General features: G+C 44.5%; 1 protein-coding gene and 1 long non-coding RNA gene across 3 annotated transcripts; one reads left to right on the forward strand and one right to left on the reverse strand.

Moving 5' to 3' along the window:
* Positions 1 to 10,522: 10,522 nt before the first annotated feature.
* LOC137518890 (desmocollin-2-like) lies at positions 10,523 to 68,761 on the reverse strand. 2 transcript variants are annotated; one of them, XM_068237304.1, is made up of 16 exons: positions 68,460 to 68,761; positions 56,756 to 56,840; positions 53,830 to 54,041; positions 52,626 to 52,742; positions 50,179 to 50,334; positions 46,690 to 46,834; positions 44,425 to 44,591; positions 42,696 to 42,830; positions 39,733 to 39,918; positions 30,980 to 31,239; positions 28,852 to 28,991; positions 26,035 to 26,262; positions 18,596 to 18,829; positions 17,202 to 17,323; positions 15,037 to 15,306; positions 10,523 to 14,245 (listed from the first exon to the last, which is right to left on the reverse strand). In XM_068237304.1, the coding sequence occupies exons 1-16, from the start codon at positions 68,520 to 68,522 to the stop codon at positions 14,045 to 14,047; spliced, it is 2,721 nt and encodes a 906-aa protein (XP_068093405.1). In that variant the 5' UTR covers positions 68,523 to 68,761; the 3' UTR covers positions 10,523 to 14,044. The 2 variants fall into 2 exon arrangements, with proteins under 2 accessions (XP_068093405.1, XP_068093406.1); XM_068237305.1 differs by having other exon boundaries at positions 14,122 to 14,245; positions 15,033 to 15,306.
* Positions 68,762 to 68,933: 172 nt separating this feature from the next.
* Positions 68,934 to 88,995, forward strand: LOC137517711 (uncharacterized). Its single transcript, XR_011020633.1, has 3 exons — positions 68,934 to 69,094; positions 69,173 to 69,242; positions 88,925 to 88,995. It is a non-coding gene; the product is annotated as an uncharacterized lncRNA (long non-coding RNA).
* Positions 88,996 to 144,179: the final 55,184 nt, after the last annotated feature.

Raw genomic sequence — 144,179 nt, forward strand, 5'->3', positions numbered from 1 at the left:
AGCCTCCATAGTCTTCTCACTTCAGTTGTCCTTTAAATAGACACTGAAGCGAAAAAAAATTATGATATCATGAATTGGTTGTATACTATAAAAAGTCTACCCTATAGTCAATTTCTTAGAACTAGATGTAATGCTAGCACTTGGGAGGACTTTATATCCCAATCGGAAGAGTTGAGGGAGAGGTTTTTGAAGAGAGGTTATAGCCAGACACTGATCCAAGAGGCAATTTTGAAAGCTGCCAAGAAAGATAGGGGTCAACTATTATCACCTTCCCAACATACTCCCTAGGAACGCTTTTACATGCACTTTACTTATTCTCCCACGTACAAACATGTAAAATCTTCTATTAATAAGAATTGGTGGATCATCCAGCAGGATAAAACATTGAGAAAACGAAGTGAATTATTACCCTTTGTTTCTTAACACGTAGCCCCAATTTAAAGGACAAACTCACTAGCAGTGAATTTGTCAGCCCTCAGACTCAAACTTGGCTGGGTGACAATCTCCCGGTGGGTAATTACCATTGCGGACGATGCTCATCTTGTAATTTTATTATCAGGAGTAGCTACTTTTCCAGACATGGAAAAATCGGCAGATTTAGGCAATTTATTAATTTCCAAACTAAGTGCTTGGTCTATGCACTAACCTGTCCTTGTGACTGAATTTACGTGGGTGAGACCACTAGACCTTTAAAGGATCGGTATCAAGATCACTGAAGATCTGTCCATAATGGTATAGGGAGCCCCAGGGTCATTGAGCACTTTCGTTCAGCACACCAGGGCGACGTCACCCTGCTACGCTTTCTTGGGCTAGAAATAGTTACCAGGGATAGACGAGGGGGAGACTGGCATAAAAAAATTGCTACAGAGGAAATCCTATTGGATCTCCTTTTTTGATGCGACTGGGTCCCTTGGCCTAAATGAGAAGAATAACTTCAGTGTTTTTGTAAACTAAGGCAGTGCATATTAACTTGTTTTTTTAAAAATGTATCATTTCCCTTTTGCTACGCTTTTTATGTAATTTGTGTATTATCCCAATTTTTAGTTTTTTGGTGACATATTTCTTTTTTTGCCTAGGTGCAGTGAACTGTCCTATTGATCGAGGGTTTGAGCTAAGTTCCGGGTGGTGAGTGCATAGACTTGCCAGCCAATATAACCATTGATAATTATGAGTTTGTTTGGGGTTTGAAATTAAGCTTGAAGGAATGTCTCTTTTTTCTTCCCCTTTAAATATAGTTGTCATTTATGCAGCGCTCGGCTATCCTAACATGGCCACTATCGTTTGTACCTTTGTCGTCTAAATCACTGAGACAGCATTAGCCTGGTGAGCCATGCATACACGGCCAATGCTGATTAGCATATGGTGGCACTCGGGGCCGTGTTGCTAGTTGATCCCCTCCTTTCAAACTTCCGGCTCTGTTATTTCCGGTGTAGGCGGAGAGTTACGCGACGTTCAACAACATGCGACCGGACGGTCGCATAAGATTATTAATGCCGGCGTGCGTTTCACTAGGCGGAAGCTGACAAGTGGTCGCATTGATTTGGTCCGCACAGCGTGCGCTCCATAGGGCGGATGTAGTCTGCTTTTTTCGTCCTCTCTAATTAGGAAGGGGAACCTTTTTGGGAATCAGCTCACCATGCTATTGGCTCATCAGAGATGATGGAAATGGGGATTGGAGGACAGCCACCTGCAGCCCTTATTGCAATTAAGTAGGTAATTACCTTAACTGTTAATCAATTTGTCGTGGGATATGCATGTATTCAGATGTCCTGATGATGCGCCACACACTACTGGCTTGAAACAGCTGTAGACCTAACCCCCACTGACTTGTACACCTCTCCAGCATAATGGTACTGTGCCTGAATGATTTTTTTCAACGTTGAAATAAATTGAATTTGCATTGGATGTGAGGACCTGCTTTTCTCTTCTATTGGATATGAATTGGTTGTGTAGGGATAATTACTAGAACATTGGTAGAAAAAAAAATATTCTCATTTTTATTTTCAGTTATACAGCTTTGTTTATAACACTGCATCATTCTCTAATATGTGCAATTTACACACTACTCAGCATTCTAAATGTTTTTTACAGAACAGGCAGTGAACTTTTGACCTGTCCTGAACTGTTCTCTGCAAAAGAAAAACACAATACAGTTGAGATAAAATCAGAAATCAGAGCTCTCTGCCACTTTCAAAGTCATAGAACGATTTGCATACATAACTGGAGTTTAACTCTTCCTGTACTGGAAACAAATGATAGACTTATGTCTCTGCTCCTAATGCTTTATTTCTTAGCTGTATTACACATACAAATCATCATTTTTTTCACTTCAGTGTCTCTTTAAAAGTTGATAATGCACTAGAGCCCTTTCCCGCTTTGAAATATCCCTTGCAGTCTGAAATGCTTAAAGGACTTACGAGCCCAAATCCGTAAAAAAAGGTCTGTACCTGTATGACGTTTGAAGGCACGGAGGACGCCATCCGCGCCCTCCGTGCAGCTCCGCCGTGTCCCCGTTGCTTGTCCTCCCCCCAGCCGGACCCCGACCTCCAGCCCGGGTCGGGCTCTCCTGCCTCCTCAAATATGGCCGCCGGAGGAGGCCGCGGCTGCGCAGTCCGCACCGACGCGAGTGCGGCTGCGCACCTCTAGGGCCTCCCTCCTCGATCCACGCATATTTGAGGAGGCAGGAGAGCCCGACCCGGGCTGGGGGATCGGGGTCCGGTCGGGGGGAGGACAAGCAACGGGGACACGGCGGAGCTGCACGGAGGGCGCGCATGGTGTCCTCCGTGCCTTCAAACGTCATACAGGTACAGACTTTTTTTTATGGATTTGAGCTCGTCCTTTAAAGGACCTCTGTCGCAAAAACCTTAAAATGTAAAATATATGTAAACATATACAATTAAGAAGTATGTTTCTTCCAGAGTAAAATAAGCCATAAATTACTTTTCTCCTATGTTGCTGTTACAGTAGGTATTAGAAATCTGACAGACCCGACAGGTTTTGGACAAGCTCATATCTTCATTGGGTGTTCACAGGGATTTCTTGATTTTCAAAATACACTTAGTGAATGGCAGTTGCTCCGTCCACTTTGCAAAAAAAAAGTGTACGGTGAGCAGGGAGGCTGGTCAGCATCTTTGTATAAATCTTTTTCAGCTAATGTCATTATGAAGAATAAAGGCCATGCTGAGAATCCCCTATGGAGAGATGGACTAGCCCAAAACTTATCGGTAATGTCAGCTTTCTACTACTTACTGTAAGTGACAGCAACATGAGATAATTTATGGCTCATCTTACTCAGGAAGAAACATACTTCTTATTTGTATCTGTTTTAAATTGTAAGATTCAACAGTTCCTCTTTAAAATATTCAGAAGTTCCGTTACATAGAGAGCTATCTCAATACATCAAAAACAATACCCTCCCTCCAATATACTGCATACAACAGAAGCTAAATGGCTAGTCCAACTCTTTCAGTGGTAGGCAGGATTAACCTAGTTAAATGGTACTATTACTGAATGTTTTATATTTAGTATGCCATTTCCTTTGTACAAATGTTAGCATCTATTACTTTTACTGGATATGAATTTTACACAGTGACACTTCGCCAATACAAACTTGTGTTAACTGGCTCTAGTATGTCAATCTTTCTTTATGGATGAGCCGGTAAGTAGTACATTTAGTTTTGCCTGTGGCAAAATTTAAACTGCTACTTTTTAGGCATGGGCTCCAGTAGTGTGTCAACTCACACATGCTGTCACCTCTTGCCAATGCGCTGCTTCTGTAAAAGCAGAAGTGTCAGGAAGATGGAGAGCAGTGTCCAGCCCATCATCTAGAGTTGGCAACGTAGGCAAGTTGACACACACTGTCACAATCACCAATATGCAGGTTTTTGTGTCATCTCAAGGACACAACACTGGCTCTTCCATAATATTTTCAAAAGGGTAACAGAAAAAAAAAAGCCAAAGTTGTACTAAATGCAAAAGAGACAAAAAAGTGAGGATTTATTCTTTTTAATTTAAAAATACTATTATACGATTACCCACAGAAGCATAAAAAGGGTTTTGTTTTTGTAGATAATGGCTGCTACACAGGTTTTCAAATAATTGTGCTATTGCAATATTTATTACATTAACCACTTGCCGACCAGGGGTGATTTGCCTGATCTGTGCTGCGTGAGCTCTCCAGCCCGCAGCACAGATCAGTATTATGCCAGGGCGATCAGACTTCCCCCCTGCCGGGGGGTCTGATCGCCGCCGGCCATCTGCGTTTTGCGGGGGGGGGCTCCTCAAAGCCCCCGCAGCCATTTCCGCCCTCTGCCTCCTTACCTCCCTCCCTCCCTCCGTTCTGCGCATTGAAGGATAGGCTTCCGCCTATCAGATGCCGGCGATCCCCGGCCAATCAGAGGCCGGGGATCGCCGATCTGCCCTACGGCGCTGCTGCGCAGCAGCGCCGTATGATGTAAACAGCGGGGATTTCTTCCCCGCGTGTTTACATTTTGCCGGCGAGCCGCGATCGGCGGCTCTCTGGCTGTTCACGGAGACACCCTCCGTGAACTGACATGGAAAGGCCACTCGATCGAGCGGCCGTTTCCATGGTTACCCGCAGACGACCAGTTTACGCCAATCGGCGTTAGCTGGTCGTCAAGAGGTTAAGAATGTGTATATTTTTAAACTGGCATCTAAATCTATAACATAAAAAAAAGGGAACATGAATCCCAACTCTGGAAGGCTCAAACATTTCAGTAAAGGTCACTCATCCGAGTCAAGAACCAACAAAGCTTCTGAACCTCAGAAAAACTTTTTTTTTGCCTTTGATTTCAGGGGTCTCTATGCCTGGAACTCCAAATCATTTTGACATACAATTTTTTTATTTTTACTAAAAGCATCTTTTGAACTGAGACCAACAACCTAGTTAGCATAGATGTAGACTCAAAACTGTGGGAAATACTTGACCTACTAACCATCCTACATAATAAAACCCTATGTGACCCTGTGTCATTCTCCTGTCTGTGTATTTTGGCTACTGCGCATGTGTAGCAGTTGTGTATGGACAGGAGGAGGATGGGGACCGGGGGGGGGCATGTATGCAAGTGCGTATGTCCGCGCTAGGTTATAAAAAAAAAAAAACCTTTTCCAAAGCGTACAACCAGTTTGTTGGTAACCAGCTGGCTCTCCCGAATGTTGGTGGATAGCAGAGTAGATGTTTCTTACAAGGAAAAAGGTTAGCATTTAACACAGGTACCAGGCCTGGGACTTGCCAGTTTTGGTACTGCAGGTCTTAATTTCTAATAAAGCAATATTTTCATGTATAGGTCACACTTCTATAAATTTGTATTGCCTGGGTCTTTTACATGGTTGCTTTAAAGCGAACCCAAACTAAGAATGAAACTTGAGGATAATTGTATGTGGAGTAGCACTGGTACTGTATGTTATAATTTAAGTAGGCCTCAGTTATTTGGCCTGAGTTTTAGGTAAAAGGCTTGTTTGCAGAGGTATACCTTTAAAGAGTTTTCAAAGATGCAGGCAGAAGCATCTCAGTGTCTGCTTGAAGCAAATGATACAAGCAGATACTGAGAACATGTTCCTGAAGGAAGGCCACAGGCCTACACTGCCCCAGACAAATGGACTACGAGAACAATAAACATAGGCCATATTTACAAAATATCACATTCCTGGATGTAAGTGAAAGGCAGCATGGAATATTAATCGAGTAGGTGGGTATTATGACACCACGAGGGGTCTAAGCCAATAGTCGGGTCTGGGGGATGGCTAAGATGGTCACATTTAACTCTTTTCTAGTCAGTATTAAAGGGCGGATGGACCAATGGAGCGCATTCTTACTCTTACTTTCACGCTCTCCATCTACTGATTTCTACTGACTGGAACCATAATTATTTCCTTTCTTGATGTAAGCGGATATAATGTATGCTGTATATACCTAGTTAGATGTAACTTAGAATAGAAAGAAGATGACCTGATTACCGCCACTAGGAAGGTAATCAAGAGGCTGCAACACAACGGAATGACTAAAGAAGACTCTGCTTTGCTAAGATATGATGAACTGTATCTGTATATCGGTTTCCTGAATAAACTACTTGTATATTGAAGAAGCCTGAGAACGGTCTACCTCCAATAATGCTTGCTGTGTTGAGAGTCAAGTTATCTCACAGTCTGTGAGGTGCAACTTTAAGAAGTTGCTGGTGTCGAAGCAAAAAGGTGATTTATAACACTGTACATCATATTCTTATTCACAGTTTAAGGAGTCAAACGTCAATATTAACCACTTGAGGACCGTAGGCTTTCCCCCCCCCCCCCCCCCCAAAGGACCAGACCCTTTTTTTCCATTCAGACCACTGCAGCTTTCACGGTTTATTGCTCGCTCATACAACCTACCACCTAAATAAATTTTGGCTCCTTTTCTTGTCACTAATAAAGCTTTCTGGTGGTGCTATTTGATTGCTGCTGCGATTTTTACTTTTTATTATATTCATCAAAAAGACATGAATTTTGTCAAGAAATGACTAACTTTCTGTGCTGACATTTTTCAAAGAAAGTAAAATTTCTGTATACATGCAGCACGAAAAATGTGGACAAACATGTTTTTAATAAAAAAAACCTCATTCAGCCTATATTGATTGGTTTGGGTAAAAGTTCTAGCGTTTACAAACTATGGTGCAAAAAGTGAATTTTCCCATTTTGAAGCATCTATGACTTTTCTGGCCACCTGTCATGTTTAATGAGGGGCTAGAATTCCAGGATAGTATAAATACCCCACAAATGACCCCATTTTGGAAAGAAGACATCCCAAAAGTATTCACTGAGGCATGGTGAGTTCATAGAAGATTTTATTTTTTGTCACAAGTTAGAGGAAAATGACACTTTGTGACAAAAAAGAAAAAGAAAAAAATTCCATTTCTGCTAACCTGCGACAAAAAAAAAAAAAAAATGAAATCTGCCACGGACTCACTATGCCCTCTCTGAATACCTTGAAGTGTCTACTTTCCAAAATGTAGTGGGATGTGGGTGTCAAAAACACCCTCTAGTAAAAAGATACAGGAGACAAAAGTGGGAGCCCAATGGTGTAGTATGTCAAAAACAATTGAACGTAATAAAAGTAAGACACTACTCACAAAGGTGGGTTGCAGAGGGGCAACCGACCACAGGAAGCAGGTGGAGACAACAAACCCGACTCCACTCGGGGTGGTCCCTAGGGACCTGGATGCAGTCGCTCTCCTTGGTAAAAGAAAGGGGACAGATATCCGCCGTGGTCGAAGCCACGTGTGGTCTGTACCCACCCCTCTGACGGATGAGGTAAGGGGGTGTGATTGCACAATAAGGGTATAAGAGGCGCCCTGGTGTAATAAAAGCATCTAAAAGCAGTTTAAAAACGGGAAATAAATTTGAGGTAGCTTACCTCAGTGACGAAAAAATCTTTGTATTTTACAAAAGTTTTTATTAGTAGCACAGGCAACGCGTTTCGTGGGTCAGGCGGGGAGGCTCCCTTTGCTGAATCTGTCATTTAGTTTGGCACGGTTATTGGCCTAAGGAAGCGGGCTCTGACCCGCGAAACGCGTTGCCTGTGCTACTAATAAAAACCTTTGTAAAATACAAAGATTTTCTCATCACTGAGGTAAGCTACCTCAAATTTATTTCCCGTTTTTAAACTGCTTTTAGATGCTTTTATTACACCAGGGCGCCTCTTATACCCTTATTGTACTTTCCAAAATGGGGTAATTTGTGGTGTGTGTTTACTGTCCTGGCATTTTGGGGGGTGCCTAATTGTAAGCACCCCTGTAAAGCCTAAAGGTGCTCATTGGACTTTGGGCCCCTTAGCGCAGTTAGGCTGCAAAAAAAGTGCCACACGTGGTATTGCCGTACTCAGGAGACGTAATATAATGTGTTTTGTGGTGTATTTTTACACATACCCATGCTGGGTGGGAGAAATATCTCTGTAAATGACGATGGTTTGATTTTTTTTTTTTTTACACACAAATTGTCCATTTACAGAGAGATTTCTCCCACCCAGCATGGGTATGTGTAAAAATACACCCCAAAACGCATACTACTTTTCCTGAGTACGGCGATACCACATGTGACACTTTTTTGCAGCCTAGGTGCGCTAAAGGGCCCAACGTCCTATTCACAGGTCATTTTGAGGCATTTGTTTTCTAGACTACTCACGGTTTAGGGCCCCTAAAATGCCAGGGCAGTATAGGAACCCAACAAGTGACCCCATTTTAGAAAGAAGACACCCAAAGGTATTCCGTTAGGTGTATGGCGAGTTCATAGATTTTATTTTTTTGTCACAAGTTAGTGAAAAATGACACTTTAAAAAAAAAAAAAAAAAAAAAAAAAAAAACAATAAAAATCAATTTCCGCTAACTTGACAAAAAATAAAATCTTCTATGAACTCGTCATACACCTAACACCTATACTTTGGGGTGTCTTTTCTAAAATGTGGTCACCTGTGGGGTTCCTATACCGCCCTGGCATTTTACGGGCCCAAAACCGTGAGTAGTCTGGAAACCAAATGTCTCAAAATGACTGTTCAGGGGTATAAGCATCTGCAAATTTTGATGACAGGTGGTCTATGAGGGGGCGAATTTTGTGGAACCGGTCATAAGCAGGGTGGCCTTTTAGATAACAGGTTGTATTGGGCCTTATCTGATGGATAGGAGTGCTGGGGGGGGGGGGGGGTGACAGGTGGTGAGTGATGGGTGTCTCAGGGGGTGGTTAGAGGGGAAAATAGATGCAATCAATGCACTGGGGAGGTGATCGGAAGGGGGTCTGAGGGGGATCTGAGGGTTTGGCCAAGTGATCAGGAGCCCACACGGGGCAAATTAGGGCCTGATCTGATGGGTAGGTGTGCTAGGGGGTGACAGGTGGTGATTGATGGGTGTCTCAAGGTGTGATTAGAGGGGGGAATAGATGCAAGCAATGCACTGGCGAGGTGATCAGGGCTGGGGTCTAAGGGCGTTCTGAGGGTGTGGGCGGGTGATTGAGTGCCCTAGGGGCAGATAGGGGTCTAATCTGATGGGTAGCAGTGACAGGGGGTGATTGATGGGTAATTAGTGGGTGTTTAGGGTACAGAACAGATGTAAACGATGCACTTGGGAGGTGATCTGATGTTGGATCTGGGGGCAATCTATTGGTGTGGGTGGGTGATCAGATTGCCCGCAAGGGGCAGGTTAGGGGCTGATTGATAAGTGGCAGTGACAGGGGCTGATTGACAGGTGATCAGTGGGCTATTACAGGGGGGATAGAGGCATACAGTACACAGGGGGGGGGCTGGGGGGGTGATCAGGAGGGAGCAGGGGGCAGTTTAGGGCATAAAAAAAAAGAATAGTGTTTACAGATAGTGACAGGGATTGATGGGTGATTAGGGGGGTGATTGGGTGCAAACAGTGTTCTGAGGGGTGGGCAGGGGGGGGGGGTCTGAAGGCTGGGGTGGGCGATCAGGAGGGCTGTGGGCAAAAAAAAAAAAAAATGTGTGGTGCATACTTATTACTGCTTCCTCCTCGCTGGTGGTCTCTGGAACAATGAGACCAAGAGGCGAGGAGGAAGCGTGTATTAGGGCTGGTTCAGACGGGCGTTTTTGTGGCGTTTAACGCAGCGTTTCAGACGCAGCGTGTTTTGGGATCTACTGCCATCCCATGCAAGTGAATGGGAGCGTTTAGAGCTGGCTTTTGCAGGCTTTCATGAAAGCCTGGCAGTAGATCCCAGCATTGTGTCTAGTCTCAAAAGCAACATGCTGCTTTCAGAGGCAGTAAACGCGAGGAAACAATAGCAGAGACCAGAACTGCTAGCCTTGAACGCTTTTCAAAAGCTTTCAAAAGCTAGCTTTTAAACGCTGGCGTTTAAACGCTGGCGTTTGAACGCAATGCCAAGCAAAAGCTCAGCAGACGCCCGTGTGAACCAGCCCTAAAGCACTTTGTTTACCTAGCAAAGTGCTTTATACACTTAATTTAGCTCGATTGTGGATTTCCTCCACTCGCTGGCGCTGCTAATTGTTTAACTCCTGTCATAGGGTCACATACACTTTGAAATACTTTCTGATGTTGACTGACAGAATGCATTTAAAACATACAAGAACTAGAGATTCAATGTCATAACTGCAAGTGGGCAGATCTGCAGTTCTGAAATTGCTGCAAATATTTTTAATTCTTCCAGTGGGCTCTGAAAAATTTCACAGCTATTCTTATTTTGTTCTAGCTACTAAGGATTGTCAATAAGATGCAAATAATTCCAAGGATGATGACATTTTGTAATACCAAATGTACCGTATCTAAATCTATGCAGCTTGAAAATAGAGGAATCAAATGCCAAAGCAGCAGCATTTGATTCGCCCATTTCAAGCTACAAACATAAATTTACATAATAGCAAAAAAGCATGGACTCAGAATAATTTACATCTCATTGACCATCCCTATTGGGCACTTTCATACATCATTTTCCAATACAGCAGCATACAGTAACCAGACAGTACCATGAATTATGAAAATTTACTAAAATACTTGGAAGCCATTGATACATATAACAGCATTTTATTTAGCAGAAAGGTTTACAGAGTGAATGTGCAAAAGCGGAGATTTAGAAAAAAAAAACAAAAGTATTAAAAACAAAACAAAACTGTACATTAGAGGTGGTGTTCTATGCATCCTAGCAACAAAGACTGTACACTTTTTAGCTTTAAACAATACTTTACATACAAGGCATACCTAACAGAATTAGGGAAAACAAAATATAAAAACGCGCACCACAATTACATTTCTTTCAGAAGACAAATATTTTAACAAATTAAATATCAGTGCAATTTATCTTGGATTAAAGTTGGGGGGGGGGGGGGGGGGGAAATACTTCAATCATTTGGGTGTATTTTTGGGAATGGACAGACAATTAGCTAAATAAGATGTAGTGTCTACAGTAAATTTTGTATTTTGTTAAGTGCATACATGAAAACAATAAGGCTGAGTGACCACTAGAGGGAAAGGGTAAGCTGGCAGGATCAAAACATTCCAATAGGTTTACATGAAGGCTTACCTAGCATCTACTATAAGGATCATACTGCAATCTGCTTCAGGCATAGCAGCTCTGCAATGATATGCAGTGGATAAGCAAATCCTCCATTTTTAAACGGAAGGACTTGCTGATATTTGTTTTCAGTAAAAAGAACAGTAATGGATGAAGCAGGAAAAAAAATCCACTAGGGCCAGATTTACACCTTTTCCACCCCAAGACCAACTATCTTGTGTTCCCCTTCCATGTGCAGCAGCCCCACTCCCATTCCACATGCAACATAGACATACAGTAGTCCCCTCATGTACAGCTCCCTTAGGCAGAAGGTCCCCTGTAACATGTATTGCCGCTCTATTTGCAAACTCCATTTTCTGTTTGCAGCCACCTACTCCATGTACACGAGTAATTAAAACCCTATATTCTAGATTTCTGCTGAAGTACATATAGGATAAAGACGTGATCTAATGTGGCAAATCACAAATGATTTTATGTTTTTGTGGGAAGTTGTAAACATAACACTGACTCAAAGTTCAAGGGGGGGTGGAGTGGGACACCCATGAAGGTGCAAAGTGTTTATGACTTGTGCTTCATCAAAAAAGTATAAAAAGGCAAAGATCACACTTGTTGAAAATTGCAGACATTTTGCAGCAATGCAAAAAAGAAACCATCTGGGATTCTGTATAGCATAAAATACGACAACCTGCACAATATATGTAATTCCTCATTGAAATTCCACAGATCATGCATGCATCTTGCAAGAAATAGTCTGTAGTTCCCAGAAACAAGTGTGAGCCTTCCCTAATAGTACCTTAAGATGTATTTGAACTGTATATGTGAAAAGAAAAAATGCAAACAAAATAAACCTTACTATTCTATGAAAAGCTGTACAAAACAAGGTGAAAAAAAAAACAAAAAAACAAAACAAAAACTAAAAAAAATATCACACTATAATACACCTGGGCTAAAGCAATAAAGACCACTTCACTTTACCACTTGTACTGTTATCGGCACCCAATAAATAACAGTGCTGAAAAGGGGACAGTTCAAAACTAATAATAAAAAAATTAAAAATAAAAAAAAAATCATAAAAAAAAAAAAAAACACACATCTTCACTTTCCAGGACCCTTTCATGCTTAAAACATGCTTGTTAATAAAAAAAAAAATAAAAAATGAAAGCATGAACTGATGTTGCACACAAAGTGCACTTTAACACACCTACAGCATATAGAACTGTGTAAAAACACATTTAAAATCCTTTATTAAAAAAATGAGTGTGCTTTCAAAACACAGGAATATGAAGTCTCACACAGGCTGTATTTCAAACTTCCCTAACTAATATAATTCAAGGGAAAAAAATGTATTTTGCCTTAAGTCATGGCTGCATGAGCTTGGCAAGTTCAATGCACAAAAAAAATAAGAGCAATAGTGGTATGTATGCACCAATCTGTTTTCCTTTCTGTGGTTTGCAGATTAATTTACGAGAACATTTGTACGATTTAAAGGAGGAAGTTTCTCAATGCATCTGAATTGTTCAGTGTATGCAAGAACTGGAAATTCATTTTCCTGAATCATTGGACTTTTGGAAACTATTTACCCCCTCTCAAGATGAGCAGTGTTGAATCAAACAGATCAGTACTAACTCATTCTATTCCATTAAGCTTTTAAATGTTGAAATAATTTCTAAATATGTAGTACTGTCACTTATGAGCAATTTGTGAGTCTCCTATGCTAGGCACTATCACCTGATCACATTACTTCTCCTTCCTCTGTAGGCTTAAACAGGAAACAGTCATCTGATTGCAAAAGGTAAACACACACCCTATCCTTTAGGATAATTTGCATTGAATTTGTTCATGTTTGGTTAGATGCAGGGATTATCTTTCTTTTGAAAACACATAAAAAAGTTCAAATTAAAAAACAAAATGTAAAGAATACATAGTTAGAAACTGTCCCGATTCACAGCCTGCATGTATCCATTTCTAAAGCAAACCACACCCCTGTAATATAAAAGCAGAGGTAATTACTCAATATCAGATACTCATCTATTTGTCACGTTTGATAGCTAGATCCATGAAGGTGACAAACATGTACAGTTATGACTGGCTAGGGTCATTTGTTGCCAGCTGCTTTGCTCTTGACATTCGTAAAAACGTGATTTTGTTTAGGAGACTGGCTGTGCAAACCATCCAACCACAAGAGGGGGCATTCAACTTACTAAGCACATATTCAGAGATCCACTTTAAAATAGGTTAAAAAAAAAAAAGGTATCCAATAATTTAAAAATGATCTTTACATTTTCTACAAAACAACTGCTTTTAAAAAACAAAAGATGCAAATACTAAGGGTTGATAATATCAGCGAATCCACAAATGCTTTTGCTCTTCAGATTATCGAATACAAAATTCATAATAGGATGTATTGGGCATCGCCACGTGATTCCAAACACCATGGCAGATTGGCAGTTGAAGCCAGAAACCGGTATTCTGATTCAAGCACAAGATGGTTGAACAACTTTGCACTGAGAAGTAGTATGGCTTATCATCAGGGTACACCCATTACGAAGGGAATGTAGGCACACAGTCGAAGAGAGCTAGTTTCCTGGCTGCAACATAGTTCTTATTTGACAGGAACACTTTCTAAAACAGGAGAAAGTATAAGTTCTGATTTGTCTTCTACATTCAAGATCAAGATGCTTCCGTGAGGGTATCTTTAATGTATTACAGCCACGCAGCTAGCATTTTCAGGAGATGGTCATCGATGACTCCTGCCGTGTTTCTTTCAAAAAAAAAAAAAAAAAAAAAAGGGGGGGGTGTAATTTAGGGCTAAAGGTCACAGCTATTAATTTGATTTTGGTTCAAGTAAAATATCGCATGATGATGCAAGATATTTTTTTTGGGGGGGGGGGGGGAGGGAGGAATTAATTGAAGAAGTTGCTACTTTATCTTGCACAGGGAAACCCTGTTTTTCATTTTATCATGAGAAAGAAAGGGGTGTTAAGCAGATCATGGTGGAAAAGGCCGATGTTGTAACCACTCATTTCTTTGCACAAACTTCTGCTAATGTCCTAAATTTGGGTTCCAGTTGATTTAAAAAGTCCATTCTATCATCTTCTCCTCGAAGGTCACTGCAACACCCTACAGAGCCAGCTGCTGAACCTCTGCCTTCATAATTGTATGGGAGAACATAATCTTCGCCATGTTGTTGTTCCTCACTTTGTCCACACATGTAAAGTTTCTGGAACATGAGACAACAACATTTAAAGTGTTAGATCCTAAAGTTCATTTTTCCTTAAATGCAAAAAGTAAACAAAACACATTTAGGCTAACTTCACAGTGGTGCACTGCGGTGTGATGCAACGGAGGCATTTTAACGTATAGAATCACACTGAAATTGAGAGTCTGTGCAATGTTCAGAGTGCATCCAGTGCAATGCAATCCAACAGACTGACATCCCAGTGTGTTCATGCATAACATGCGTAATGAAGCATACTTTTCAATGACTGTATGCTTCACTGTATGCTACGCAACAAGCACAATGTGACTTTCCCAATTTCCCCAGGGCCCTTTTATCATTTATGCTATGTTGAAATCCTGCTAAATGTCTAGGTTCAAATAAATTAAAGCGGACCTGAACTCAGAACATCTCTCTCTGCTCTAAAAGATATGCAACAGCATAATAGCTGTAACAAAAATGTTTGTTTAAAAGGTGATACAAATCCTAAAATAAATCTCCAGTGTTTCTACTTCCTGCTTTCATGGAAGCAGACATATTGTTAACACCTTGTGCTTTCAAATGAGCTTATCTCCTATGGCAGTCATATGACACAGGGGAGAGATCAAATTACAACTTGAGATTAGAAACAGATGAGGGGAAATTAGACAGGCTAAACTCTCTAAATACAAACAGGGTGCATTTCTCTAGGTTTTCCTTCTGTCCTGTGCAAAAGTTCAGGTCCACTTCAATTAGGTTCTACATATTATTGCATGGATGAGCATTCCTCATGCAGATACAGTATGTATACCTACATCTCCGATGTGAGTGTTCATAAAGCTGTGCCAGTCTGAATAGGTATGCCTGCTGGAGTCAATCCTTTGATGTCCCCCTCCTCGTATGGACTGCAGAGTTTGACCTCCCCCACCGGCAGTTATGAGGTGTTCTCTTATTTTGGTTGTAGATTGGTTCAAGTTTTGTTCAATTTGATGCATTTCTTGCCCATTTTGATCATAAGAGCCTCCTGCAGAAGCTCCACTAACACAGGGCTTTATAATGTGTACTGGAACTTTAAAATTTGGATCCTAAAAAAAAGATGAAGAGGATTGTTAGGAAATTTATGGTAAAAGGGACAACAAGCAAACCTACACAAATTTGGTCAACCATTTACATTTCACAAAGAAAAATAAACTTGGCATTTCTAGAAAAAGAAAAAAAAAAGTGAATAGCATGAGCAAAGTTGCCTAACCTGCCATCTCATATCCAAAATGCATTCGTATGCAAGTACAATTTTTTTTTTTTTTTTTTTTTAGAACTGCCAGTGTAGTCTTGTTAAACTCAAAAGAAATTTAATCACAGCAGGTCTTCTTGGTGCTCAGCGCCAGCTGCTTCGTGCCCGAGTTGGGCGCCGCGATAGCTACAATGCTATAGTCCACGCAAAAGTACCATATATAATCTAATATAAAAATCGACCAAAATATTTCACTCTTAAAGCGGAATATAACCCTGCATTTCAACTTTGCTCTAAAACATTATTTACAGCATATTATATGCAAAAAGCATTTTTTTTTTTACTAGACCAGCATTGGAAGGGTTAAACAGAGGTTTTAAGTTTCGTGCAGACGTTCAGATAGTTACATTCTATTTAGTTAGATGTATCTATTGATAAACAGTTACACACTCTTTGGCTGTCCTCCAAGCTCCTTCTCAGTGAGAGAGATGAGTCACAATAAACACTTAAAAGATACATATTTGTAAACAAAAAGTATCTAACTGAAGTTCGGATGCGTCTGCAGAAATCTCTAGGGACTTTAAAGCCCTGTGTAACCCTTCCAATGCTGGTCTAGTAAAAAAAAAAAAATGCTGGTTGCATATAATATACTGTAAATAATGTTTTAGAGCAAAGTTGAAATGCAGGGTTATATTCCGCTTTAAGCTGGAATTTTTTTGATGACTCAAGTATAAGTTGACCCAGGAAAGTGTAGTCAGCATGAAGAAAATCCATAATGGCACAGATTGCATAGAAGTGCAGATCAAAAATTGTATGACTGCTTGTTGATGGTATTGTATCAATAATGGCCATCTTTAAAGGATACCTTAAAGGGATACTTAAGTCAAATAAAAAAAAAAAAAAAAAAAAAATTGTTTTACTCACCTGGGGCTTCCCTCAGCCCCCTGCAGCTGTCCAGTGCCCTCGCAGCATCGCTCCGAGCCTCCTGTCCCCGTCGGCGGCTGCTTCCGGTTTCGGCGACAGCCACCGACGGGCTGGGAACGCGAGTGATTCTTCGCGTTCCCAGCCACAATAGCACCCTCTATGCTGTTATTGCGGCTTTCTTGCCGCAATAACAGCATAGAGGATGCTATTGTGGCTGGGAACCCGAAGAATCCCTCGCGTTCCCAGCCTGGAAATAGTTTTATGGCTGTAATTAGTAAACAGTGAGTTGTAAGCCGGCCATACATTATACAACTGTGTTTTTTGATTTGCACCATAGTTGAAGAGCAATAGACATTACAAAAAGCCACTACAATTTTGCCCAATTGCACAGTTTTGTCTGATTGAAAGTCTAAATAGGCAATTAGACATTTACACTATACTCCAACTAGATCTTGACTAGAGTGAAACTGTCACTGCATACCTGGTGTAATCAACAACCCACTGTAGTTTCAGGTGGAAATTCCAGAACTTTCTAGTGTTAGGGTTGAAGGTTTCTCCCAGTATTGAGGAATGGTGAACTACAACAGTTCATAAGAAACCTTAATATCTTGTCTCATGCACAAGACCTTGGAGACGAGCAAAAAAAAACAACCCCAATTTGTTATACTAAATGCTTCATTAAGATCTAAACCTGCACCACCAGTGAACGCCCTGAAATGGTTTATAAAATGACACAGGTAAGCCTAGCTATCAAACCTTTCCCAACCCTATATTCTGGCTTTAGATGAAAAAACTAAAAAAAAACATTTTACTGCATAGACTTACCATGACATCTGCTCCAGGGGCTTCTGTGTTTGTTACAATGAGGTTTTGTTGTGCTGCATCATCAGGGAAACCCAGTTTACCTTTGCCCGCTCCAGCACCACACAGGCATGCAGTCAAAAGACCTGGGAAATGGGGGAGAAAATGAATTTTTGTATTAAAAAAAAAAAGCATATTTTTTTCACACCTATTATGTTAAAAGGACTGGAGGAATTTGAATGGACCTCTGGAATTCTACACAAATGAAAACAAGTTATAGCCCTAGTCTACTCTCCCACACTTAATTGTTAGAAAATGGAGGAGAATAGGAAGTGCTATTTTCAGTTGATACCAATATTCCAACTACACCCTGTGATGGAAAGATTACCTCTTTGCAGCCAACACTGCAACCCAGCTCAGATTCATTTTTACGAGGAGATGCAGTGATGGCCACACATTTTTCACTAGCTCAGGGATGAGGTTGGCTAGATCAGATGATATGATGATCTTTGCTCACTGGGAAACACTGGCTGTTCCTCCAAGGCTACCTCATGTGGGTGTTGGTCTGATAGTGGGAGGATTCTGACAGCATCCTGTTCAGTAATTTGATTATCAAAACTTTAAAGTAGAAGAGGACCCACATATACACTGGAAGTCCTATAAAGAAAACTGTTCATGGACTTCTCTGGTGGTCTTGCTCACTGGCTTTAAAGGGTCACTGTAGTAAATCAATATTATTACTATTTCATATTTATGTAGCACCAACATCTTCCGCAGCGCTGTACAGAGTATATTGTCTTGTCAATTAACTGTCCCTCTGAGGAGCTCACAATCTAATCCCTACCATAGTCCTATGTCTATGTATGTATTGTGTAGTGTATGTAACGTAGTGGAGGCCACCATGAAAACAAACAGGTGGAGAGGCTAGGCAATTAAGTCACACTGGGTGGTGGAAAAGGAAGGGGGTGCTGGCTATCCCAAATTGAGGCAAGGCAAGGACTGGTGGAGGCATTGCTGGGCTTCTGAACTTCCAAGTTCAGGACTCACCACAGCCAAGACAGTGAGAGCAGCTAGCACTGCTGAGGAGGCAAGAGTATAGTATACAGTTTTGGCACCTGTTTGTTTTGATGGTGGCCTCCACAATTATGCTTCAGCTGAGGTGCAGCATTAGTAATTCACTGACCTCTCTGACATTCAAGTATATATCTATTTGGGAAGTACAAATTAGGTACATTTCTGTCCTGTACCCTCACACATTCCAGCCATTTTTGTGATTAAGGCTGCAGTTTGGTACTGAAAGGCCATACGAGCACACCCTTTAATGTGCTTACAACTGCATACATGAGGTATTAGGTAGAATATACAAGATAGAGATAAATGACTTGTTGAACAGTAGGATGATACAAACAGATACTTACACATAAGTGCAGCAAACAGCAGTGCTGACAGAACCATTATAAGAATTGCCAGTCCTCCAAGTGCAGCAGATCCACCCCTACGGCCCTCAGCACAGTTCAAACTATCAGGGCAATCGCACTTTAGTATTCTTACAATGTCCACAGAGATGCGACCTTGCTGATCAACTATCTGTACTGGAAGTGAGTACTCTCCATTGTCATTATTACCGGCGTCTTCAATTTTAATGGAGGATGCTGTAGAGAGACGCAAAATACTTTAAATTATTTCTATGCATTAGAAAAAAAAGAAACCGTTCATTTCATATTAAAAATTGTGTGCAAGCTCTTCAACAGATACGACCAAAATTAGGAATTGTAGAACATTTTCCAAAACTTCTTCCCAATGTTTGCAGTATTGATGAAACTTGATATAAATCAAACATTTGCCAGTGCTACTTATCAATAAAACACCCTAATTTAACTTAATGGACATGGTTGTTTTGGAAAATAAAATAAACTCACTAATGGTCATTTTCATGGAGAAAATAAAGTGTGGGCCAATTTCACAAGGGGGGGCAATTTTGGCCTCAACTGCACATACAGCACTTCCAGAAGCAAGTGATTACTGCCCCTAGCATTGCTGAAGTATAGTGATGTAGAACAATAGGTAATTAATATATATATATATATATATATATAGATAGATAGATAGATAGATAGATAGATAGATAGATAGAGATAGAGATAGATAGATAGATAGATAGATAGATAGATAGATAGATAGAGCATAGCACTAGATGCTAACAGCATTCAATGGACCTGACCTGACTTATGCAAACCATCTATGCTGCCGGTGATTTGGCCTGTGGCGAACAGGAAATTCATAGCATAAATGTGCAGTAGACCAATCTGTATTTTATTAGGAAACAACCATGTTCGGATTGATCAGTATAACAAAAATAATGATTCCAACATATTTCAGAAACTATGGCACAAAGAACCATGGCAGTTTTGAAGGAAAAGGGAAGCCACGTACAGCATTAAAGCACACCTGAACTTAAGAGGATATGGAGGCTGACATTTCCCTTGAAAACAGTGCAAATTGCCTGGCTCTCCTGCTGATCCTGTGCCTCCAATACTTTTAACCTTTGACCCTGGACAAAAAAATTGATCATCAGATCACTTAAAACGAGTAGAGGAGCCCAATGCATAAATCATAGGCTAATAAAGCTGTTGCTCTTATAAAACAGAGAGGTAAATCTTTCCCTTGAAGAATATGGACCAGTCTATTGAATAAAAAGTCTTATTTAAGCACATAAAATTGACAACTCATTTCGTGGCTGCTCACCTGCTTCCTCAGGTCAGTGAAAAAAAAAAAAGTGTGCCTATAGTAAATTGTATACATTTTCTAAGAATTATTATATAAAACCATCCATTACAGTTCCCAAAAACCTTTATCATACACCTCTAATTATAATAAATATGCATAACATTCTGCAGTCAAAACTATTCATTGGTATTGTCAATTCAGCATTTTAGTTTATCACGATGATATATTTACATAAAGCTAGTATGATAGAGGTGTGACGTATGCGCAGTCACCCACCAATTCCTGTTCCCTTTGCTGCAATTTACCATAAAGCCTCAGACCCTGAGGGAATCCTGAAGGCAGTCAGCACTGCAGGCAAAGTAACCTTTTGGATTGGTTGGTGAGTCCACACAGTCCAATTTCAATTGTATATACAATCGATGCAATCTGGGCTCTCATATAGAGGCCAAGTCGCTGACACCAATCCGTAAGAACGTGTGCGAATGCTCCAAGTCTAACTCTAGCAAAATCCTGTAGGAAAAAGGGTTAATTTGACAGCCTTTCAAGAGATAGAAAAACAACAATATTAATATTAACACGGTTGTGGTAACGTGTCTCTGGAGATGTGAATCCTTGTTGCAGAGATTTTTCAGAACAGCACTTAGACGAATGATTTTTTAATAGTTTACTTAAAGGAGTTGTCAGGCAAAGTTTTCTAAAATAAACGCTACTTACCGGGGGCTTCCTCCAGCCCCAAGCTCCCAGGACCTCCCTCGCCGCAGCTCTGCCCGCAGCAGTTTGCCGGAGCTCCGACCCGGTCTACGGCGATGACGTCAGAGCGACCTGGAGGTCGCTCTGTACTGTGGCTGCGCGATCGGCGCTGTCAATCACCGCCACGTGGGCTGGAGCGGACTGCGCAGGCGCAGTAGTTCTGTGCCTGCGCAGTCCGCTCCGGCCCACGTGGCGGTGATTGACAGTGCCGATCGCACAGGCGCAGTACAGAGTGACCTCTAGGTCGCTCTGACGTCATCGCCAGGGACCGGGTCGGAGCTCCGGGTCGGAGGACGCGTGTCCTGAGGTATTCCACTGCGGAACACACGGTAGCTTGCTTTCGGGAGGTGGTAGGGCCATGCTGAGTGGTCCCACCACACACAAATCATTTTTAATAATTGTCTGCTAATTTTGAAATGGCTAGTATCGACAGAAAACGGATTAATTTAGTAAAATGTCTGAATGACTTATTCTTTCATATCAAGGTGAATTATAAGTCATTTCTCTACTCTGGTTCCAGCTATGTGCAGGAATGTTGTCACCTAATGATTTTATGAGGGGTTCTGGTTGTCCAAGCATCCCCTTATCTTTACTAGAATGGGGAATCTTCCTGGAGGAGCTTTATTGCCCCCCTGCAGGGGCAAACGCAGGATTTTTAAGGGGGGGTTCCTGAAAGGTCCGGAAGCACTTATGTCCCCTAGTGCTCCATACTGCCCATGCACAAAAGTGCGCTGGCGTATTACGGAGCTGCCTATCTTTGGAAGTACTCAAGGACACGAGTGTTTCTGAGGGCTTCTGGTAGCAGCAAATGTGAAAGGGGTACAGCGCTGGAACAACTCCCCAAGAGAGTAACAGGAGATAGACTTAGTTTGGACAATTCAGTGGAATATGCTACATAGTGTCACATAGCGCAAGCGATACCCATATGATGCAGGGATATATGCATCTGCGGAAGATGGCGGCGCTATATAAATACTAAATAATAATATTTTGCCTCACCAGGATTGCACTTTTATTTAGCTTTCCTGTATGACAAGAACACACAGCCAGCTCTAGGGGAAGAGGGAAACAAAGGTGAATGAAGGAGGCTGGTGCACACCAAGAGTGCTTGTGAGCGTTTTTCAAATCAACAGTGATTTGAAAAGCGCTTGACTAATGTTACCCTATGTGGGTGTTCCCACAGCAGCGTTGTGATTTTTTCAAAATCGCAGGTATACTGCATGTAGCATGTTTTTGAGCAATTCATTCAAAAATCGCTCTGAAAATCACTTCACAAAATCACACTCACAAATTGCTAGCGTTTGCTATTGTCATTTTGGCGTTGCACTAGCTCAGAGAGAGGAGTGGAGAAATTGAGAATAGCCTGAGATGGAGCAGAGAACTTATCTGTATTGCAGTCCCACATCAGACAGGCTACTTGCCTGTAATCGGACTCCTGTCCCTGTCAGTCTCTCACACAAGTCAGAAAGAAGCCCTCCTGGAGTCTAGGGACTGTCAAAAACTTTTCAGCTTGTTAAACACCTTACCCACACATGCAGTCATTATAACAATGGGGAGAGACCAGACAGATGTTTGCCCACGGACCCTGAGTCCAGGCAAGCTCTGCATCATGCTGTGCATATTTACCAGCTTGCCTGCACTCTAATTTCATCATGTCTGACACTTCTGTGCTGTGGAGAGTCCAGGACTCCATAATCAACATTCTCTCACTGCAGGCTGCATCTGCTTGTGAGGGAAGCTGGGCTGCCTCTCTCATTCTATTAGCTGGAGGGAAGCACCAGAAGTAAGAAGGGAGGGAGAATGAGGTTGTTTATATTATGCGGGCTTCCCTGGCTGAATACACAGCTCAGTGCAGGGGGGAGGTTCCAGACACCCGGAATAGCCCCCTCAGTTCGCCAGTGCCCTGATAGATAACCTTTTTCCTGTGTGGATGGTCTGGTTTTAGGGTAAATGGCTTCGCTCAGTAAGTACAAACACTCACATTCCCCCAGTGCAGGGGTTGTGAGATGGAAGAACACTCATTTTCTAAAAAGCAGGCTAATTTAAAGGGGTATTCCAGATAAGAATTGGTGTGCATTTTCATGCACTTGCCGTAATGGCGTTCGCAAAATCGTGACAAGAGGTATAGGGTAAAGGTTTTTATGAACTGTAATGGCTTTTGTAAAATCATAATAATATGTACTCTATTATAGGCACCGTTGTTTTTTCACTGACCTGAGGAAGCAAGTAACCACAAAACAGTCAATTTTATGTGCTTAAAGAGACAATGAAGCAAAAAAAAAAAAAAAAAAAAATTATGATATGATGAATTGGGTATGTACTACGGATAATTACTAGTAGATTAGTATCAAAGAAAATATTCTCATATTTTTATTTTCAGTTATATAGTGTTTTTTGCATCATTCTCTAATATGTGCATTTTACACGACACCCAGCAATCTAAATGTTTTTACAGAGCAGGCTGTGAACTATTGACCTGTCCTTTGGCAGAGAAAAAAAAGAAAATCCTTGCCTGACAGTTCAGATAAACTTCAGAACTCCGAGATCTCTGAGACTTTGAAAGTGGTAGAGCTCAATGGCTTTTTTGCATAGATAACTGAAGTCTCTAAACTCTTCCTGTACTGTTAACCATATTAGACTTATGTCTCTGCTCCTAATGTTTTATTTCTGAGCTGTACTACACATACAAATTACTAGATCATAAAAAAAAAAAAAAAAAAATTTGCTTCAGCGTCTTTAACCACTTGAGGACCCACCCTTTACCCCCCCTTAAGGACCAGCGCTGTTTTAGCTGATCTGTGCTGGGTGGGCTCTGCAGCCCCCAGCACAGATCAGCGTGCAGGCAGAGCGACCAGATCGCCCCCCTTTTTTCCCCCACTAGGGGGATGATGTGCTGGGGGGGTCTGATCGCTCCTGCCTGCCGGGTGTTGCGGGGGGGGGGGGGCACCTCAAAGCCCCCCTCCGCGGCGAAATCCTCCCCCTCCCTCTCCTACCTGGCCCCCCCTGGAGATCCGGGCTGCACAGGACGCTATCCGTCCTGTGCAGCCAGTGACAGGCTGTCTCCTGTCACATGGCGGCGATCCCCGGCCGCTGATTGGCCGGGGATCGCCGATCTGCCTTACGGCGCTGCTGCGCAGCAGCACCGTACAATGTAAACAAAGCGGATTATTTCCGCTTGTGTTTACATTTAGCCTGCGAGCCGCCATCGGCGGCCCGCAGGCTATTCACGGAGCCCCCCGCCGTGAATTGACAGGAAGCACCCGCTCGCACGAGCGGCTGCTTCCTGATTAATCAGCCTGCAGCTGGCGACGCAATACTGCGTCGCTGGTCCTGCAGCTGCCACTTTGCCGACGCACGGTATAAGCGTGCGGTCGGCAAGTGGTTAAATAAAAGACCTTTTTTCAATAGACTGCATTAAGGCCAGTGACACACCAGGACGTTGCGTTTAGGGGACGTTATAGGGCACATAACGTGCCCCTAACGCAACGCCTGGTGCTCTCTGGTGTGGACGTCGGAGTGAGCCGCGTTGTGCAGCTCACTCTGGCGTCCAGGATGCGTACTCTTGGACGCATGAGGCATCACGTGGCTCCGCCCGGCCAATCGCCGCACAGAGCGGCCGCTCCAGGAAGTAAACACTGCACGTCACAGTGCAGTGAATATTAATTAGCCATGTGCCCGGCCACTCTCCCCTCCTCCCCAACATGACTGAGCATGTGCAAACAGTCTAACACGGCTTAGCCGCCTAGAACGCACAGCATGCAGCACTTTGCTGCGTTACAATGTAACGCAACGTGGGCAGTGTGAACAGCCCACTTGTGTTACATTGCTGTGCGTTGGGGGGAGCGTTACAGGCTGCACTAACGTGCGCCTGTAACGTCCCTGTGTGCAAGAAGCCTAAAAGCTTTATTATTCTCTCTTTTATGCATTGGGCACCTCTACTCTTATTTTAAAGAGACACTGAAGCGTCGGGTAGCACGGGCGATCGGGTAGGACTGCTTGTTTACAAAAAAAAAAAAAAAAAAAAAAAAAAAAAAAAAAAAATTCTTCAAAAAACGGCCCAGCGGGGCCTGAGCGGTGCCCTCTAGTGTCTCTCGTCCAGAACGCTAGGGAGGTTAAGAAACTCCAGTTGTGATCTGTGCAAAACAGCCATTGAGCTCCACAACTTTCAAAGTCGCAGAGAGCTCGGTCTTCTGAAGCTTATTATCTCAGTGTCTGGCACTATTATTTTTCTGCAGAGAACGGTTCAAAAGTTCGCTAGCCTGCTCTGTAAAATCATTTAGAATCCCGAGTAGTGTGTAAACTGCAAATATTAGAGAATGATGCAATGTAAAAAATACAAAACAAAACACCTATATAACAAAATATTTTCTTTGCTACTAATGTTCTAGTAATTATCCGTGCTATACAACCAATTCATCATAATTTTTTTTGTCTCTTTAAGGCCCAGTGCACACCAAAACCGCTAGCAGATCCGCAATACGCTAGCGGTTTTGGGAGCTGATTTCAGAGCGATTCTAGGTATGTTTAGAGAGGTTTTCTAAACATACCTAGCGGTTTTGCGTGCGTTTTTGTGTAGTAGATTACACATATTGTTACAGTAAAAGCTGTTACAGAACAGCTACTGTAACAAAAATGCCTGGCAAACCGCTCTGAACTAGCGTTTTTCAGAGCGGTTTGCGTTTTTCCTATACTTTACATTGAGGACGAAACGCTTCCGAAAACCGCAAACGCGCAGGAGGCGCGTTTGCGGCTTGGCAAAAACCGCAAACCGCCGGTGTGCACCATCCCATTGCAATACATTAGACAAGCGTTTTTAGAGGCGGATGCGGCCGGCGGATCGCTCCAAAAACCGCTCGGTGTGCACTGGGCCTAAGTGTCTCTTCATACATCTTTAGAGGTGATGGCTTTTATTTGTCCTAAAGAACATTCGGAGTGCATCCAACCAGTTCTGAAGACAGACCAGGAAAACAGAGCAGGGGTGGTTAATTTCTCTCCTCTGATGGTGGTTGCAATGATTTGCAACCCACCTTTGTGAGTATATACACATCCTTAGCAATTTGCTATTCCGAATCTTACAGGATTCTGCACCATGGGCTCCTGTTCTCATACGGCAGCCAAATAAATCAGCATGACTGCCAGGCAACAGGTATTGTCTAAAAAGAAATAATGTTGCACAGGGAAGTAGCTAGGCTACATGCCCACACTACTGTTAAAACTTTGTGGGGCCCCATACTAAAAGAAACCTACTCTGATAAAACGGATTACATTTGCCGATTAGCAAAGCTGTATAAACTGTCTAAATGCCGTTTATTGCTGCTTACCTGTTTCCACCACACCAGAACATGCATACAAAGATCTAAGTACATTTAATGTAACTTACGGCCTTCCTGAACTACATTCCACTGAGCTGAAAGTCTTGGGTCCTTGCTGTCATCCAATTTAACTCGGTATGTAGATCTGTCGATCGATCCATCTTTGTCAACTATGTCAACAGTCGCAGATGTTCTGCCCATCTTGCAGATAGTGATAGCACTCCTTGACAGACCTGGTTGATGCTCATCACGATCCTGCAGGTTTATCACAAGTGTGCATGTTCCAGTCTTGCCAGCTGATGAGGTTACAAGGGAAACAGAATGTGATAAAGCTCTGAGGTCAATATATTCCTTTCATGCAATTAGCACTAAAGAAAAACACATCTGCAAAGGAGGGGGAAAAAATGCACAAAGACATCTCTCTGCCCCTCAACCTGTTTGGATTTATAGGGCGGAGAGGGTGAAGCAAATCTCAAGTGGATACAATGTTAAATGGGGGAAAGGCCACCACAACAATCACAGCTCTAGTGTTTGGCTTCATAGCCGTCAGGTACTGGCATCCAAACATTAAACCTGAGAGCAAAGATGACAGAAGTGCATTATCAGTGGCCACTAACAGTCCAATTTCTGGTTAAACATCATTCGAGGGGTCAGATAAATCTGATCGCATTGGTTATAAATAATCTCTGTTGATGGACACAATCAATCATGAACGATTATAAAGACAGTCCTCTGATTGTCAAACCAAAATTTGGATTTTCTTGTTGGTTGTGATAGATAACAAGCAAAGATTGGTTTGTTGATGGTGCAATAAACGATGTATAACGATATTTCACTTCCGTTAAGAATTCTCTTATCGCCGAAATGATTTTTCACTAGAATTTGGATGGTTAGTGGCAACCTTTAGTGTTAGGAGTTATTTTGGTTATTTTGGAAGGTTACTGCAATTCTGACTGAAATGTCTTTTAAGAGTCAGAAAGCAGAGATACAGCATCAAAAGCATTCAGCTGCATCTGATCAGCATGTAAATAACTCATCAGCTGCAGCTCTGTGTGCTCTGTATCTCTGCTCCTTGCTGAAAAACTGAGAAAGCAGTGTGTGTGGGCAGGGCAGAAACAGTAAATCATTCCTCTGAACAAAGACAGGAAAGTGGCACCCATCTACATGGTATGGCTCAAATCTGATGTCGACTGGGAAAGCAGAGCTCTGATACATGAGGCATTTCCTTCACACAGGCTGTGAGTAAACACAGGCCTGGTGTTACTGGCTAAAAATATATAACACACACACACAAACACACACACACACTGCCAGTATTGAGGCACTTGTTCTATGATCTGATGAAGCGGACCGCGAAATGAGTTTTCAAGTGTCTGGTTTCTATTAAAAATGTTATCATTTGGGCTACCCCCTTTTAGAGGTAAGCCTATTTAGGTTTTATCCAGCTGACTTTATCCCTTCCACACATTACATTTGGGGCGACTCCTTCCTCCCAGTAACATCCCACACCAAACCCCTCCGCTTAGTGTGTTGGCCATGTATGTTGGTTCCTTGGAACCCGTATACCCCATTTTCTTTTCCTGGAGAGCGACCTACATTGTCAAAGACTAAAGAACCCGAGTGAGGATGGGATTTCCTCACCAGCCGTTACACTGTGGTTGCCAGTCTTGCAACCCATTCTTGTGGAGTATTCTGCACATACTGGTGTTGAGTGTCCCATATGCTCGACATGCTACACTATGAGAGGGCCCTGGTGTCCCAGTCTTTGTCTCCTTTGGAAGGTCCTTGGACTCCATTGGTACCACACCTTCTACTGTGTATATAGTTTTGTCACTAACTGTCCCTTGGAGGAGCTCACAATCAAATCCCTTCCATAGTCATAGGCCTATTGTAGTCTAAAGCCAGTTAACTTCTCTCCATATTTTTGGGATGTGGGAGGAAACCCATGCAGACAATGGGGAACAGAAACTGCTTGTAGATGTTGCCCTGGCTGGGACTCAAGCCAGGGACCCAGCGCTGCAAGGAGAGCATGATTATGCACATAAAAAAAAAAAAAATCTTTATTCTACTGTCCAAGAAAAGACACTGCACTGATCAAACGTACACCTACTGATCAACTGGTTGGCAGCTAGTGAATCAATTGGAGCCTTTAATTGGCTCCTTTTACCTTCCTACCTGGGTCATAATGTAAACTCATGTTAGTAAAGTCTTTTTGCTTATCACTATAAACACTTTTTCGCTAGCAAGAGAACTTATGAAAGCACCACACCTTCCCCTTCATCCACTCAAAAATAAATAACACATCAATTTTGCTTTTAAATTAGAAACAGAAGGCAGCCCCAGTTTATAGATTTGGGGCTTAAACATGTTGGTTTTATCACAAAAGGGTCACTCAAAAAGCTTAGTATACAATATTTTACTGCCCCTGCAACACTGACTGTATATACAGACGATACTCAAAACCCTGCCATACTAATTCTGCTGGGAGAAGAAGGATGTAGTTTGTTACCTCTCACCCCTTTTTTAACTGTTGCTAAGGAAATTAATGGAGAAGTGGGTGAGAGGTATTACCAGAACATCAAATCCCCTCCCTCCACTGTTAGTCTATCTATGTAAAGGGTTGTGACACAAAGTGGGGTTTGGAGAGACAGGCGACTAAGAAAGTATGCAGAAGAGGTTGTAGCTGATGTGGGGGCCCCAATGTAGGCAAGTATGGCGGCTTGGAGGGAAAGATCCCACCAATGTGTTGAGAAGAAGAAGAATATGGGATGCAATTAATATGACCAGTACAACTAACACAATTCAGTTACTGTTATGCTTCAGAAACACCCAAGGATAATTTAGAATGAAAAAAAACAGATTTCACTTTGTAAAAAGGAACTTACATTGATCAGTTGCCAAAAAGGTCATGTTGTACTTGTGATTTGGAACTTCATTGGCCTCGTAGTCCAGAACTTTGGCAGTACTAATGCGACCATTGTCACCCACGGTCACCCAGTTAAGGGGATCAGACAGCTTTGAGTATCTGTGTGGAAGAGTTAGACTATTAAAGAACAGAAGAAAACATTCATGTAAAGCTACCAAATGAGACTCCCACCATCCAATTTCCCAGGCAGCATATCTGGTCTAATGCTACGTACACACATGCGACAACGATCGTTCGTTGTCAACGACGAACGAACTTTTAATTGATGAAAGAACGACCTAAGTAAAGTTTTAAAAAAGGTGTGTAACGATCAGATCGTTAGAACGAACGTTACATCACGTAAAAGCAACTATTGCGCCTGCGCATAAAAATGAGAAGTTCCATGGAGAAATAGTGAAATGCGCATGTCAAGTCTAGTACGAACGACCGTTTCCAACGATGTACTACTTTTGCAAACGTTCGTCGTTGGAAAAAAATCCGCAAAGCTAGATCGTTCGTTTTTAACGATCTAGCTCGTCCGTCGTGTGTAAAGTGTAAAGTAATAAGTGTTGCAGTAGAGCTCATTAAATGACTCTGGATTTCCACAAAACATGCACCGTTGGTGGGCCTTGAGGACAGGGTTGGGGAACACTGCTTTAACCCTCCTGGCGGTTTATTAAAATCCGCCAGGGGGCAGCAAAGCGGTTTTTTTTTTTCATGTAATGTAGCGAGACAGGGTCTCGCTACATGATAGCCGCTGCTCAGCGGCATCCCTCAAGCCCCTCCGATCGCCTCCGGCGATCGGAGATCAGGAGATCCCGTTGAAAGAACGGGATCTCCTGGAGGGCTCTCCCCCATCGCCATGGCGACGGGCGGGATGACGTCACAGACGTCGTGACGTTAAAGGGGACTCCGATCCACCCCACAGCGCTGCCTGGCACTGATTGGCCAGGCAGCGCACTGGGTCTGGGGGGGCGGCTGCGGCGCGACGGATATCGGCGGCGATCGTCATGCACACGCAGCTAGCAAAGTATAAAAAAATAATGATGCAGTATAAAAAAATAAAAAAAATAATGATGCAAATCGGCCCAGCGGGGCCTGAGCGGTGCCTTCCGGCGGCATAGCCCGTGCTCAGCACGGGCTTACCGCCAGGGAGGTTAAAGGACATCCAAGGTGAAAATAAACTGATCAGAAAAACTATTGCATCTATCCTCAGTCTCCTAAAAATGACTTTTGTTTTATTTTACATTTAAATCTAGTTTTTAAGTTTACTGTTTCATAGTCTCTGCTCAATAACACCTTCATTGAAGTATGCCAGAGCTCAAATCTATGAATTAGTGACCCTTTTTATCCCTTTCCTGTTTTCAGAAGCCATTTACTGACAGGCAAGTTTTATGGCTGTAGTTACTTATCAGTAAGAGTTATGCTATAGTCTGACCCAGTCCAACCCGGTCAAGACCCAGACAGAAACTGTCACTTGCATACCTGATGTTTAACTTTTTCAGGCAGAGTGGATTTTTCATGTCACCTCGGTTGTCCTTTAGGCTGCTTTCACAGTGGGACGTTACAGGTGCACGTTAGTGCGGCCTGTAACGCTCCCCAAACGCACAGCAATGTAACACAAGTTGGCTGTTCACAGTGCCCACGTTGCGTTACATGTAACGCTGCACGTTGTAGTGAAAGTGCAGCATGCTGTGCGTTAGACTGTTTGCACATGCTCAGTGGGGGGGGCGGAGGGGAGTTGCCGCTACAGTAGCCGCGCACATGGCTACTTAATAGGCACTGCACTGGCGGCCGCTGATTTGCCGGCGGGACCACGTGATGCGGAGTGTCTCGCTCCGCATCACGTGGTCCCGCTGGCCAATCAGCGCCACTCTGGGAGACCTTATGCGGATAGAGCCGCCTGACGCGGCTCACTCTAATGTCCTCTCCTGCACCACCATGCGTTGCGTTAGGGGCACGTTATGCGACCATAACGTCCCCTAAGATGCAACGTCTTAGTGTGTCTGTAGCCTTAAACCATTTCTTGCCAAAGTTGCTGTAGAAGATGCTACTATTTCTAAAAATGAAGTTAGCAGTTGTATGCACATTTATATTCAAAGCCTTACTTTATGCCATTAGAGTTTTTAGTCTCAGGGTCAATTGCTTTGTATTCCGTAACCAAAGTTCCAATTGTCTGATTTTCTTGAAGATTTACTTCTTTAATCCGTGGTTGGCATTCAGGCCCCTCATCGACATCCAACACAATGACTGTCACAGGAATAGTGGTGAGGCCTTTGCTTTTGGTCCCAGAAGGTGTTATAAGGCTTACTTCATTAGCAACTCCCACTTGCAGCAGAAATCTTTTGTCTTCTTCATAGTTTATTGGCTGAAAAACACAGGCATATGAAAAATGATTTAAGGTAGGGCAATTATAGAATTGACACTTTGGGCTTAATGTTCTGTAGTGTGCACTATGCCCGCCTTACATTGTCAGGAACCGGCCCGCGGCACGCCTGCGTATACGGTTCCCGACTGCTGGGTTTGACCAGATTAAGCGGGGAACAGCCTTATTTAAGCTACAAACAAGGCTGGAACCCCTCAAAACACCTCTCACTGCCACCACTAGCGTTGCTAGACACTTCCACTCTGCTGTCGAGTCCTCAGCGCGCACTCCGCGTTTTCGTATTTGGGTCAGCTTTGCGCTTAGGCCAAATACGGGAACGCCACGCACCCACACACACACACAGTTGCAATCTTACACTGTCGTGAAGCAAAGACCCACTAACAGTCGTTCCGAACGATACTGTTAGCTACTCGCACTGGCGTTGTTCGTACGTTGGGTCAGCTGCGCGCTTAGGCCAACGTATGACAAACGCCCCCACACACAATGCAATTACAATTTCCTACGGTAGTGTTGCTCAAGCGTACAATTAGGCATGAACTTATACACGGTTACACTTCAGTCTCTTCTAGGCTATGAGTGTTAGTTTAGTACGGCAGAAGTCAAACTTATTAAATAATAATTTAATATTTCAGAAAAAACATAAAACAGTGCAGAACTGAATATATACAAAAAGATTACAAAAAAACAAAGTAAAAATAGTTACAAGATAAAATGTACAAAGATAACACACAAAGCGATTTTGCTTACCAAAATAAACGGGAAATAAACGTACCAGCGTATCGATCTGGTGTTGTTGCGGGCGGTACGCACTTCTGGTCAGGAACCAGGTTAGTTCTAGCCGTGTGAGCTACCTCCAAGAACTACAAGTTGTGGCTATCCTAGCTGCGGTTTTATACTATGAAATACGCCTGGAGGCTGTAAGCCTGTGTGGACGGGGGGAAGCTAGATTTAATAACATCCTCAGACATAATTTGATTTCCCAGAGATCTGACATCCACATGTGAACAGTGTCCTATACAACAAAAGACTTTGTTAACCTCCAATCTCCCCAGGTTACAGGTGACAATTGATTAAGGCTTTCACATTGCAGCAGGATGTCCTGTGTGATCTGCTTCAAAGCAACTGTCTGATTAAGTGTTTCCTAATTACCTGTTTTCTGGCTGTCCAGAGGAACTGTATGCTAATGTCCCAGCCCCCTGCTTCCAGAGATATTCAATTTCCACAGGTAAAAAATGGTATCAAAAGGACTTCACCCATTTCTAATAGCCTGTCATGTACATTTCAGAGGTTCCTGTGTTAGTCTCCAGACACTGGTCCTCTGGCTTAGTGTATTGAGACAATGGGCCATCTCCTGAGTTCAAACAGCCAGGCAGATAATCCCATTAGCACTCTCAGAGGAACTGCATACAGACTCAAAGCACCTCATGGTCAAGACAATCACCCATTTCCTGGCCCCAAGCAACTCAAGGTAACAGCTCCCTTCTGGCAGACTTACACGGAACACAGGCAGAAAAATGAAAGAATATATTCCTTTATTCCTAACATCATCAGCACCCCAATATATCACCACAACTCCCCTCTTTAGAATGGGGCAAGGCAGATGATCTTCCCAGATTATCCTGCCAGCACCTACATTGTTGGTTCTGCTTGACGGGACAGTCCATCAGCATTCCCATGATTGCTCCCCTTCCGGATAGCGCTGGCAGGTGGTTCTAACGAATCATCCTGCCAAAGCCTACATTGACGGCCTGGCCGGGTGGGGTAACCCTTTAGCATCCTCAGGAGGGTTCCCCACCTGTCAGTTAGCTCCAAGCTACACGAATGGAAAGCTAGGTCAGGTTGCTGCAATGTGTCGTTGCCCTTGGCAACCTGACGTAACCAACCAGGGGAATGGGAGTCAGTGACAACCGTGAATTGGCGACCATAGAGACAGCGCTGCAGCTGGGGAAGGGTTCCCACCGTCGCTACACGCACTTCCTCTATAGTGGCAGGAGCTATCTCTCGGTCCCTTTGGGGAACGATTATCTGCCGGTCTGCCTCCTCCACTTCGGACAGCTCCGAGGGAATAACTCCCCAGGACCCTCTCAGCCCGCCCCTCCCAGCTGGTGACCTGCTGGCTAGCCCCCTGAGCTCTTCCAGGCTGCTGTCAAATCGAACAGCCCCAGAGAGCTCAGTGCTGCCTGTCACACATTCCAGGAAGGCTGCAGACGGAGAGGCTCCTGGGCCCTCAGGGCCAGGTTCCGAAGTGGATGTTGCTGACCCAGCAACATTTGTCCCTTCAGTGGGCAGTCCCTCTGCTGTAGACCCGCTAGCGCTGTGGGTTACCACGGCAGCTGAGGGAGTGCCCACATTACACATATCATAGACCACATCACCTTTGGTCTTAAAAACATCTGAAGGGGAAAGACCTGGCCTGGTGCCGTCTGCCCCTTCAGTGGGCAATCCATCTGCTGCAGCCCAGCGAGCCCGGCTGGTTACTCCTGCAGCCGACGGAGGGTCCACCTGACACACCGCATTATGTAGCACAACACATATGACATCAGCATTATCCATCTTACACATATTGACATTTAGAACATTACATTCCACATCAACATTATCTGTATCTTTACACACATTGCTACTCAGCACTTCACAAGTAGCATCAACAGTTCTGGCATCGATCGCCTCGATAGTCCGTGCATCATGAATGACATTATCAATTTCTGCATTCTTTGTATCAACATGTCCCACTCCAGGCCTAGGCACTGGAGAATCACTAGGGCTGGCTCCTAGCACACAGTCCATAGCCCCTGGGGCCTCACCAGCACTCCCCACTTGCACTGCGTTATCAAATAGTACCTTGCAAGAGTCCTGAACTTCTGCTGGGGATGCAGGCTCCACGGGGGTTGGATTAGGCTCATACCGGGCTACTAACCGTCCCAGGTCAGTACCCAGCAAAACGTTGGTGGGGATTTTGTCAGTTACCCCAACTTCTTTCAGTCCACTGCCGGCCCCCCAATCCAGGTGGACCAAGGCGGTGGGTATGGCTGGGGTGACACCCCCAATTCCTCTGACAGCAATCATTTTCCCAGGTATGTACTGCTCTGGGTTCACAAGCTGGGGATGTATGAGAGTCACTTCTGCTCCAGTGTCTCTCAGCCCAGTGGCAACTGTACCCCCAACCGTGACAAGCTGCAGATTCTCTGCATAGCCAGTAGCATTCCTGGTAGCACACAAAGCCGTTGGGACTTCACTGGGGTTTGAGGCCTCACTGGATTTTGGGGCCTCCCTCTTCCTCTCTGGGCAAGTCGTGCGGATATGACCCACCCTGTCACATACAAAGCATTTCCGAGTGTCAGGTTGCTTGAATCCAGGAGACAGCGGTGCTTGCCTCCTCTGGGTGCTGGGTGAAACAGGTTTAGCAATCTGTTCTCCTCTCCAGCTGGGCGTAGTAGTCCTCCGGGACTCAGGTGCTCTATGGGCGGTGTAGGAATCGGCCATTTCCGCAGCCTCATCCACTGTCTTTGGTTCTCGATCCAGCACAAACAGCCGGACCTCAACAGGACAGGTGTGGAGGAACTGGTCTTTTATCATCAGTTCCTGCAGGGCATCTAAAGTTTCCACTGACAGTCCTTTTACCCACTGCTGGAAGGCAGTGCGCAGGTTGCAAGCATGATCCAGGTAGCTGTCATTAGGACCTCGCTGCACTGTCCTGAAACGTTTGCGATACACTTCTGGCGTGAGGTGGTATCGCGCAATAATGGCTTTCTTAATTGCCTCAAAGTCTGTTTCTTCCTCCTGGGGGAGACTCACAAACGCCTCCAGGGCCTTGCCTCTCAGCCCTGGTGTGAGGTATCTTGCCCACTGCTCACGGGGCACCCCATACTGCCGACAAGTCCTTTGAAACCCCTGTAGGAAAGTGTCTATGTCAGAGTCCTTGTCCATAGCGGGGAACTTATCCAGGGGAATTCTGTGGACTCGCTCACCTTCGCGTTCTGCGGGTCCAGCAGACCGGTTCTGCTGCTGAAGTTTAGCCAGCTCCAGCTGGTGTTGCCGTTCAGCTCTTCCCTCCTCTGCCCGGAGTCTGTCCCTCTCGGCCTGGAGTCGCTGGGCAGCTTGTTCCCTCTCTGCTTGCCGATGTTCCAGAATCAGCTTTAGGCGCAGTTCGGGCTCAGCCGAACCTAGTAGCTGTAGGTCGGCTTCCAGAGATGTCATCTCCGTGTTAGGTGGATCATCCAGGACATCGTCTCCACTCGCATCCTGTGGCGGGAGCGATTCCTCCTCTGGCGTGTCGTGAGCTGCATCTGCTGACGTTGAAGCACGGGCTCGTTCTGCCTCATCATGCTCCTCGAGCGCACGAACTAACTGCTCCTTAGTCTGGCCGCTCACCGTCTCGATGCCTTTGTGCTCACACAGGTTGAGTAGTATCTCTTTGTTTTGCCTTGCATAGCTGGATGCTTTCTGAGCCATCGTGTTGCACAAAATAAAAAGAAAAAAAAAAAAGGGGGGGAGGGAAAGCAAACACCAAGTGTGTATCTTTGAACAAAAAAAAAGTATATAGATTCTGCACTGAGTAGACTTCTGTAGGCTAGTTGCTTCTAGCAAGCTTCCAGCCTTTAGTACTCAGAATAGCGAGCTAAACTGCGTACTAATGTACTAAACGATCCCACCACTGCCAGCCAATTATGTCAGGAACCGGCCCGCGGCACGCCTGCGTATACGGTTCCCGACTGCTGGGTTTGACCAGATTAAGCGGGGAACAGCCTTATTTAAGCTACAAACAAGGCTGGAACCCCTCAAAACACCTCTCACTGCCACCACTAGCGTTGCTAGACACTTCCACTCTGCTGTCGAGTCCTCAGCGCGCACTCCGCGTTTTCGTATTTGGGTCAGCTTTGCGCTTAGGCCAAATACGGGAACGCCACGCACCCACACACACAGTTGCAATCTTACACTGTCGTGAAGCAAAGACCCACTAACAGTCGTTCCGAACGATACTGTTAGCTACTCGCACTGGCGTTGTTCGTACGTTGGGTCAGCTGCGCGCTTAGGCCAACGTATGACAAACGCCCCCACACACAATGCAATTACAATTTCCTACGGTAGTGTTGCTCAAGCGTACAATTAGGCATGAACTTATACACGGTTACACTTCAGTCTCTTCTAGGCTATGAGTGTTAGTTTAGTACGGCAGAAGTCAAACTTATTAAATAATAATTTAATATTTCAGAAAAAACATAAAACAGTGCAGAACTGAATATATACAAAAAGATTACAAAAAAACAAAGTAAAAATAGTTACAAGATAAAATGTACAAAGATAACACACAAAGCGATTTTGCTTACCAAAATAAACGGGAAATAAACGTACCAGCGTATCGATCTGGTGTTGTTGCGGGCGGTACGCACTTCTGGTCAGGAACCAGGTTAGTTCTAGCCGTGTGAGCTACCTCCAAGAACTACAAGTTGTGGCTATCCTAGCTGCGGTTTTATACTATGAAATACGCCTGGAGGCTGTAAGCCTGTGTGGACGGGGGGAAGCTAGATTTAATAACATCCTCAGACATAATTTGATTTCCCAGAGATCTGACATCCACATGTGAACAGTGTCCTATACAACAAAAGACTTTGTTAACCTCCAATCTCCCCAGGTTACAGGTGACAATTGATTAAGGCTTTCACATTGCAGCAGGATGTCCTGTGTGATCTGCTTCAAAGCAACTGTCTGATTAAGTGTTTCCTAATTACCTGTTTTCTGGCTGTCCAGAGGAACTGTATGCTAATGTCCCAGCCCCCTGCTTCCAGAGATATTCAATTTCCACAGGTAAAAAATGGTATCAAAAGGACTTCACCCATTTCTAATAGCCTGTCATGTACATTTCAGAGGTTCCTGTGTTAGTCTCCAGACACTGGTCCTCTGGCTTAGTGTATTGAGACAATGGGCCATCTCCTGAGTTCAAACAGCCAGGCATATAATCCCATTAGCACTCTCAGAGGAACTGCATACAGACTCAAAGCACCTCATGGTCAAGACAATCACCCATTTCCTGGCCCCAAGCAACTCAAGGTAACAGCTCCCTTCTGGCAGACTTACACGGAACACAGGCAGAAAAATGAAAGAATATATTCCTTTATTCCTAACATCATCAGCACCCCAATATATCACCACATACATAGCAACGGTCGCTGCCATGCGAGGAGTATGCCTTCCTTAGTTACGCGCATTGCTTCTTTAGCAATGCGCGTTAACATTAACTGCAGGTGGTCCTGCTTCTGTGAAGTATCGCGGTAGCAATACTTCAATCACGGCCGCTACTGTATTAATTTACTTAATGTAAATACAGTAGTGGCCGTGGGTGAAGTATCACTACCGCGATACTTCACAGAAGCAGGTCACCCCGCAGTTAAATGTTACGCACATTGCTAAGGAAGCAATGCGCGTAACTAAGGAAGGAACACTCCTCACATGGCAGCGAGCGCTGCTATATAAGGCGTGCATAGTGCACACTACAGAACATTAAGCTGCGCAGCTTGATGAATCAAGCCCTTTGGTAGTAAAAAACGAGTATTAATCTAACAACGGATTTTTTTTTTAGAGCACTCAAGCTGAGGCAGTCATTGAGCGGACATGGTCTTTAGCAAGTGTGCAAGTGATCAGTGGCAGTTCAGGAAAACCACACAAACAGAACAGTCATTTGCCAGAGGATCCAGTTCAAACTCCTAACCCTAACCTACAAAGCTCTCCACAATCTCTCTCCCTGGTACAAATCCTCACTAATTTCCAGATACAAACCCAATCGCAATCTCAGATCTGCACATGATCTTCTGTTGTCGTCCTCTAGAATCACCTCCTCACATTCACGCTTACAAGATTTTGCACGCGCTTCACCCCTTCTCTGGAATGCCCTCCCACAACACATCCGTCACTCGCCAACCTTTGTTACCTTTAAACGCTCTCTAAAAACTCATTTGTTCCGACAAGCAAATGCGCTACCTTAGGCCACTTCCCTTTGTCCTAAGACCAAATTGCACTCCTACTAGGCATCCTAAAACACACTGCCTTTATATATTTTATCGTATACTACCCCTCCGCTGGTTTCCCTACATTCCCTTTAGAGATTGTTAGCTCGCAAGGGGAGGGCTCTCTCTCCCCCCCCCCCCCCCCCTTTTGTGTCTTTTTAACAACATTGTATTCATCATGTTACTTTTATCACTGTCATTACCAATTCTGTATGCTGTATCATTTTTTGTATTTTGTCACCAATTATATATCTTGTATATTAGTGTACACCATATTATGTACTATGGTATTATGTACCCCATGTTTGTTTCTTACTTTGTACAGCGCTACGGAATATGTTGGCGCTTTATTAATAATAATAATAATAATAATAAGCCTCATGTCTAAAGTGTTCACCCTCTCCCACCTTAATTACTGAAAGTGAACACATGAACTTTCATATGCTCTACAAAATACATCTTCTAAATTCTGGCAAATCAGGAGCTTAATAGTTAACCAAGTAGAATTAACATCTGTGTCGGTATGGATGAGCCTGATCTACCCAAGGAAAAATAAATTGGTATGGATGAGTCAGGCTCATCCAGCAGTTCTACGGCAGGGTTCCGTTTTGGGGGTTTTTTGCATGCGTTTTTGGTATTAAAATTTGCTTTTGTATGCAATTTGTGGCAGGCTCTGGAGACCAGCATGCAGAAATTTGCACATCAACACAAATTTTAATGTGAAAAAATACATGCAAAACCTTGTACGGTTTCTGCCAAGAAACTGAGGGCCCGTTTCCACTTGAGCAAATCTGCATGCATTTTCTGCATGCAGATTTGCATAGCCAATAATAGTGAATGGGCCTGTTTCCACTTGTCAGGAAAACTGAGCGTTCTACTGTGCAGGAAAAATCTGCACAGCAGAGCCATCAGAATTTGCACACCGCAAGGCTAGTCTGCGATTCACCTGTAATGTAATAGGAAATTTGCATGCGTTTTTGCTATGCGAATTTTCATACGTTTTCGTGTAAAAATCAATGTAAATGTACACAGGCACTGATATGGTTAAAATCGCATACCTACAAAGATACCCGAAAACACATGCGAATTTACTTGAAAATTCTCATACAAACCCATGCAAATTCGCATGCGAATTTGTTTATGCGTTTTCCGCAAAGAAATTGCAGTGCAGTAGCGGAAACGGGCCCTGAAGAGTGGGGAAATTATGACCTGGCACAAAGGGGAAAATTAAAAAAAAAAAAAAAACACATTTTACATGATTGAGTTTCAAACTTATTATACTCGAAGTGTATACTAGATCTTGGTTGACACATTGTGGTAAGTTACAGGGAACAATGAAATGAAAATTAACAACCACTTTTTGCACATAAATCAAGCAGAAATCAAGGCAAAAAAAAAAAATTACACATATACACACACACACACACACACATATACACACATACATTTTATATGTATAATTCTTTGCACTCACCTTTATAACGGTAAGAAGACCCTCATTAGTCTTTGGATCTGTAGTAATATTGAAAAAACCCTTCTCATTTCCTTGTGTGATGGAGAAAACAGCTCTCCAGTTTGGAGTGTTGACCAAGTCATTGTCCACTACAGGGATTCTCAGTATGACCTTTCCGCTTTCATTTTCACTCACTTCAGTCTGATACTAAAAGAAAGGATACACACAAGACATGAAAATTCAAATTTTTGCAATTTAGAAGATTGCGTTATCCTAATGCACAGGCTACAGTGTCTCTCTGGAAAATGTGTGTGAAAATACCTGCGTACCAAAAGGAAAGCGCATCTTGAGATTAAACATGCAAAAATCACTACATTCCTTTAATAGATTTTAAATATTAGAAATCAAAAAACTGGATATAGTGTAGAACTTCACATGCTGTTTTGCCTCCCCATTTACTACAAAATGTGCACTTTTCAGGTTACATCGCTGGTTTATAGCAGCACTTTTCAATTTCATGGGGGGGGGGGGGGGATTGGGGAGTGTGTCACATACCCTCATTTACTACAGTAATCCATATAGAACCATAAAACATACATTAGGACTGTGCCTGCAAAGAAAGCTCCTGGCAACGGGAGAACAACCAGGAGCAGCACGTGTGCACACCCACACAGAAGAAGCCAACCCGGCCAGATCATGGACCATTATGGTGAGGACAGCTGATAAATGGCAGCTGCAGCAAGGGACACAGACTATGAAGGGCTGGAAAAAGCCCCAGGTCAGTCTAACTTTTTCTCATGTTACCTTTGAGGACTAAAAACAAAAAAAAACAAAACAAAAAAAAATTAATAATAATAATAATAATAATAATAATAAACTAGAAACCAGTAGTGAGACAGCAAGTAGAAGCCAATATTCTGTTGCTCTCCCCCCCCCCACACGCTTGTTTACATAAAAGCTAAATTAGTGTTAATTCTCAAGCTCCAAATATTTTGATGCTGGTGAATTTGAGCTAGGCGGGATGGATATGAAGAAACTAGAGGTGAAAACTAGTGCCCATCTAAGGAAATGGAGCTGTAAATTGATAAGTGTTACAATTATTTCAATTAGCTCCTATGCACACAGTTCTTCATTCACCACCATTCATAAATAGGGTGTTCTAGGTTATGTAAATTGTATCTTCAAAGCAACCCATTTTAAAGGTGCACAAATATGCACAATTACTGTCACTGGCATGGATAAGGACTCGATCCCTCAGGCAACAGTTCAAAGAGGAGTCTGTATAGACGCATCTCCTGCCAAGTGCACAGCAGAGCAGCTAGCTACATGACAGCCGCTGTGCAGCGGCATCCTCCTACCCTCTTCGATCGCCTCCGGCGATCAAGCCCGTCCGGAAATCCCGTGTTGAACGGGATTTCCATTAGGGCTTCCCCCGTCGCCATGGCGCCAGGCGGGATGACGTCACCGACGTGACGTCAAAGGTAGTCCCGATCCACCCCTCAGCGCTGCCTGGCACTGATTGGCCAGGCAGCGCATGGGGTCTGGGGGGACGTGGCGCGTAGCGGTGGTGATCGGGCAGTTACACGCAGCTAACACAGTGCTAGCTGTGTGTACAAAAAAAATTATGCAAATCGGCCCAGCAGGGCCCGAGATCCTCCTGCGCGGCATAGCCCGAGCTCAACTCGGGCTTACCGCCAGGAAGGTTAAGCTATACAATTTACCATGTTTCTTAGTTTATGACCCTTCAATTAACTATTCTTAGTTTTATCCCAGAAGAGGTTTCACCTTTTTAATAAAATACCTTTTAAAAGAGCACCTAAAATTAGATGAATATGAAGGTTGACATACTGATTTCAATCCTACTGAATCCCTGCCTCTAATACTTTTAGCCATAGACCCTGAATTAGATTAGATGTTTCTGAAGTTTGACTGGATTTGCTGCATGCTTCTTTCAAGCGTGTGATTGAGATGCTCCTGACGCATGAAAGATCAGCCGGATGACCGGCAGCTGCAATTATTTAAAGGGAAATATGGCAGCTTCCACATCCCTCTCACTCAAAGTATCCTTATTGTACCAGAGATGTACAAAGATTTTTTTTTTTTTTTTTTTTTACTTACCCTGGGCTTCCTCCAGCCCCATAACCACGTCTGCAAGCACAGAAGACCCCGACTGATCTAACTGAGCCAGTTACCAGGGCTGATTGTGACTGAACGGCAGACCGCGGGAGGACGGCGAGGGACTCAGGCGTGCTTATGGGGCTGGAGGAAGCCCGGGGTAATTATATATATATATATATATATATATATATATATATATATATATATATATATATATATATATATATATATATATATATATATATATATATATATATATATATATATATATATATATATATATATATATATATATATATATATATATATATATATCTTTGTATTACAACAACATCTCTGGTTTACTTTAAAGCCAGATAATACTCGAAATAAGCAAGTATGACAACATTAGCAAATGAAATAACCCCCCCCGCCCACAAAAAATAAATAAGTGCTGCAAAGAGAAGATGATGTAGAGAAGATAAAAAAAAAAAAAAACCCTTCTGGGAGAAAGTTTAGGAGAAAAAAAAAAATAAGGGCTTAGGTCTTCTAATGTTAACTTGTGTCAGTTTGAGATACTTAAAGGAAACCTGAAGATACTGTGCCCGACTCTCCCGGCATTGGGATCCCGAACAAGGTCACGTGCAGCCAGGACTTGCAAGTCGCCAATGCCGACACTGATGTGGCAGGAGACCGCACGTTCATTGAGGACCGGCGCGGGCACAGGGCAGCTGCAGGGGTGTCAACACTAGCAGAAGTCCCAAGTAAGCTTAACTTTTTTTTTTTTTTTTTTTGTAAGTATCTTCAAGTTTTCTTTAAGCATTAGCTTATTAGAGTGTGAACAGTATAAGTATTTTGACAGTGCAGAAGAGGTGAGAGAAACTTACCGATTGTTTTGTGAAAGCTGGTGCATGGTCATTATTATCAAGGACTGTTATAGACATGGTGCCAGTAGAAGACAAACAGCCAATACGGCCATCCATATCCCGCACTTCAATTATAAGTGTGTAGTGATCTAAAACCTGCAGGAAGACACGTCAGAAGTTAGAACACTGATGGAAATTCATTTGAGCTAAAATGCGCAAAGAAGTTACACAATTTCACTTTTAAATTTAAAAATGAATGTAAACTAAGACATAACCTACTAAATGTTTTAAAGATGTGGTATATTATGAAGTCAATTATAGAATTCTAAACACAAGTCATCCTGTTTTTACTGTCATACATTTTTAATAAGTACAATACAATACAATAACATTTGTAAAGCACTGAAAGTAGTAACTTTGTCAGGTGTTTGTTTATAGTAACAAGTGAAAATTGACTTACCGTATATACTTGCATATAAGCTGACCCACGTATAAGCCGACCCCCCAACTTTTACCTCAGAAATCAGGAAAAAGTCATTGACTCGCATGCAAGCCCCCCCCCCCCCCCAGTATAAATATTATGTGCTCCCAGCATGAGGTGGCCCCCTCTCCATAACCAAATGTGCACCCAGATGCTAGGCAGCCCCCCTCCCCATAGCCAAAAGTGCACCCCGGTTAGGCAGCCCCCTTCCCACAACCAAATGTGCACCCAGTAGGCAACCTCTTGCTTAAACCCCCCCCCCCCCCGTGTCACATGTATCTACAATAAGATTTTGGTACCTGGGCTGTGGGGGTGGGGTCGGGAGTCTGGATTAAATCGAAGTCACCTGCCGTCCTGAATGGCAGGAGAGTGCCAGCAGCAGAATGTGCAAAAGAGCGGGGTCTACGGTATTAGTGGAGGGCAGGATCAGATGCCAGCAAAGCAGGACAGGTGCTCCTGCCCATCAGCCACTCGCGTGTCCCGCTTTCCCTGCACGGCGGTGGCCAGAATACGACATGCATCCGGTGCTGGCAGTGACGTGACTGGAATGACAGAACCCATGCTGAAACACCAGCGCAATGATCAGGGATCCCCTCTTCCGTCCTGCACATGCTGTGTCTCATATAGATGACGCCATCTAGTGGCATCTTTAGACAGCACCTGCAGGACGGAAGAGGGAATCCCCGATCGTTGCACTGTTTCAGTGCGGGTTCTGTCACTCCAGTCACGTCACTACCAGCACCGGATGCCCGGATCCATATCACATTCTGGCCACCGCCAAGCAAGGAAAAAAATGGGACCTGTGAGTGGCTGATGGAGTAGCACCTGTCCCGCTTTGCTGGTATCCAATCCTGCCCTCCAATAATACCAGAGACCCCGCTCTGCCCCAGGCACTCTCCTGCCATCCAGGACCGCAGCTCCTGTCCCACACAAAAATGGCCAGTTAAAGTAGGTGACTCGCATAGAAGCCGAGGGATGGACTTTTGGGCACATTTTTTGTGCTCAAAACCCCGGCTAATATACAAGTATATACGGTACTCTCACTACAGTAAACTGAAATAGGTTTGCCATAGGGCATTGCATATTTCCAACTACTCCTATTTTTATGCAACTACTTTTATATGTCACATGCAGGTAAACACATTCAATTTTCATGGCTTGGCAAAACAATCATGTGCCCAATGGAATAGCTCTGCAATCAATGGACTGTATTTCCAATTTGCAATAAGCTCTATGTAGAGAAAAAACACAGAAAAAAAAAAAGTTTACCTCTCGGTCAATCATGTTTGAAGTTGTAGTGATGATGCCATACTCCGGGTTAATAGTAAACATGACAGGTGATGGAGGAATCTGCCTAACCAAATAATACCTCAGAATGGTGTGCAGAGATTTTGGTTCATCTCTATCTGTAGCATTTACTCTTCCCACAACAGTACCTATTGAAACAAGACAGAACATAGTGGTCAGTCAATGTACACATATAATAAGAAATACTTTGCCAGAAATAAGATAAAATACAGGAATAAACTGAGGGCTACAAGTAAAGGTCATTTTTACATTAATGATAAAAAAAAAAAAGTTGTAAAATCTTTCCATTATGGCTTTACATTTTTTTTTCTTTGTTAAATAGAAACCTCCATGGTTATGGCTCCTTTCATACTAGGACGCTTTCATTGCATTGTGTTACCCTTTTTTTCCCGCAGGGTAACACTAAAGCAATGAGTGTGACCCTGGCCTAAGACATCAGCATCCTCCAGCTTCCGCAAAATCAGACCAAGCCCCAAACCATCCCCCCCCCCCCCCAGATTTCCTATTTAGAGGTTATTTTGTATATAATTTACCGTGCTCTATCTTCTGTGAGCAGTGACGTAGTTAGAGATTATGGGGCCCCATAGCAAGCATTCATGGGCCCCTCAGACGCAAGCACTCTTTAGCTATGCCACCTGTCAGTGGATAGAAGTTAATCTGCAATTTCAATTCTTGTGCAGTCTGCACTGCATATAGTCCAGGAGCACAGAGGGTGGAGGAACAGTGTATAATCAATACATGGAGCATCACCTGGGCCCCATAAGCTCCAGGGCCCCTTAGCAGCCGCTATGGCTATTGCTACACCCCTGCCTGCGAGTGTGCTTGTATAATTCATTCTGGATTAGGATTGGGGGAGAAAACAAAAAAATTTAAACACACACACTTCTGTAATATTTTTTGAGATCTTCTAAACAGAAGTGTTGCTGAAGTCAGCAAACTGATTGTGCGTGACAGTACTTGAATGTGTGTCTTTACTCAGACATGCTCGGTTTGCCTTATGCTTGGCACACCTGATCTCAGTCTGCTGCAAATATGTAGTCAGACAACAAGTTTATTCTTTTGCTGCAAAGCAGTTACCATTATTAGGATTACAAATATTAACAAACCATTCTAAAGCCCAAAAGGGAACTTAAAAGCCTTTTGCATATAAAAAAACAAACAAACAAAAAAAACACACACACACACACACACACACACACACACACACACACACACACACACACACACCTTAAAATTTCTGCTAACCTCACCTTAAAAGCATAAAAACCTCTAGGAAAAAGGAAAAGGATTTGATAGAAAGTTATGAGACACTTTCACTTTGGCAGTGAGAATTGTAACTGACAAGCTTCTGAGCAGACTTGATCACTGATGGCAGTTGCTAACTGAATATATGGGGGGGGGGGGGGGGGGGAGGGTCTCTACAGAATTCAGTTACTGTAGCTAAGCAGATGTGAAAGGGTTTCTCACTAAAGAGCTTTCTGCTTGCACTTGAAAACATGCATGCTAGGGATGACCCCAGTACTGCTGTACAGTGACTCAACATTGCTTTGAGACAAAAGCAATAACAGTAAGGGCAGTACAGAGTAGGGAAACACCTTTATATTAAGAGATATGCCTTAGGCCTCGTTCACATCATACGCACTTCTGTGCGCATTTGGAAGAGTGTCTGATGTGCTGAAACGCAGGAACGGCAGAAGGGCAAAGACCGCCCTTCTACCATTCACATCTACTACAATGCGCTAGGAAGTACTTGCATACTGCTGCCTGCATTTTGGCCAGAAGCGCAGAGCTGATCCCATCACTGTCAATGGATGGGATCAGCAGCGCACACTGCATGCGTTCCGGATCAGTGCGGTCTGTGAATGCATGCTGCACGCATTTTTATTTTTTTACAATATGCGTGGCTGCCCAGTTCAGTATAGTGAATGGGATCAGCCACGTAACGCATGCAAATGCAGATGGCGTGCATTTGTACACATTGCGATAGCACAGCCATCCGCATTTGATAATGTAAACGTGGCCTAACTGTATTACTGCTTTAAAGTGTGGGTAAAAGGAAGGGTCTAAGGGCTTAAGCATAAGTGTTTTATCCACTGCAGCTAGTGATGGGCAGAAACTCAAATAAGAAAAGCTACTGGGCTAAAGAGAGTTCCGCCTCACTCAAGCGCTCGTATAGCTATTCATAAGGTAACAAAATGGTTTTAAAAAAAAGGTCCAACAGCTTACCAGCCTTGCTGTGTTCCAACACCTCAGCGCAGAACGTCTGTTCCGTGAACACTGGAGCATTATCATTGTCATCCTCCACTAGGACCATTAAATCTAGCGGAAACTCAGGGGAATATCCGTCAACTGTTTTAGCATAAACCATCAACTAAAAAAAAAAAAAAAAAAAAAAAAAGGTGATTAAACTATAAGATGTCAGATAAGAAGCAGCACAAAAGTACTCTAGAAATTATGCAGAGAGAAAAACCACGTATGTTTCATGCATGGTAAAATAAAGTTGGAATGCAAGGCATTGGGCCACCCCAGTGTCATTCATTTATTTCGATAGACAGGTGCTATGAAACTGCAACAATGAAAATAAGCTGTTGTCTACAACTATTAAAAAATAAAAATAAAATAAAAAGTTTGCATGCGTTTTACCTCTCACCTCGAAAAAGGGAACAAAAAAAACAAAAAAAACATTTTCATGTGACAAAAAGGGTCACATAAAAATAGTGCTACAACCACTGCTGTTTCTGAACTAAACACCTTATTTAACAAATTAAAAAAGCAAACTGTCAAAGAATATCACCAAGTTACAGGACAACTATAGTGAGAAGTATATGGAGGCTGCCATATTTCCTTCCTTTTAAACAATACCAGTTGCCTGGCAGTCCTGCTGATATATTTGGCTGCAGTGGTGTTTGAACACCACCACAAACAAGCATGCAACTAATCTTGTCATATCTGACAATGTCAGAAACACCTGATCTGCTGCATGCTTGTTCAGGGTATATGGCTAAAAGTATTAAGGTGCATACACAGATCAGACTATAGTCTTTGGAAAATGAAAGATCACAGACCAATCTTACCAACCTTCATGTATTATGAGAGCCATACTCTACACAGTCTTTTCTATGGAGTTGAACTCCACATCAGAAAAAAATCTTTGCAAGATGCTGCACACACAGATGCTGTACAGACACAAAAGATCAGTATCTGCAAAAGATCTGTTCCTGCCAAAAATCCATTCCTGCAAATTGCAATGATAGTCTATGAGATCTGCAGATCATCATACACACCTTGTTTAACTGACATTCATCTACAGATCAGACAATCATCCGCAGATCTGAAAATGCATCCTGGTGGATCTTATCTGCAGATAAATGTCAGTTAAATCATGTGTGTATGATGATCTGCAGATCTCATAGACTATCATTGCAATTTGCAGGAATGGATTTTTGGCAGGAACAGATTTTTGCAGCTACAGATCTTTTGAGTGTGTGCAGCATCTGTGTGTGCAGCATCTTGCAAAGATTTCTGTCTGATGGGGAGTTCAGCTCCATAGAATAGACTGTGAAGGTATGGCTCTCATACTACATGGAAGGGGGTAAAATTGGTCTGTGATCTTTCATTTTCCAAAGACTATGGTCTGATGTGTGTATGCACCTTTAGAGACAGGAAATAAATATGGCAGCCCTTTGTATCCCTGTCACTTCAGTTACCCTTTAAGGCTTACAGATCACTACACTATGAAAAAAAAATTGTGCAAACAGATACATATAGAGATTTATTATGACACATATGCCAAGTACAGTTACATTTCACAAAAATGAAACTACTATGATTAGGACTTGGACTTAATTTAGATACTAATGAAGATAAAATGCCAAATTATAAAAAAAAAAAAAAAAAAAAAAAAAAGTTTCAGCCGATGGCCTATGCAGCTCCATAAACACCAGCTGAACTCCACAATTGTCTCCAGTGATGAACTTTTGGTCAAGGGCTTTAATGGTTTTAATGAGACAATTGCCCATATGCAATTCACTTTTTCTCCTCACACCTTGTCATAAAAAGCTACCAGAAAGCTAGGAAAAAAAAAAAAAAAAAAAATAGTACTTTTTTCACCACATTTTGGATATTTTTTCTATTGTAAAAATGAAATGTGGTGAAATGTCCTAGGGCCATATGCAAGGGGCGTGGCTAGTGGCAGCAGTAGCTAGCCCAGTGTAGCCAGCACAGTTAGCCCAGTGTAGCCAGCACAGTTAGCCCAGTGTAGCCAGCACAGTTAGCCCAGTGTAGCCAGCACAGTTAGCCCAGTGTAGCAAGCACAGTTAGCCCAGTGTAGCTGCCCCAGTGTCGCCAGTACAGTTAGCCCAGTGTAGCCAGTAGTTACCCCAGTATAGTGCCCCAGTGTAGCTAGGATAGGTGCCCTCTCTGCCCCACGGCCGCCGCTCCTATTACCTTATGAGCGGGCAGTCGCTTCCTTCCTTATATTCCTCCAGGCGCTCCTCTCCTCGGTTGCAGCATCTCGTAATACAGCAACACTTCACGCGCGGCTGCTGTAAAGAAGGGAAGGAAGCAGGGCAGCGGCTCTTACAGCAGCCGCACAGGAAGTGCTGCTGTAATACGAGATAGGAGAGGGGCTATGGGGAATATAAGTGAGGAAGCGGCCGCCGCTCTTAAGGTAAAAGGAGCGGCAGGGGGAGAGGAAGAAAGGCCAGATCCGCCGCGGCCCCCCAGAAAGTTGCCCACGGACCACCAGGGGGCCACGGCCCCCAGGTTGAGGACCTCTGATCTATACTACAGACACACACACACACACACACACACACACACACACACACACCCTTATATCCTAAGCTTTTTTTCCACGCCAGTGTCACTTTAAAAGCTCATTTGAAAAAAGTCATGGAGAAATACTGCATGTTGCCTTGTTCAACAAGCACTGCTCCATTTAATGCCCAACTAAACCCAAAATGTAAGGAGGCACATTTTCAATAGCCATCAGATTCACTAACACATATTAAAGCATTCCCTTGGAAACTAGGTTTTCACACTGAAAATCCCATTCTGTAGCTCTGCAACTATCCTTATAAATGTTTTACCTAGCTAGTTTCCGGTTAAGAGAATTCTTAAAATGTCTTACCACTTACTTCCTCTGAAACTGCAAGCCACACTTCTCCAAGAAGACATGAGTTCTAGCGTAATGCAGGGATGCTTTGAGTATCCCATGGCAACACCTGGCTGATCCTGCCCCTCAACAGTGACCACAGTGGAGATGCAGCAAGCTGTACTGCAATAGCAAGTAGATTTGACCCACAACACATTCTGTCCATCTCTTTGCTTCTATAAACGGTTTATAGTCCCTTATCTTGCTTGGTTTTACACATGTTCAGTTCTGGGTCTAGCTGGGCTTTCAATATGTTCTAATAGAAGTGCATTATAAGCAATTTGGTATAGTTACTTACAGGGCATATTCACAGTGACACGTTGCGGTTTAATGCATTTAATTAAAGTCACTTGTCTGCGTTTAAAGGCAACATACTGCAAGCAGCGTTTTTCAACGCAACGTTAACGTCACACTGAACATCCCATAGGATTAGCATGGCAGTGCGGCAAGCTGCGTTATAAGACTTTATAACGCAGCTCTGCAACGTGCCACTGTGAATGCGACCTAAACCATATAAAAAAATTGGAAAAAATACAAAAAAAAAAAAACCACAGACATACCTGAAAGGAGGCATACTGTTCCCGATCCACTATTTCTGTGATATACAAATCTCCAGTTTTTTCATCCATTCTGAACAAACCTAGTGGTGTCTGGTCCACTCCTTGTCCAGTGATAGAGTAAACAATATCATACTGTAGCTGAGTGTCAGATTGGACCTGGAAAGAGAAGAATGAAAATTGTAAATAAAGAAAAAAATATCCTTTTCCACCATGAACATCTAACAAAATACCATGAACTGGACAAATACCAATGCCCCTTCAACAATGAGGTTTCTAGACAAAAAAAAAAATTTAAACAGTGGTGTATGTAGGTAGGTACATACGTACTTACTATGCCCAACATAAAAAATGTATACTAATTTACCTTAGTAAAACATAGAAAGTGGAATGCGTGGGGCTAATGAAACTCAGGAACTGAAAATTAGCCAGTAGCTTACAAATCAGTTTCTGAAAAAAAGTTTCTGCAGAAGAGGTGAGGAGGCGCCCGATATATATGCACAATTTAGATATATGCTAAAATGCATTTTTCTCAAGGAAAAGTAATAGATGGTCCTACCTTAAAGCTAATGTAACCCCAGATATAAAAAAAAAAAAAAAAAAAAAAAAAACACAACACACCTCACCTAAGGAGAGAGAAGGCTCAGTCCTAATGAGCCTGCCTTCCCTCTCCCGGTGCCCTCCGTGCTATGCAGTCTTCCCCGTTCACAACCGCAGGGACTTCGGAAGTCTTCGGGAGCAGAGTCCTCCCTAAGACAGGCGGCGCACACGCAAGTGCGTCATAGAGGGCGTGCGTGTGTGCAGTGTAGAGCGGCCTGTCTTCGGGAGCACTCAGACTCCCGAAGAATTTCCAAAGCATCCCTTCGGCCAGGAGACATCGGTATTTGACTGAAATGGCCAAATACTGGTACGGGGGGGGGGGGGGGGGGCAGGACAACAGTGGGCACCGGGAGAGGAGAGGGAGTGCTCTATGGGACCCAGAGCCTTCCTCTCCTTAGGTGAGTATCTGACCAAAAAAAAAAACTACGGTTACCATTAGCTTTAAAGAGAGCCTGAACTGGCACCGGGAGAGGAGAGGGAGTGCTCTATGGGACCCAGAGCCTTCCTCTCCTTAGGTGAGTATCTGACCAAAAAAAAAAAACTACGGTTACCATTAGCTTTAAAGAGAGCCTGAACTGATAATGAAAAGTCAAAATAACCATACACAAGTCATACTTGCCTCCTGTGTAGTCTACTCAATCTCTTTCTCCTCTCCTGCAACCCATTTGTCCACTGTGATTAATGGAATTCTCCGTCCTCCATTTTAAAAATGGCCATTACCCCCTAACAGCTTCCTGGTCAGCACACTGTTCAACTGTAATATCACCTACTTAAGCCATAGGGAAACATGGATATTACCTTGTACATTCAGTTGTAACTGACAGCTGCTGATATATAACTGACAGCAACTGGTATATTTCAGTTCTGAAATCTTGTCGGAACTGGAAGGGATCACTATAAGAAGAAAATGATGAGCTTCTGAGAGGAACAGGCGGTGAGGCAAGTATGTAATATTCATTTGCAGCTACGTCATGTGTTTATTTTAAATACATAATTTGACTCACTTCAGGTTCCCTTTAAAGAAGTAGTCCGTCCGTTATGCTTTAAAACAGATACTTTATTGGGCACTTAACTGATAACGTGTTTCGCGGTATAACACGCTTCTTCAAGTCAAATTATTAGAGGCGCTTTGCACTACACCTACATGAGGCACAGTATTCGACCTGAAGAAGCGGGTTATACCGCGAAACGCGTTGTCAGTTAAGTGCCCAATAAAGTATCTGTTTTAAAGCATAACAGATGGACTACTACTTTAAGGTAGCACCATCTATTACTTTTCCTTGAGAAAATTGCATTTTAGAATATAGAATATATCTAAATCGTGCATAAATATCAGGCGCCTCCTCACCTCCTCTGCGGACTTTTCACCCCAAGACCGGGATCACCACTTTGGAAAGTGGGCCTTTTGAAGGAGCTACGACCACCAGTTGACAAGGCCGAGAGGGGACGGTACTTCCCCACATGCGAATTAAGTGGTTGCCTACCTCGCAACCCAATTTTGTGAGTATATCAGCTATAAAAATTTGTATGAATCATTATTACTCACAGTACTACACCAGATTGGGCTCCCGGTCTCCTTACCGTACTTTTTTCTGCCTTCCCAAGCCCCATTGGGGAGAAAAAAAAAGGGGGGGGGGCTAACCATTCATGTGACTTCTTGCCCTTAGAAAGTACCTACTCAAGAAGGTAGAGCACAATACCTCATAAGTCAGTAACAAAGACCAAGTATGATCGGCCACAGTGGGCAATACAGTGTCTCATATCAGTGTTTGCACTGCCCACTGAAATAGCCTGCTAAGTTACAAAACCATCAGGAGTCAGGGCAAAGGTCAGTGAACTGCACAGCTTACCTGGTTAACTATATATGGCAATGGTCCTCTGTAGTTCTCCTGGACAGTAAAAGGCATAGGCCGCCATCTCCTCTTTGTACGCTTGAGTATTTCTCTAGCAAATCTGGTTTTAACATTCTAAAAAAATAAAGATATATTTGTATAAAAATTAGATACCGTTTAGCAGAAAGAAATTTAAGGCACAATATAGGCACATTGTAACAGCTGGACTACATACATTGTTAATTATGCATCGGGGCCATAAATCACTCCCATCAAACAGACAGGAGTTAGCAGGTAGCATTGAAGAAAATGTAAGATGTAGCATATGTCCATGAGCTTACAGTAAACCCACTGAGTGTGCAGGTTGGTGGTTAAGCATGACCAAATTGTTAACAGCCATTTCATCAACTAGCTCACTTTGTAAAAATGAATAGAATGTAATGAAATTTTAAAGGCCAATTCCCCAATTCCTGGATTTAGTTGTAATTATTTTTCCTGCGCTTTGGATATACTATTGCCATGTCCTGATTTGCAAGACTTACTGATCAGAAAGTGATGTAAGAGGGGAAGAAAAAAAAAAAAAAAAAAAAAAGTGTAAACCGATAAACCGAGAGCCCACTATAACATAGTATGTAATGTTATATTGTGATAAATGATATCCAATACAGGAATGATATAGTCACAATTGTGGCTTACCACTAATGCAACCACTATGCAAAGAGGAGCTTAAGACTGGGTACACACGTTGAGATTTCCCGCTCAATTCGCGGTTCGATTCGATTATTTCAAACATGCTCGATCGGATTTCGATCGTTTTTGCATACTTAACATGGAAAAAACGATCAAAACCCAATCGAGCATGTTTGAAATAATCGAATCGAACCGTTAGATCCCGCGAATCGAGCGGGAAATCTCAACGTGTGTACCCAGCATTACACCAGCTTATTTTAAACTGCCGTGAAATTAATAAATGACACACATTAAAATCAGACATGTATGTGAGAAACACTCAGCCTGAATGTGGATTTTTGTTAAGCCGTACACATTGAAAGTAATGTGTAGTATCTCAAAGAAATGTCAAAAAAGATCGAGATATAGATACATACATATACACACATATACACACACACACACACACACACACACACTCTCATATAAGCCGACCCGCGTATAAGCTGAGAGCAACTTTTCCAGCAGAAACCAGGAAAAAAAATTTACTTACTTCATTCTCAGATACAAGATTTACAAGAACAGTGTTCTCCTTTGAATTTACATCCCGGAGTATTATTTCAAGTGGTAAAGGATGACCAGGCATTGAAACATGCTTGAGAGCATAAATAGCATAGTGGGAATCAGTTCTAACAACTGCAAAATCAGTGTTATTGGTTTCAGCAGAAACTACATCTTCAAAGTCGAGGCACTTATGGAGTTTAACTATACAAAGAAAGAGAAAAGCCAAAATTAATATAGAACACATACAGGAGAGGTTATCAACTTTCCAAAGCTTCATGTTCTGATACTGATGCAACATTACTACAATAGACAATCTGTACTAACTAAATTAGCACCTGAGTGAAGAAACCTACCATGAATGCCCCGTTGCAGTCACGCTACTGCTTAGGAATGCGGTTGCACACAATAATGACGAACATTAATACAACATTTTGCCTAAGAACATTCTAAATGGAAATGTACTGACAGAAGTATGCCATTGCTGATTCAATTTTAAAAAGCATAAATTTCAGCATGACAGCAGAATTTTTTTTTAAAAAAAGGTATATGTGTTAGAAATAATCTGAAGTATTTCCCCCTTTCCTAAGGTCCTAATATTGCGTATTCATAAGAGCTCATTGTTTGCTCAATGCAATGCAAAAGGCAACCTCTTTTTCTTTTTTTTCCTCATTTACCATCTAGTAATTTTAACAGTTCCCACTTTAACGAAATTAGTAGCGCAATCAAAACAATTCCAGTCACAGGAGATCGGCCTTCAGGGCTCAGACGCACTATAAGCGCTTTTTGAGTGCTTGTGATTGATGAGCGCTTTCTGGAGAACTTTTTAAAAATTGTTCCCATTCACTTTCATTAAAATCTTGGTGAAAAAAAACAAACAAACAAAAAAACTGCAATTTTCTTTTCAACGCTTATAGTGTGGATGAGCCCTCAGAATTGCTGTGGATATATTGGACTTGATCCAATTCACTTTTTCCTTCTAGGAAATAATTTTACATCTTGTTTAAAATAATTTTTCAGCACTCTGCAATAGAAAAAGTAGCAAAAAGTAAGTGAAAAGTACTGTCCTAATTACACTTTGTATTTTCTTGATTGCTGTTGGCATAAAAGGCATTTCATTGATAACATGTGAAAATATTGCCTATGAAAAAAATGATTCGGATCAAGCCCATTTGTACCCCACTTTTTCTCTGCAGTGTTTTAATACTGCCACACTATAGGCTTGACTATGAACTTACTATTAAAAGTACAAACATCTCAATGGAGTTATAGTAAGGACTTTGTCCAGTCCACTCCAAAACCTTTTTTGTTTTTAACAGCCCTTCCAAATAAAGACAACCATTACCTACAGACATTACAGAATGCTGCCACAAGGCTGTTAAACAAGCCAACCCAGCCATTGCCACATAACAGAAATTCTTTGCTCACTCCACTGGCTACCCATAAAATGTAAAATCCACTTTAAAATTGGCATGCCAACATTCAAAATAATTGTTGCAACTGCATCACACCTCTCACGAACTTTGAGCAACCAGATCTAATAACTTCACCACGCTCAAAAGTCCAACACAAAACCTTTAGAGCCAGAGCCTTCTGCCATGCTGCCCCTAACCTTTTGAATGCCTTTCCGCAACCTAAATCTAGACAGCTCCAACCCGGGAGTGGTTTAATTCAAAACTGAAAAACCACCTGTTCATTTATGGTCACATAACTTTTTCCACTGTAACACATCACAAAATTGCAACTATAAACTCATCTAAGACAAGCTTATGCACTTTGGGGATTACCAGAGAAAAGCGCAATACACAAATATGCCGCAAGGAAATTAAGAACCTAAAGCTTGCCTTACGCTAATTGGCAGTCCATCAGGTAAACAATTCATACCCATCTAAAAAATAATGTGTGGTCAACCACCTTACACTTGTAAAGATGAGAAAAAAATAAATAATCAGAAATCTTGTCTAATACAGATCACGTCACCACCACTGATAGCTTTGTGCTGTTTTATGCAGTGCAAAACTATGAAGTTACCAGTTGCACCCTGCCTGCATCATTCATACAAAGAATTCTAGATGCTCTAGTTTTTGCAAGTTTTTTTTACTCCTGGTTTTAAGTAAAATGTAAAATCTATGAGCCTGGCAGTAGATATGATCCTCTGGCTACAGCGATTTCTGAAACAGTTACCAGAATACCTAAGGTGCATACTTACTAGGATATGTTCACAGTAGCATAAAATTCCTGCCATGCTTGGTACAGCGTAAACCCTTGCCGACAGAGGTTTTGTTGTGTCAGTTACATTGGACATGTCCCAGATACCATGCTATACATAACATGTTCACTGTCCAGCATTAAAAATGTAGCACACAACCTTGTGGTCTACTTATCGAAACAAAAAGGATCCATTAGCAATGGACAAGTCTGAACAGATCCTCTTGCTTAGCATAGGTTCCAAATACATGTCCGTGATACATGCCTTCTAAATCAGATTATTGGGCCGTTTTCACTACTGATGTGAACCAGGCCTTACTGAGTATAAACTGCAAGCTAGGGTACTGCTAAACCATTAGGCTTGACATTGCTGGGAAGGGCACTGCTCTTACTTTCACACAGTACTTGCTGCTGTTGACTTAATGCGAACGCCGTATGGAAGTCGGAGGGAAAAGCATGACACTTTTTTTCCCCTTTTGACAGCTGAAAATGAACCTGATAGCTTGGTATCCTTACACTATTAGAGGAGAGCTTTGGTTGTTGGGCACATACCATATATTTTAATGGCTAGAAAAATAATATTTAATATACTTCAACTGCAGCGGTAAATAGAGGATTTGGCTTTCTTACTGAGCTTCTTAATACAATATTTATGAAAAAGAGAAGTCTTCTTAAAATTAAACAGAACCAGAGGGACAGTTTTCACTCACCTTTACAAACCAGTGATCCAGTTAAGATCTCATGAGGCACAGCAATTTCTCTCTTGTGGCAAGATTTACCAATTACAACCAATGGCTAAAATAAAGGAAATACAAAAAAAGGTCAAGAAGAAGCCTTAGACTTTGTAACAATTATCTTCCATATCAAAAGTAACTTTAAATAACATGGTACTGTACAAAGGCCAACACCACAATCGAAACAGGCAAGACATTAAAGGAAACATGCACTTGCAAAGTAAAATGTGTTAATTCAGCTCCAAAATTGTTCCCCGCTTAGGAATGTAATTAAAAGCACTATAGATATGGTCCCTTCAAAGAGAAAGTAGAATCCTCGACGGCTATGATTTACAAACACAACCACAACTGCATACACCAGTTCTAATGTCCCTGCATTTTTTATTTTTACTTACAAGACTTGTAAATCAGGTATGCTTATTGCTCTGTAATATTGTTCCTGTTACTAAGAATGCCCCTTCCAATTCCTGGGTACAGACAGGAACAGGAAGTTATATGCAGAGGGCAATAATCAGACATTGCTACAGAACACAGATAAGTGGCTAAGCCTTCATAAATAAAAGGAGGAACAATAGATGGTTTGCATAGAAGGTCATGGGGACCACTACAAACAGCATAGACGCAGGGACTGCCACTGACTTCTTGTGGCCATTTGAGCTACAGAAATAAAACTGTAACAAAGCCTACTTAGAACCAAGCTTCCTACTTATACAATAATTCCCACTTATATAACAGAAAGAGCCATTTTCATTAATTTTTAAACATTTATACAGATCCACTGACACTAGCAACCAAATGACACTCCAATTTTCCAGATTCTACAATGATTCTCTCAATGAAAGCAGATTTTGCATTTAGGGAAAGGACAACTGAAGCGAGAGGGATATTGAGGCTGCCATATTTATTTCCTTTTAAAACAATATCAGTTGGCTGGCAGCCCTACTGATCTATTTGACTGCAGTAGTGTCTGAATAACACCAGAAACAAGCATGCAGCTAATCTTGTCAAATCTGACAATAATGTCAGAAACATCTGATATGCTGCATGTGTGTTCAGGGTCTATGGCTGAAAGTTCTACAGGAAAGAATCAGCAGGACAGCCTGCCAACTGGTATTGCTTACCGCTATTAACGGCAACATGACGTTTTAATACGTCCCGCATTTACGCTGCTGCTACCGCCGTGTGCACGCCACTACTGCCGCTGTTCCCGTCGGGATCCCGTGCTGGGTGATTGGGGAAGAAGACCGAACGGTCCTCTACCCAATCGCAGTGCCTGGAGTGAATGGACGTGACCGCAAACAGCGGCTACGTCCATTCACAAAAACAGGAAATGTAACAATTAAATAAAGTGTAGTAAAAAAAAAAAAAAAAAAAAAAAAAAAAAAGTGAACACTTCCTGTAAAATGTTCACCATCTTGTGGCCAAAATGTATATTACACCTACAAAATACATGAATTTTCAATTATATACACATCAATAAAAATACACTTCCAACCCTCGCCCCCCCCCCCCCCCCCAAAAAAAAAAAAAAAAATCAGCTTAAAAAAAATAAATAGTTGCCTTAGGGACTCAGCTTTTTTATTCTATATTTTATGGGGGGAAATTAATTTTAATTTATTACATAGGTGCTTGTAATTATGGCCAGAAAAAAAAAATAAAAAAAAAAAAACAGAAAAGAAAAATAACACATATTTTAAAATAATATACTGTCGCCATACATTGTGATAGGGACATAATTTAAACGGTTTAATAATCGGGACAACTGGGCAATTAAAACGTGTTTGTTTTATCCACAGGAGAATGTTTAATTTTAAAACTAGAATGGCTGAAAACTGAGAAATGATGATTTTTTTTCTTTTTTTTCTGTTTTTCTCATTAAAATGCATTTAGAATAAAAAAAATTCTTAGCAAAATGTACTATCCACAGAAAGCCTAATTGGTGGCGGAAAAAAACGAGATATAGATCATTTTATTGTGATAAGTAGTAATAAAGTTATTAGGGAATAAAAGGGAGGAGCACTGACAACTGAAAATTGCTCCGTTAGGATAAAAACCCTTGGGGGTGAACTGGTTAAAGGGAAATATTGCAGCCTCCATATCCCTCGTTACAGTTTTGTTTTTTCTAAATCTCTTCAGGATAGGAGATCTTTGCATTAGAGTTCCTCTCTCCTCCTTCCTGTCTGGCAATAATAGACAAATGAGGTAAGTGGGTCTATATAGTTGAGACTGGCAAAAAGCGTGACGGGGTTTGGACACCACCATAGACTAATGCAAATGATAGCTATAACGGTGCTCAGAGGGTAGTTTGAGCGTCGGCCAAAGACGGAGCCCAAATTATAAACCGTGTAATTCAACCACCAGCGATAGAATCGCATCTTACCCGAGTCCATGGAGGGAAGCAGGAAAAAAGGGCGCATGTGGCTAATGGACAAAAAGGGTGTACCATAGGCTGCAATGCAAAATATTGGCTATTGGGCACCAGAGAAGAAGTTAGGGCGACTGACAAATAGCGGTTGCAGAGATCGTGATAACCTCATTTACAGAATAAGGTTTGTGACAAATATTGTTTACAAATTAGTTTCGACTTAGTTTAACTTATTTTATCATTTTTACATTTCGCTTTCAGGAGTGTAATAAGTACATTTTCATTTTTATAAGTACATTTTCATTTTTATAAGTATAATAAATATCATTTTCAACCTTATTGTATTACAAATATATCGCTTTTGGTATTAACCTGGTTTTCAGAATTATAATGCATAAATTATAGGTTTTCAGATTTAATATATTACTAATATATCGCTTTTAATATTACCGATATTTTAAGATTTTTTTTATGTATACGTGATTGTAAGGCTATCTATTCTATTATAAATATATAACCTTTTCTATTTATAATAATTGTAATGCATATGTGATTGTAAGAATATTTATACTATTACAAATATATAACTTACTATTCCTAAAATGTTTAATGTGTACGTGACTGTAAGGCTATTGTATTAAAAATATATAAATTATTCTATTCATGTTAGTAGTGAAGTATTTTACGGTATCAAATATATTATTGTTTCTATGGGTGTTTGTGCAGTGAGGATGGTTAGGCACCACCAGGGGGGATGGTTAGGGTAAGGCACCACCAGGGGGTTTTAGGGTTAGGGCTAGGTACAGGGAGGGTTCTGCGAGAGAGAGTAGAATTACCCGTGTATACTCACAAGCAAGCCGACCCGCATATAAGCCGACCCCCAACTTTTTCCTGAAAAACCAGAAAAAAAAAAAATGATTGACCCTCATATAAGACGGGGGTAGGAAATGCTGGCCGTGTAATTCCCCCCCAGTGTGTCCCAGTATAGCGCCCAGTATAGCTAGTATCGTGCCCCCCAGCTCAACCAACCCCCCTCCCCCGCGGCTGCCGCTGCTATTAGCTTACTGTGCGGCTTCCAATAGTCCCCTCTCCGTCTCCCGCATGTAAATAGCTCACAGCAGCTCGCTCCATGGCGGCTGCTGTGTGATGACAGGAAGCTGTAGGCAGAGCGGTTTCCTGGGCGGCATACGACAAACGAGACTCGCAAGCCGACCCCCCAACGTTTGGCCCACTTTTGGGGGGGGGGGGGTGTCAAAAATTTGGCTTGCTTGCGAGTATATATGGTAGGCATATTTCCAGTACAATATTTATAACATACAATTTATTAAAACTATGCGTATTAACACCAAGGGGAGGGGGGGGGGGTATCTAGGGGTTAGGGATAGGTATGGGGAGAGTTCTGTGTGAGAGTACAGTTAGGTATAGTTGCAGTAAAATACCTGTAGTATCTACAATTGTATTACTATGCTTAAAGTGATCCTTAAGCCAACTAAAAAAAAAAATGAGATTTACTCACCTGGGCTTCCCTCAGCCCCCAGCAGCCGATCGGTGCCCTCGCAGCTCCGCTCCAATGTCCCAGGACCCGCCGGCGAGCACTTCCGGTTTGGCCGTCACCGGCCGACAGGCATGGGAACGCGAGTGATTGTTCGCGTTCCCAGCCTGTATATCGCCCCCTATGCTGCTATTGCGGCCAGCTGGTCGCAATAGCAGCATAGGGGGCGATATACAGGCTGGGAACGCGAACAATCACTCGCGTTCCCATGCCTGTCGGCCGGTGACGGCCAAACCGGAAGTGCTCGCCGGCGGGTCCTGGGACATCGGAGCGGAGCTGCGAGGGCACCGATCGGCTGCTGGGGGCTGAGGGAAGCCCCAGGTGAGTAAATCTAATTTTTTTTAGTTGGCTTAAGGATCACTTTAATACAAGTGTAAATATCGTTTGTTGTAGATGCTATTTTGGCATTACTAGTTCAACATATTTAGCACTTGATTTTTGTTTATAACATACATATAACATACGAAAAATACTGTTTTTGACAAAAACGTCATCTATAGCCTGTGCCCTTTTTTCCAGACGCCCTTTTTTGCATGGACGCTCATGGCAACCTGGAGGGGGAATAGTAATTAACGCTGCCGGGAAATTTGCAATAGCCAAGTAGGTTTTTACGGCTTCACCCTGCACCCACATTTCCCAGCCCCCTTTTATGCATGTATGCCTATATGTTTGCTATGCAGCACGATCACTGAGTTGCACTGAGAGAGGACCCCGACTGTCTCCTAGCATTCCTGCTGCAGAGCAGAGAGGGGCGTCACAGCAGCCAGTGGTAGCGCTGTGGAAACAGCAGGCACCATCATGAAACATTTGGCATGCAAAAGTGTACTGTAGTGGCAAACCTACTAGTCTTTTGCTAACCTTTCTGTTAGGGTATGCAGACTGACAAGAGGGGTGCTGAATAGGCAAGCTGTAATCATACCCATAGCATCTTCAAGTAAAATTCCACTGAGTCATTGGACTGGAACCAAAACAACATTTGTAATGCAATTAAAATGTTTGTGCCTCAAAAAGGTTATGATCCTCAAACTCAATATTTAATTAGCATTACCTAATGTCTTGGACCCACAGGAAGATCCAATGCTCAAACAGAATAGCTGGGTTCTGCCTGGGAGAACTGGCTTATCACCAATATCACTGAAGATCTAGAAGCACCTTCTGGAAATGCATTTAAAAACGGAGGCCATGACAAACTTTTCAGGGGCATTTTAAGTGATCTTTCAAGGCAGGATATAAAATGGAGGATATTGTAAACTGTTAAAATGCTTGAAAGGTAAATCATTTTTTCACCAAAACAATCCTAACCCACTCATCTATACACATTTATAAAACTGTGGAAACCACGTCGTGCTGACATATCTGCTGTGCTCTGGAGTAGGCCAGGGAAAGCACAGGAATAGCTGTTTGGCAGGAAGTGGTGAATGGAAGCAAGTTTGGTGTACAGAAAAATTTTACATCTATGGGATTGCTGGGGATGCACCCTGTCCTTTCCATTCATGTGCAGGCTCCCCTCTGCACCAGGGGTAAGGAACCTATGGCTCAGGAACTATACAGTGGGTTGCAAAAGTATTCGGCCCCCTTGAAGTTTTCCACATTTTGTCATATTACTGCCACAAACATGACTCAATTTTATTGGAATTCCACATGAAAGACCAACACAAAAAGTGGTGTACACATGAGAAGTGGAATGAAAATCATACATGATTCCAAACATTTTTTACAAATAAATAACTGCAAAGTGGTGTGTGCATAAATATTTGGCCCCCTTTGATGTGAGTGCAGTCAGTTGCCTATAGACATTGCCTGATGAGTGCTAATGACTAAATAGAGTGCACCTGTGTGTAATGTAATGTCAGTACAAATACAGCTGCTCTGTTATAGCCTCAGAGGTGGTCTAAGAATATTGGGAGCAACAACACTATGAAGTCCAAAGAACACACAAGACAGATCCAAGACAGGTCAGGGATCAAGTTATTGAGAAATGTAAAGCAGGCTTAGGCTACAAAAAGATTTCCAAAGCCTTGAACATCCCACAGAGCACTGTTCAAGCAATCATTCAGAAATGGAAGGAGTATGGCACAACTGTAAACCTACCAAGACAAGGCCGTCCACCTAAACTCACAGGCCGAACAAGGAGATCGCTGATCAAAAATGCAGTCAAGAGGCCCATGGTGACTCTGGACGAGCTGCAGAGATCTACAGCTCAGGTGGGAAACTCTGTCCATAGGACAACTACTAGTCATGCACTGTACAAAGTTGGCCTTTATGGAAGAGTGGCAAGAAGAAAGGCATTGTTAACAGAAAGCATAAGAAGTCCCATTTGCAGTTTGCCACAAGCCATGTGGGGGACACAGCAACCATGTGGAAGAAGGTGCTCTGGTCAGATGAGACCAAAATGGAACTTTTTGGCCAAAATGCAAAACGCTATGTGTGGCGGAAAACTAACACTGCACATCACTCTGAACACACCATCCCCACTGTCAAATATGGTGGTGGCAGCATCATGCTCGGGGGGTGCATCTCTTCAGCAGGGACAGGGAAGCTGGTCAGAGTTGATGGGAAGATGGATGGAGCCAAATACAGGGCAAACGTGGAAGAAAACCTCTTGGAGACTGCAAAAGACTTGAGACTGGGGCGGAGCTTCACCTTCCAGCAGGACAATGACCCTAAACATAAAGCCAGGGCAACAATGGACTGGTTTAAAACAAAACATATCCATGTGTTAGAATGGCCCAGTCAAAGTCCAGATCTAAATCCAATCGAGAATCTGTGGAAAGATCTGAAAACTGCGGTTCACAAACGCTGTCCATCTAATCTGACTGAGCTGGAGCTGTTTTGCAAAGAAGAATGGGCAAGGATTTCAGTCTCTAGATGTGCAAAGCTGGTAGAGACATACCCTACAAGACTGGCAGCTGTAATTGCAGCAGAAGGTGGTTCTACAAAGTATTGACTCAGGGGGATGAATAATTACGCACACCCCACTTTGCAGTTATTTATTTGTAAAAAAAACGTTTGGAATGTTGTATGATTTTCGATCCACTTCTCACATGTACACCCCTTTGTATTGGTCTATCCCGTGGAATGAAATTGATGCATGTTTGTGGCAGTAATGTGACAAAATGTGGAAAACTTCAAGAGGGCCGAATACTTTTGCAACCCACTGTATGTGGCTCTTTTGATGGCTGCATGTGGCTCACAGACAAATCAGTAGGGGCTGATTCACTAAGCTACATTGCTCAAGCAGCACAGCTTAGTGTGGCAGCGCAAGCAAAATTTGAAAGTAGGCACGCTACTGCTGTAGCGTGCACTGCTGACTTACACACACTCCCCTCAAAACTAACAGCTGCTCAAATTGTCCCACTCTGGACCCAGTCAAGTCCAGTGACTTTGTAGGACGAGATCCCCGCACTTTGATTTGCCCAATAGGCGGCTTGTCACTTGACAGGCCGCCTATTGGGCCAAAGTGCGGGGATCTCGTCCTACAAAGTGAATTGACCCCCAAGTCAACTAACTAATTGTACAAGCTGTTAGTTGGTTTTTCTCCTGTCTGGCTCTCAGAGAAATTGCTGATGTTGCTGAAACCCAAGAGAAGCTGAAGACTTGTGACACTTCCGCTGCCCGGCAGATCAACTGTATACACATCACCATAGGGGACGTGAGCCCTCTGCTGCGCATGCGCACTGTCCCAGTTTGAAACAAATTGTATGGCTCTCAGAAAAATACATTTTAAAATGTGGCATTTATGGCTCTTTCAGCCAAAAAGGTTCCTGACCCCTGCTCTGCACCCATTTGACTCAAGCCAGTTGAATAGGTTTTAACTGGTCGCAAGAACGGCAATGGATGAGGGCATCCAGACTGGGCAGGTATAAGTGAGGTCTAGGCATGCCCAGTAAAACTAAGCCCTCATGCTCAGAGGAAAAAAGCTGTGCATCAGCAGATTCACTGTTGGCCATGCACAAACGCTACTCAAGCATGACAGAAAATGAAGAGGGCTGGTGTGCGATTTACTATTATACCCTACTGACCAGAAAGATCAGGCCAGACAGGCAACTGGTATTGTTTAAAAGGAAACATGGCATTTTCCACAGGTTTCACACCTAGGGATTCCTTTAACTTCACCCCCCCCCCCCCCCCCCCCACTCTACTTGCAAAGGTTAAGTGAAAACTAAGCAGGTCTCCTGTCATTCCATCAAAGACGATTTCATGAAAAAACAACAACAACAAAAGAAACAAAAAACGCATTACCATGTTATGTTGCCAGGTGAACGCAACAGACAGACCATGTCAGGTACATGGTGTTCGTTTTTCACACAGAAGAGACAGTTTTGTGAGCATCGGTATGCGCACCCTCAGGGGAACGGTGTACATTTTCACAGAGGATTCACCGCACTTAAAATTGAAAACTCCAGGATGTGCTAAATACAAGAATCCCTCAGGTTATGTCAGTGCTTGCAATTACTGTAACTACTGAATACAGTTTTTCCTCATTGCTTATAATGTGTTTAAAAGATTGCAGAAAACAGCATTTCTGCTAAAGAAAACCCCTTTATTATGGGGCATGTTTAAATTGACTTCAAGACTGTTTTACAAGACAGAGTTCATATTTTCTGCTGTGTTTGTGTACCTGGAGGGAAAACAAATGTCCCAAATGGGTACCCTTCAAGTAGAGGAAGCCAACCTAGAGGCTTCCCCATTCCCCTCGCTGGAACAACCCAAAGCTTGGTGATGGAGCTCAGTCGTACTGTGCAGACAGCTCATGCCTGTGCAGTAGCATAGAGCTCAGCTGAACAGGATCGGCTTTCTCCTTGCCACTGCACAGGCCGAACCTCTGAAGGCCTCAGTGCGGGATTGGTGGTCGGGAGGAGAAAACGTAGCAAGCCTCGGGAAGATCTAAAGGCTTCCCGCTATCGAGGTAAGTAAAATTTTGATGCATGGCTCTCACGTTTTTAACAGTACTGGGGGGGGGGGGGTAGTATTGTCTTAAAGCTAACACTTTTGTATGTTAACTCACTGCTCATGCAATTGTATGGGCATGTTCACATCACTGCAGTGTAAAAGAAAAAGGCCACACTACCCAAACACTACAGTGCATTTCTGGAGGACGTGTGCAATAACGAGCATGTTGCATAGCAAACTGTTTATGCTATGCAAATAACGTACATGTTTTGAGGCGCATAGTCTGAACCTAAGGTGACCATACACTTACTGGTTTTCCCGAATCCCGTTTGATTCCTAGCCGAGTCAATCACTCTTATCGATCACTTTTCATCCAAAATAGATTCTAGACCAGGCATGGGCAAACTTGGCCCTCCAGCTGTTGAGGAACTACAAGTCCCACAATGCACTGCATGAGTCTGACAGCCACAGTCATGACTCAGAGGGAAATGCATTGTGGGATTTGTAGTTCCTTAACAGCTGTAGGGCCAAGTTTGCCTATGCCTGGTCTAGACTATCAATTGGGGGGGGGGGGGGGTTGATCTACAAGCCACAGAGTGTCACTGCATCAAAACAGCGTTTCCTGATGAAATCTATTGAAAATAATTTGATATGGATCAATATCCCCCTGATTTGCTTCAGATCAAGGCGGAGTCGATTGTTTTGCCAGTTCGGATGGTAAGCTATAGTCGTATGGCCAAAGTAAGCCTGATGCAAGTCTGCATCTCACATTATCTGCACACCGATTCCTGGTTGGCTTCCTTTAAAATGTGTGTTAAGATAATAAAAAAAAAAAGGCTGTATTTCATACCCATATATTTTCCGTGTGCGGGTAGGAAGTTAAAAAAAAAAAAAAAAAAAAAAAAAAAACACCACACACGCAGCTTAAAGTTTCTCTAGAAGTAGCAGCATGCATTTCACGGTGTACAGCTACGTTTTAAAGAAAGTGGGACTCTGGGTCTGGACTTTTTAAAGATATAAAATACAATATAAATAATGTGCCGAGTTTCTGGGTTGTCCTGCAATGTAGATATTTAAAGCAAGTAGTAAAAGATTGTTTTATGATGTTAAACTTCAGTGCACTGATCTTGATGTTACTGTATTCAAATAAAGTTGAAAGAAAATATTAATGTGCCAAATGTGAAAATCAGTAACAATTATTTAACCATGAGGTAGATGCTTTAAAATGCTTGAAGAACAGTTTAAACGGAACCCTGGGAAGATGGACACTGGATGAAAGGGGAGGGAAGGGTGGAAACCCAATGGTGCCTAGTAATGTTACATTTTGTGTTCACATAGGTAACATCAGAAATAATGAATATGAATGATCTCAATCCTTGTATCATAGTATAATGACCTCATCATTCAGTGTACTACATTACAGCCTCTGCCAGGCCAAAACCCTTTCCAGCCACAATAGTGTGAAGAACCATCACTGGCTAAATGTGCCACCTTCCTCCAATGTCACCACGTTGTTACTTTGTCACACTTGACTACAGTCTGTAGGCTGATGACAGCTTATCCCCATGAGTCCCTGTACAAAGTTACCACTCGAAAGACAACCTACATTTCTGAGACACCGATTTAAATTGGAACTCTGTCCATTTGGTTATAGCCATTCTCCTACAAAATGGTAATGCACAACTACCAGTCAATCTCAGCCATCTACCACCAGTAGTAGGTATCCCACTATATAGACAAACACTGGACTACAGCAACACTATAAGGTTAATTCTATGAATAGCCTCATTTAACCTATATAAGCACAATAAATACCGTTCAGCTTTTAAAAACATAACATCATAAGACTGGTGATTTGAAATATCACACTTGCCCTTGTCAAGCCTTACAGACTTTGTTGCATTACAGTATATCTGAATTCAGCAAACATTGGTATTCTAACAGCAGATAAGTGGTGTGTAAAATGTTCACATAGATACTTCTCAATATAAATTCCATACTATAAATCTGAAAAAAAAAAAAACAGTCAAAAGCACAAAATCACAATTCCAAACAGCTACAACACTGAAATGTTACATTATAGAAACTAGGTTTATTTTCTAAACAATTAACCACAAACCTAAAAACTACTAGCAGGATGTTAAAGCAGAAAGGATGGCGACACCCCCCCCCCCCCCCCCCCCAAAAAAAAAATACAGATACCATAGGCCCAAATAAAAGATGCACAGAACAGCTGGGCTGTAAAGAGAATATAGCAGTGGGATTAATATCTCTAATCTAGATAAAATAACAGCTGTAACAAGCCAAGGACCACCAAGTAACTTGCAGGGGGAAAAAATGGTTACATTCAACACAAGTAGTGCAGCACATAATAACCTGTCAATGGGTTGTGTCTCAAACAAATAGGCAACAAATTAGCAATACTGGCCAATCCAAATAAAAGAGATTCCCAAACAGTGTAACAGCACAAAAAATAAATAAATGTATCTTTTCCAGATGTGATCTAGACATACTAGAACCCCAATAGGAACAAAGAATGATTTCCCAGAGGTTTCCTTAGTTAGCCACTAGGCAGCAGAAAATGCCTTTATATCATACCGGCTGCACCACTTTATTGAGGAGTGGCCAATCTGATGTTTGATGTCTTCCCTGCACATACTGGTGCGATCTAGATTACTTTATAGTAGTCGCTAAACTCTTGCTACTATTTGAAATATGAATCGCTGCTTTGCATGGTGATACACGTACGCTGTTATGCAGCCGGTTCAGCAATATTTACCTAAACAGGTAAAGAAAAGCTTAAAAATACTAAAACAAAAACAAAGCAAAAAACAAACGTTATAAAGCGATCGAGCTTCAGAAGAACTCACCAGGAGCAGCGCCAGGCAGCAGTATAGCACTAGAGTTCCTTTGGGTGACCCTGTAGAGCCCATGATGAGGGTCTCCAAGTAGTAAATGCACTTGACAAGTTCCTAGAGAGTCCCAGACGTAATGTACCGGCAAATAATCGGGGTATCAGCAGATAATCAGCGATATCGGCAAACGTCCAAGCGCAGCGCTGATCCCGACAACCTGTCCCCCTGGCCGTCGGTTCCCAGTCCTCTCTGCCCGCCCAGACCTCTTCCTATCTGGGGAAGCCTCCTCTGAAGCCTACAGCTCTGCTCCGGCAGCAAACGGAGACTCTCCTCTTCCTTTTTCTTCCCTGATTACACTCTGCACCTGTCCCCTCCCTGCTGGAGAGCATGAAGGTGTGCCCAGCCAGAAGGTGTGGCCACATCCAGTTTCATAAATAAACTTTTTGATTCAGTCTCAGTGCTCCCTCCTTTCTGTGTCTGACTCACTTCTGTGCAAGGAAGGGCAAAGTCCTCTGGGCTGTGTGAGCAAGCCGGGCATCAGACGTAATGCACCGCCTGCAATGCTGATTGTTCTGCAATGAGTATAACGGGACAGGGCTGGGAGCCCGCAGGGAAGCAGACAGCACGATGGGCAATTCCTGTGTATACGTGTATGTGGATGGGAAGGGGGGCTGCATTCCTCTCTTCTCTCTGAGATAACACACACATGATTTATTCTTCTTTCCTAGGTGACGGAGTGGATGTGCTGCTCACAGAGTGGAACTGAATTTTCTATGCACTGAAAATGTGCACCATAAAGTATGTATACCATAACTCACACACAACTCAATCAATGGGCTTGATTCACACAACGGTGCTAACATTCACACGATAAATTTGTGTTATCCCACGAACGCAAATTTATGCACATAAAAATAGTTTTTTTTCACGTGAAAACACTAAAATGCACGAAAAGCCATGCTAACAGTTAGCACCGTTTTGTGAATCAAGCCCCATACATGCTCTGATCTCTATGGCTGTGCCTGCATCATGCATGGTTACAAGTGACAGGCATGAATAAGTGACTTAAGTGTTTTTCTATACCTGCCCAAAGGATCCAGCAACAAGTTCATGTAACTCACTGTTTCCTTCACATTAGTGAGGTTATGGTACTAATTAACCCTCCTGGGCTTAGAGGTTATTTGCAAAACTAGCATTGTTAGTCAGACCTGACAATTGACCCTGAGACAGTGTATGCTTTTTTAATGTGCCTTTTAGGCTGCTTTCACACTATGCTTGTTGTGTTGCCATAAGAACAAAACAATACAGAAAAGTTGCATTGTGCGATAGAAGTGCGATGCAATGCATACAGTACAATTGAAAGTATGCTCGCTAGGTCTACACTTGTCCCCTGCAGAACGGATCCGTTTAAAACAAAACGGATCCATTTTTGTAGACAATTTTTTTTTCTCTCTCTGTTTTGACAGAAATGGCTTTTTTTTGCAAGGAGGTTTCCAGTCTGTGGAAACGCCCCCAGCCCTAGCCGTGGGTGGGGGGGGCCGCCATGTTGAAGGGGTAGAGCAGGCAGGAAGGGGGCAGCAGTGGGGAGGGGGGTCATCTCCCCCCCTCCCACACCTGGGTCCCCGCTCCCCCTCCAGCTAGTTTCACATTTAAAAATCATTTTAAATCAATATAATGTAGCAGGCGGCGAGCAGCAAACTTACTTCCTTCCGCTCCACCGCTCGCTGCGTCACTTACTGCAATGCCGTCCAATGAACATCAGAGGACGGCATTACAGGAAGTGACGCGGCAGTGGTGGGACGCAAGGAAGTAAATTCCCTGCTCTCCGCCTACTACATTATATTGATTTTAAACAATTTTTAAATGTGAAACTAGCTGGAGGGGTAGCATTACCCCTCACCACTTCCACCCCCGTCCTGCCTGCTATACCCGTCCAGCATGGCGGCCCCCTCTCACCCTCAGGCTGTGACACAGAAACGGATCCGTTTCTGTGTCCAAAACTGCCTGTGTAGGGGGGATCCGTTTTTCCATTGCTTTTCACTACCCCTCCGGTTATCCGGGGTCAGTGAAAATGCAGCAAATCCGGACTGTCTGTTCAGGTTTTGAAAATGGGTCCCCGCAAAAGCAGACGGATCCTTTTTTTATTCTTGGGTGAAGACGACTGCTATTTTTAACATTGCTATCCGCAGCTCTGGTTTTGATCCTAGCTGAAAAACGGAGCCACGGATATGTTTCCGGACCTAGAGGTCGATTCACGAAAATTGCCCCTAGACTATGATACATGCACTACACAATACACCCATAGACATATGACTATGGTAGGGATTAGATTGTGAGCTCCTCTGAGGTGAAGCAAGTAAAAATAGCACTGGAGAATTTGGAGCAGTCGGTGCCGCCATAGGGTGTAATAGGAATTATGGCTGACGCGGTGCTCAAACAGTAATTTGGGTGCCGTCAAAAGACGGAGACCAAATGACGATAAAAACAGCGCAATAGCTGGTAGCAGATTTATGTATTTCCCCACTATAAACGGTGAGCTGGAGGGGGAACAGTATTTAATGCCGCCGGAACTTTTGCCGGAACTTTTGCAGGAGCAGGGTTAGCCATTTTTCGGCTTCACCCTGTGCCCAAATTTTTGGCGGCTTAGTATGTACGCCATATGCATAGGGACAGTTAAAGTGTAAGTGAGATAAAAGCAGTTTATAGATACCTGGGGCTTCCTCTAGACCCCTTTATGCTGATCGCCATCCTCCTCTGCCGCCTCATTCCTCCTCAATCTGGTCCGGTAATTTGGCCAGGGGGCCAGTTGGTGAAAGGTGCAGTACGGCCGCGCTCCCCTGTTGCGCTCCCGTAGCCGGGAGCATTCTGAGCCTGTGCAGTAGTATTGTGCAGGTGCAGAATTCTCCCCGCAACGGGAGTGTTGAGGCATGCGCATGGCCACGCATTCGCAATAAGCCCCCACTCCCAAATTCACTGGAGCAGATTGCAGAGGAACGAGGAGGCGGAAGAGGATGGCGAGGGACGGATCAGCGTGAAGGTGAATGTGGTCTTAATTACGGTGCCCTTGTGATCAGCAAAACACATGTGCTTTGAATATTTCGCACAGCTGGTCTGGGTCTTTGAAGTAATGCTCTTTACCTTGATAATCTTGTAACCTTTAAGATGCTGAGGAAATCAATGCAAATTGAATCCCCCTATTCACAAGTATAGTAATTGTTGGCTTAAAGCCTTAAAGCAAACCTGAAGAAAGATTTAAACAAAAAGTTACATACTCACATAATTAGAGGGAAGGCTGTGAGTCCCATAGTGCCTTCCTAGTCACCTCTAGAGATGGCTCGAACCTCCGATTTTAGGTTCGCGAACCGCAATAGACTTCAATGGGGAGACGATCTTTGAAAACTAGAAACATTTATGCTGGCCACAAAAGTGATGGAAAAGATGTTTCAAGGGGTCTAACACCTGGAGGGGGGCATGGCGGAGAGGGATACACGGCAAAAGTCCCAGGGAAAAATCAGAATTTTACGCACAGCAATGTTTTAAGGGCATAAATCACATTGCATGCTAAATTGGAGGCCTAATGTGCTTTAAAACATCTTGCATGTGTATACATCAATCAGGTAGTGTAATTAGTGTACTGCTTCACACTGACAGACCAAACTCACTGTGTAACGCACCGCAAACAGCTGTTTGTGTAATAACAGCCGTGCTGGACTGGTGCGCACCACTGCGAGAGTGCAGGCGATATCGGTTTTCAAGCCCATATGGTCGCCGGGCTGAAGTAGCTTAATGACAGAACCACAGTGACTGTCCAGCTGATCGAATTTGGTCTGTCCACAATGAAGCAATGACCTTATTATCTTGAGTGTGTGTCCCCCCCTCACCCCCCCTTCACCCCACCCGAGACACTCATATAGCTGGCGGTCATTGCTTCATTGTGATAAGCAAGCCCCTTCACCGTGGCAAGGTAACGATCCCAAAGGGGAATTGACACATGTACATGCCTTTTGTTTTGTTGTTGCAGGCGCAGTGCAGCCAGAAAAATTAGACAGGCATGTACACGCACCAGAAAATTTATTATAGCAGGCGCTGCTAGCAGTGGGCTTAAAAATTCAGGAATCCACCTGGAGTCCTAAACCCTGTTGGTGGTGGCGGAGAAGGCAGTCAAGCGTCCTGCAGGTAGAGATGCTGTGTGGGGACCGACTTAGTTTTGGGGCAGGCAGTCACACGGCATGCAGGCAGAGATGCTGTGTGTGGGGACTGTCTTCGGGCAGGCCTGAGTGTGCTTTGCCGACCAGGCATCCATGGTCAGATGGACCCTTGACCCAACGCTGTGTGCCAGAGACAACACCACTTGCCTTTCAACATCACGGTACAGTTTGGGTATCACCTTTTTTGAGACATAATTGCATAATGTTATCTTACACTGCGGTGTGTGGCTTTGTTTTTGTGTGCTTTCCTCAGGTGGTCATCCCATTGCAGTTTGTGCTTTGTAATCATGTGCATTTGTAAGGTAGTTGTCCCTACGTGGGTCTCAGTCTTTCCACGGCTCAATTTTCGGTGGCAGAGAGTACAGATGGCATTGTTCTCATCTGAGGCAGACACGCAAAAAATGTAAACTCCACTGAGCTCTGGGATGATGGCACTTTGGTGATGGCTGTCAACGGAGTATTAAGTGGGGTGCCAGAATCAGAGCAGGAGGAGGAAGATATGTCACGCTTCCGTGCGGAAGCTGAGGAAGACGAGGTGTTGTGTGTTAAATAGTCAACTACGTCCTGACAATATTGGGGGTTGATGGCATGTGCCTTCTTCTGAACACTGTACTTTGGTCGACGAGGACCACACAAAATCACGACAGTGCGACCTCGAACAGACCTTCTGGGTGACCTGCCTCTGGCTCTGCCGCTAGTTTTGTCCATATTGGGGGGATGAAGTGAAAGGTATGCACTGACTTGACTAATATGATGTGCGGTTACACAGGTGCAGTAAAAAGGTGACTGCTGGTACAACAATATGCGCTTACACAGGTGCAGTAAAAGGTATGCAGTGACTGCTGGTATATAATACAATGTGCGGTCAGTCACAGGTGCAGTTACAGGTATGCACGGACTGGTATTACACAATACAATGTGCAGCTGTCACACACACAGGTACCGTGAACAGGTGCAGTGACTGGTGAATAACACTGCATGCTTCTGTCACGCAGGTGCAGTAAACATGAACAGGTATGCAGTGATTGGTATTACAAATGTGCAGCTGTCACACACACAGGTACCGTGAACAGGTGCAATGACTGGTATATAACACTGCATGCTTCTGTCCACGCAGGTGCAGTAAACATGAACAGTTATGCAGTGATTGGTATTACAAATGTGCAGCTGCCTGTCACACACGTGCAGTAAAAAGGTAGGCACTGAATGTGCTGGGTCTGGCAGTGGCACAGTAGGAATTAGCAAGGGGCCAAGGGCCAGCTGCGACTGACTGACAGTGCTGTATATGCAAGTGTCAGTGGGACACACAGAAAAAAAATAGATCACAAGAACAACATTAGCTCTCAAAAGAGCTGTTGAGGGGTGTTTTTTTTAGCAATTAGTATCAGCAAGGAGCAAGTTAACAAGCCTAACAAGAGCCTAACTAAGCTTTTCCTATGTCTCTGCAGCAACTCTCGCTTCTCTAATTACTTCAGCCACACGAGTGAGGGAAATGGCCGACGCTGCCTGCCTTTTATAAAGGGGGGGGGGGGGCTCCAGGAGGGAGTGTAGCCTGATTGGCTACCATGTGTCTGCTGACTGTGATGTAGAGTGTCAAAATTGAGCCTAATGATGTAGTATAGGGGGCAGGTCGAACTCGCATATAGTTCGCGGTTCACCGTAAACGCGAACTACCGAAGTTCGCGTGAACTGCTTCGCCGGCGAACCATTCGGGCCATCTCTAGTCCCCTCTTCATTAGTTCCAGCGCTGTCCCGCGTTAAAATTTAGTTCCTTTGAGACACCTCAGGAGCCTTCGGAAGCACTTGCGCCTCAGAGTGTTTCCAAAGATGGCCAGCTTCTTACTGCGCATGAACGAGTGTGCTTGCTCAGTATGGAGCTACTCATCTTCAGAAGTACTTGGGGACACAAGTACTTCAGAAGCCTTCCCGAAGAGTCCCAAAGAGCTATTTGACCTGAAGGTCAAAAAGCTTCAATACAGTGCTGAAATGACGGGACTTAAAGAGGAAGGAGAAGGCTCTATGAAATCCAGAGCCTTTTCTCTAAATTAGTTAGTATCTAACTTTTTGTCTCAGTCTCTCTTCATGGTCACTTTAAATGCTTACAGTTGTTTAGTGATTTCTGCTGAATTATTATTGAAGATCCGAATTTGAGCTTCTCTTTTCCAAACAAAAGTATGGCTTTATGTGCTTTTAACAAGCTTATTATTCTCATTTTATTGGTATAGTCCAAATATCTAGACTTTAACATTCTTGGCTGCTGGTCTCAATGATCCTTCTCAGCGTGTTCTCTCCACATTACAACCTGCATCTATCCCCCATTCCCCAGTAATTTGGAAAGCTCCCTCTCACAAAAAGAGTGGAAATCTGATCACCATCCTTGTAGCTTTCTGTCAGGCCTATGATTATGAGGTCATTTCAATGAGACCTATTTTCTAGGTTGTCTTATTTTGAAGGTCCAGCTCAGACACCTTAGATTCATGCTTGTCCTGGCTACTATCACAGCCCAAGATGGGTGTTTCAGCCTCATCAAGTCTGGTGGCATGAGTCTGTAGCTGCTTCCTAATGGAGGACAGTGATCTTGTGACCGCCACCTCCACTGTTTCTATCAAGTCTGGCCCCACTGTTTTGGCTACTTCCCGTGCAAGTGTCTTCTAGTTAATCGCATGCTGGAGCTTATCACCCCCATCATCAGCACTACCAGATTCTCACTCACACTCAACAGCCTTTGTTCATGAGCTCTGTGTCAATGATTTTCTGGTGGGCACCATCTTTGAGGGAGTTGGACCTGTGGCGGATCTATCTTTGTTCCAACATCTGGTGAGAAATCCTTCCATTCATTTTGCCTAGATGTCAAGCGAGTGTGGGCCACCCAGTAAATCTGCGCACTGGGTGTTTGAGGACTTACTGTCCATTATTGACAGGTCTGGTGGAGGAGCGCCTCTATCTCTGCTCTTCCATGCAGGTGCCAGATCCAGAAGTCCTCACCAATTACTTAATCAAAGCAAATGCAGTGTATGCAGGCTCTGTGAAAAACTGCACGTAGCTTGGAATTGAGCCAATCAAAATGTCTGGAAGTGCAATTGACTGTACTAATTCCAACTTGCATTCAGTTAGTATTTCATTGACCATGTCTACTTCCAGGTGGTCTGAAGCCATGCCTCATGATAGGCTGTTATCCAGTGGGTAGGCATGACTTCATCTGGCAAGGCAAGCTCTCTCCTACATGCCCATGAGAGGAAAGAGGGATTATTTTGTATTGACAAAGTGTGAGCCAGCAGTCAGCCACTGATAGCTAGAGATTATTGCCAAAATCCCACTTTAGACTCAACAGGAAGCAGAATTTTCTTAGGTGGAACCAGAACTTTGCACAGGTCTGACCAGGTTTGCAAACTATTGATTAATTACCTGACAGCGGACTAATTTGTCAGACTGACATGTATACTGCTAATTATTAGCCTTCTGAATCTGATTAGTGCTGTGTAAGGTTCCTGATCAGCTCAGGGGTGTTTTGCTCAGTATAGAGCAAGAGAAAATTGCTTGGTGAATTTCACGCCCGATTTAATTTATTATAGGGGGGTTGGGAGGGTAGTAACTCCAGTTTTGATGATAAAAAGCAGCCTCTTCAGCCTGCATCTATATACTGCAAATGTAAGTGACACTATAGAGGGTTCAACTTTCTAAACAAAAGCCTTATATACAAGTACATGTACTGTCCCATTATCCTGCAGGCTATTGATGCATGCTGTTGCCATGCAGAGAAGAGGAAGGACGATGTTGAGGTGCACATGCACAACTTGGAGTGGGCAGGATGAGTAGGAGATCAATGGCCTTAGCATGCATTTAGGCATGTTGATCCACCAGGTAATCAACTACCAGTGCATTGAAAGGTTTGGGGGGTGTTATACTCTTACTAGATTCTAGCTGGGAGTGACCCCAACTGGCCATCTAGGCCATTAACCATCTAGCATGTGTACAATGCTTAAACTCTATTTAGCATTATTACAGTGCTGACTGTGCTCTTATATGAGTTAATATAGTGGAGTATTTCCCAGTGTTAAGCTCTATGCCAGTGGCATAGCTAAGAAGCTGTGGGACCCAGTGCAAGTTTTATATTGGGGGCCCCCCAAGCACTCTATACATAACAATTGATACGGCACACCAAAACCAATCAAGGACAACCACAGTGTCATAGGTGCAAAAGGGGACTGGGAACAGTATGTTAATGATCACTACTATTCAATGCATCTATAGAACTGAAAATTAACAGCACATGACTAATGAAGAGCTAATACTGCGGTTAAGGGTGGGCCCTTCAGGGCCCCTCTGGCCCAAGGGCCCTGATGCGGTTGCAACCTCTGCACCCCCTATTGCTACGCCACTGCTCTGTGCAAACCTGTCCCTCAACATGGCTACTTGATCTTGGCCTGCATGGGATGGCCATCTCCACCCACATGCTACGTTCTACGTCTGTTCATTTTGCACACGTACTTGCACTACTATGTTTTCAATGCCTGCATCTGTTCTTCAATGCATTTCTGTATTGCTACCTGCTAGTTATGTTCTGATGTTGTTGTTCTTGCACTATGCTCTATGCCAATGTGTACCACAAATAATTCCGGGTGCGGCAACTGCTGTACTTGGCGAAATAAATTGATTCTGATTCTGATTGTGATGTCACTCCTTTCCCATGTTCCTCTCGGTTTTTATTTCATTTGCACAACCTCCCTTCCATATGGTTAAAATCTCACTGTTTGCTTTTTGGCTAGATTGGGAGTAGGGCTGAGCTCTCGGATTCCGAATTTCGAGTTTGCCATCGGAATTTGGCAGTTCCGAGTAAGCTCTCGAAACCCAAAAATTCGGCAATTCCGAGTACCGAATTCGCGTTTACATTGAAGTCAATAGTGCTAAATTCCATGGTTAATTGTAAAGCCCCCTTACATGCTATCATCACCAAATTTGGCATGTATGTTAAGCAGATGAGTAGGAACATGGTAAAAAAAAAAATTGTGAAAAGACCTTATAGTTTTTGAAAAAATCGATTTTAAATTTCATAGGAAAAATGTTTTTTAAACTGTGTAAAATGACACTGCTGCAGAACAGGTTACTGCATTCCGAGTTCTGTATACATATTGTATACATTTCATGAAAACAGACAGCGTGGGATCCCCCCTCCCAAGCCTCCTTAACCCCTTGTCCCCCATGCAGGCTGGGATAGCCAGAATGCGGAGTCCCGGCCACGTGGGGCTTCGCACCCTGAGCTATACCAGCCCACATGGTCCATGGTATGGGGGGGCTCTGGAGGAGAGCGGCGGCCAACCTCCCCCTCTCCCCCAGAGCCCTTGTCCAATCCATGGACAAGGGGCTCTTCCCCACCTCCGGTGCCACAGGAGGAGGTGGGGGCCGCCGACGTCCTGGGGGTTCATGGTGCCATCCGGGGAGCCCCTTTAACAAGCGGACCCCGGAAGCCGCCCCCTCCCCAGGAGAAATGAGTTTAGGGGTACACGGTACCCCTTACCCATTTCAGCAGAGTTAAAAAAAGAAATAAAAACACAACGAAAAAAGTCCTTTATTGTTCTAAATTAACCAGGGATACTTACCTTGGGATAATCTCACGCCAGTAACCTCAGGAGTGGTCCCACGCCAGTATCCTCTTATGACATCCCACCTCCCTCCCACACTGACGAACTCCCACCACTGAATGGTCACAGTCAGCCTCTGCATCTGTATAGCAGAGGCTGAGAACACGAAAATGTTGCCTTTAAAACAAGAAATTTCGGCAAACAGTGATGCAATCAAAATGGCCACTGGGAAATCCCCGATCGCTGGGGGCCACACTAGAGTGGCGAAACCAGTGATTTTTCACATAGATGGTGGGTCCAGGTGACCAGAGCAGGAGGTTCCCTAATCCCCTGGACCCACCCATTCATGCGGAATAACGCGTATTCTGACACTCTGAGGTGGCCTCCGGGGAACAGGGATTCCCCAGCAGCCATTTTGTTTATGACGGTACACGAAATTTCGACGAAATCGGAATTCAGCTGTTCCGATCAGCCCTAATTGGGAGCATGGATGTTCTTGGAGGGCTCCCAGGATTTCTATTCAGGGTCAAACCTCTACCATTTGATCAGATGCTGCACAGTTCTTTCCCCTTTTTTCTGCTATACAAGATCTTTCAATTTAAATTCTTCATTTAATTCATTTTTCTATGACAAGATAGGAGACAGAAACTATATAGATCTGTAAAAATTCGCCGACTTTAGCGGTTAATAGCAAAGCCGCCTTAACCTCCTTGGCGGTATGGACGAGTACACACGTCCATTACCGCCGGAGGTCGCCGCTCAGGCCCTGCTGGGCCGATTTGCACCAAATAAAAAGCAGCACACGCAGCCGGCACTTTGCCAGCCGCGTGTGCTGCCTGATCGCCGCCGCGAGCAGCGGCGAAAGAGGGTCCCCCCAGCCGCCCGAGCCCTGCGCAGCCAGAAAAAATAGTTCCGGCCAGCTCTAAGGGCTGGATCGGAGGCGGCTGACGTCAGGACGTCGGCTGACGTCCATGACGTCACTCCGCTCGTCGCTATGGCGACGAGGGAAGCAAAACAAGGAAGGCCGCTCATTGCGGCCTTCCTTGTTTATTCTGGGCGCCGGAGGCGATCGGAAGAACGCCTCCGGAGCGCCATCTAGTGGGCTTTCATGCAGCCAACTTTCAGTTGGCTGCTAGTGTTGGGCGAACACCTGGATGTTCGGGTTCGGGAAAGTTCGCCGAACATGGCCGCAATGTTCGGCATGTTCGGGCCGAACCCCGAACTCCCCGAACATCCCGCTTTTGGGGGCCCTATGGGGTCGCAGGCATAAGGGGGGAGCATGCCCCGATCGCGGGGGGGGTCGGAAATTCCCCCCACCCCCTCCGCTAGCGCTCCCCCCTCTGCCCGCTTCCCCATTCAAAAGTTAGGAAGTGAAACTGTACCTGTGCGGTAGTGGGTGGCTGGCAGTGGGCGGCACTATGGAGTGACTGAGGAGGAGGAGGAGTCCGGAGAGTGACGCGTTGAGGGAGGCCGGGCAGTGGGCGGATCAGCAGTAGTACCGTACTACTGCTGAACCGCCCGCTGCCCGGCCTCCCTCAACGCGTCACTCTCCGGACTCCTCCTCCTCCTCAGTCACTCCATAGTGCCGCCCACTGCCAGCCACCCACTACCGCACAGGTACAGTTTCACTTCCTAACTTTTGAATGGGGAAGCGGGCAGAGGGGGGAGCGCTAGCGGAGGGGGTGGGGGGAATTTCCGACCCCCCCCCCCCCCCCGCGATCGGGGCATGCTCCCCCCTTATGCCTGCGACCCCATAGGGGGCAGTATTCGGGCGAACAGGGCCCTGTTCGGCCAGGCAATGAGCCGTTCGGGCGAACCCGAACAGTTTGGCCGAACACCACCAGGTGTTCGGCCGAACGCGAACATCACCCGAACAGGGTGATGTTCTGCAGAACCCGAACAGTGGCGAACACTGTTCGCCCAACACTATTGGCTACATGAAATAGGTTTTTTTTAATAAAAAAAAAACCCTCCCGCAGCCTCCCTGGCAATTTTTAATAGAACGCCAGGGAGGTTAAGACCTAGACACACCAAATTTTCAGGGTTTATTAAACAGAATCTTCTGAACAAGATGCAAAACAAGTTTTCAAAAAGACCTTAAAGTTTTTGAGAAAATCGATGTTAAAGTCGGATAGAATTTCCGCGATTTCCAGCGGAAACTTCCGCGATTTCCTGCGGAAATCCGCCTACAGCACTTGCATTACCGATTTCCGCATTCCGATGCGGAAATGCAATTTCCGATCGGAATTTCGGAAATTGCATTTCCGGAGAATCCGAATGAGCATCCCTATTTAGGAGAATTGTGAATTTTCTTGGACTTCAGGAACTGAGGAATTCAAGTTTAGAATGGGTATAGCAGACGAGTGAGAACCAAAGTTTGCACACTGTGGAAGAATTAATAGCATTATTATAGGCAAACTCAATGGGTAACCGAGATGTCCGATCATCTTGTGAAACTCAAAGGAAAAAGTTTATACATTGTCCAGGGTTTAATTGGTAATTTATATTTGCCTATTTGACTGTGTGTGATAGCCAGAAGACAAAAAAAATGTATCCCTATTTTGGAGACTTCTTGATAGAACTTGGATGTGAATTGAACCCTATTGAGGCTATGTCTGATGGGACCCCATAAAACTTAAGTCTCTCTCAAGAAAGTCTGGGCAGTAGTCTTCACTATTAGGTTACCCTTCACTGGGAACAGGTGGGCCATCTTTATCAAATGGTCCACCACTACTAGGCTGGAAGAAAATCCTTCTGAAAGAAAACTGCAGTGCTACATACATTGAAAAAAAGATTTGTGTTTCATATCATCCTATAAATCCAGTTCCGATCCAGAGAAAGAGAGAGGAAAATCTCATGGCAAGCTGTGGTCAATTTTATCTCAGAGGGTAAAAACAAAACCCTCTCTGACCTTAGATCAGTGGTGTCAAACTCAAACACAAAGTGGGTGGAAATGTAACACTGGGACCTAGTTGCGGGCCAATCTCAATATCTACTGGCCACCTTCCTCCTTTATAAAGTTTCTTGCTATAAAATAGCATAACCACAAGCCAATTCTGTAGTATGGTTAAATGATATTACCGTATTTTTCGCCGTATAAGACACACTTTTTCTCCCCAAAAAATAGGGGGAAAAAGTCCCTGCATCTTATACGGCAAAGGCAGGGAATTCCCGACTTAGAAACGCCCGCCGATACGGACCGCGGACCGCCGCCACGTCGGAAATTCCCTGCCTGTGTGGCTGCACCCGACCGTTGCCTCTGCCCGCTCCCCATGCCTGTAATGTGTCGGCGTGTGTAATAAGTTCCCTCCCGCTGTGTGGCTCATCTCTGCGTGCCCCCGCTAGTGTTTAATATGCCCGCTCCCCCGCCTGCCTTATCTCCCTCCCCCATGTGGTTGCTGGCCCCCCCGGGTGTTAATCTGCAGCGGCTTACCTCTCCGCCATGCCCGCGAGGATTGGAGACCTTCTTCACAGCCGCGCATCTCGCTCTAGTGATTGGCATGTGGTGATTGCGTCATTATCACATGCCGATCACTAGAGCGAGATGCGCGGCTGTGAAGAAGGTCTCCAATCCTTGCGGGCATGGCGGAGAGGTAAGCCGCTGCAGATTAACACCCGGGGGGGCCAGCAACCACATAGAGTTGAGCTGAAATTTTCGTAATTTCGCATTACTATAATTACGCATGCGAAATTTGCGATTACGATGCGAAATTAGCGTAGCGAAATTGCCATTAAAATCGTAATTGAAAATACCGTAAGCGTAATTTTCAACGCGAAATTTCGCGTTTTTTTTCAAAAAGACCTTATAGTTTTTGAGAAAATCTATGTTAAAGTTTCAAAGTAAAAATGTATACATTTGAAAACCCGCCGACTTTAACGGTTAATAGCAAAGCCTGCTTAAAGTTTAGGAACACCAAATTCCTAGGGTATATTAAGGGGATCAGTGGGAATAAGAGGAAAAAAATTTTTTTCAAAAAGACCTTATAGTTTTTGAGAAAATCGATTTTTAAGTTTCAAGGGCAAAAATGTCTTTTAAATGCGGAAAATGTCAGTTTTTTTTGCACAGGTAACAATAGTGTATTATTTTCATAGATTCCCCCAAGTGGGAAGAGTTTTACTTACTTCGTTCTGAGTGTGGGAAATATAAAAAAAAAACGACGTGGGGTCCCCCCTCCCAGACCTCTTTAACCCCTTGTCCCCCATGCAGGCTGGGATAGCCAGAATGCGGAGCACCGGCCGCGTGGGGCTCCGCACCCTGACTATACCAGCCCGCATGGTCCATGGATTGGGGGGTCTCGGAAGGGGAGGGGCAGCCAAGCTTTCCCCTCCCCCTCCGAGCCCTTGTCCAATCCAAGGACAAGGGGCTCTTCTCCACCTCCGATGGGCGGTGGAGGTGGAGGCCGCGATTTCCTGGGGGGGGGGGTTCATGGTGGAATCTGGGAGTCCCCTTTAAAAAGGGGTCCCCCAGATGCCCACCCCCCCTCCCAGGAGAAATGAGTATAGAGGTACTTGTACCCCTTACCCATTTCCTTTAAGAGTTAAAAGTAAATAAACACACAAACACATAGAAAAAGTATTTTAATTGAACAAAAAACATAACCACGAAAAAAGTCCTTTAATATTCTTAATTAACCATTAATACTTACCTGTCCCTTTAAATAAATGATCCCACGCAATATCCTCGGAAATGTTCTATCAGTTACAATGTAACAAAGTTATTACAATGTAACAACTTTGTTACATTGTAACTACGCCGCACCCGACGTCACTCACCGCCGCCGCCGCCGCCGCGTCTGCGCTGCAGGACCCGACAGAGCTCTGAGCTATAGCTCAGAGCTCTCGAAAGCATCTTTGTATTTGGGCTCCAAGGAGCCCCATTGGTCCTTAGCAGACCAATGGGGTTCCTTCTGATTTGAAGGAACCCCATTGGTCTGCTAAGGACCAATGGGGCTCCTTGGAGCCCAAATACAAAGATGCTTCTCAGAGCTCTGAGCTATATAGCTCAGAGCTCTGTCGGGTCCGTGCAGGACGCTAAGTCCCCGCCGGCTCCGCTGCCCTCCCCGCCTCTCCCACATGTCACCCACATGTCACCCACAGCGGGAGCAGCGGGAGCTGCGGGGACTTAGCGTCCTGCACGGACGCGTATGCGGCGGCTGAGCGGCGAGTGGCGTCGGGTGCGGCGTAGTTACAATGTAACAAAGTTGTTACATTGTAATAACTTTGTTACATTGTAACTGATAGAACATTTCCGAGGATATTGCGAGGGATCATTTATTTAAAGGGACAGGTAAGTATTAATGGTTAATTAAGAATATTAAAGGACTTTTTTCGTGGTTATGTTTTTTGTTCAATTAAAATACTTTTTCTAAGTGTCTGTGTGTTTATTTACTTTAACTCTTAAAGGAAATGGGTATGGGGTACAAGTACCTCTATACTCATTTCTCCTGGGAGGGGGGGTGGGCATCTGGGGGACCCCTTTTTAAAGGGGACTCCCAGATTCCACCATGAACCCCCCCCCCAGGAAATCGCGCCTCCACCTCCACTGCCCATCGGAGGTGGAGAAGAGCCCCTTGTCCTTGGATTGGACAAGGGCTCGGAGGGGGAGGGGAAAGCTTGGCTGCCCCTTCCCTTCCGAGACCCCCCAATCCATGGACCATGCGGGCTGGTATAGTCAGGGTGCGGAGCCCCACGCGGCCGGTGCTCCGCATTCTGGCTATCCCAGCCTGCATGGGGGACAAGGGGTTAAAGAGGTCTGGGAGGGGGGACCCCACGTCGTTTTTTTTTTATATTTCCCACACTCAGAACGAAGTAAGTAAAACTCTTCCCACTTGGGGGAATCTATGAAAATAATACACTATTGTTACCTGTGCAAAAAAAACTGACATTTTCCGCATTTAAAAGACATTTTCGCCCTTGAAACTTAAAAATCGATTTTCTCAAAAACTATAAGGTCTTTTTGAAAAAAAAATGTTTCCTCTTATTCCCACTGATCCCCTTAATATACCCTGGGAATTTGGTGTTCCTAAACTTTAAGCAGGCTTTGCTATTAACAGTTAAAGTCGGCGGGTTTTTAACCACTTCGCCATATCTGGACGCATATATCCGTCCAGATAGGCAGTGGTGCTGCAGCCGTGTGGTGCACGCGATCGGGCGCGCGCCCGCGCGCGCCCCCGCTGCCTCCCGCTGCCCCCCCGATCAGTGAATGGGAATATAATTCCCATTCACCGATCCAAGTCCCCGGCAGAAATACCGACGCTTTCTCATCAGAGAGCGTGGTATTTCTGCCCCCAGGAAACAACTTCTCTTCATTTTAGTTCCTAGATGCGACATCGTTCGCATCTAGGAACTTTTTGAATGTGGCCATCTTGTGGCCAAATAGTAAACTGCACCCACATACCTGAATTGAATAAAAAATACATTATTTTACATCTAAAATTGGCTATTTACCTCCCAAACTAAAATTACCCAAATACATTTTTGTATTAAAAAAAAATAATAAAAAAAATTACAATTAAAAAAAAAAAACTACATAAATAGTTACCTAAGGGTCTGAACTTTTTAAATATACATGTCAAGAGAGTATCTTATTACATTTTTTAAAATTATAAGCTTGTAAATAGTGATCGACGCAAATTGAAAAAATGCACCTTTATTTCTAAATAAAATATCGGCGCCATAAATTGTGATAGGGACGTAATTTAAATGGTGTAATAAGCGGGACAAATGGGCACATAAAATACATGGGTTTTAATTACTGTAGCATGTATTAATTTTAAACTATAATGGCTAAAAACTGAGAAATAATCTTTTTTTTCCATTTCTATCTTAATCTTCCTGTTAAAATGTATTTACAGTAAAGTGGCTCTTAGCAAAATGTACTACCTAAAGAAAGCCTAATTAGTGGCGGAAAAAACGAGATATAGATCAATTAATTTTGATAAGTAGCGATAAAGTTATTAGCGAATGAATGGGAGGTGAACATTGCTTGGATGCATAAGATTTTCGAAGCTGTAGGCTGAAGTGGTTAAATGTTTACATTTTTCCTTTGAAACTTTAACATCGATTTTCTCAAAAACTATAAGGTCTTTTTGAAAAAAAAATGTTTCCTCTTATTCCTCCTGATCTCCTTAATATATTCTCCAAATTTGAGGCTCTTAGCATTTAAGGGGGCTTTGCTATTAACCCTTAAAGTCGGCGGCTTTTTTATATTATACGGAGCGTTACGGTTGAACGCGAAATTACCGTAGCGTTTAATGCGAAATTACGGCATGATACGACTGTAATGCGAAAATTACGCGAAAATTACGCTTACGCGAAATTTCGCGAAATCCTTCTTCATTACGATTATGTACTTACGGCCATAATCGTAATTACACTAATTACGCGAAATTTCGCAAAATCGTAATTAGGTCATTACGCTCATCTCTACAACCACATGGGGGAGGGAGATAAGGCAGGCGGGGGAGCGGGCATATTATACACTAGCGGGGGCACGCAGAGATCAGCCACACAGCGGGAGGGAACTTATTACACACGCCGACACATTACAGGCATGGGGAGCGGGCAGAGGCAACGGTCGGGTGCAGCCACAATTTACACACATGCGGGGGACACAGGCACATGGGGCAGGCATGAGGGACACAGAGGACACGGCAGGCATGGGTGACACGGGACACATGGGGTACACAGGCACATGAGGGACACATGGTTGAACTCGATGGACGTATGTCTTTTTTTAACCAAAATAACTATGTAACTATGAGGCATGCATTGGGGACACAGGCACATGGGGCAGGCATGAGGGACACAGAGGACACATGGGGGACACAAGCACATGGGGTAGGCATGAGGGACACACAGAGGACACATGGGACATGCATGGTTGCCACAGAGGACACATGGGACAGGTATGGGGGACACAGAGAACACATAGGGCAAGCATATAGGGCAGGCATGAGTGACACAGGGCACATGGAGCATGTATGAGGGACACACAGATGACACATGGGGCATGCATGGGTGACACATGGGGCAGGTATGGGGGACACAGAGGACACATAGGGCATGCATGGGGGACACATAGGGCAGGCATGGGTGACACATGGGGCATGTATGAGGGACACAGAGGACACATGGGGCAGGTATTGGGAACACAGAGGACACATGGGGAGACAATGGGACACAGGAGGACACCATTTGAGGGGTAACATGTACAAGACCCTCCTGGAATATGGACGCACCAGGTTTAGTATATATCTTTTTTTTCTCTGGTTTTTGCCCTCTAAACCTGGGTGCGTCTTATATTCCGGAGCGTCTTATACGGCGCGAAATACGGTATATAGAATTAAAATGAATCTGCTTCAAGCGAAGAAAACTCTGTTACAACGTATCATGGTCTCAGTGTGCTTAACTACTCAATTCTGGAAGGCGGACCACACTCCAGGACTTTTACGATCATGTTGATGCTCCTATTGATGTGAAGATGATGATGTTCTTTCCCCTCTGAACAAAACAAAATGAAAAAATGTCTCATACAATGGTCAGTCTGGACATATTTTTTGCAATAAGGTCCATGGTCCTGGTGGCCCCCTTCCACTGTTTTATGCCTGTCTTACTCCCTCAGTGCACACTTGCTCTTAATTTGTATTTCTGGTAATCTCAGTGTGGTGCAAAAGTCTCATGCGCTGTGTATTTCTTGCTATAAAATTTTCAGTGCTTAATTTACTGTTGGATAACATTGCTTGGCCTTGTAATTTTTTGAATCCCTTTTGTAACATATAGCATTTACCTTCTTTGCTATTTTTAACCTTGCTAATATTTGTATAACTTGCACTGTGCTATGTGCCACTTTCAATCAATAAAAACTGATTTACAAAAAATAATAATAATCTGCTAAGAACTGTTCCTTGACCAAAAATAAAAACCTAAATATAACAGCTGATCTATAACATTAACCAATAAATACTTATATCCGAATATATTGCTCATGTTTAATAACTCAGGCTTAACGGGCCCAATAAAGAACGATAGTGTTTAAAAATGATGAGTTGTTTCTCCAGACCTATATCACTCTATGAGTCTGATGCACAAAAGGCTGGAAATTTTGCCATACAGGCAATGCACAGCAAGTAATTGGGTGCCCGCAAGGGGCAGATTAGGGTCTGATCTAATGGGTAGCAGTGACAGGGGGTGATGGTTGATTGATAGGTGATCAGGGTGTGATTAGAGGGGAGAATAGATGCAAGCAGTGCACTGGCGAGGTGATCAGGGGGGTCTGAGGGTGTGGGCGTGTGTTTGGGTGCCAGCGAGGGGCAGATGAGGGTCTGATCTGATGGGTAGCAGTGACGGGGTGATTGATGGGTGATCAGTGGGTGATAAGAGAGGAGAACAGATGTAAACAATGCACTTGGGAGGGGATCTGAGGGCGGCTCTGCGGGCGATCTGAGGGTGTGGGTGGGGGATCAGGTGCCGGCAAGGGGCAGGTTAGGGTCTGATCTGATGGGTGGCAGTGACAGGGGGTGATTGATGGGTGATTGACAGGTGATTGACAAATAGATGTATACAGTACACAGGGGGGGGGGGGTCTGGGGAGGATCTGAGGGTGTGAGGGGGTGATCAGGAGCCCCCAGGGGGCAGTTTAGGACCTAATCTAAAACATAGCATTGACAGATAGTGACAGGGGGTGATTGATGGGTGATTAGGGGGGTGCTTGGGTGCAAACAGGGGTCTGAGGGGGTGTGCAGGGAGGGTCTGAGGGGTGCTGTGGGCGATCAGGGGGCAGGGGGGGCAGGATCAGTGTGTGTGTGTTTTTACTATAATGGCTGCCCCCTCCCCTGGTAGTCCCTCGATCACTGGGACCACCAGGGGAGGAGGCAGCCTGTATAATACACTGGTATACATTACAGCCTGGCAGCCTGGTATACATTACAAAGTGTATTATACACTTTGTATGCGGCGATCGCAGGGTTAACAACCCGCCAGCGCTGCTAAATGGCTGGCGGGTTGACGTTGCGGGTGGGCGGAGCCTAATGCCGGCGGATGCACGCGATCCCTGGCTAATCAGTCCCCCAGGTGCCGCCGCCGATTTGCGTTACGCGGTCCTGGGGGTGCCACTTTGCCAACGCCTATTGGTAGTGGGCGCTCGGCAAATGGTTAAAGTCGCAGAGCTCACAGAAGCTCCTATGCATAGATAACAGCTGAAGTTTCTTAACTCTTCCTGTACTGGAAACAATATGAGACTTATATTTGTGCTACTAATGTTCTATTTCTTAGCTGTACTACACATACAACTCATTATATCACAAGTTTATTTTCACTGCAGATTCCCTTTAAAGTGTACCCAAGGTGGATACAATGGGCACAAATGGCACACAGAGGCATGTTCCCATCTAAAGGACATGCCTCTCTGTCCCCTCTGAGCTGCTCCCTCCCTCCACCACACAGCCCCCCACCCTGGATCTTAGTGACAATGAGTTTGTCTGCAAGCCTAGCGGGGAAGAGGTGTCCTTACCAGGAGAGGCACCCCTGCATAATGCCCCTTCCTTGCCCCTCAGGCCATCCTATTGGCTTTCCCCTGCCTTTCACCCGCTCCCTTTTCCCCCTCTATCTGCTCTCGGAGGAGAGCACAAAGCTGTGAGTTCAGTGTTGCTTGTGAGCCCGGGGTCATGACCATTTTTGTTTATTTTCACAAAAGTGAAACTACTTGCCGGCCGGTGGACAAGTGGAGCGATGTCGGACATCTAGAAGCTGCTCAATCTTCTCAGGGAGGAAGGCTGCTCCCGGTAAGTTTGTTTATTTTACTGTAACGTTCCACTTTGGATTCTTTTTAAATTGTGCTCTGTATACGTCTGTCTGAACTCTTCATCTCCTCACGTTGTAGTTATCAGCTTGATGGTATCTACAATGGGAGTGACATAGCATCTGATCACATGTGATAGATATTTATGACTCACAGATGCAGTAAGATGTTCTAACTTATGCCCAAGGTACTTTCTATGCCCAGGGTTGTCATTTATGCCCAGGACACTTACTGAACTTAAATGACTCACCCCCTAATACACAGTGCGATTTTTGTTTGATCCTGAAAAAATATTTCCCTTTGTGAATATAAGGCAGCATCTTTACTTAACTTGTACTGCAGTCCCATTATAAATAACCAGCTATGTGATTTGGCATCTTCTAATCTGAGATCATTGGACTGCTGAGCCTTGTGAGCAACGCATATGTAGATTATTATCATGATAGCATGAAACACCTTTTTTTCTGTTTCAGTAGTAACACAGATGTATCTTATGGTGATGTTAACCTCATTCTGCAAAGTTTAGGGCTGCTAACATAGTAAGCACGTACGTGTTGTACGGACACTCTTGAGCTGGACGCAGGGTGACCCAAATGAAGGCTCACCTTGCTGCCACTCAGTACCCAGCGGCGTTAAATACTATCCCCCCCCCTTCGAGTTGTAGCAACTCGGAGGGAGATGTAATTCAGGGTCTGGTGGTTGCCGGAGCCCTGAATTACCCATACACAGGGTGCGCATCATAGCACTAGTGAGCACCGGGCGCCGAAAGGACCTGATTCATTGTAAGCAGCCTCAGGAAGGTTCACTCTCAAGTTTTCTGTCCATTCATTTATGCATCCTCTGGTTGTTGTGCTTTTTTTTGATGGCCACCGGTAGCATATTAGAGACTTCTGAGTAAGATTGGCCTCGGCACTGACACTGGGGCTTGTCCTTTTATTGATGGATGTATGTAACCAGTTGTAGAACCATCATGGGAAGTGTTATGCTTAGCCGGCCTTTGACCTGTGCGACCAGAGCGGTCGCTCAGGGTGCCGGCTACCAAGGGGGCGCTTAATAGCTGGTTACCTATACTGAGAGCACCTACACCTGACTTTCTATACTGGGGGCACCTATAGCTGGCTAGCTTTACTGAGAGCACCAACACATGGCTACCTATACTGGAGGCACCTACGCCTGGCTACCTATGGGGGCGATGGAGACCTTCAACTGACTATACTGGGTGCACCTATGCTTGCAACCTATATTGAGGGCACCTACACATGAGATCGGGGGGGGGGGCGCACTGCGGCTAAAACGCGTGGTGCAAATTGTCGGTGCTGTACGATCATTCTAAATGGGGGGGGGAGGGGCGGCTAACTGTCCCACTGATTGTTTTTATTAATATTCCTGAAAGGTTCTAGCCTTCATTTTTAAGTGTATTCAGAATAATGCACTCTTTCCATCCATTCGTGGTTATTTATAGTATTTTTCCTATTATACATATGTGATGTGTCACAGAGTTCTGAGCATTTGGCATGATGTGGCACAACGTCAAAAAGGTTGCTAACCACTGTCCTAGGAGATATCTCAGGAGAAAAGGTGAATTGCATATGGGCCTGTTTGTTTGTGTGAGTGCGTGTGTGTGCGCGCATGCGTGAAGAGGTTGAAAGGGGGCACAAAAATCAGGTTTCGCTCAGGGCGCTGGGAAACCTAAGGCCGGCCCTGGTGTTATGTGAATTCATTGTTTGTGTGTGAGTTGAGCTGCTATTCTTGTATTTTTTTGTTGTCGAATTAATCGTTTTGATCTGCAAGTGTTTTACATGTAGGTTATAAGCTTGATTCAGTAAATCACCAAAATGCTATTTAGACTCCAAGTGAATACAAATACTTGTTTACAGGAGCCCTTAGGCCTCAACCACACTAGCTAATACAGGTGGACCAGCAATCAGAATGCAATGCACGTGATCACATGCCATCTGAGTTGTCGTGCGGTGCATTGCGCTGCGGATCCCATTCACTACAGTGAAAGGGGCAGCATAGCCTTTTTTTTGCAGAAAATGCGTGCAACAATGCAATATCACATCACACTGCTGCACAGCACATAAAGGCCCATATGCACTTAACTTTTTCTCCTGAGTTATCTCCTCGGAGATAATTTTCATCTTCTCTTTAAAATAACTTTTCAGCATTTTACAATTAAAAAAGTACTTAAATGTTGGTGGAAAAAAGTACTATCAAAATGATTCTGAGTATCTTCTTGCTTGCTAGTGGTTTAAAATGCATTTTATGACAAGGGCCCATATGCAATTAACGTTTTCTCCTAGGTGATATTTTCAAACTAGCCCATAAAATGCCTTTTAAACACCCAGAAAGCAAGAAAATACTCAAAATTATTTTGGCAGTACTTTTTCTTTTTCAGTGTGAAAATATTACCTAGGAGATATAAGAAACTTTCCTGCCCTTGAAGTTTCCACAGAGACCCGGGCGGAATTCGTCGCTTCCGGGTCTCGGCGCTTGTTCCCCACTGATGACGTCATTGCTGAGACACAAACCGCACATGCTGATAGGCAGAGGATGCGCTCGCAATACGCCCTCCGGAAATGTAAGCAATAGTCAGCTGACTCCGGTCAGCTGACAGCACGGTGTTAGCTGACATTACAGCTGACACCTAGGTAGGCTGTGATAAGGATAGCTTTGGCTAGTTGCTGGGTGCGCACTCACTTATTGATATTACTGGATCTTGACCTTTGGCTTGTATTGACGATCCCTGTCCATGTGATTAACCCTTGCTTTGTTTCCTGGATAACACTTGCCTGCTGCCTGGACCGACCTCTGCCTTGTTTCTTGGATAACCCTTGCCTGCTGCCTAGACTGACCTCTTCCTTGTTTCCTGGATAACCCTTGTCTGCTGCCTGGACTGACCTCTGCCTTGTTTCCTGGAAAACCCTTGTATGCTGCCTGGACTGACCTCTGATTTGTTTCTTGCATAACCCTTGCTTGCTGCCTGGACTGACCTTTGCTAAGTTACTGGAAAAGCTAAGTACGCCTGAACTAATCCTTGCAGCAGCCGTTAGCCCTGCCTCCAGGAAGACAAGATTTACGACCAAGACTACGACCAAGTCTTGGAGGGGTGGGTTTGGGGGTGAAGGGACCCACGTTTAGCAGCGCGATAGCGGCGGTTTAGCAGGGGCACACATGCCCCTGCTAAGTATGAGCTCTGAAGCGAGATTTATTCTCGCTTCAGAGTCTCTTTAAGACCTGGGGGTAACCGAAGTCAGGAGACATATTTAGTGTCCTGTTCAAGCAGGGACTTGTCTATAGGTGAAGACGTAGGCTGAGCTCAGAGCTGCGGCACTAGATTGGGGCATAGAGACTGATCGGGAACATAACCTGTCAGGACTTGCAGGAGAGAACTGAGAAGAAAAAGTGAATTACATATGGGCCAAAGTGTGAATGTCAGAGTGTGCAGTCTGTGGACTTCTGATGTTATTGCTTGTCACACACCATATGCATTGGCGAAACGCGCACAGCAGCACATATAGGTCTTGATTCACTAAACCGTGATAACTCATATCACGGCTGCATTAGCGTTTTCGCACATAATCACAAATTTTCACATGCAGTTGCAAATTTAATTTGTGATTGTGCGCAAAAATGTGCACAAAAACGCTAGAGTTATCACAGTTTAGTGAATCAAGCCCATAGTGTGAACGAGACCTTAGACTTCCTTCAGATTAAACCGAAAACAAGTAGAAGGTGAAAGAGGTGTTGTTTCAGAGTTCTCAGTTATATCAAATAAAAAGCTAATTGCAAGAACTTGTGAATCATATTCAGCCTAGTCTCGGGCTTGCTGAAAGACTTGTCATAGTTTTCATCTTCAGCTATAAAGTACATCTATCATGTGTGCCTAAGAAACCTATTAAGTTTACTAAGCCGTTAGCAGGATAATATCGCACTGCCCAATATGTCACCTTGTGATTATAATTAACATTCTGATAAACCTACTCTTTCACCATTACCAGTGCTATGGGTCAGAAGAATTTATGAATCATTAGTTATAGGATAAATGAGTGGTGATTTACATAGCTGACATATTACATTTCAGCAGTATGTGTTCCCCTGTGTGAATTATTAAATATTTCTCATCCTCCATACTTTAGGTTTACAGCTTAGTCATATGCTACACGTCAAAGGAAGCCTGAAGAGTAGGATAGCGTAACATTTACTACACTATGAATAGGCACCTGATATTGTTAATGCATTAGTAGCACAACATAGACATTGTACCGATTCTTAAAGGACAACTGGGGCAGGGCAAAATACTTGAGTTTTACTTACCTGGGACATCTTCCAGCCACCTGTAGTCTTTCAGGTTCCTTGGTGACCTCTGGGTACCCTCTGTTCTGATGCTGTCACTCCAATTAAAGTTTGAGACTGGTTGAGTTGTGGACTACAGCGCATGTACTGCCTTAGCCATGTCCATCCATGGGATTGTTCTGCACATGCGCAGTTACAAGTATTTACAACCTTTGCATGCACATAACATTACGAGCTGCACATGCTCAGAGCGCAACCGAGGAGACACAGTCAGTATAGCACATGCGCTATAGTACGCGACCCAGCTGGGTCATGGACTTTACTTGTGGTGACAGCAGAACAATGGAGGGTACTCGGAGTACACAGAGGAACCTGAAAGACTATAGGGGGGCTGGAAGAAGCCCCAGGTAAGTAAAACTCAACTTTTTTCCCTTGCGTCAGGTCTCTTTTAAGGGCACTTTTACCACGTTGCACTGCAGAGATTGTCTGTACACTGTAATGTTATGCAGTTCAAAGTGTATGACCAGTTTACACCTCATTAGTTGCACTGCGATGCAACAGATCCTGTTGTTACAATGCAAATCATGCAGAAACAAGCAGTAGTTGAGGTTTCAAACCTCACATCAACTACCGGTATGTACGTATTTATACTTGTGCTGCTGGATATTCTGATTCCACTGTGTGCTGAGCTACTGATGTATCTATGCGCCACACTGTTGTCTGTTATGTGCTATGGACAGTGCTACAGAAGATGTTGGCACTTTATACATAAATAATAATATTTCTTTGGTCACTCATTTTGGTTCTTTTTCCTCTCATCATTTTAGTGTTCAGTTCTTTTGGGGGGGTTTAAGTGATATTAGAGAGTCCAAAGCAAACTATGCTTAACAATTTATTTTCAGACTGCAGGTTTTGAAGCTGCTGTTGGGCCCCATAATAAACCGCATTCACAGACAAGATCAGCCTGCCAGTGGCCTTTATCACAAATTCTGTGCTAGGAGTGGCTGAAACACCAATGGAAACCTTTGAGTGCATTGTATACTTGTTATAAAACATGGGGCTCGATTCACAAAAGGGTGCTAACTCAGTTAGCACGCCTAAAAGCTTTGGGCGTACTAACTAAGGTGCTAAGCAGTTAGCATGCCCAAAGCTTTTATTGATCGCGCACAAAGTTTAGCGCTGCGCGGTGCCCATGAAACCTTGCACCGGGCGCGACTATAACGTTGCACCTGGTGCCCCTAAACGTCGCACTGGGTGCGCCTGAAACGTCACATAGTGCGCCGTTTCGGGCGCACCCGGTGCAACGTTTTAGGGGCACGCGGTGCAACGTTTCACGCGCACCGCTAAACTTTGTGCGCACAAACTTTTTGACCGCGTATTAGCACACGAAAGTCTCTTTGGGCGTGCTAAGGGGCTTTTCACAGGCGTGCTAACACTGAGCACCCTTTTGTGAATCAAGCCCATGGATATCACCAGTACTTACCTGGCTGTATAACTAACCCCTCCCCCAATAACAATACTTAACAAACCCTTGGGAGAAAAATAATCCGCTAGCTTGCACTTAAAGTGGAACTTTAGGGCATATTCACAGTGGGATGTTGCGTTTTAATGCGACGTTAAAGTCGCAACACTGTCTGCGTTTAGAGGTAACGCACTGCAAGCAGTGAGTTACCATAACGCAACATTTTTCAACGCGACGATATCGTCGTACTGTGAACGGCCCATAGGATTATCATTGCAGTGCGTTAAGCTGCGTTATACGACTTTTTAATGCAGCTCTGCAACGTGGCACTGTGAATGCAACCTTAACCCAGGATTGAACTTCATCCCAATCAGAAACTGATACCCCCATTCCCATTAGAAATCTTTACCTTTTCCCAGTTAGATCATCAGGTGGGTCTGTGGGGCTGATATTGTGGTGAAACCCCTCCACAGTGTGATGTCATGACCATGGTCCTTACAGTTTGCTGTCTGTGAACCTTGTTGCATTATAGGAAACTATGGGCCTGATTCACAAAGCGGTGCTAACAGTTAGCACGCTGGTGAAAAGTCCTTTATCATGCCTAAACTCAGTTTAGGCATGATAAGTTTAGGCATGATAAGTTTTTAAGCACCAACTGCGTTAGCACCGCAGTGCACAGCTGATCAAAAGTTTTGCGCTAGCAAAGTCTGGTGCACTTCGCATAGAGTTTAATGGCGCTGCTTTGCGTGCGGGACTTTGCACGCTATCTACACTTATCTAAGCTTAGCATGCCTAAACTTATCACACCTAAACTTATCACACCTAAACTTATCACGCCTAAACTGGCTTTTCACCAGCGTGGTGCAATGGTTATCACGCCTAAAGGGCCTGATTCACAAAGCGGTGCTAACAGTTAGCACCCTGGTGAAAAGCCCTTTATCATGCCTAAACTCAGTTTAGGCATGATAAGTTTAGGTGTGATAAGTTTAGGCATGATAAGTTTAGGTGTGATAAGTTTAGGCATGATAAGTTTAAGCGCCAACTAGGTTAGCACCGCAGTGCACAGCTGATCAAAATTTTAGCAAAGACTGGTGCACTTCGTATAAAGTTTAATGGCGCTGCTTTGTGTGCGGGACTTTGCAAGCGATCTAAACTTATCTAAACTTAGCATGCCTAAACTTATCACACCTAAACTTATCATGCCTAAACTTATCACACCTAGGGCTTGATTCACAAAGCGGTGATAACCCAGTTATCACGCCTAAAAGACTTTAGGCGTGATGACCTTTTCACCACTGAGTTATCACCGCTTTTTCCTGCTCTTCGCGCGAAGTCACCGCGCGTACGCGCGTGAGCGCGTGCGCGCAAAGTCCCATAGGGCTTAATGGGAGCTTTGCGCGAAGCGTCGGGTGCTGCGCGCGCGTACGCGCGGTAACTTCGCGCGAGTTTCTTCTTATCATGCCTAAAGTGAGTTTAGGCGTGATAAGGGCCTTTTCACCAGCGTGCAAACACTTTGCACCGCTTGGTGAATCAAGCCCCTAAACTGGCTTTTCACCAGAGTGGTGCAATGGTTATCATGCCTAAAGTCTCTAACTGGGTTAGCACCGCTTTGTGAATCAAGCCCTATGGGCTCGATTCACAAAGCGGTGCTAACCCAGTTAGAGACTTTAGGGGCTCGATTCACAAAGCGGTGATAACCCAGTTATCACGCCTAAAAGACTTTAGGCGTGATGACCTTTTCACCACTGAGTTATCACCGCTTTTTCCTGCTCTTCGCGCGAAGTTACCGCGCGAACGCGCGTTCGCGCGTGAGAGCGCGCGCAAAGTCCCATAGGGCTTAATGGGAGCTTCGCGCGAAGCGGGGACGCTGCGCGCGCACGCGCGCGGTCGCGCGCGCAAAACTTTGCGCGCGGCAACTTCGCGCGAGTTTCTTCTTATCATGCCTAAAGTGACTTTAGGCGTGATAAGGGCCTTTTCACCACGGTGCTAACACTTTGCACCGCTTGGTGAATCGAGCCCCAGGCATGATAACCATTGCACCACTCTGGTGAAAAGACAGTTTAGGTGTGATAAGTTTAGGCATGATAAGTTTAGGTGTGATAAGTTTAGGCATGCTAAGTTTAGATAAGTTTAGATCGCTTGCAAAGTCCCGCACGCAAAGCAGCGCCATTAAACTCTATGCGAAGTGCACCAGTCTTTGCTAGCGTAAAACTTTTGATCAGCTGTGCACTGAGGTGCTAACGCAGTTGGCGCTTAAACTTATCACGCCTAAACTTATCACACCTAAACTTATCACACCTAGGGCTCGATTCACAAAGCGGTGCTAACAGCTAGCACCCTGGTGAAAAGCCCTTTATCACGCCTAAACTCAGTTTAGGCATGATAAGTTTAGGTGTGATAAGTTTAGGTGTGATAAGTTTAGGCATGATAAGTTTAGGTGTGATAAGTTTAGGCATGATAAGTTTAAGCACCAACTGCATTAGCACCGCAGTGCACAGCTGATCAAAAGTTTTGCGCTAGCAAAGTCTGGTGCACTTCGCATAGAAATTAATGGCGCTGCTTTGCGTGCGGGACTTTGCACACTATCTACACTTATCTAAACTTAGCATGCCTAAACTTATCACACCTAAACTTATCACACCTAAACTTATCACACCTAAACTGGCTTTTCACCAGTGTGGTGCAAAGGTTATCATGCCTAAAGTCTTTTAGGCGTGATAACTGAGTTATTACCGCTTTGTGAATCAAGCCCCTAAACTTATCATGCCTAAACTGAGTTTAGGCGTGATAAAGGGCTTTTCACCAGCGTGCTAACTGTTAGCACCGCTTTGTGAATCAGGCCCTATGGGCTCGATTCACAAAGCGGTGCTAACCCAGTTAGAGACTTTAGGCATGATAACCATTGCACCACTCTGGTGAAAAGCCAGTTTAGGTGTGATAAGTTTAGGCATGATAAGTTTAGGTGTGATAAGTTTAGGCATGCTAAGTTTAGATAAGTTTACATCGCTTGCAAAGTCCCGCACGCAAAGCAGCGCCATTAAACTTTATACGAAGTGCACCAGACTTTGCTAGCGTAAAACTTTTGATCAGCTGTGCACTGCGGTGCTAACCCAGTTGGCGCTTAAACTTATCATGCCTAAACTTATCACACCTAAACTTATCATGCCTAAACTTATCACACCTAAACTTATCACACCTAAACTTATCATGCCTAAACTGAGTTTAGGCATGATAAAGGGCTTTTCACCAGGGTGCTAACTGTTGGCACCGCTTTGTGAATCAGGCCCCATGTCTTTTTCCAACTCCCAAGCAAGCAGTATCCCCCTCTGTGCAACTTTCAGTAAACAAACTTTACACACAGATCACCTGGCAGGACTAAAGATGTCACCACCAGTGATACATTTCAGAATGTGAAATCAGTGAGAGGAAGGATTTTACATTTACAATGGACAAACACTGACTAATCTATAGATGAATATTGTAAAAAATAAAAAAAACAATTTTATTCCTTGGGCTTGATTCACAAAAGTGTGCTAAGTGTTAGCACGCCTGTGAAAAGGCCCTTAGCACGCCTAAATAGCTTTAGGTCGTGCTAAGCTTTGCGCGCAAAGTTAGCGCCGCTCAGTGCGCCTATAACATCGCACCGGGTGCGCTCGAAACGGCGCACGGTGTGACCATTCGGGCGCACCCGGTGCAACGTTATAGGCGCACCCAGTGCGCCGTTTTCGGCACACCCGGTGCAACGTTTCACGCGCACCAAGCGGCACTAAACTTTGCGGGCAATGAGTAAAAGCTGTGAGCGTGCTAACTGCTTAGCACTGTAGTTAGCACGCCCAGAGCTTTTAGGCATGCTAACTTAGTACGCTTTTGTGAATCAAGCCCATTATGTGATTTTTACTACAGTTCCCCTTTAAACCCATCACTATTAAAAATCCCCCATGATAACTGATCTGTAAAATGTCTCCTGATTTTACTCCTGCAGAAGGATGACCTTTCATTCTCTCCAGAGCCAAGAATGCTACTAGAGTTGTAGTGGCAAAGACTATCTAGCTGTGTTGTTGTTCCTGCCTGCACACCAGCCTCACATATAAGGTGTGTAAAGCTTTATGCTGGGATGGTGTCCCTGGGTGTGTGCATATATGAACTCTCCTCCTGACAGGCTTAGCAAGTGTCTTAATGAGGGTGTGAGAAAGGCCTAGCTGTGCTTAAGTTAAAGCCACAACAAAGAGTTAAAGCACACATAACATAGAATATAAGCAGTGTGTTATGTACAGCCGTAAAGGCTTTCCGATGTTTATTTCACACAGAGCCGGGACAAGGTCCTCCAGCACCCAAGGCTGAGACACCAAAGTGCGCCCCTCCATCCCTCCCACCCCAGGCATCACACACTGATTGCTATTAGACTAAGAGGCGCCAAAGGGCCCACAACCTCCCCAACACCTTAATATCTAGTTATATGGCTTGCAGTCACTGCCATGTATCCCCTTTTCTTATTTCTTTCTGCTTCAATCACAATTAGGAATGACAGCTGAATGAACTCTGCGCCCCCTCCTACACTGCGCCCTGAGGCTGGAGCCTCTCCAGCCTATGCCTCGGCCCGGCCCTTTTCACAACACTACAGTCTAAAAAACATGCACACTTGACAGTGGCATAACTATAATTCATGTAGGCAATGTTCACACCTCTTCCCTTGGTGTTTTTCACGGCCTAGGTGCACATCTCACAAGGGTCATAAAACAAGTGTGGCCATCATGGTCTTTATTCCTATAACAAGTGTAGCCAAAAACACACCTGATCTGAAGTATAGTCCCCTGTATCGGAGGAAGGGGAGGTTAGTAGTTGGGGGCCCCTCACAGCTCTGGGCCTCCCTGTGATCTTACGGGCCGCTCCCCTCTAGTTATGCCCCTGGCACTTGAGTGGAATATTCATCTATCTGAATTCCCTCACCTGCAAGCCACATTTGAGCATGTTTGGTAAACTCAGTTGTTTGCTGCATTACCTCATGTTGTAATGCTTTGTGAAGTGAAGTCACTGTACTTAGTTGAATTCCTATTTTAGTATCTACATGTGATGGATTTAGCCATTTTTTGGTAATTATTACATAGACCTAGCTATTATCATACTGCCCAGGTCATATGATGTAACCGTTACTAAGCATGACCTGTAAATTATCTTTAAATTATACATAAGTACAAAATAAACAGGTCCAACAAGATGGAAACTAACTCCACAGTAAATGATGAGCTTAGACTTGGTATTATGATTGGGCATTCGATTTGGGACTATATCTTATCATGCATGTTATTTATGTTATTTATGTTATTTATGCTGTTCAGTTGAATGCAAAGCATATTTCTACCTATTTGAACAGTTTGGGGTGGTATTTTGTGTTTCCTGTCTTGGTGGTGTATGATGTCATCTCAAAGGACCACAACCCTGTTTTTCTCTTTATTGCTGTAAAACTATATTTCTATGAACAGATAATATATTAGCTCAGTACAACCAAGAAATAAACCTCTCAACTTTCTGAGACTAAAAAGAGGACCACTTTTTAGTGCAAGCAAAAGACACTTTCCCAGCACACCTCCAGTCACATCTTCATGATATTGCCAGTCAAGCACAGTATGAAGAATTAATGAGCAAAATACATGATTTCATTTATTTCCATGTATTTTCCATGTCCAGCCTCTCCCTTGAGCAGCAGCTGCCCAAGGTCCAGGCCTATGTGGCCTTTCCAGATATCTAGCCCTGATGGGGAGATGGTAGTAACATCGCAGAAAAGAACAGAATGCAGCTTATGCCATCAAGCCTTCAGAAGCAGTGAGTGTGGCAACAGTTTACAGGTCAATGCTCCACTACTCCAGCTATTGGTAGGTTGTTTTGCTTATTTCCAATTCAAGAAGTAAAAATATAGGTTAAATTCACACAAAGTGCATTGTGCATAAGCCACATTACAATGCGATGTCACACCGCCTCAATTCACTAAGCTTTATCAAACACTTTATCAAACATTTGATAATTTACCTCATGGATACAATCTAATTTTGAATTCACTAAGATGTTACAGATTTATTGAACGTTTTATCGATAAAACATTCGATAAAAATATAACCCCTTAGTGAATTCAAAATTAGATTTTACCCATGAGGTAAATTATCAAACATTTGATAAAGTGTTTGATAAAGCTTAGTGAATTGAGGCTAATAATATCTGCACTCTTTCTACACTGTAGAAAGTGCATTTAGGTAATGTGCTCTATTACAATGCAAGGAGGTGAACATGCCCATGCAGCTGTGTGGGCAGTGCGTTCACACACAGCGATCTGCATAGTGTGAATGCACTAGAACACTAAATGTGAAGCAAGCTGAAAAAAAAATAGTCATAGAGCCTTCCCAGTCCTCTCGGTATCCCCTCATTTCTTTGGGAGTCCTTGTGAGACTTTGTGCGCAGTACTCATCTTTGGAAGCAAAGAGTTGTTCCATAATCTTCTCAGGACTCCCAAGGGCATATTTGACCAGTTGGTGGAATAACTTTATCGGGGGAAGGGAAAACAGAGGACCAAGGACACGGAAAGAGAGGACCAGGAAGGCTCTATGGGATCCAGAGCCTTCCCTCTAGATAAGGACATATTTAACTTTTTTTTTCAGTGGATTCAGTTTTACTTTAACCTCATTGGCGGTAACCCCGAACGTAGTTCGGGGTAAGCCGCGCAGGAAGTTTTCTCCGGCCCTGCTGGGCCGATTTGTCAAATTTTTTTTTTTTTTGCTGGACGTAGCTAGCACTTTGCTAGCTGCGTCAGCACACCGATCGCTGCCGCCCCGCGCTCGATCGCGCCATACGCTGCCTGGCCAATCAGTGCCAGGCAGCGCTGAGGGGTGGTTCGAGACTCCCAATAACGTCCCGTCATCCCGCCCCATCGCCATGGCGACGGGGGAAGCCCTCCAGGAAATCCCGTTCTTTGAACGGGATTTCCTGATCGGAGATTGCGGGGGGATGCCGCTGAGCAGCGGCTATCATGTAGCGAGCCCTGGGCTCGCTACATGATATAATAAAAAAAAAATTAAAAAAAACTGCTGCGCTCCCTCCTGGTGGAATTTTTTATGCCGCCAGGAGGGTTAAGAGAAGCTTTTAAAAATGATAGTTAGCTGTAAATTTAAATAAACATAATTTTATTTACAGGAAGAGTTGGGAAGATCCAATCCCTATGTATGGCAATTTTATAATGAAAGTGAAATTTCCCTTTAACCACTTGAGGACCGCGGTGAGAACCCCCCTAAAGACCAGGCCATTTTTCCCTAAATTGGCCACTGCAGCTTTAAGGCCTTGCTGCAGGGAAGCACAAATCAGCACACAAGTGATTTCCCCCACCCCCCTTTTCTCCCCACCAACAGAGCTCTCTGTTGGAGGGGTCTGATCACCCCCCCCCCCCCCCCAATGTTTGTTTTTTTTATAAATATTTATGTTAATATTTTTTAGATAAATGTACCTATTTTGTTTATTTTTTTCCCTAAACTCCCTCCCTCCTCCTAGCCAGCCAGTGACGGTGATCGGCTGTCAAAGGCTTCAGCCTATGAGAGTTAATCGCTCTCCTGTGTCCCAGGGGGACAGCCGTGTCACGCTGTAGATCGCAGCGCTGTACAATGTTTATAGGTTTCGCCGTCCTGGCGCTGCCGCCGTGTTCACGCCAGTTGGCTTGGAACGGTCGGCAAGTAGTTAAAAGCAGCCCTGTCACTAATCTGGTCAGCGTTATAAGATGAGGCATGCATTATCAGAAGTGACAGGGAAAACACCATGCTTGAAGAGGAACTGTCAGCCATACTATCTCAGAAAAAACCATATATATATATATATATATATATATATATATATATATATATATATATATATATATATATATATATATATTTAGTTAGATAAATACTTGCTCTACTTACATAACATGTGTAGTGTACTGTCCACATTTTGATTTTAGTGATTTTTCTATAGTAAAAAAAGAGAAAGGGCTTGTTTCCACTACACGCAGATTCTGCATGCAGAAAACTGACTCCAATGAATGCCTATGGGAAATCTGCATCAGAAAAATCGCGTTCAGTGGAAACAGGCCCATAGGCATTAATTGGAGTCAGTTTTCTGCATGCAGAATCTGCGTGTAGTGGAAACAAGCCCATAATCCTTCTTAGGATTTCCCATTTTGACTGTGTCTATCTTGAAGCCAATCCTGACATCATTTCCTCCCTTACTCTGTCTGTGTATCATTGCCTGCCCTCCTCCCAGTCTTCAGACTCTCCCACCCAGCTCTGCAGTGCATTGTCTCAGCATGAGAGATATTGGCCAATCAGAGAGGAATAGAGGTGTGGGAGGGGAAAACAGGACAGAAAGAGGCTTTAGCCAATCTGTAAAAGGAAAAAGAGAGTAAAAGGAATCAAGAACAGGACTAATCTCCTGGGCATCAGTATTGGACAATAAACCTGCACTCGCATTAAAGGACACCTGAAGTAAGAGGAATATAGAGGCTGCCATATTTGCCTGGCTGTCCTGCTGATCCTCTGCCTCTAATATTTTAGCCATAGCCCCCAAACCAGCATGCAGAATAGACTAAAGTTTGACTGATTGTTTGTTTCAGGTGATTCAGACACTACTTATGCGTGAAAAATCAGCAGGATTGCCAGGTAACTAATATTGTTTAAAATGAAATAAATATGGCAGCCTCCATATCCCTCTCACTTCAGTTGTCCTATAAGGGACCAACAGAGGGGTTTGAGGGCAGAAGGGACGGGCCAACCCCAGTTTCTGTGTAAATTTGCATGATATCTTCATTAATGTAAGGCCTGGCCGATTCTGGTCTCAATTTTGCAATCTCCACCAAAGTCTTCAAACTATGTGGCTCGCCCCCCACAGCCTCGGGGGACAAGTTGCGTCTACCCAGCACACTGTTACACCCAGGCCTTATTGCGCAAAGTATAGAGACCAGTGATGACGTCACGCACATGCGCAAAAAGTGCCCGGCAACAGGAACGCGATCTAGGATGCACTCCGCCAGGCAGCGCAGGCGTCCTACTCCGGGTCAGAGCAACCCGGAAGTAGTAAACCCCCCAGGGATTCAGAGATGTTTGCCGGCGAACAATTCGGGGAACCGTTCGCCAAATCTCTGATAGAGACTGAAGGAAGGAAGACAGAGATACCACCAGAACCCACTAGGCAAAGACAGGCATTACTGGCAGGAGTAGACAGACAAGAAACGGAGGAAGATGGCCCAGAGTGACCGCAGCTCTGAGCTTTTGGTAACCGCCACAATCAACAAGACAAGGATGGAACATTTACCAATCCAATTGCTACTATAGTAATGTAAACATCCACACAAATATAAACAAGACTGGACAGAACAGGAAGACGCATAACCAACAGCAACCGCTAGTATTGTACATCCAGACAGGCAGGGCTAGAGGGAGCATCTGCCAATCACAACTGCAGTGATGGCGACATCCAGACAGGCAGGACTAGAAAGAGCGTCGCAAATAGCAACCACAGCTATGGTGACCTCCAACAGCAGGATTCGAAGAAATGTTGCTGTTTGCCCACAAATGAACAGCAATGGTCCACAATGAAGCAAGGGAAGGTAAACAACAATTGTAACAAGACCCAGCAATACAGCTATGGCATTGGCATAAGCTGATCGCTATCACAGGCAAGGTATCAAGACAGGCAAGGTATCAAGTCATCTGCTAAAGAGAGCAGGCATGGAAATTCCAAAACCGGTTCATGGTAATTAATCAATCCTCTGCTATTCTAAACTGCAGATTGATTGCAGGTGGAAATGACACTCATTTCAAATGCTAGCAACACTATGCAGTTGCATGTGTGCAGGGGAGTCAGCAGTGGAGTAGAGTAGTGGAGCTATGGGCCCCAGTGTAAGTTTTACATTGGGCCTCCCAAGCACTCGATACATAACAATTGATATGGCGCACCAAAACCAATCAAGGACAACCATAGTGTCAGAAGTGCAGGAAGGGGATGGGAAACAGTGTGTTAAAGGGAACCTAAACTGAGAAGGATATGGATTTTTCCTTTTCAAATAATACCAGTTGCCTGACTCTCCTGCTGATCCTGTGTCTCTAATACTTTTAGCCACAGCCCCTGAACAAGCATGCAGATCAGGTGCTCTGACTGAAGTCAGACTGGAATAGCTGCATGCTTGTTTCAGGTCTGTGATTCAGCCACTACTACAGCCAAAGAGCTCAGCAGGGCTGCCAGGCAACCGGTATTGTTTAAAAGGAAACATCCATATCTCTCTCAGTTAAGGTTCCCTTTAATGATCACTGCTATTCCCAGCATCTATAGGAGTGAATATTACCAGAACAGGACCAATAGAGAGCTAATACTGTGGTTGAGGATAACCAAAGGGTCCCAATACGGTTGCAACCTCTGTGGTTGCAATATCTGCATCCCCTTTGCTACGCCACTGGAAGTCAGTCAGAAGTGCCTGATTGCAGCTCAGCTGCAACCAACAGAACATGTTGCAGATAGAAATTACACTTATTGCAAATGCATGCAATACTGTGGGGATGTCAGAGCTGAATGATTGCAGCTCAGTTGCAACCAACAGAACATGCTACAAATGAGTTAATGACAATCAGCCTATATCTCTGGAGATACTGATTGTCTCTTTCATATGCTCAGTCTCCAGTGCCTACGATTATAAAAAGAATTTGCATTAAAGTGAACCCGAGGTGAGAATGATATGGAGGCTGCCATATTTATTTCCTTAATACTGTCAGCCATAAACCCTGAACAAGCATATGCAGATCAGGTGTTTCTGACAATATTTTCAGATCTGGCAAGCTTAGCTGCATACTTTTTTTTTCTGGTGTAATTCTGACACTACTGCAGCCAAATAGATTAGCAGGGTTGCCAGGCAACTAGTATTGTCTAAAAGGAAATAAATAGGGGCAGCCTCCATATCCCTCTCACCTCGGGTTCACTCTAAGTATGTACTTGAATGACACGAGGACAGTGTTGAGATGCCTATTGAGGTAACAATGACATTTAATTATAGTTATGTCGCATATATATATATTGATTTCTTCAGATCAAAGGTAGGCCTGCTAGGCCATACAACTGTCCATTACTGACGTGTATGTGCCACAGGGATGTGAAATTAATCACTACCTTCAGTTTCTTAAAAAAAATGTCATCTATGTTCATTATTGTAATTACTTGGGTAACCTTTTGGGGAGAGGATCCTGAACGCACTCACTATATTGCTTAGCCGGTTGCTGTGACCCTACGCCCTGTTTATTAGCTTAATTTGTATAATGCTCATCGCTTCTCTACACACCCTTATTGTTAAAGTGTTAACATGACCCTGCCCTGTGTGAGTAGCTCACACGCCTTTAGACGTAGGCACAATGTGAAGCTTGGCATTGGAAGTGGCAGGTCACACCCTCTGATCTAAAACCTCTGTAAAGCCTTTTTTACATTGTTAAACTTCATTGGAAAAAAAAAAAAACATCAAAGTGAATGGAAAATCACAAGGCCAAAAAATAATGCCAACAGATAACAGAAGTATGATAAAATACACCCCCTGGGGCCCACTGTCACTCACTGATCCAGAACGATAAGTATCATCTACCTTCTTTGCTATTTTGCAATGATATGCTCGAATACAGGTTTATGCACTAATGTATCTGCACTATAACTACACCATGGGCTCGATTCACAAAGCGGTGCTAACCCAGTTAGAGACTTTAGGCGTGATAACCATTGCACCACACTGGTGAAAAGCCAGTTTAGGCGTGATAAGTTTAGACGTGATAAGTTTAGGCATGATAAGTTTAGGCATGCTAAGTTTAGATAAGTTTAGATCGCGCGCAAAGTACCACACGCAAAGCAGCGCCATTAAACTCTATGCGAAGTGCACCAGACTTTGCTAGCGCAAAACCCAGTTGTTGTTTAAACTTATCACGCCTAAACTTATCACACCTAAACTTATCACACCTAAACTTATCACGCCTAAACTTATCACGCCTAAACTTATCATGCCTAAACTGAGTTTAGGCGTGATAAAGGGCTTTTCACCAGCATGCTAACTGTTAGCACCGCTTTGTGAATCAGGCCCCTTATCAGCAATAAATGAGTCTCTAGTGCCAGGCCCAGAACTTTGCCTCTGTATGGATTGTTAAAATACTGTGTATCCACAGGGATGGTTTGGTTTTAGGTAAAATAGGGCACTAGGTAAAAATTAATGTTAAGCCCATAATGGCCCATACTCACGGGCTACATTTGTGGCCTGTCGCCAGCACACGTGAGCATGTGCGCGAAATACCGGCGACAGCTCGTCGCCAGGTCCCTCCGCGTACACACGCGGAAGAGGGATCAGCTGTGCGACGGAAGCTGTCACCGACGTTCCTCCCCCCAGCCGGAAACTCAGTTCTCTGGCTATCAGGTTGCTGTCGCTAGTCCGCATACACACGCGGACTAGCGACAGTTGCGACGAAGTTGCGGCGGCAACTGACGCTTGGCGATTGACCGCGCCAATCGCCTGGCAACAGCAGCGACGGTTCAGGGTGCGCGCCCGTGTTGCGCCTCATACTCATGGGCGACCTGTCGCCGCAAGACGTGCGCCGCGTGTTGCGGCGACAATTGTAGCCCGTGAGTATGGGCCATAATAGTTTCATGCTGTATTGACAGTAAACTTGTGACCTCTCTTATCGCTGACTTGTGGCGCCCCTAAGGACCTTGGGACTTATGGGAAATTGTCCAGTTTGACCCTATGGAAGCACTGGCCCTGGATATACAGAGGATCAATGATTTCCTCCTATATAATCAGATTGGTTTAAAAGCTTCTGTTACTAAGTTACTGTTGTTAATTATGTTGTACCAATAACTTAGAAGTCAAGGAAAAAGTTAATATTACATAGTGTACATTTTCCCAAAGAGCCCGAAGCACCTGTCCTTCCGTTTAGTGACATCATTACATGTGCTGTGCTGCTCCTTAAGCAGTTTTTCAAGACTCAGCAACAGACTGCCTCAGGAGTTACGACTTAGGTCATCATCAGTAGCGTCTGGCAGAAGGCGGTAGCTGCTGTGTGATTCACCGAAGGCAGTTTTGCTGAGCTTGCTCATCATGTGTACAGCGATGGTAGGAGAAGTCTGACAAGGAGAAACAAAGGTGTGCACAGACTGTATTTCGAAACTCTCAGAGTCAGTCTCACTAGTTCTTTTGTCAAGCTGTCAGGCTTGGTTATTGTTATTTTCTTCAGCAGGCAACAGACGGGATTTTGAAAGGAAGGGCAGACCAAAACATTTATACAGACCAGTACATTCATAGCTGAATAATTTGGGTAGACAAGAAAGTTCATACTGTCAAAGCAGAAAGACTGCACATTTATTCTACAAACCTACAGGCATGCAGGCTCCTAAAACAGATGGCCAAGATTTTTTTTCCAACTATACTATCTGGACCCCACTGTCCAGGGGAGGACTGGCCCAGGGGGACGGGGGGCAATTGCCCCCCGGGCCGCCCGAATCTTGAGTAATTAGGGCCGGCCGCTGCTATACGCAGCGGCCGCAGACATACCACAGGTGACAGGTTCGCAGTGGGGATCGCAACCTTGCGCGATATTTCCTGGCAAGTTGAAGTATCCAATCAGAGAAGGGGCTGAGGAGGCCGGCCGTGGTGTGCCCTTGTGCGTGGCTGCGCCTGCGGTGGATGTGAGCGGCACAAGGACACAAATAGCTTAGGTCCTCTCCGGCCCGGTGGGTTGACCCTGCTTGACTCCGCCCCCGCCTGGAGCCATTGCCGCCCTTAACGTGCTGCTGTGCCTGCGGTGTCATCGGAGTGAGCTGTCTCACTCTTCAGCTTTCTGTGCTGGGGGGGCTGGGGGCCTGGAGCTGCTGCTACGAGTGGCTGGCCTGGCTGGAGGAGTCGGACACAGTCCTCCCCTGTGCTGCTGTGCCTGAGGTGTCATGGGAGTGAGCTGTCTCATTCTTCAGCTTTCTGTGCTGGGGGGGCTGGGGGCCTGGAGCTGCTGCTACGAGTGGCTGGCCTGGCTGGAGGAGTCGGACACAGTCCTCCCCTGTGCTGCTGTGCCTGAGGTGTCGTCGAAGTGAGCTGTCTCACTCTTCAGCTTTCTGTGCTGGGGGGGCTGGGGGCCTGGAGCTGCGGCTACAAGTGGCTGGCCTGGCTGGAGGAGTCGGACACTCTGGGGGCTGGGAGTCGGAGATGCCACCTATAGATGCTTGCTGCTGTGGAGGAGGAGGAGGTGTAGGACTGAGGAGACAGGAGGATAGAGGAGGTCGGGTCCAGGTTGCCAGAGGAGAAGGTGGTTTTTATAAATTTTGTTTCTGTACTTCTTCTCCCTTCTTGTCACTGAGTTACTCACACTTTGCTGCCTGCCTGCTACTGCTGTCAAATTCAATTCTCTGCCCAGGCCAGTGCCCTCTGAGTTTTTTTTTTGTGTGATAATCATTCCCATTCTGACCCTGGCCTGAGGGGGAACGTTTTTTCTTCTTGTGGTGTGATTGGCGGCAGGGGAGGGGGGAGGCAGGCAGTTAGGCACTGTCAAACAGGTAGTTGGAGGGGGGGGGGGGGGGGGGTAGGTGTCAGAAAAGTCGTTTGTATGGTGGGTGGGCAGGAGTGGGGTTAGGCATCACCAGGTAGGTAGGTTTGTGTGTGTGTGGGGGGGGGGGGGGTTTGTTTAAAGGAGCTATCAGGCATTTTTAATGAAATAAGTGCTACTTACCCGGGGCTTCCTCCAGCCCCACGCTCCCAGCATGTCCCTCGCCGCAGCTCTGCAGTCAGCCATGCGCTGCCGCTGCCTCCCAGTCCCCGGCGATGGCACCAGTCCGACCTGGATGTCGGCCTGTACTGCGCCTGTGCGAGCAGCACTGTCAATCACCGCCACGTGGACCGGTGTGTACTGCGCAGGTGCAGTAGTTCTGCGTCTGCACAGTATGCTCGGGTCCATGTGGCGGTGATTGACGTCATCGCCGGGGGCTGGGAGGCAGCGGCAGCGAACAGCTGACTGCAGAGCTGCGGCAAGGGACATGCTGGGAGCTTAGGGCTGGACAAGCCCTGGGTAAGTAGAACTTATTTTCATAAAAAAAAAAAAGCCTGATAATAACTCCTTTAAGGTTAGGCATCAGACACAGACAGGTAGATTGTGCGGAGAAATGGGGTTAGGTGTGTGTGTGTGTGTGTGTGTGTGTGTGTGTGTGTGTGTGTGTGTGTGTGTGTGTGTGTGTGTGTGTGTGTGTGTGTGTGTGTGTGTGTGTGTGTGTGTGTGTGTGTGTGTGTGTGTGTGTGTGTGTGTGTGTGTTAGTCATTACAATTTGAAGATTTGCACACAAGAAAGATGTGGCTTTGGGCTGGGGATGCCGTGAAACGGGCCTCTAGTTTGTGTTGTCCCCCCAGGCCAAAAGGTCCCAGTCCTCCCCTGCCACTGTCCATAACATATAATTCACCCCAAACCCCTCTCATAATCCAAGAAGTCCCCTTATGCTCCAGCAAAAGTATCATGTGGAGGTCTTTCTGGCAGGCATCCTGATGCCATTTATCTGGCTCAGCGTAACGCCTTGCTGTGTTTTCTGAGGGTGGGGGATGGTGCATGTACCACTTTCATTCTTCTCTCTCCTGGATTGGAGGTGGTTGTGTGGTTGCTAAAGTCACGTATCACCCCCTCTCATTAACAACAGTAGAAGAAAGTGTATCCTGTAGCCACACTTTCTTCTACTGCATTGGCGGTGTTGTCAGCAATCCAAAAAGTAATACAGTCCATCAAAATTAGCTCCTTTTTTGGCCAACATTTGTTGTCGTCTCTTGTTCTCTTTGGTGTAGGAAATTACTGAATATTGTTTTTCATCAATATCTTTCTCTTATTCCCTCTCCAATTCTCATACTGATCTCCCCCCTTTTCTCGCCTGACACTAGCCTCCCATCTCTGCTCCTAACACTAACCTTCCCTATCTCCTCTTCCTAACACTAGCCTCACCCTCTCTACTCCTAACACTACCTCCCCCTCCTCTGTCTATCACTAACCTCACCTTCTCCTCTCCTAAAAATAACCTCCATCTCCTCTGCCAAATGCTAACCTCTCCCCTCACTGCGGCCACTATATGAGGTTGGCTACAACGTAGCTAAGATCAATAGCAATACTAACACCAGCCTCGCACCTTCCCCTGCAACTCCAACTGTGGGTGTGCCTAACTAACTATTGGCTACACGATAGCCAATTACTTGGCTACCTCTTAACTGAGCACCTCAATCATGTGCCAAGTTTTAGGTCCTTGGCACCCCATAAACACAAAATGACAGACACATGTGCACCAAAGATGCCTGCTTTGCCTTTTTTGAACCAACTGTAAAATAGAAAATGCTGTCCATATATTTTCCCGGCCATGTCCCTTCCCAGCACTGAAATGATGAAACAGAGTTAAAATCAGTAATGAAGGTACATGACTATATTGCATTATTGCTAAGAACTAGAGTTGGGCCGAACGGTTCGCCGGCGAACGTGGTTCGCGCGAACGTAGGTGGTTCGCGTGCGGGTACCGCACGCGAACCTTTTGCGGAAGAAGTTCGGTTCGCCCCATAATGCACTGAGGGTCAACTTTGACCCTCTACATCACAGTCAGCAGGCCCAGTGTAGCCAATTAGGCTACACTAGCCCCTGGAGCCCCACCCCCCCCTTATATAAGGCAGGCAGCGGCGGCCATTACGGCCACTCGTGTGCCTGCATTAGTGAGAGTAGGGCGAGCTGCTGCAGTCTCTCATATAGGGAAAGATTAGTTAGGCTTAACTTCTTCCTGGCTGCATACCTGTTCTGTTCAGTGAGCCCTCAGCCCACTGCATACCTGTACTGTGATCCTGCCACTGCATACCTGTTCAGTGATCCTGCCACTGCATACCTGTTCTGTTCAGTGAGCCCTCAGCCCACTGCATACCTGTACTGTGATCCTGCCACTCCATACCTGTTCAGTGATCCTGCCACTGCCTACCTGTTCAGTGATCCTGCCACTGCATACCTGTTCTGTGAACCCGCCACTGTATACCTGTTCTGTTCAGTGGACCCGCCACTGTATACCTGTTCTGTGAACCCGCCACTGTATACCTGTTCTGTTCAGTGGACCCGCCACTGTATACCTGTTCTGTTCAGTGGACCCGCCACTGTATACCTGTTCTGTTCAGTGGACCCGCCACTGTATACCTGTTCAGTGAACCCGCCACTGCATACCTGTTCTGTGAACCCGCCACTGTATACCTGTTCTGTTCAGTGGACCCGCCACTGTATACCTGTTCAGTGAACCCGCCACTGTATACCTGTTCTGTTCAGTGGACCCGCCACTGTATACCTGTTTAGTGAACACGCCACTGCATACCTATTGTGTTCAGTGATCCTGCCACTGCATACCTGTTCTGTGAACCCGCCACTGTATACCTGTTCTGTTCAGTGGACCCGCCACTGTATAGCTGTTCTGTGAACCCGCCACTGTATACCTGTTCTGTTCAGTGGACCCGCCACTGTATACCTGTTCTGTTCAGTGGACCCGCCACTGTATACCTGTTCTGTTCAGTGGACCCGCCACTGTATACCTGTTCAGTGAACCCGCCACTGCATACCTGTTGTGTTCAGTGAACCTGCCACTGCATACCTGTTCTGTGAACCCGCCACTGTATACCTGTTCTGTTCAGTGGACCCGCCACTGTATACCTGTTCAGTGAACCCGCCACTGTATACCTGTTCTGTTCAGTGGACCCGCCACTGTATACCTGTTCTGTTCAGTGGACCCGCCACTGTATACCTGTTCTGTTCAGTGGACCCGCCACTGTATACCTGTTTAGTGAACACGCCACTGCATACCTATTGTGTTCAGTGATCCTGCCACTGCATACCTGTTCTGTGAACCCGCCACTGTATACCTGTTCTGTTCAGTGGACCCGCCACTGTATAGCTGTTCAGTGAACCCGCCACTGCATACCTGTTGTGTTCAGTGAACCTGCCACTGTATACCTGTACTGTTCAGTGAACCCACCGCATCAGTGCGCATACCTGTGCAGTTAAGTGAACCCACCTACCTACGTGAGTGCACGCAGTGTGATATACCACTCCGTGCATACCCGATATGGACAAAACAGGTAGAGGAAGAGGTAGTGGCAGAGGCAGAGGAAGGCCACCCGGTAGGTCTGCGCGAGGTCGTGTAAATGTAATTTCATGTGGACCTGGCCCACAGTACAGTGCTCGGAAGAAGGCACGTCCCATCACCTCCCAAGATTGTCAGGACGTGGTTGAGTATTTAGCGACACAGAACACCTCATCTTGCTCAGCCACCAGCGCTACTACTAGCACCACTTCCGCTGCATTTGACACTTCGCAAGAATTATTTAGTGTTGAAATCACTGATGCACAGCCATTGTTGTTACAGCCAGATGAATTTTCACCAGCTAATATGTCTGAGTTACGCGGCAACACTATGGATGTAACGTGTCAGGAGGATGAAGGACCTACTGATGGTGCAAGTTTGGATTTGTCTGAGGCAAGCGAAGCTGGGCAGGATGACTACGATGATGACGGTAATAGGGATCCTCTGTATGTTCCCAATAGAGGAGATGAAGAAGGGGACAGTTCAGAGGGGGAGTCAGAGAGTAGTAGGAGGAGAGAAATTGCTGAAAGAAGCTGGGGCAGCTCTTCGTCAGAAACAGCTGGTGGCAGAGTCCGGCACCATGTATCGCCACCTATGTACAGCCAGCCAACTTGCCCTTCAGCATCAGCTGCTGAGGTCCCCATAGTGCCCACATCCCAGGGTGGCTCAGCGGTGTGGAAATTTTTTAATGTGTGTGCCTCAGATCGGACCAAAGCCATCTGTTCGCTCTGCCAACAAAAATTGAGCCGTGGAAAGGCCAACACTCACGTAGGGACAAGTGCCTTACGAAGGCACCTGGAGAAAAGGCACAAACAGCAATGGGATGGCCACCTGAGCAAAAGCAGCAGCAGCACACAAAAGAAAAGTCACCCTCCTTCTCCTCTTCCTCCTTCAGGTGCATCATCTGCTTCTGCCGCTTTCTCCCTTGCACCTTCACAGGCACCCTCCTCCACTCCGCCTCTGCCCTTGAGCGGTTCCTGCTCCTCTGCCCACAGCAGCAGTCAGGTGTCCGTGAAGGAAATGTTTGAGCGGAAGAAGCCACTTTTGGCCAGTCACCCCCTTGCCCGGCGTCTGACAGCTGGCGTGGCGGAACTGTTAGCTCGCCAGCTGTTACCATACCGGCTGGTGGACTCTGAGGCCTTCCGTAAATTTGTGGCCATCGGAACACCGCAGTGGAAGATGCCAGGCCGCACTTATTTTTCAAGAAAGGCCATACCCCAACTGCACCGTGAAGTTGAGAGGCAAGTGGTGTCATCTCTTGCGAAGAGCGTTGGGTCAAGGGTACACCTGACCACGGATGGCTGGTCTGCCAAGCACGGGCAGGGCCGCTACATTACCTACACAGCCCATTGGGTGAACCTGGTGGTGAACGATGGCAAGCAGAAAGCGGCGGACCAAATTGTGACACCTCCACGGCTTGCAGGCAGGCCTCCTGCCACCTCCTCTCCTCCTGCTACATGCTCTTCGCTGTCCTCCTCCTCCTCCTTGGCTGAGTGGCAGTTCTCCTCTCCAGCTACACAGCCCCAGCTCCGCAGGGCCTATGCTGCATGCCAGGTACGACGGTGTCACGCCATCTTAGACATGGCTTGTCTCAAAGCGGAGAGTCACACTGGAGCAGCTCTCCTGGCTGCTCTTAAGAAACAGGTGGATGAGTGGCTGACCCCGCACCACCTGGAGATAGGCAACGTGGTGTGCGACAACGGCAGCAATCTGCTTGCCGCTTTGCATATGGGGAAGCTGACACACATACCCTGCATGGCACATGTCATGAATCTAGTGGTTCAAAGATTTGTGGCAAAGTACCCTGGCTTAGCGGATGTCCTGAAGCAGGCCAGGAAGTTCTGTGGGCATTTGAGGCGCTCTTACACAGCCATGGCACGATTTGCAGAAATTCAGCGTAAAAACAACATGCCGGTGAGACGCCTCATTTGCGATAGCCCCACTCGCTGGAACTCGACCCTGCTCATGTTCTCCCGCCTGCTAGAACAGAAGAAAGCCGTCACCCAGTACCTCTACAACTGGAGTAGAACGAAACAGTCTGGGAAGATGGGGATGTTCTGGCCCGACAACTGGACACTGATGAAAAATGCATGCAGGCTCATGCGGCCGTTTGAGGAGGTGACCAACCTGGTGAGCCGCAGTGAGGGCACCATCAGCGACTTAATTCCCTACGCGTACTTCTTGGAGCGTGCTGTGCGTAGAGTGGCGGATGAAGCTGCGAATGAGCGTGACCAGGAACAGTTACGGCAGGAACAGGCATGGGACCAATTTTCATCAGACCCAGCTGTTTCCTCAACACCTGCGGCAGTACAGAGGGGGGAGGAGGAGGAAGAAGAGAGGTCGTGTGCAGAAGACGAGTCAGACTCAGAGGATGATGAGCAAGGTGTTTCTTTGGGGGAGGAGGAGGAGGAGGAGGAGGAGGGGACAGCGGCAGGAGAACAACCGCAGCAGGCGTCGCAGGGGGCTTGTGCTGCTCAACCTTCCCGTGGTATTGTTCGCGGCTGGGGGGAGGAGGTTGACTTACCTGACGTCACTGAGGAAGAGCAAGAGGAGATGGAGGGTACTGGATCCGACTTTGTGCAGATGTCGTCTTTTATGCTGTCCTGCCTGTTGAGGGACCCCCGTATAAAAAACCTCAAGGGGAATGAGCTGTACTGGGTGGCCACACTACTAGACCCTCGGTACAGGCACAAAGTGGCGGACCTGTTACCAACTCACCGGAAGGTGGAAAGGATGCAGCACATGCAGAACCAGCTGTCAACTATGCTTTACAATGCCTTTAAGGGTGATGTGACAGCACAACGCCAGCAAGGTACCACTGCCACTAATCCTCCTCCCGTGTCCACGCAGTCAAAGACAGGACGCTCCAGCGATCTCATGGTGATGTCGGACATGCGGACGTTCTTTAGTCCAACGCCTCGCCGTAGCCCTTCCGGATCCACCCTCCACCAACGCCTCGACCGGCAGGTAGCCGACTACCTGGCCTTAAGTGTGGATGTAGACACTGCTGTGAACAGCGATGAGGAACCCTTGAACTACTGGGTGCGCAGGCTTGACCTGTGGCCAGAGCTGTCCCAATTTGCCATCCAACTTCTCTCCTGCCCTGCCGCAAGCGTCCTCTCAGAAAGGACCTTCAGCGCAGCTGGAGGCATTGTCACAGAGAAGAGAAGTCGCCTAAGTCACAAAAGTGTTAAGTACCTCACCTTTATCAAAATGAATGAGGCATGGATCCCGGAGGGCTGCTGCCCGCCCCAAGACTAAGTCAGTCCCCGCACACACAGCATCTCTGCCTGCACGCCGTGTGACTGGCTGCCTGGCCTGCCCCAAAAAGACTAAGTCGCTCCCAGTCCCTCCACACAGCATGTCTGCCTGCAGGCCGCTTCACTACCTTCTCCGCCACCACCAACAGGGTCCGGGACTCCAGGCGGATTGCTGAATTTTTTAGGCCGCTGCTAGCAGCGGCCGCTGTAATAATTTTTATGGTGCGTGTACATGACTGCCTAATTTTTCTGGCTGCACTGAGGGCAGCTGCAACAACAAAAGAAAAGGCATGTACATGCGCCCATTCCCCTTCGTGATCATTACCTTGCCGTGGTGAAGGGGCTTGCGTATCACAATGAAGCAATGACCGGCGCCTAGATGAGTGTCTCGGGGGGCACACAAAAGATAATAAGGTCGTTGCTTCATTGTGGTCAGACCAAATTTGATCAGCTGGACAGTCACTGTTCTGTCATTCAGCTACATCAGCCAGGCCGACCATATGGGCTGTAAAGCCACCAAAACCTGCACTCTCGCCATGGTGCGCACCAGTCCAGCACGGCCGTCACTAGTACAAACAGCTGTTTGCGGTGCGTTACACGGTGAGTTTGGTGTGTCAGTGTGAAGCAGTACCTTAATTACACTACCTGATTGATGTATACACATGCAAGATGTTTTAAAGCACTTTAGGCCTGTCATTTAGCATTCAATGTGATTTCTGCCCTTAAAACGCTGCTTTGCGTCAAATCCAGATTTTTCCCGGGGACTTTTGGCGTGTATCCCACTCCGCCATGCCCCCCTCCAGGTGTTAGACCCCTTGAAACATCTTTTCCATCACTTTTGTGGCCAGCATAATTATTTTTTTTTTCAAAGTTCGCATCCCCATTGAAGTCTATTGCGGTTCGCGAACTTTAACGCGAACCGAACGTTCCGCGAAAGTTCGCGAACCCGGTTCGCGAACCTAAAATCGGAGGTTCGGCCCAACTCTACTAAGAACCTCACGTTAACCTCATGTTAAGTTATCATAACCACACTTAAAGGTTGTGTAGATTCCTTTCCCCCTAACACCTTAAAGAGGAACTCCAGTGAAAATAATGTAGTAAAAAAGTGCTTAATTTTTACAATAATTATGTATAAATTATTTAGTCAGTGTTTGCCCATTGTAAAATCTTTCCTCTCCCTGATTTACTTCCTGACATGTATCATATGGTAACATTTTTACTGCTGACAGGTGATGTCAGTGGAAGGAGATGCTGCTTGCTTTTTGGGCAGTTGGAAACAGCTGTAAGCAGCTGTTGTTTCCCACAATGCAACAAGGCTCCCGCAGTGTAATGTCAGAACCATGGTCCTAACTTCACACTCTGGGAGGGGTTCACCACATCAGCCATATGGAGCCCCCTGATAATCCGTTTGTAAAAAGAAAAAGATTTCTCAGGGGAAAGTAAGTATCAGCTACTGAACGGAATGAAGTTCAATTCTTGGTTACGGTTTCTCTTTAGGGCTGTGCCTGAGCAGTCTTACTTATTGCTGACACCTTTACCTTTAAGATGGACAGGGGTTCACCATAGCTCCTCTAATTCCCATTGTGTCCCCTACACTTGCCATGTGTATGTGTGTGTGCATGATTACATAATTACAGCACACTGTCAGGCTGAAAGGTCCTGTGTACTTCCACTCCAACCCCTGCATCAATCCAGAGACCAGGCACAGCATCACAAGAGTGAGGGTTCCTAGGTTTTCCTTTTTTTTTTACTTACATACAAATCACGTTTTGTCAAAGGAAAACAAGCATAATGACCCTCATGGGTCATTGTGCTTGCTTTAATGCATTGTACCCATTACAATGCATTAAAGAAAACAAAGGGCCTGATGCAATTGTCAGACTCGCCAGCCTTAAACGCTGGTGAGTCCGATAATCAGGCGACTATAAAGTCGCCTGATCCAATTGCATTTAGCCCTAGGCAGGGTGCTAAAAGAACTCGCTTGGGCGATATTATCGCCCAGCAAGTTCCTTACACCCTATCCTATTACACTTTGCATGCCTCCGGTAGACATGAGCGTTAGCTTAGACCTGTAAAAAGCAGGTCTAAACATGCTAACGCACGTCATCGCCACTGCATCTGGGGATCTCCTTTAATAAGGAGACCCCAGAGCTCCCTCCCGGCCGCTGCTCGTCTCCGCAACCCCCCACAAAGCTACAAAGTTAATTGTAAGCAATTTTCTTACCGCCGCTTTACACCCGTCGGCCGCCGCATCTCACCACAAGTCCCCGCTGTGTAATTACAGTGTATGCGTTACTGTAATTACACTCGCTAATAACAGAGTCCCGGCAAAGCATCTTTGAATCAGCCGCCGGGGCTCCCCATTGGTTCATAGGCTAAGCCATTTGGCTCAGCCTGTGAACCAATGGGGAGCCCCGGCGGCTGATTCAAAGATGCTTTGTCGGGACTCTGTTATTAGCGAGTGTAATTACAGTAACGCATACACTGTAATTACACAGCGGGGACTTGTGGTGAGATGCGGCGGCCGACGGGTGTAAAGCGGCGGTAAGAAAATTGCTTACAATTAACTTTGTAGCTTTGTGGGGGGTTGCGGAGAAGAGCGGCGGCCGGCAGGGAGCTCTTGGGGTCTCCTTATTAAAGGAGACCCCCAGATGCAGCGGCGGAAAATGGAATGCAATGTTTTAGGCGCACCCGATGCAACGTTTTAGGCGTACCCGGTGCATTGTTTTGAACACGCGCAGCGCTAAACTTTGCGCGTGATAAGTAAAAGCTTTGGCAGTGCTAACTGCTTAGCACCGTAGTTAGCACGCCCAAAGCTTTTAGGCATGCTAACTGAGTTAGCACCCTTTTGTGAATCAAGCCCTTAGTGTGATTTGCCTTCTTAAAACAGAAGGTACTTGCGATAATTCAGCTTTAAGTAAACATCCGTTGTTTGATTTATCACAAGTACCTTCTGTATTAAAAAGGCATAATCTCACTAAGCCTTGCTTTTTATTAGGAGGGCTTTTTGGTATCTTTTAGTCCCCTATACTTTCCTAGTGGTTTGGGTCACCCCGAGCTGCTTGGTTACTCTGCTACATTGCAGAAAGGTATAGTGCTACTGCATCTAATAATTGTCTAGTGCAAGAGGATTCGAGGAATCAGTAATGGTTGGTGTAATTTGCCTTCTTAAAACAGAAGGAAATAATTCAGCTATAAGGCCTGGTGCACACCAAAAACCACTAGCAGATACGCAAAATGCTAGCAGATTTTGAAACGCTTTTTCTTCTTTTTCTGTAGCGTTTCAGCTAGCATTTTGCGGATTTGGGAAGCGTTTTTGGTGTAGTAGATTTCATGTATTGTTACAGTAAAGCTGTTACTGAACAGCTACTGTAACAAAAAACACCTGGCAAACCGCTCTGAAGTGCCGTTTTTCAGAGCGGTTTGCGTTTTTCCTATACTTAACATTGAGGCAGAAACGCATCCGCAATCCAAAATCTGCAGCAGCCCGGGAGTATGCGTTTCTGCAAAACGCCTCCCGCTCTGGTGTGCACCAGCCCATTGAAATACATTACCCTAGCGGATCCGCACCCATAAGCGGATCGCAAACCGCAGCAGAACCGCTCTGGTGTGCACTAGGCCTAGGTGAACATTTGTGGTTACCCACAATGCACCACTAATGAATATGCAAATTATCTCTTTTCGCCCCTGTAAACCAGGCTAGCATCCAGAACGGCTGGTGTATAGCAAGCCTACAGCTTTAAATGTAACACAGCCACAGCAACCTTACACGTAGACAGCCTGTTTCAGATGAAAAGAGATAATTTGCATATTCAGTAGTGGTGCATTGTGGGTAACCACAAATGTTCATTTATAGCTAAATTATTGCAAGTTTCCTTCTGTTTTAAGAAGGAAAATTACAGCAAACATTGCTTTTTAGTAGGAGGGTTTTTCGGCCTCTTTTATCCCCTTATACATTCCTAGTGGTTTGGGTCACCCCGAGCTGCTCGGTTACTCAGAAATCAGTAACTAATGATGCTCTTGTCTTTGGAAATACAAGGAAAAACATGGCATCATTTTTTGCTAGAAGATAATACTTGTAAGACTGATTTGCTGGTCATGGCCATTTGCTAAAGCAAATAGTAATCACAGCAAATCAGAGCTTTACATGTGTTCATACTGAGTGATCACATGCTTCTCAATATGTTCTTCTCATGGACACAAGAATCCCTATAATTATTTCTTGTCAATTTCTAAAGTTGTCCATTACACTCATGATAACCCCAAGTTACAAGTACAGTTTTGATTAAGGAGATTGAAGAAGAACGAAGTTCTGTAAGAATGTTCTGTATGTAATATGAATTAAATGCAAAATCAATTTTGTTGTGAAACTTGTTCTTTGACCACATGGAAAAGAAACATATTTTCTGGTGTCATCTTGATTTTGATTGAGCATTGCTAAGAAGTCTTCTCGATGTTTACGTACCCCACTGTATCCAGAAGTTGTCACGTTGCCTGTTGGCAATCAGGTAGAAGTGCTTTAAGAATCATGATGTAGAGACACATCCTTAACCACCCTGGCGTTCTATTAAGATCGCCAGGGCAGCTGCGGGAGGGTTTTTTTTAAATAAAAAAAAAACTATTTCATGCAGCCAACTGAAAGTTGGCTGCATGAAAGCCCACTAGAGGGCGCTCCGGAGGCGTTCTTCCGATCGCCTCCGGCGCCCAGAATAAACAAGGAAGGCCGCAATGAGCGGCCTTCCTTGTTTTGCTTAGATCGTCGCCATAGCGACGAGCGGAGTGACGTCATGGACGTCAGCCGACGTCCTGACGTCAGCCGCCTCCGATCCAGCCCTTAGCGCTGGCCGGAACTTTTTGTTCCGGCTACACTGGGCTCAGGCGGCTGGGGGGACCCTCTTTCGCCGCTGCTCGCGGCGGATCGCCGCAGAGCGGCGGCGATCAGGCAGCACACGCGGCTGGCAAAGTGCCGGCTGCGTGTGCTGCTCTTTATTTGAAGAAAATCGGCCCAGCAGGGCCTGAGCGGCAGCCTCCGGCGGTGATGGACGAGCTGAGCTCGTCCATACCGCCAGGCTGGTTAAAGGACACCCGAGGCGAAAATAAACAAATGAAATAAACAATTGTATCTATCTTTCTTCTCCTAAAAATGACTTTTTAAGATATTCCACAGTTTTATTTTATGCTTAAATCTACTTTTTAAGTTTTAACTGTTTTATTGTTTTTGCTCAATGACACATTAATTGAAGTATGCCAGAGCTAAAATCTATGAACTATTGAACTTTTTTATCTCTTTCCTGCTCTCAGAAGCCACTTTCTGCTAGGAAAGTGTTTTATAGTTGGAATTTCTTATCAGTGAGGGTCACACTGTAGTCACTTCCTGTCTGAGTCAGGACTGAGTCAGCCACTTACATACCTGATATTTAACTGTTTCAGGCAGAGAAAGAAAAAAAGGAACACAGCATAGTTATTTGTGTGCTAGGCAGTGTACATACCCATGTCTATGTCACATGTCACCTCAGGTATCCTTTAAAGTGGATAATCATCCAAACCCAACTTGCACTCGATCTTATTAAGAAATGGGAGTATTCTGAACTGCAGATTCAGCCTAAACAAACATACTGTCATTAAGTTACATTAGTTATGTTAATTAAAATAGATAGGTAATATAATCTCTGACCCACCCTGTTTTAAAAGAACAGGCAAATGTTTATGATTTCATGGGGGCAGCCATCTTTTTGGTTTAAAGGAGGTGACGCAGTATAAAACACAGTTCCAACTGTCCTGTATCCTGATAACCCTCCTCCAGCTGTGCGCTAGGCTTCAAATCCCAAATTCAAAATAAAAAAAAACAAATTTGTGCCAAAACAGCAGAAGGAGGACAACAACATCAGAAATCCCATCATGCTTTGCACAGCATCAGGGGAAAGATGCCCGGGCAGATTTCTTCTTTGCAGCTAAAAATGAGGCTTGGTAAGAAAAACAAACTTCTGATGCTGTGAAATTTAAAAAAACACCAAGCCTTTTCAGTGCTGCTGAGTAGATTTTTAGTCTGGAGGTTCACTTTAATAGCATTCAGAATTTGGCATAGTGGATAGCACGCTCACCTTTCAAGCACTAACATCCCATTTCAAGGTAAAGCTAGGACATTATTTTCATAAACAGTTTCCAAACATTTACTATTGCTTTTAATTAGCTAAAATACTAGTTTGGTGTTGTTTATATTGGATTTATCATTTTCTAAAACTCTAAATTTGTTATACTTAAGTATATTAAAGTGGTATGAAACTAAGCATTTTTTCTTTGCTCTAAAAGATTATTTACACAAAACCTATTACCAGAAAAAAAAAATGGTAGCAGAACAGCATTAAAAAAGTTAACACAGCACTTTCTTTTTCAGTGGGCAGCTTCTGGCCACATCCGAAGATTTGATATCTTATCTTTTGTTTACTAATTGTAGCTCACAAAGAAATGTAAACATTAGCAATGTGTTGATCACTAGATATACTTTAATATATAAATACAGCAGCTATGCAATAAATTGCAATGGCAGCTTTCAGAGCAGATAAACTGCACTTTGGGAACTTGTAATTTGCAAACAGACAATGTTACTTGTGCACAAAAGCAAATATGGTAATATACAGCAAATGGGGTACCTTTATGTAATCAAAAACATAAAAAAATACAAATCTATGGGTTTTCTGTTTTTCCCAATGTTTAAAACTAAAGGCAATTTAGGCAAATAGGTAAGGGACCTGCTTAAAAACCCTGATACTCTGTATCTAGGACAGGAGTGTGTACCTCTGCATTATCAGTGCAGTGAGGTTTATACACCCCTAATCCCCATTTCTAGACACACTGCTATGCCCTGTGGTGTCTAAAGTTTTTGGTACTTTGTGTTAGTTGGCTGGAGGGTGCTTATTTTCTTTATTTGAAAGACTAACATAAAGTTGCTGGTGACTAGAATTTAATGGACCTTCCAGTTAGTGTTGGGCGAACAGTGTTCGCCACTGTTCGGGTTCTGCAGAACATCACCCTGTTCGGGTGATGTTCGAGTTCGGCCGAACACCTGACGGTGCTCGGCCAAACCGTTCGGCCACATGGCCGAACTAAGAGCGCATGGCCGAACGTTCCCCGAACGTTCGGCTAGCGCTGTGATTGGCCGAACGGGTCACGTGGTTCGGGCCCGAACGCGCTCTGATTGGCCGAACGGTCACGTGGTTCGGGTAAATAAATACCCGAACCACGTCATATCTCCGCCATTTCTCTGTGGGTTTAGCTTTGGGTAGGCAGGCAGGGTAGTTCGCTCTCCAGCCACGCTAGCCAGGGTCCCCCCCAGTCATTGTGTGTCGCTGCTGGGAACAGTAGTACACCGCTCGCTCAGCCACACTATATATAACATTGTTTACTGCCACTGTGTACCTCGCTCAGCCACGCTATATATAGCATTGTGTTTTCTGACACTCTGTGTACACGGCTTAGCCTGACTAATATAGCATTGTGTGTACTGCCACTGTGCACCTCGCTCAGCCACGCTATATATAGCATTGTGTTTTCTGACACTCTGTGTACACGGCTTAGCCTGACTAATATAGCATTGTGTGTACTGCCACTGTGCACCTCGCTCAGCCACGCTATATATAGCATTGTGTTTTCTGACACTCTGTGTACACGGCTTAGCCTGGCTATATAGCATTGTGTGTACTGCCACTGTGCACCTCGCTCAGCCACGCTATATATAGCATTGTGTTTACTGCCACTCTGTGTACACCGCTCAGCCAGACTATATACCGTTGTTTACTGACACTCTGTGTACACCGCTCAGCCAGACTATATACCATTGTTTACTGACACTCTGTGTACACGGCTCAGCCTGACTATATAGCATTGTGTGTACTGCCACTGTGCACCTCGCTCAGCCACGCTATATATAGCATTGTGTTTTCTGACACTCTGTGTACACGGCTTAGCCTGACTATATAGCATTGTGTGTACTGCCACTGTGCACCTCGCTCAGCCACGCTATATATAGCATTGTATTTACTGCCACTCTGTGTACACCGCTCAGCCAGACTATATACCGTTGTTTACTGACACTCTGTGTACACCGCTCAGCCAGACTATATACCATTGTTTACTGACACTCTGTGTACACGGCTCAGCCTGACTATATAGCATTGTGTGTACTGCCACTGTGCACCTCGCTCAGCCACGCTATATATAGCATTGTGTTTTCTGACACTCTGTGTACACGGCTTAGCCTGACTATATAGCATTGTGTGTACTGCCACTGTGCACCTCGCTCAGCCACGCTATATATAGCATTGTGTTTACTGCCACTCTGTGTTCACCGCTCAGCCAGACTATATACCATTGTTTACTGACACTCTGTGTACACGGCTCAGCCTGACTATATAGCATTGTGTGTACTGCCACTCTGTGTACACGGCTCAGCCAGACTATATATCATTGTGTGTACTGCCACTCTGTGTACACCGCTCAGCCAGACTATATAGCATTGTGTGTACTGCCACTCTGTGTACACCGCTCAGCCAGACTATATAGCATTGTGTGTACTGACACTCTGTGTACACCGCTCAGCCAGACTATATAGCATTGTGTGTACTGCCACTCTGTGTACACCGCTCAGCCAGACTATATAGCATTGTGTGTACTGCCACTCTGTGTACACCGCTCAGCCAGACTATATACCATTGTTTACTGACACTCTGTGTACACGGCTCAGCCTGACTATATAGCATTGTGTGTACTGCCACTGTGCACCTCGCTCAGCCACGCTATATATAGCATTGTGTTTTCTGACACTCTGTGTACACGGCTTAGCCAGACTATATAGCATTGTGTGTACTGCCACTGTGTACCTCGCTCAGCCACGCTATATATAGCATTGTTTACTGACACTCTGTGTACACGGCTCAGCCAGACTATATAGCATTGTGTGTACTGCCACTCTGTGTACACCGCTCAGCCAGACTTTATAGCATTGTGTGTACTGCCACTCTGTGTACACCGCTCAGCCAGACTATATAGCATTGTGTTTACTTCCACTCTGTGTCTGATGGGCCTGGGAACAGTAGTACACCGCTCACCTGCCACTGTATAGCATTGTGCTCTGTGTCGCTGCTGTGAATAGTGGTACACCGCTCACCCGCCACTGTATAGCATTGTGCTCTGTGTCGCTGCTGGGAATAGTGGTACTGTATAGCATTTCTGTACTGCCACTGTACTGCTGCCAGACAGTCAGCGTGTACTGTAAGGATAAGTGAAATGAGGAAGAAATCCGGTGAAAGAGGAAGGGGCAAGGGAAGAGGTGTTTCCCCTGACGGTTCACGTACAGGCCACAGGGGAGCACCCAAGAAAACCCACTCAATACCGCCCATGTTGTCCAGGACAACAACCCTCACAGATCCAAAAGAACAGGACCAGATAATTACTTGGATGACCTCTCAAGCGTCCAGCAGTGGGTTAAGCAGCACCAGCACATCACGCACGAGGTCCGAGTCCTCAGCCAGTTACAAGGAGCCAGTGGGCACAAAGCTGACACAACCGGCAGCGACACCACGCACACAACTGCCAGATAACCAGTCCGATGAATTACCTCAGGACACAATGGGGTATTCGCAGGAGCTATTCCCAGCCCAACAAACTTCCACCTTTCAAAGGTCAATGGAGGAACAGCCAGAAATGTTGTGCCCGGATTCACAACCATTAACTGTGGGAAATGCACCGCGCACTGAAATACAAGGCGAGTCCGAGGAGGACTCGGAAACCCAAATCCCAGAGCAAGTTGGGCAGGAGGGGTTGCAATTGCAGGAGGTCGGCCGACAAGATCTGGAAGACGACGTTGGAGTGAGCTGCGCAGAGGTTGTTCTGGGGAGCTCTACTCCACAGCGGCGGCCCCCCACAATGACATATGACGAGTTTGAGGAGATGGAAGAGGAGGGTATGGACAATGTGGACAGAGACCCAGATTTTGTTTGTGAACGAGAACATCGCCGTCGTAGCAGCTGCACAGATGAGTCTGTTGAAGAACCCACTGCTGCACGAGTTCGCCTTGTGCCACAAGGTAGGCGGCGCGCAATTTCAGGCACCACAAGCGTGGAAGTTCAAGTGAGAGGCAAAAGAGGAGCAAACAGAAATCGCCAGCAAGGAGGCAGGTGCTCCAAAGTCTGGGCTTTCTTTGAAGACTGCACTGAGGATGTTACCATGGCGATTTGCAAGGTGTGAGCAGGGGAAAAAGTATTAACAACCTCTCCACCACCAGCATGAGCCGCCACATGCTATCCAAACATCCCACTCTGTGGGCAAACGCGGCAGGACAGGGTACCAGCAACACTGCCTCCCTTGGGTTCACCAGACTCACCACCAGACCCGCCTCAGCAGCAGCAGTAGCCCAGCCATTGCGTGGTTCACAACATTCACAAACATCAGACGACGCTGACACTGTCACTTTCCGGAGTAGTGCTCTTGAGGTCTCCCAGTGTTCATCAAACACAACAACCAACAGCCCTTCCGTGTGCAGCGCTACGGTTCAGTTGTCTGTGTCGGAGATGTTTGAGCGCAAGAGGAAATTGCCAGCAAATGACCCCCGGGCCGTGGCAGTAACAGCCAGCATAGCCAAGCTTCTGGCCTGCGAAATGCTGCCATATCGAGTGGTGGAGACAAACAGCTTCAAGGGCATGATGTCAGTGGCCATCCCACGTTACGTGGTTCCCAGCTGCTACCACTTTGCGCGCTCTGCAGTGCCTGAGTTGCATGAGCACGTGGTCAGCAAAATAACCCGAAGCTTGAAGAATGCCGTTGCCTGCAAGGTTCACCTCACCACTGACACTTGGACGAGTGCGTTCGGACAGGGTCGATACATCTCCCTTACCGCGCACTGGGTGAACCTTGTGGAGCCTGGCAGCGATTCCTCACCTGCTACGGCGCGGGTGTTGCCCACGCCGCAAACAGCTGCACCGCCGTCCCTCCCACTGGATAACAACAGCAGCACCTACCTCTCTGACTCCTTCTCCTCCAACGCATCTCAAAGCTGTACCTCATCCGGAAACGCTAACCTAGCAGCAGTAGGATCGTGGAAGCAGTGCAGCACAGCTGTTGGCATGCGTCAGCAAGCGTTGCTGAAGCTGATCTGCCTTGGGGATAAGCAGCACACAGGGGAGGAAATTTGGAAGGGAATAAAGGAACAGACGGATTTGTGGCTGGCACCGCTGGACTTGAAACCGGGCATGGTTGTGTGTGATAATGGGAGTAATCTCATTCGCGCTTTAAGGTTGGCTAAGCTGACACACATCCCTTGCCTGGCGCACGTGATGAACCTAGTAGTTCAGCGGTTCCTGAGGACATACCCAGGCGTGGCCGATCTTCTGTTGAAGGTGCGTCGAGTGGCCAAACATTGTAGAAATTCCAGTACTGCTTCGGGGGCACTCGCCAAGATGCAGGAGCGCTTCAATCTCCCCCACCATCGCTTGCTGTGTGATGTCCCTACGCGCTGGAATTCTACGCTGCACATGCTAGCACGCTTTTGTGAGCAGAAGAGTGCAGTGGTCCAGTACATGACGGCGCAGTACCGAGGCGCATCCGGACAGCTGCCAAGCTTCTGTGGATCCGATTGGGCCAACATGTTGGACCTCTGCCAAGTCCTCCAAAATTTTGAGCAATCCACGTTGCTTGTGAGCAGTGACAACTCTTCAGTCAGCATTACCATACCACTGCTGTGTTTACTGAAGAGGTCAATGTTGAAAATCAAGGAAACAGCTGTCATGATGCAACTGGGGGAATCTGAAGGAGAAAACGATCAGCGTGATGGTACCAACATCAGGCCATCCGCCTCAGGGAACGCTGGCCCCAGCAGCTATGACGAAGAAGAGGAGGAGGAACAGCTGGAGTTGGAGCAGGAATTTCATGCCACCACTGACGAGGGCCAGAGCGGTGCACGTTGGACTTCCACAATTCAGCGCGAATGGTCAGCAGAAGCAGACCAGGAGGAAGGTGACGACTATGATGCATCACAACAACTATCACAACGCTCACAAGAGGATGATGAGGATTCTGGTAGGACTCTTGCACACATGGCTCAATTCATGCTAGACTGCATTGAACGCGACCCACGCATTGTGCGCATTCTGGACAACACCAATTACTGGGTTTATACCCTTCTGGATCCACGGTACAAACACAATGTTCCAAAACTGCTTGAAGAAAGAGTCAGACAGGTCAAAATGGAAGAATACCAGCAGGCCCTTGTGGAGACTTTAGAGAGGAGATTGACATCCTCCCCCTCCTCTAGCCAGTTGTACGCCGACAGACTGACTTCCGCAAACCCAGGACGACCAGGAGGGCAGCAAACAACGCAGGCCGCAGCTAGTGCCCAAAAGGGAATGGTATCGGCAGTGTCCTTGGATTGGGAAAATTTTCTGACACCCATGCAGCAGCAGCCCACTGAACAGGAAGCGTGCAGATCCACCTCCAACACCGATCGCCTGGAGAAGATGGTCAAGGACTACATGTCAGATGACGTAGCTGTGTCGAACAATCCATCTGCACCCTTCAACTATTGGGTATCGAAGCTAGACACCTGGCACGAACTGGCAATGTACGCAATAGAGGTGCTGGCTTGACCGGCAGCCAGCGTTATGTCGGAACGCTGTTTCAGTGCTGCCGGAGGCATCGTCACAGATCGGCGTATCCGCCTCTCCACAGAAAATGCAGACCGTCTGACTCAAATTAAAATGAATCAATCCTGGATTGGAAACGACTACGCAACACTCCAGGACCCCAACCAAGTAACATGACCAATGAACATCTGGGATGGTGTAGCGTTTCCGGTCCCTGTTTATTGAACCTCTCATCTGTATTACATTTATGACTGCATGGCGGCAAAAAGCATTGCTGCTATATCCGCACGCTTTTTGTCCTCATGCAAGGCCTGGGTTGTTGTGTCTCAAAAAGCATGGCCTTCTCCTCCTGCGCCTGCTCCTGCTCCTGTTCCATCACGTGTGCTGCTGCTGCTGCTGGGTTAGCGTTGCCGGTCCCTGTTTATTGAACCACTTATCTTTATTACATTTATGACTGCATGGCGGTACAAAGCATGCTATCCGCACGCTTCTTGTCCTCATGCAAGGCCTGGGTTGTTGTGTCTCACAAAGCGTGGCCTTCTCCTCCTGCGCCTCCTCCTGTTCCATCACGTCTGCTGCTGCTGGGTTAGCGTTGCCGCGTGGTCCCTGTTTATTGAACCACTTATCTTTATTACATTTATGACTGCATGGCGGTACAAAGCATGCTATCCGCACGCTTCTTGTCCTCATGCAAGGCCTGGGTTGTTGTGCCTCACAAAGCGTGGCCTTCTCCTCCAGCACCTCCTCCTGTTCCATCACGTCTGCTGCTGCTGGGTTAGCGTTGCCGCGTGGTCCCTGTTTATTGAACCACTTATCTTTATTACATTTATGACTGCATGGCGGTACCTCATGCAAGGCCTGGGTTGTTGTGTCTCACAAAGCGTGGCCTTCTCCTCCTGCGCCTGCTCCTGTTCCATCACGTGTGCTGCTGCTGCTGGGTTAGCGTTGCCGGTCCCTGTTTATGGAACCTCTTATCTTTATTACATTTATGACTGCATGGCGGTACAAAGCATGCTATCCGCACGCTTCTTGTCCTCATGCAAGGCCTGGGTTGTTGTGTCTCACAAAGCGTGGCCTTCTCCTCCTGCGCCTCCTCCTGTTCCATCACGTCTGCTGCTGCTGGGTTAGCGTTGCCGCGTGGTCCCTGTTTATTGAACCACTTATCTTTATTACATTTATGACTGCATGGCGGTACAAAGCATGCTATCCGCATGCTTCTTGTCCTCATGCAAGGCCTGGGTTGTTGTGTCTCACAAAGCGTGGCCTTCTCCTCCTGCGCCACCCTCCTCCTGTTCCATCACGTGTGCTGCTGCTGGGTTAGCGTTACCGGTCCCTTTTCCTGGAACCTCTTATATGTATTACATTTATGACTGCATGCCGACAAAAAGCATGTTACCTGTGCAAAGAAAACAGACATTTCCCGCATTTAAAAGACAGTTTTCCCTTTGAAACTTTAAAATCGATTTTCTCAAAAACTATAACCTCTTTTTGCTAAATTTTTTTTCCTCTTGTACCCACTCCCAAGGTGCACATACCCTGTAAATTTGGGGTATGTAGCATGTAAGGAGGCTTTACAAAGCACAAAAGTTCGGGTCCCCATTGACTTCCATTATGTTCGGAGTTCGGGTCGAACACCCAAACATCGCGGCCATGTTCGGCCTGTTCGGCCCGAACCCGAACATCTAGATGTTCGCCCAACACTACTTCCAGTGTCTCTCTCTCTCCCTCCCCCCCCCCCCTTCCCCCTACTGCCAGCTTCTTTGCCTGGAGTGAGGGAGCTAGTATACCACTGGAGGAGAACCACCACACCATTTTTTTATCATTTAATCCCAGATTGCCTTTGGGTTATTAGATACCATCTGACTCAGGTCTTAAATTGGTTCTTTTGTCAAACATGAAAGACAGCTTAATTATGAATTATGTGTCAATACCCAGAGAGATAGATGAACACGATTTCACAAATATCTTTTAATGTATGCACTTAATTAAGTGCACATTTAGAGCAAGACTTTTATCGAGGATGTTTAATGTTAATGAATCATGAAATAAACCGAAGTCAGCAAAAACCTAAACACATGTTATAAGCACTAAATGAGTTCAGTGAATCAGGCTCCAAGTATGTAATGTTGAGAGAGACCTGTCCACACGTTAATGAAAATCATTTAAAGGGGCACTATGGCAAAAAATTGTAAAATGTAAAATATGTGCAAACATAGACAAATAAGAAGTACGTTTTTTCCATCGTAAAATGAGCCATAAATTACTTTTCTCCTATGTTGCTGTCACTTACAGTAGGTTGTAGAAATCTGACGGAAGCAACAGGTTTTTGATTACTCCATCTCTTCATGGGGGATTCTCAGTAAGGCTTTTATTCCTTATAAAGATATTCCCTAAAAAGGATTTAAACAATGATGCTGGCCAGCTTCCATGCTTGCTACACAGTTTTTTGGCAGTTGGACATAGCAAATGCCATTCACTAAGGGCTTGTGAAAATAAATAAATCCCTGAGAATCCCCCCATGAAGAGATGGACTAGTCCAAAACCTATAGCTTCTGTCAGATTTCTACTACCTACTGTAAGTGACAGCAACATAGGAGAAAAGTAATTTATGGCTCATTTTACTCTTGAAAAAACGTACTTCTTATTTGTTTATGAAAAACAAAAGTTTGCTTTCTTAAAACAGAAAGAATTTGCGATAATTCAGGTTGGAATGAGCTTGAGATGTCTCCCAGTGCATCACTGCTGAATATATGCAAATTAACCATTGTACCCTTAGAAGCTAAACACACCTCCAGAACCGCTGGAATGCAATGATGTGTCAGCTTGTTAATTTGTACAGAGCCATAATAATCCAACATGCATACAGACTGTTTCGGATTGTTTGATCCTCATCAGTGCATGGCATGGATTAATTTGGCTCTATGCAGTAGGGCTTGTAACACCGTGAGGTACAGACTAACCAGCAAGCTCATGGTGACCCAGAACTCATTGGAGTGTGTAAGGGACTACAATGGTCCTAAAAGCCCCCTTACTAAGATGTTACGCTTACCCACAATTTGATAAGTTAAACTGCGCTCCACGGAAAAGCACCAATAGAAATAAAAACCTTGATAGGGGATCACAGCCTGTTTTAAGAGTCACCTCAATCCAATCAGTACACCGTTCCACAAATACTTGCTGCGCCTACTTAGTCCTATTCCCCAGCAGAGATAAGACCCCTATAATAAAGACAAAGTAGAGAAAACGCACATAGTGCTCAGCACTGTTTGGACAAAAATGCAATCTCCACCTCGTGCCACACTCCAGAGGGACGTGTCTTCACCAATGGGGATAGAGACAACGTTCCCCACTCGTGAATTCACTCACCGGATGGCTGCTTGTCAATTTGCACGTAGTGATATGCAGTAATCCACGCTCCTCGGATCAGTCTCCACATAATTCTTCTTAATTAAAAGTAATAAAAAGGCATTCCTATTATTGAGACATCAAAGCAGCCCTTGGCCGCGGATACAAGGTGCTCAGTCCTCACTAGGTTGCCTGTGTTTCCGGAATGTCAGCGTGCTGCCTGGCTCCGCCCTACGCGTTTCGTCGCAATGATGTTAAGAAAAACAAAAGTTTTCTTTCTTAAAACAGAAAGAATTTGCGATAATTCAGGTTGGAGTGAGCTTGAGATGTCTCCCAGTGCATCACTGCTGAATATATGCAAATTAACCATTGTACCCTTAGAAGCTAAACATGTTTGCACATGTTTTACATTTTACAATTTTTCGCCATAGTGACCCTTTAAAGAGGTGAGTTTTCAGTTTTATGTGAGCTTATTTTTTTATGATTGGTGTACAAAAATCTACATACGTGAAGGTAAAATCGCATACAGTATGTGCCACGCTGGCACACATAAATATGAGTTGGGTTATTTAGAGAGATGGGTTAGAGGCAGAGGAAAGTAGTTAGACCCACAGGCAGGAGCCTAAATGCACCTGTATAGACAGATGGACATGTAAACAATACGCAGCCATAGGATTCTCGAGTCTCTTCAGAGGTAAAATAAAAATATGTTATTAATTTGATTAATGCTCTTGGAAATTTGGGGTTGGTTTGTGTATTTTGATAGTTGATAGCTGTTTCACCTTACAGTGCTGGAGTCCCATGCTCAAATCTTGGCCAAGGTCATTATATACATAGAGTTTTAGGCCTGGTACCCACAATTTTCAGAATTTTGAAGTACCGTGTTTTCAGTACGACTTCTTGGAGTGATCATCATTCACCAGTAACTGCTAGCTATGGATTGCTTCTAAAAATATTACAAAAATGTCTGCAGGACCCATGATTTGGAATTAGAGAAATCGTGTCTGTGGAATCTTCTGCATTACCTACATTAGCCTAGTGCTTTTGGGATCGCCAGTGATTCCAAAACAGGCTAAAAATGCTGTTGTGGGTCACAAGCCTTTATGTGCTACTTATGTTTGGGTGGGTTTTCTCTGGACACTACAGCTTTCAGTTAATAAGTGAAAGGAAACCTGATATGACAAAATAAAAGCATATATACTTACCTGGGGCTTCCTCCTGCAGTACTTCTCAGGTGCAGGAGGGCGATGGGGGGGAGCACGGCCGGGCCGCAAATGCCCAGTAGATCACAACTGAAGCCGACGGAAGGATTTACCGGGCCAGCCAGTGGAGGATAGAAGCAGCTGGGGGCTGGTAGAATCCCCAGGTACATATAAATACTTTTATTGTGTCTTCTCAGTACACTTTAATTCGTTTTTCTTAAAAAAAACTGGCCTTAGTCAGTGATAGGGACATTGAACTGTTTCTATGGGAAAGATTTGATTGTCAACTCCTCTGAGGAATACTTAGTTACATGATTACAACTCAGCCTCAATTCACTAAGCTTTATCAAACACTTTATCAAATGTTTGATAATTTACCTCATAGGTAAAATCAAATTTTGAATTCACTTAGGTGTTATATATTTATCAAATGTTTTATCGATTAAAATGTTCAATAAATCTATAACACCTTGGTGAATTCAAAATTAGATTTTACCCATGAGGTAAATTATCAAACGTTTGATAAAGTGTTTAATAAAGCTTAGTGAATTGAGGCCTATGAGTATATCCTCTGTAAAGCATTGAGGAGGATGGCAATGCTATGTAAATGTATAACCATTAATAATTTAACCTATGCTTTATGCTTATGCAATTTTTAATACAAGAAAATAAACTAGCAATTTTATGTGACCGGTTTATTTCCTTGTAGCCCCACCTAATGTCAGAGAAAAAAAAATGAGTCAACAGTGTCAGTAGTGAGCTTGGGGAGTGCACTGCACATATCAGTGAACAAAATACCTGCAAACAGAAGTCTATTTTTTTCCTGGATGTGTGTAAAAGTTGGGCGTTTATTTTTCTCTGCAGAGGGATTGCATGCCTATGTAGTTAAATATTAATCCAACTGCCACATAGAAGTGCTTTACATCACTGCTTCCTTTAGTGTGGCTATTAGTTATAATAATGGAAGCACACAGTGGATGTATATAAACTATTTAACCTGCAAAAGGTTTTAAAAATTCAAAGAGCAATTTTGCTGCAGTGGATAATTGTATATTGTCAGCTGCACCTCCAGAATGTTTTCAATGGATATGTTGTGATTGTGCTTACTCTGCCAGTGGGGTGGCTGCTGTATCCAAACAATGCATCAGGCTCCTGCAGAGCTTTTTGTTGCATAAGCAGTTACGATTAATCAGGACCGGATTTACCATAAGGCACTGTAGGCACGTGCCTACAGGCGCCTGATGATGGAAAGGTGGCTCACTCCCCTCCCCGAGCGCATCCCTCTCTCCTTCCCTATGCAGAGTCCTGAGCACAGCATAAATAAAAGGTTACTCACCCAGCTCTCTGCAGTCCACTGATGAACTCCCTTAAAGCGGAATATAACCCAGCATGTCATCTTTGCATATTATGATCTAGGGTTCTACAGGTAGTGTGCTTACCGTCTGGGTTGTATGGTGGGCCTGAGGAAAACTAGTTCTGCCATGAAGCAATAGAACATTCTTTTGCTCGCTCTGCTGTCATCCTTCTGGTCATTTATCTTGCAGCCGGTTTAATGGACCTCAGGGCACACTTAAGCTGGAGGCCACCTACCCTCCTCTCACCAATAAAGTCAGCCCCCACCCCCAATGCTCTCACCCCACTGCTCCCCGGGCCCCTGCACATGTACCTACATGTTGATCACTCACCCGTCCCAGTGCTGCACTGTCCGTATTGTCTTCAGACACACTGCCTGCCTGCAGCAATGCCAGGTGAAGTGTCGAAATCAGGTGCCCCATAGCAGCATGTAAGGGTAATTTGGGGCTCCGTTGCCGGACTCCGAATTACATCTTCCTCCAAGTTCTGACAACTAGAAGGGGGAATAGTATTTTATCATTCGGCTTTCCTGGCACCCAATTCACCGGCAAAGCATACATACATACATACTTACGCGCGCCAGGTCGGGTTAGTGATTAGTATGTCGCTACATGTACAGAGGGCCCGGGGAGCAGTGGGGAGGAGGGACAATGTAATGACTGGTGATGGAGTTTTGTACAACTCATTTAAACTAATTTCCACTTTTATAAATAAATAGACTGATCATCTTGTATACTTAACTGTCCTCTTGTTGTTTTATGGACCTGATGTCTAATCTGTATTTACAATAAAACATTAAGTGCCTGATTTATAAATACTGTGTAAAGCAGCAGTGACTTGCGAGTTGAAAAATGACTAACTACGGCAATTATTATTATCATCAAGGGATGAAAGTCAGGTTTTGGCGCCTAAACTGCCATTCCCCATCCAAATTTTGTCGCCTTTGTAAGAATTCAACAAACTGCGCCTGGGGCAAGAGACCCGCTTGCCCCCCCTAGATCCGTCCCTGTGTGCAGCTGTACACACACAACGTCAGTTCAGTCATTTATAAAAAGATAGCTAGACCATCACTATGGGCTTTTATTCCTGAATCCCCAGGCAATGTCTGCAGTGAGTACCGGCAGCAAATACAAATTCCCCACCTGAACATATATGAATTTGCTGCAAAGGATCACCATTAGTTCATTTGTGTGGGCCAATGGAAAGCCTCGATGGGAAGTTCAGATATTCTGAATTCCATTTTGCAGACAGTTGCCGTGGGGATTAGAGTGAGTGTAGACAGCTGTTGGTACTGCTTCAATTATTAAAGACAATTACAGAGGCAGTGAAGAGTAAGAAGTAGAAGTGGCTTATAACACTGGATATTTTTCCCTTTTAAATAATTTAAATACCGGTACTGAGTATATGTTTCCTTTTTCATTACACATTTTTTACATATAGTGGCATCTGCATGCTCATTCTGGGCCAGTAACTTAGAGGCAGAGCATCAGCAAAGAAGTCAGGCAACCCACATTGTTTATTAGACAATGAAGATGGCGATGACAGTCTCACTTCAGGTTCCCTTTAAACATCCCATAATTATGTTTAACTGTCTAGCAAGACCAAGCAAAAATATGAAGCAATGAAGTGTGGCTCTACTTTTTACTGCTTTCTGTCACTGCATCCCCGTAATTTAAGCTAACATGAAAATGTGTGTTAATACATACAAATCCCTTTAAAGTTATTGTCCAGCAATTGCAGTCAATCAAGCAGTACTGGGACTGTTTTAGTGGTAGCAGCTACTAGACATTCATTCAATGGTGGATTTCAGCTTCCCCTACTGTAAACTGAGCTGATTAAGAATGACCCCAAGCAGCCCTCCATTTGGTCTGCTTCACTGTAATGCCTAGACCAGGAGTCTATTAGATTCCACTACTAATCTACATTTCCCATTTAAAATATATTCATATTTTTAAAAGGACACCCGAGCTGAAAATAAACGAATGAAATAAACAATTGTATCTATGTTACTTCTAGAAATGACTTTTTAAGATATTCCTCAGTTTTATTTTATGTTTAAATCTACTTTTTAAGTTGTAACTGTTTTATTGTTTTTGCTCAATGACACATTAATTAAAGTATACCAGAGCTAAAATGTATGAACTATTGACCCTTTTTATCTCTTTCCTGCTCTCAGAAGCCACTTTCTGCTAGGAAAGTGTTTTATAGGTGAGGGTCACACTGTAGTTACTGCCTGTCTGAGTCAGGTCTGAGTCAGCCACTTACTTACCTGATATTTAACTCTTTCAGGCAGAGAAAGAAAAAAAAAGGAACACAGCATAGTTATTTGTGTGCTAGGCAGTGTACATACCTATGTCTATCTCATCATGTCACATGTCACCTCGGGTATCGTTTACGTAAGGTGATAAAATTCAGCAACATTATGTATTGGGAATAGGCACATTCAGCAAGATTGCCAGCTTCAGATCTCAGTGGAAAATGTAATTGAAGTAGGGGGTCCTAAAGACCAATATATAGGTACAGCAGGGTCCTGCTTATCCAGAACTCAATTAACTAACATTTTCAACCAACAACCAGCACAAATCGCAGGCAGTTGTCACTGTGGGGAAGGAAGTCTTCTTAGGCTGTTTGCAGGCTCTGCTGTGCTGAAAGACTGGGTTCCGTGGCTCCGAAAGGTTAATATACTTTCAATTACTGTATTTTAACATTTAATATAAAATTCATGCTATGCTTATAGAGTGGGTTGTAGTACTCTATTAGCTGGGCCTATTTTTAACATTGAGTTTTAAGCAACCAGAAAACACACTAATCCAACATCAGCAAATCCCAGTCAGATAACCAAGACTCTACTGTAGTATATTTTTTAATGATTTGCCAAACAAAAATTCTGTATAAGAATTGCCCCATTTTCATCTGTTTTCTCTCTAAGGGCTAGTTCAGATGGACGTCTGGCCCAGCCATCGGTGGCAGCTCAGTGTCTCGTTGCAAATGCTTTTCTGCAAGATTGCAGAACAGCAGTTGTTGGCTTTCGATGGCACGTTTTAAGCAATGGCTGTCATCTGAATGGACAGAGTTTAAACAACGAGCACCAGCCTTTACAGCCACAGAACCAATCATGTGAACAGCCCTTATTTAAGTGGTTATACCTGAACGCTCATGGATAAGGCTACCTGAATACCTGAGAGAAAATACATGCAGAATGCGGAGAGGGAACAAGAGTACTCTCTATGGCCAAACAACATACACGCTGCTATAAAATAATGACAGGGTGTGAGTTGCACTGTATACAAAACACCATCTTGCCTGGAATATTATGTTCTGGTTTTATGTAATCACATAACCTGTTTGGCAAAAAAAATGGGGTGGATCATTTGTGAAAATGAGCATCATTCCTGTTTACCTAGGGCAACACAGACGCTAACTATGGCCCAAGTTCTGGAATATGTCTTAAAGTGCTGCCACTGCCAGAGCTAGTAGGGAATGTTTTTGGCATGTACTTCCTTAAACTAGTACTCATGAATAGGCAACACGCCCTATTAGGATACAACATAGCAGATTTAGTTCTTAGGAAACACAAAATGTGTTTTCATAAATGAACGGCATAGTCAGGATTTTACCAGTTGGGGGGGCTATTTAAATTCAAGTGATTCCTTACAAACAGGTTCCATTCCGGGAGCTTGTTTGTAAGTTAAGTCCTGTGTAAAACGTGTATAAATGATTTACATTCCGACATCTCAGGGCAACTGTCAGTCTGGTCAAAGTCTCTTGGAAACGGGCGTAACAATAGTCCCTGCAAGGGATGCAGCTGCAGGAGGGCATTTAGGGGAGAAGCCTGAGGGGGGCCCCTGGCTCTGGCTTTGTGTGGCCCAGGCCAAAAAGTTATCCATTAGCTCCTTCCTGTGTCACATCTCCATGGTAATGGCATCATATGACATGCGTCATATGACACACCAAAGTATCACACGCTGGCAGCCAGCGTGTCATATGCAGATGCAATGCAGGAAGCGGTGAGTGGGTAAGTTTTAACCCCCTCTAAATTGCACCCTAACACCTCTGCAGGGGGAGGGAAGGGAGAAAGAGAAGAATCCAGCCGCCTATCGGTATCAGGCCTACAGGCAGTAGTTTGCCCAGCGCTGTTCTAGCATGTGTACAGTGGCCTCAAATCCCCCCTCAATGCATCTGAAAGAGTTCCAAATGGCGGATTTCATTGGCCAAACAGTGGCAGAGGGTATTCTTCTCCTGCTCCCCCTCCCCCCCCCCCCCCCTTCAACCATGCTCCATGCTACTGCACTGGCCGGGTGGGGTTAAATCATTCTTGTCATTGACTGTGGCCATTGCCTTCCACATCATGTTCTATTACACCGATACATCCTCCTTCACAGCTGGAAGGAGGAAGCATTGGAGTGATGTGGAACATGATGGCCAGAGGCATGCAACAAGGGTGAGTTAACTCCCCGGCTGTGGCCCACAGAGTCTATTTCATACTAACGAATACTCATGTGAAATGTGCCAATTTATTGTAAATGATTTAATCAATATACCTTGTTTTTTCATAATCTCATCTCAAAGTGTAGTTTATAATCACTATGAATGGAAATGAGAATAGCCATACATGTTTATTAGATAGGTATACGCATTAGTACCCATTAACGGTACAATTTTAGTAAATACTCAACTTTCCCATTTGATAATTGCAATTGGATTGGAACAGTTAGTTCTGTTGATTGACTCTAATTGAAATGAGTGGACTGGTTATAGCTTTTAATCTCATCAATGGCCATAATGGATGATATACAATAGTCTTCTTCCAATTGCTATTATTGGATTGGAAGGTCACTCAGAACAGAAAATTGTACTGAGCATGGGCACCTTTGGCTGTGTACTAAAGAGAAACCGTAACTAAAAACTGAACTTCATCCCAATCAGTAGCTGATACTGTAATGCTTGGGGAGTATACTTTCTGAGTCAGCGTGTGTGTTTAAGACTATGTAGCTGGGTAATGGAAGAGGCTACACAGGTGGCCACAGGAGTAATGAACAAGGGAGCAAGATTGCCCAGAGAAATTGCAGCTCTGGGCTTCCAATACCGCTAGATGCTATATGATACAATACACAACAGACGTAGTCGGTAACAGGCTAGAGTCATACACGTTAGATCAGATGGCAGTGGTACAGTGGACTAGACAGAATCAGAGTCGGTAACAAGCTAAAGTCATACACGTTTCTAAGTCAGTCTGGCAGTCGCATTGAAATACATTAATTGAGTAATGAAAGTTGCATTTATATACAATGGCTGCTTAGTGCGACGCCGCACTAATCCTCAGGCTGAGTAACAAGACAAACAACAGACAGACGGAATGCTTTGCCAATCTAGTCGCTGCCCCAGCGACAGCAAACATTCACACTTTCATAGACAAGACTAACATGTAGGAGCGTAACTAATGGCAACCGCTGCTTTAGTTAGGTCCTCAGGAACAAGGCAAGAAGGAATACTACCAGTCACCAACGTGGTGATGGCAGAATCCAAGCTATCAGGATCAGAAGGACTTCACTGTATCCCCACGGATACAGCAACGTCCAAGCAAGAAACAAGGTTAAACAATGCAATATTCAATTCACATGAATGACCCAGCAACAACTCAGGGAGCTGAACGCTATGTCGGGCGGAGTCTGAAATGGGAAGCAGACTTTTATATCGACATCAGCCAATGGATGCAGGCTTGCAAATTCCCACACAGCTGAATGCTAATTACTCAATCCTGAGCCAGCTTGATTACAAGCTGCTAGCTGAAGGACTCTCATAACAAATACATGCAATATTATTCAACAACATGCATGTAGGAAATCCAGGGCTATTTGGCAGTTCAACTGCAGCAAGCAATGGGAGGAGTCATGACAGCATCCTGAGCTGCTCTTAACTGCAGAGTGATTGCAAATGACAATGCGACTTATTGCGAATGCGCAACCGAATGCAAGCAGATTAGTCAGAACTGCCCGGTTGCAGTTCCTCTGCAACCGACAGAACATGTTACAGGAGAGATTCTGACAGATTCCCCATTTCCAATGAGAAATCCTTTTCACAAACCGATCATCAGCGGGCTCTGTATGGCTGATATTGTGGTGAAACCCCTCCCACAGTGTGAAGTTAGGCCCATGGTTCTGGCATCACACTGCAGGAGCCTTGTTGCATTGTGGGAAATAGCAGCTGTTTACAGTTGTTTCCAACTGCCAAAAAAGCAAGCAGCATCTCCTTCCACTGACATCACCTGCCAACAGTAAAAATGTCACCATGTGATAAATGTCAGAATGTAAATCAAGGAGAGGAAAGATTTTACAATGGGCAAACACTGACTAAATCATTTATACATAACTATTGTAAAAATGAAGCACTTTTTTATAACATTATTTTCACTGGAGTTCCTCTTTAATAACGTGCAAATCTAACAGTCAGTATGTATATAATTGAAAATAACTGACCCTCTTTGCTCTGCCACAGTCCCTAAAGGTGTGATACTTAATACCCACAATGCTCATGGAAGCAGAGACCATGTGATATGGTATTTAGTCACGTGTCACATGGCAGAGTTCGGAAGCACCCATTCCCTGTTTGTGGAAAAAAAATGTATATATTTTGTGGTATTTTAATGGGTGCCTGTTGTTTATTCATGAGATGTGAGATGTTATATGCATAAATGGGTGCAGTTATTGGAAGACTTATAGTAGCACATACATTTCCATTTTGATTATTTGATAGCACATTTAATCCAATAAGACACTTGCATCTATGCCAAATCAATTTGAAGATTTAGGAGAAATTGATTAGATGTGATTGACCGGGATAATTTTGCTTACATTGACGCAAATATTTTTAACAGTCAGAAGATCGTGTTTAATTCAAATGTGTTTGATACAAAATCAATATAAAATTGCATTAAAGTCAATGGCCCAATATGCAAATCACTTTTTCACCTTAGTTAACTCCCAGGAGATAATTTACATATTTTCTCTAAAATAACTTCCAAGCATTTTACAAGTACCATCAGAATTATTGTGAGTATCTTCGTGCTTGGAAGAGGTTTATGAGAAGGTGTGAAAATATCACCTGCATGTGAACTGCAGATGGGCTTATGTTGTTTTATTGTTCCAGAGCTACACTGAAGAGTCTTGTATCCAAAATATTATTTGCCTCTCTATTGGTAATTTGATGTGTTGGATGACTTCACTGACCAACAGGAAGCCTCATTAGCTTAGGTCAGTTTACTCTCACCTCTGCTGTGCCTGCAGAAGAACTAATCATGTTGTCATGTAGGTTGTTGGGGCCTAGTGAGTGTCAAGGGGCCCATCCACCTGCCACCTTCTTTGACCTCTCTTCACTTCAGCTTCTCATAAGGACCAAAACGAGGGCACAAATCTACTACCTTGCCTTGGGCCCCATTACATCTTAATCTATCTCTGATCAGATGTGACTTGTAGACATGTGTGATTAGATTGATGCAGCTTTCTCCATGAGCCTTGACACCTCTGTAATGATGACTGACAGCTTTTCATAGCATACTAATTAGCTTCAGGTTAAATAGGGCCCTGCAAGCGGTTAACTCAGGTACTGGCTACCTGGATCATCTGCTAGAAAGTGGGACTTGCTTCCAAACTTTTGCCCCTGGATAGGGCTGATTGGCATATTAGACATTTTCTTCTAATCATAAACGCTTCTGGGGCATTCTAAGATAGCTAAAGCCAGCTCGCCATACAAGCTGTAACACCTGTCTTTTTGTGCTTATCCCTTTCCTTCTATTCTTCTATGTCTCATTATTGGTCCCTTTTACTGTCATTGGTAGTTAATGATCATTACTGAGGCTCAAGTGTCAGAAAGGGTCAATACCTACTGAATGGAATTGGCAAATTAATGGAGTAAAGATAACTGGCTTTTGATAATTTAACCATACACAAGGATTCAGGGTTCATGGAGAATGAGGACACAGGAAGATAAAGAAAGCACCCCTGTGACTACTCAGACCCCAGACCCTAATCAATAAAAAAAGGCTTTTGACTTAAAGTGGACCTGAACTCAGAACTTCCTCTCTGCTCTAAAAGATACTTAACAGTATAATAACCTTTAAAGAAAAACATTTCTTTGTTACAGCCGATACAAATCCTGCAATAAATCTCCAGTGTGTCTGCAGTCCTGGCCAAAAGTTTAGAGACTGTCAAAAATATTGGAAATTAGAAAAGTTGTTGCTTAAGTTTTTATAATAGCAATTTGCATATACTCCAGAATGTTGTGAAGAGTGTTCAGATGAATTGCATAGTCCTTGACATGAAAATTAACTAAATCCCAAAAAAACCCTTCCACTGCATTTCATTGCTGTCATTAAAGGACCTGCTGAGATCATTTCAGTAATTGTCTTGTTAACTCAGGTGAGAATGTTGACAAGCACAAGGCTGGAGATCATTATGTTAGGCTGATTGGGTTAGAATGGCAGACTTGACATGTTAAAAGGAGGATGATGCTTGAAATCATTGATCTTCCATTGTTAACCATGGTGACTTGCAAAGAAACGCATGCAGCCTTCATTGCGTTGCATAAAAATGGCTTCACAGGCAAGGATGTTGTGGCTACTAAGATTGCACCTAAATCAACAATTTATAGGCTCATAAAGAACTTCAAGGAAAGAGGTTCAGTTCTTGATAAGAAGGCTTCAGGGTATCCAAGAACGTCCAGCAAGCGTCAGGATCGTCTCCTAAAGAGGATTCAGCTGCGGGATTGGAGTGTAACCAGTGCAGAGGTTGCTCAGGAATGGCAGCAGGCAGGTGTGAGCGCATCTGCATGCACAGTGATGCGAAGACTTTTGGAAGATGACCTGGTGTCAAGAAGGGCAGCAAAGAAGCCACTTCTCTTCTAAAAAAACATCAGGGACAGATTGATCTTCTGCAGAAAGTATGTTGAATGGACTGCTGAGGACTGTAGCAAAGTCATATTCTCCGATGAAGACCCTTTCCGATTGTTTGGGGTATCTGGAAGAATGCTTGTCAGAAGAAATGTGAGCGCTACCATCATTCCTGTGTCATGCCAACAGTAAAGCATCCTGAGACCATTCATGTGTGGGGTTGCTTCTCATCCAAGGGAGTGGGGTCACTCACCAATTTTTCCAAAAAAAGACAGCCATGAATAAAGAATGGTAGTAAAACACCCTCCAGCAGCAACTTCTTCCAACAATAGTTTGATGAAGAACAATGCATTTTCCAGCACTATGGAGCACCATGTCATAAGGCAAAAGTGATAACTAAGTGGCTCGGGAACCAAAATATTGAAATTTTGGGTCTGTGTCCTAGAAACTCCCCAGTTCTTAATCCCACTGTGAACTTGTGGTCATTCCTCAAGAGGCAGGTGGACAAACAAAAACCAACTTATTCTGAGAAACTCAAAGAAGTGATTATGAAAGAATGAGTTGCTATCAGTCAGGAT

This window comes from Hyperolius riggenbachi, chromosome 5 (assembly GCF_040937935.1).
Source record: "Hyperolius riggenbachi isolate aHypRig1 chromosome 5, aHypRig1.pri, whole genome shotgun sequence".
NCBI lineage: Eukaryota > Metazoa > Chordata > Amphibia > Anura > Hyperoliidae > Hyperolius > Hyperolius riggenbachi.

Coding starts and splice junctions, on each gene's coding strand:
- LOC137518890 (XM_068237304.1), bottom strand. CDS start 68,522: ATGGGCTCTACAGGGTCACCCAAAGGAACTCTAGTGCTATACTGCTGC. Junction 42,831..44,424: donor CAAACATGATTGACCGAGAG/GTAAACTTTTTT, acceptor GTCTTCCTGCAG/GTTTTAGATCACTACACACT. Junction 17,324..18,595: donor GCTGTTTGCTGCACTTATGT/GTAAGTATCTGT, acceptor CCCATTTCCCAG/GTCTTTTGACTGCATGCCTG.